This window comes from Sciurus vulgaris (genome assembly GCF_902686455.1).
Source record: "Sciurus vulgaris genome assembly, chromosome: 11".
Classification (NCBI taxonomy): Eukaryota; Metazoa; Chordata; class Mammalia; order Rodentia; family Sciuridae; genus Sciurus; species Sciurus vulgaris.
The window spans coordinates 91701060-91845238 of NC_136472.1; the positions used below are offsets into that span (position 1 = coordinate 91701060).

Consider the following 144179-nt stretch of genomic DNA (forward strand, 5'->3'; position numbering starts at 1 on the left):
ATGGGGATTTGCCTGTGGGGTATGAAATGGGTGGGGACACAGACGGACTCCTTGTAAGAAGCAAAAATGAAGCTCTGTCCTTCCACAGGCATTCTCATCAGGACTCTGTGGATCCCTTTCTCTCTAGGAAGGCTGTCATAGTTTCCCAGAAGTACTCAGCGAAACACTCAGAGCCATCTTTCCTGGGGAAGGTGAATCATGATCCTCTAGACTCATGTCAATCTCAATGGGCTCTTGACTTTTCAGAAGTAGTACATAGTGTGGGAGCAAACCAACTATTTACAGATGCATCTCTACCTCAGAAAGCTGATCATGACTTCCCAGGTCCTTTGCCCCGAGAAGGACCTTTGCTTACTTTCTAGACGTATCTCGAACCAGGAGGACTCCTTAGACACCTCCTTGTGACCCAGGAGGACCCTTTATGATTTCTCAGTTTAGCTTTCAACATCTATCATTTTTCTGGTGAGATACCAGAAAGAGCTTCCAGCAAGTCTTTAAAGCATTGGAAGAGCTCCCAATGGTCTCATCAGTCACTCCAAAGGAAAACAAAGATAATTCGGACTATCTCTGCCATGACAAAATAAGCAAGCAAAATTCCATTCTGGAGGTAGGACTACCTTCAGAATGATTTCAGAGTTTCTTTCCATAGCCTTAGGAAATCTCAGATAAGCTCTTCATTCAGGAATTATGCCTTAGACTCTACTTACCACCAGAGAGCAGATTTCTGACTCAGACCCATCTCTTCAAGGGGCTCTTGGTCATGGAGTTCTGATTCTGAAAACAGAGGACCAACTCTTTTGATTCCAATTCGATCCCTCTCTAAATGGGTCAAGTTCCTGGAAATAAGGCTGATCATATGCCTTCTGGGGCCCAAACTGGGTTGGTATTGACTTAACAGGTAGTGAGAACCTTGGAAACTTAAGTGAGACAAAAGAAAAAAATGTCAAAACCATATTTTTAAGATAAATCCAGTCAATTAAGGAACTTGGAACATGATTATTTGGAGCAAAAGAGAAAAGCAGAGAAGAAAAGTTTGCCCAGTGGGGAAAGGGGCTGGTTCAGAACCAGAACAACAGAGTGTAGAGATGCAGAAGCCACTGGGCTGCTATATGGTTGAACACCTGGATGGAATGCTTAGAAAACTAAAGAGAGAAAGGTAGATGTCATGGTTGAATTTGTTAAGAAGAATAAGCCTAAAGAGAACAGGAATATGAAGGAAAGGCCTCCCTGCAGTGACCTGGCACCTGCTTCCAACAGACTCAATATCTGGCTGGACTATCACCAGGATGGAGTGGAAGGATCCAGTATATTTAAACCAAAGCATTTTGCAGACTTGCAAGCAAGAATCAATGGAAGTGTTAAGGTTTGGATGTGAGGTGTCCCCCAGAAGCTCACATGGGAGACAATGCAAGAAGGTGTGGGTTGTGAGAGTCTTAACCCAATTAGTGAATTAATCCCCTGATAGGGATTAACTGAGTGGTAACTAAAGTGTAGAGTGTGGCTGGAGGAGGTGGGAATGAGGGGCATGGCTTTGTGGTATATATTTGTTTTTGGCAAATGGAGACCTCTCTGCTTTCTGATCATCATGTGAGCCACTTCCTTCTGCCTCACTCTTCCACCATGATGTTCTGCCTCACCTCAAGCCCGGAGGAATGGAGCTGGCCTTCTATGAACTGAGACATCTGAAACTGTGAGCCTTCAAATAAACTTTTCCTCCTCTATGGTTGTTCTGGTTGGGTTCTTTTAGTCACAGCAGTAAAAGAGGTGACTGAAACAGGAAGAAAGTGCTAGAGTATTGACTTTGGGTATGGTCATAGAAGATTAGACATTCAGCTGCCACATCTACCTTGGCTAAAAATTGGGGCTCACCCAGACCAGCAGCAACTTGTTGGCCTTTGATGCTAGAAGACTTTGGAGCTGGAATTTCACCTAGGAGTACGCTGAATTTCTCAGCTATTCTAATATAAGGAAAATCATTTTTTAGTAATCTTAGGACATCTAGAATTTGTTGTGTTTAAGGTTTTTCTTTTACATTTAAAAATAATCAAACATCCACATTTATCAGAAAAACAAAAAATCTCTGAACTTGTTCTTCCAGCATTAAAAAGTGGTTGATGTGAAACCACACTGGGGGAGGGAATTGTTCTCCTTCCTAGAGAGCAACCAGCAGCACAGAGTGCATTTTCTGGCAGTTGGCTGCAAAGATCATTGATATCAATAAGTTTTTATGTTTTATGAATAATAACTTGGGTTCATACAAATGCAAGTTCATAAAAACAATACCAGCCAGGTGTGGTGGTGCACACTTGTGATCCCAGCAGCTTGTGAAGCTGAGACAGGGAGGATCGCAAGTTCAAAGCCAGCATCAGCAACAGCGAGGCACTAAGCAACTCAGTGAGATCCTGTCTCTAAATGAAATACAAAATAGGACTGGGATGTGGATCAGTGTTTATGTGCCCCTGAGTTCAATCTCCAGCCCCCCAAAACAAAACAACAAAAACACAATACCAAATTGGCTCAGAAATAAGCCAAAAGGACCACAGCCCAGTCCGTACCAAACAAGGTCAAGGTAAAGATGGAGACCTGAAAGAAAATCAGCTCTTTTAGGCCATAAAATAATCAAGCAGAGGAATTTGGAGACAGACTGCAGAGCTTCTTCCTCTTCCAGATTGGTCATTTAGAGATTTCCAGGGGTACCATGCACTACCATTGTTTAAATATGCATAGGAAAAGAGAATTGAGCCCCTGAACAGGTGCTAAGGGTACCCACTAATGGCCACAGAGTCTCACAACACCAACACTTTCAAGGTGTGGAGCAGAGAGGCTGATGAAGTCCTTGGACATGCTGGAACAGTTTCCCTCCACTTCCACTTTAAGAGGGTGGAGCTACTGCCAGATTTCCTGGTGTGAAGGGACTCTACTCCTATTTATAAATAATTTACCCCCTTGGCCAGCACTGCCCTGAATTTTTACCTCCATCTTTCAGGTGGTCTTGTACTCTCAGGCCCTGGGCCAATTCTGTTGCTTCTGCAGTTCTCTGGGGCTATTCCTGGCACCAGGAACTTACCATCAACTTCTGAGGTCTACTCTTGGCTCCTGGGATTCACCCTCCATCTGCTGGTGTTCACATCCAGGCCCAGAAGTCCATCCACCAACCACTGCAGTTTGCCTTAGACCACACAGGTCCTTAGCTTCTGGAATTCACTGCGACCTCTTAGAGAGCATCCCACCTACCCAAGAGTGCATACCAATTCTCATCTCCCCAGTTGAGAGTTCCAGAACCTCAGAGGCCCCCACTTAATATCTACCGTTTCTGGAAACATTCCTCCCTCTTCCAAAAGAAAATCTCTGCCCTTTCCCCACCAAGTTTTTTTTTTTTTTTTTTTTTTTTTTTTTCTAATGTCCCATATTTTCTTCTGTAGAAAAACTTTGAATTTTCTATAGGGAACTGCTTTATCTCTAGAGGTGAACAAATAGTCTCTCTCCATCATGATATGAATATATGGTAACAAAGAAAATGATAACAAATTGCTTAATGAAAAAGTCCTGTACTGTTTCAACTATAAGTATAGCCACATGCAGAAACATTAACAGAAACAAGCAAGAGATAAAATTTTCAAATAAGAATATTAAGGAAGAAAAGAGATCTGACTTGTAAAGAAAAACTATAGAACAATGAAACAAACTTCTGTTTATTGGTGTGAATTGATTCTGTTCCAGCACCTTGTGAGTGATGGCTGAGCTCCTAAGTGGTCAGTTAGGCTGAGAATAAAGGGCCCATTCAGATGGCTCCTCCCTCTGCTCTGGGGAAACACCCTCTGTTTCTCAAAAGAAGAAAAGAAACTTTCTCAGATGTAACACAGAATTTAGGATTATCACTGAAAAATTCTAACCCCTATGTTTGTGTGAAACTCATGGTCTGTGAATCATTTTTAAAGATAATTTTAAGAAGCTATAAAACAAGACTCTGTGTAGGAAATGGTGATAGCCTATAAACTGTAGCAGCTGTTAACTCCTTGACTGTAATGAACTCGAAGTGAACTCTTCAGGGTTTTTTAAAAAGCTGGTTTCACCTGCCTTTTAAAACCCCAGCCTATTAAAAACGTAAGAGTCAGCTGGGAAACTTGAGACAGCAGCTTCTGGTATTAATTTTCCCTGATGTAGTTGTTTGAAATAAAGTTGAATTAAAGGAATCGCTGGCATTTTTCTGAACCCACATATAATGGAGTACATTTTTTTGGTTGTTGTTTTCTTTCTTTTTCTTCGTTTTTGGTTTTGTTTTGTTTGGGTTGCTCTAGGCAGTAGGGCCTCAATGATGAATTAACAAGACCTAGGCATGGCCCTGAGAATGTCATGGTTGGTGTTTCAGTGCCAGGCAAACCCCTTCCTTCCTTGATAAGGGTCAGTTGAACACAGATGGATAAAGTAGGTGACTTCAGGATATGGAGCAAGAAGCCCAAGAACTGCCACTCAAAATACAAGTTAACACACGGAAAATATATCAGCAGACTTCAGACCATAGGTAAGTTGAATAACCACAGCTAGCCCAAAGTGAAATGACTCACTCCATTCCATGCTAGGGAAGTGTCCTTCTTCTCTGCATTCCTCTCTTGCTGCACATATAAATTCATCCGTATGTTTGCCTTGGCACTGACCCGTGTCTTACTCATTTTTGTATCCCATTTCTCGGCATTGCCATCTATCTTACTTCCTGGCACAGAACTGATATTGGTAAATAACTGTTGAATTAAACAAATATTCAAGAAGGAATGTCATCACTGGGGGCAAGATTGAACTAGAAGAACTCCAAAATTCCTTCCTACTTGGAGATTATATAATTATATAGAGATTCAGCATGGGGCAGGTGCCCATTAAATATTGGTTTGATGGATTTTATACTTGTGTTTTATTTTCTCATAAAAAATAGTTTACTTTTTTCAACAAGGGTAGTAATCATTTACAGAGTACTTTATTAATCCATTTGCATGTATTATCTCATTTAATTTTCATAACAACTCGAGGAGATGACGTTTTGGTTTGCATAACAAACCACTCCATAACTTAATGGCTCAAAAACTATTTGTTACTGTCTATCTTGGTTTGAATCCATGGGCTTATCTGGATCATTCATTTGGGGTCTTGTGGTATTGCAGCCAGATGTTGGCTGGGTTATAGTCATCTGAAGGCCCTAAGAGGTTTGATGTTCAAGAGAACTCACTTGCTTGAGTGGCAATTGATGCTGGCTGTTGACCAGCACTGTTAGCCATAGCACTTACACATGGTGGCTGAATGCTTGGATTTCTCAGAGCATGGTAGCTAGGTTCCAAGAAGTAGTGTCCTAAAAGACCCAGACAAGATCACATACTTTGCTTTGGAAGTCCCAGAACATTACTTCTGCCACATACCAATGGTCAGAAAGTCACTGGTGCCAGCACACATGCAAGGGGGGAAGAATTGAACTCCATCTATTGGTGGAAAAATAGCAAGTTCATTTCTGAAGAGCAGCTGGGATGGGAAACATTCTAAAGGCATTTATGGGAAATGCCATCTGCCACAAGTAGTCACTATCAAGATCTCTACAGGTGGGAAAATTTCAAAATGACTTAGGTATGTTATATGGTTAATTTGCTTAATGTTAATGATTTTGTAACTATTATACTTCATGTAGGACAGTATTATAAAACTTTGATAGAAAAGGAGTCATCCTTTTCAAAGGTGTAGTATTTTCAAGAATGAAAAAGCCATAAATTACAGTAAAAATTGTGAAGTAGATAAATAAGTTCTAGTAGCACTACTCATGTTAAAGAAATATTATTAATGAAGGAACTGCTTCACTGGTTCAGGTACTTATATACTATGTGTAAACTTGTTTAATCCTCACAAAAATCTTTTACCCCCAGATGAAAGTTGGAATTTAGAGGAATTAACTAATTTGGACCAAATCACATAACCACTAAGCAATAGAGCTTGAAGGATTTAAACCAAGCATGTCTCAGTCCAGTCTGTGCACTTTACAACTAACTCCATGTTGCTGGTTGGGATTCCTAGTAATCTCTCTGAAATGAGATTAACATTAGTAGAAGTTAGTAGAAGTTTGCAGAGTGCTCAGGGGTAACTTCTGTGGGCAAGAGAAAGACACAGATGGGGCTGTGATGCAGTCATACAAAAACTCAGCAGATTTTTGGGAAGCTCTGAAGCTGGGGCAGCCCTTCAGAGTTGTCCCATAACAGGCACCACAGCAAATGCTTGCTAAACAAACAAGTGCATCAAGTGGTCACTGGAGATTGAGTATAAAAGGATACAGCATCACAGAAAGGAGGGACCGTGACATGAAAGGCGACCAATCATAGTCCTAGCCCAGGACAGTCTTTCCTGCTGGAGACTAAAATAGTCAGAGCCCTAATTCCCAGACAGTCCTCAGAAGGTGAAGTCAGGTCTCTTAGTCCTAATAAATAACTAAGATGAATGCTGCAACTGCCTCCATGAAACTGGCCCAAGGAGTCCTCAGCACAGGCTGGTACATTTTTAATGCGTTGAGTTCCGATAGGGGCACCAAATTGAATCAACTTACGGTATTGGATTTGTTTACTCTCTGATTCCAAATTGTGACCATGCACCCAATGAGGATCCAAAAAGTAAATAATTCAGGAGTTATTCACTCTTAGAAGCAAGTGGTGGGAGACTGCTAGTTACTAAGACAGTAACAGTCAATCGCTTAAGCTATCTTCAAATGGTTGAGTCCAAAGTGGGTGGAATAAAAGAAAAGAGACAGACCTTTTCTAGACGCCATTCTTTATGTCTGTGCCTGATCCACCTTACCTTCAACCTCCTAGAACAGGAGCAAGCACAGCAAAATTAGAAATCAACAGGGAAGAGGAAATGATGAGAAAGCGAAGGAAAATGGGACTAATTTTTTGAGTATGTATTGGCTCACTTAATCCTTATCACACCTTTATGAATTACTATGATGGCAAGTTTTTCAGATGAGGAAACTGAGATTCAAAAGAATTTATGGAGATCCCATGGGTATGGGAAGAAACAGAAAAGGGAAGAAAATGGGTTGAAAGGAGATGAGTCGGGGGCACATTGTTCAGAAAAGCAGACATTTTTAAAAAAATATTGCTATAACACCATGCCCCAGAATGTGGGAAACCCAGAGTGAAATGAGCCCCTGGACACTCAGTCCTCATTCCACCTTCCCATTCTCCTCTCTAAATATTTCCAGATCCTGCATGAGGTGCCCAAAGACTTTTGACAGGCAGTCTTTCCAAGGGTTTTTAGATAATATGATCACAGAAGTCATTCCTGCCTTCATTTCTAATAGAATTTCAGATGAACATTTACTGAGTATTTCCTGTACATCATGGACTTCCAGATATGGTATTTCACTTATTCTTGACAACAGCCCTGATGATGTAAAGAATTACTATTTCTGTTTTTGTGGAAGATGAATCTGAAGGTCAGAGAGGGAGAGGACCTGGTTCTAAATCACACAGTATCAGAACCAGTGATTTAAACCAGGTTGCAGCCTACACACTTCTCACTTGCTCCTCCTGCCTCAAGGCTACTGAGGTCTATGAGCCCCATAGACACTGCTCTAGCCTTGCTTTTGGTTGACCTGAACATTCAGAGCCCAAAAGGAATTGCAAATTTTGCCCAATTGCTGAGTTGCCCAGTACTTAGGATTTAAATTTTATTTATTTAATTGTGTCTGTATGTATTTTATATGTGATTGTTGGTATCCATATATCATGCAAGCCTCCTTCAAATTAGCTTCCCATTTGTGTTTAGCCATTTCACAAGCAGCAGTAGGCCACAGGCAGAGCAAATAGGAGCAGTGCAGGAAAAGGGAGGAGTAGGAGAAGAGTTTTGTAACATATGAAGCTGTGAGTCCAAGTACACTACTGATATTCCCTCAAGAAGTAATTTAGTCACACTGGTCTAACCTGAACACCTACCCAAGAGCCCTAGGCAGTCATCCTTGCACTGGGACCAGCTCTTACCTACGTGGTCCCTCAAAGTGGGTACCATTGTTCACAGCACCCCTAAGTTTCTGCAGGACAGATGTGAGGGTCCAGATCCTCTCAATTCCTAGCAGTAGGGCTGAGAGATTTGCCAGAGCATTGACAGAAGACAGGTGAGCCAGAGGCTGAAGGAAAGGGACCATTCTGTAAGCACATTCCTTCCAAACTGAGAGAGGAGGAAGAGGGTATATGGGATCTGGCCCCCAAAACACTCACACTGTGATCCTAAGTGCTACCAAGCAACCCCGTTGGTGGTTGACAGATTGGGAGGGAAGATGCTATTTACTGTGGCACATGGAAGAACTGGAGCCAAGAAATGCCAGCCACAACTTTTGGAGGGGTGGTGGTGGTGGGGAACAATATCTAAATGATGTCAACTGTGGGTGGTGGAAAATGTCTGTTTATCTATCTATCTGTGTATCGATCTACCATCTTCTCCAATTCAGGCAGTGGTGGGTTTATGATCTCCTCTGTCTATCACTGATTGCAGGACCTTGCACAATGTACATAATGTAACTGAGGGCCTGTCCCTCTGGACAGGGCTGCCAGGGAGGATTTGAGTGCTGGCACAAACTCAAAGTGCAGAAGTTCCTCCCTTCTCTTCCCCTCCCTCAGGGGGTCAGAAAGAGAGACCTCAAAGAAGAGTGAGGCTTGTGGCTATCTTTGGAATCCTCTAAGGGGAAGGAGTCCCAGCACTGAAGGGGCAGGACCAGCCACCGCAGAGCTGAGGACAAAGGAACATTGTTTCTGGGGGCTGGCCGGGCCAGGCCTGACTGGGCATGGGCGTTGGCCGCCTGAGAGAAGTCCTTCATCTTGGCCTGCAATGACAAATCCCAAACAATAGTTTTGTCAAAATTCAAGAATTCAGGAAAATGCAGCGACTGTTCCCCGACCTCCTGCCCGGGTTAGATGGGGAGAAAGCTGCTTTTTTTCCTGGTCTGAATGGAGTCAGCCCCACCTGTGGTGTGGTTGTACCGAGTTGGGAGGTCCTCAGGAATGCAGCCAGGTGGCAACACCACCCCTTCCTCTTCAGCTTTTGAGCCACAGAGCCTCCCTTAGTTTGTGTACTCTGCGTGGAAGGCAGATGCAGATACTTAGAACGCAGAGGTCAGAATTGAAAGGAGGATGAAAGAAATACTATAATAGGCCTGGCACAGAGCAGGCCTACCTCAAATGCAAGCTCTCTTCCTGTATCTCACTGAACCCCAAGCCCAGTATGGATGGATGCTCAGTTCCAAAAGCTAAGCTAGCAAACCTGTAATTGCAACAGGGTGGGGTGGGGATGAATATATATCATGTCCATCTACAAAGAAACCTGGTAACTCCTTTGACGAACAACTCTCCAGTCTGGGAGTGGGGTCAGGGGTATGGGGGGCTGTGCAAGAGAGAGCCTCAACTTGGATACAAGTGACTGGATTGACTGGATCGTTGATTTCTTTCTTTCTCGGGTTTGTCCACTGCCTCTTGGGTCCCCGGGGTTGTCTGGGCATCTCTTTCCAGGGCTCAGGCTCGAGGGTGCAGGGAGGAGGGTGATACCTATTTGGGAGAATCAAGGTTTTTCACTAGGATTTGCGGGGTTAGGCCTACCTTCCAGTGGCTGATCCAGGACTGGCTGGGGGTTGCTTGATAAATGGAAGTGGCTCTCACCTCTCTTCTGACACCTACCGGTGCCCCCACCACCACCCCACACCTCTGGTGACTTGCTGCAGTGGAGACTGTGAGATTAAAAAGTAGGCCCCGCAGGGGAGCCAAGGCTCTTTCCTGCTGGCCGGCTGTCCTTTCCCCGGATGGGAGTCTTTGAGAGTAGAGGAAAACCTTCAAATCCGTCCAGAAAAAGAGATCTTTATCTACCCAGTCTTGCATTATCCTGTGGGGCTCCCAGACCTGCTGAAGACTCCCACCCGGAGGGACGGTCGGTTCACCCTCTCCTGTACCTACTGAGGCCAGAGTGTAGGCGGGCACCAGCAGATCTTAGAGGCCTCACCCTGTGAATACACCTCTCTGGAAGCAAGCCCGGGGATGGGAGGTGAGGGGGGCCAGAGCAGAAGTTGCCCGAAGATGGCGCATTCAGAGCAGTGGAATCAGACGAATGGATGATGCTCCAACAGCCTCTTGTCTTATTTCAAGGTGATCAGATAACTTTCTGAGCTCCACAGGGCCCTCCTTATTTAGAGGCATGCTCTCTTTTTTTGTGATGCATTATAATCAATGTTATCAATTTATTTTTTTATGACAAATCATCATCTGTTAATAAATGCAGCTCTCCTTGGCACACAGATCTCTGTGTTCTTCCTCCATGAGCTCATTTCATAACTTTACCTGCAGAGGGCAACCTTATTCCAACTTCTTGAGCAGCCTCAGGCATCTCTCCTTCCTCCCTAACAGGTGCAGTGGGACTTCAGTATCTTCCAGATGACTGCCATTTTCTTTTCAGGGCTTCTCTCCCTACCGGGTCTCAGGCATTGGACATCCTCCAGTAAACTCAGTAGGTTGGGCTTCTCCTACATCTACAGGAAAGTTTAGGGAAGGAAGAACTTTACTTTCTGTGTCTAGCAGAGCAGTTGTGAACTGAACTGACTCTGTGGGGGTGATGGTCTTTCTTTTATCCCTCCTAAGAACTGTTAAATTTTAAGGAGTTGAAGAGTCTTCATCATAAAGAAAGTGGTCCAGGAAAAGACAGTGTGTGTGTGTGTGTGTCTGTGTTTACGTGTGTGTAGCAGTTGTCTTAGTGGAACAAGCTCTGGGTTTGCAGCTGTACGAACTAGTTGGAATTCTGGTTCCCTCCATATGATTTTCTCTGTAGCTTCCTCTTATGATAGTACATCCTTTTCATAGCAATTAAATGCTTGTAAAGTCATTTCATCTTTTAATCTATATCTATGGAGTACCTACTATGTGCCATTAAGTTAACCCTTAGCTGGCTAAGCAGACACATGTCTGGAGAGGGCTGGTGAGGAAAAGAGAAAAGCAGGATTTACAGGGTATAATCTTAGACTGAAAACTATAATCTTAGACTGAAAAATGGAGCAACCATTCAGAGAGTGAGCAGAGACAGTCTGGAGCCCTGGGCCTCTTCTGCTGGACCACAGTTCACATGATTTTCTCATTCACAGCTCCATCTCAATACCTGCTAAGAGAACATTAAATGAACAGACCCAACTGCTCTTTGTACCTTTGTCACACGAAAAATGAATATAAACATGATCCATTCCTTATGAGGTTGCTGTCAGGAGAAGTTAAATGAGGTAATGAAAATGAAAATGCCTTTTAAATAGTAGACAGTATATTTCTAAAACATTGCTTTTCTCTACTCCCTTTTTTATACCTCAAGTTTATATGAACTCTATGGTTTGTGTTACTTGAATATATGGTTTCTGATCCTTGTATGGAAAACACTGTTATTCTCATGTTATAGATGAGGACAGTAGACTCAGTGAGGTAAAATAACCTCCTGAATGTGCATATCTAATGTTATACCAGTGACTAGATTACTCGAGCATATCTGTTTCAGGCATCATGTTAACCATTTTGCTTGTCTTATCTTGTGACAACACTCCTTGGTGGTGGGCATTATTATCATCACTTGCAAATGAGGAAACCAAAGCATAGGTTGAGTTAGCTCAGCCAAGGCTTTATAATGAGTGGGTGGCAGAGCCTGGGTCACGAGGCATAGCTCCTCTTCCTGACTTGAATGTTCTCTTCTTAATCTCATAGCTTCTCTTCCTCATTCCTCTACTAGAATCCTGCCAGGACTGAACCTCATCATTCTTTGTCTTGAAGTTGGCAATTTTTTTCCCCTCACACTTCCTTCCTATTAAATCTACTGCAGGATCCAAAAGTTCAGTCACTCCTTGGGAAATTTCTGGAGCAAACTAGGTCAAAACAGTTGGCTTGTTGTTCCTTCTCTCTGGCATGTCCTTTCCTTTCTTCTATGCTCGGCCAACTCCTGTACATTTTCCCAAATCCTGGTGAACTCCTGTGTGCCTTTCCAAATCCAATTCATATTTCATGTCTGCTGTGAAGCCTCCCCTGATTGCACTAGACAATTTTAGTTTACAGCTTAGTTCACCTGACACTTCGTGCCTGTACCACAACAAAAGGGTCATTTTCTATAGGTTTGACAGATGCAAGATTGTGATATCCCCTAGGAAAGGTTCTTGCTTTTTTCATGTCTTTGTATCCACTATAGTATTAAGAGAAGTGACTTGCTCAGTCACTCAACTGATTAAATACTGGAGCCTGGGCTCCAGAGAGGTAAGGAGACTGTATCTCATGAAATTTCCTGATAACTGGTGAATCCCAGAGACTTCATGCTCTAGTTGCCTGCTTTTTCCTGTACCATCCAGGGTCCTGGGACCCTCCCTGAAATGATCCAGCAGGTGGCAATAGAGGCCAAGGAAGATGAAGCATCCTGTGGGGTCCTCCAGGATGAGAGGACAGAGCTCCCTAAGGGCAGGGTTTAGGTGACTTGAAAAAATTCAGGAAAGAGAGGAATATTTTATACATTTATCATTTGTAACTCTGAAAGAAACTGTTTAGATATTTTAGTGTGAGCACTGGTCATTAAGTCAACATGAAAGAAGAAAAAGGCATTCAACATAAAAAAAAAGAGTAAGTAGCTTAATGCCTCGTGTGCGGATAGAAAAGCTATGCAATGTCCCAAATCACTGACTTAGTAGCAGGGATCTCTTAGGGCTCAGTGTCTCTCTTGTCTGCAGAGCAATTTTCTGCTTAATGTTTAGAACAGAGGAAACAAAGTTAAGGTATTGGTGCATTAAGTTGAAACTTTAGGTTGTTTATTCTTGGACTGATGTCTACTTTGAAGGTCAAAACTTCTGGCTTACTGTAGGGATCTATCCCCAACTCTGTCCTAATAGATAGTTTTACAAAGAGGTTTACTAAAAAAGTCAGTGAAAAGGTCAATGTGATTGTCAAGGACAGGAAGCTTTGAGTACTTGCAATTGCCCATGGAATTGTACAAGGTCAAGCCCTGTGAGCCCATGGGGAAATGGAAAAAAGTAGCATATGTTCAAAATAATTGTCAAGGAGAGCAAGGAGGGCTGGAGTGGTAGCTCAGTAGTAGAGTGCTTGCCTAGCATGTGTGAGGAACTGGGTTCAAACCTCAGCACCACATAAAAATAAACAAATAAAATAAAAGTATGTGTCCATCTACATCTAAAAAAAAAAAAGGTAGCTAGAAAGAGGCGTGGCTTTACAGGGTGTGTGTGGAAAAAGATGGGGTTGGGAATTTATTATAACCATTAACCTTCATAAGGCATTCTTATCAACTCTTTATTCCTCACAAAACACCAATGGTGGTCATGGGGAAACTGTGGCCAGAAGTATCTTGCCTAATTTGTGAATTGTGCCTCTGTAATTCTGGAGTTAGTTTTCTGTTTTTGCCCCACATTCCTAATGAGTTGCAGGTACTGCCCATTCATTTCCTTTAGAATGTCTCTCCCATGCAACCTAGCCATCCCTACATTAGAGGAGCACACACCCCTTGTTCTGTAGCTACTGTACCTTCTCTTCATTTTATCTCATCCCACTGTCCTCCCATTCACTTGTCTTATGTCACATGAAGAGGGTCACCAGATTTAGCAGCAAACAAAAACAGGATGCTCAGTTAAATTCAATTTTAGGAAAAAAAAACAAGTTTTGTTGTATGAGATATATTTATGTTAAAAATTATTTGTTTTTTTTTTTTTAACAAAATTCAAATTTCACTAGGTATTCTATATTTTTTCTGGTAGCCCTGAATATCAGTGACTGTTTTTAAATACCATTTCCATCATCCTAAAAATATCCAGTAGTTTCCTGCCACCTGTCAGGTTAGGGCCACAGAGTAAAATTCCCACAGGTAGGTAACATAAATCTGTGAATTGGGTGACCAATAGGAGAAGTAGGCCTGAAGGTAAATTGAAAATTGAAGAGAAAATGTTTCCCCAGCCAGAAATCCAAATTTAGACTTCAAAAATGAATAATTAATGTAATGAAAGCAAACACACACGCTCATGCACACACACTCTGGCTTCTAGTCTAAAACCTGGGATAGGTCCAACAACTTGGAATTGGACATTGGGAATGAGAGCCCCAGGTTGGACTTTCTGCCCTTCACCCTTGCTGCTTTCCAGAATGTGTCCTCCCCTCCTCTCATCATTTCTCTACTGTCTAATCATGGCCCAGCTCACCGTGGCCATCTTCCCACCAGGCCAGTCTTATTGCTGCTCAGATCCACTGTAGAACTTCCCTTTCTGTAGTCTACCTCTAGTGGTCACATTATTTTTCTTTCCAATAGTCCTAAGGGAAGACAAGGAATGACATTGAGAGGCTCCTACCACGTGTTAAATGAAATTGCATATGAGTTATACTATATTGTGCCAAGTCCACTGTGCAGATCTTTGCTTATTTTTGTCCTTTCTCTTCTTAGTGATTTGGTGAATTACTCATACACCTTCAAATGCCACAGTGAGTGTTGCTATAAAACACATGCTCAGCGTGTACTTAACCAGCAGCAAGAGCATACAGACACATGAACTCAATAACCTGCAGACTGGAAGCAAAGTCATAGACCCATGCTTCCCCCACCCCCACACTTCCTTACCACACCTCTGTCACCTCCTAGATCTTCCTTTCAAGCATTTTTCAAGTCTGAGGCTTTAGCCCACTTAAAGCTTTGCCTTAAATAATCTATTTTTTATAGAGGTGATTGGAGCCTGAATTTGGAAGATGGTTTTTTTGTTGGCCTCTGTCTTGCTGGGTAAATTTGCTATATTAGAAAATTAGAAATAGCACCTTCAAAGACCTCCTCTTATGTATGTTGAACTAAGCCAGATGTAGAGTTTTGAAAAGAATGCCTTTTAAGCTTGGCAAAGTCCCACCTTTTATTTCTAATGAAGAAAAAAGTCCAAGGAACACAGGTGACTTGGAGATCATTTATACCTAGGCCTGATTCACTGTTGAGGGGAAAAAGTAGAATGCAGTAAATACAAAGATTACATACAGAATGGGGAGAAAGAGACAAGTACTGACCTGGCAACCTTCAGTTTTGCTAACTCCAACGATTTTTAAAATATCTACCCCTCTCCTGACTCCTTGGCCTGCTTAGCTATACTCTGGCTGAGACGTGCTGGGTGGGGCTGAGATGCTGGCTCTGGGTCTGGTTTGTAGCCAGTTGTGCCTTCAAAGAATCCTTCTTCAAGACTTCCTCCAGCTCCAGATTCCACAGCTGCTTCCATGAGTTGTGGGTCTAGGGAGGGACCTTCTGAAAGTCCCATTGTTTTCTGAACCCTGTTACTTCTATTCATAAAGTCTCTTCCTTTTAGTGGGAAAAGGTGTCATAACAAATGCATGTCTCTATTTTACCATTGAGTTCCAAACTTTTCAAGGGAAAAATGTGTTTGTGTATGTGTGTGTGTGTGTGTGTGTGTGTGTGTGTGTGTGAGAGAGAGAGAGAGAGAGAGAGAGAGAGAGAGAGAGAGAGAGAAGAGAACAAAAGAGAGAGTGTGTGTTTAATTGAATAAACTAGAAGAAGTTCTTTATTATTCCTTAACTTCAAAGACACTACACTAGGCCCCTTGGACAGTACTACGGAGCAATGTTTCCCAATTGGAAATTATGACAAGAAACATGCAGAGACAATTTGAGGGACTTTTACTGGATTAGTGGTTTTCCTTAATAATTTAGTTTTAGCGTTTGGGAGGAAAGGAGGTTGCATGTGCTTGTGTGCCAGGTGCTGGAAGTGCTGCAAGCTATAGATGCAGAAATGATTAAAATATAATCTCTGGCTCTCTCCACCTGCTGGGGGAGATAGACTTCAGCATCCTGTGCACAGAAGTAAGCAGTGTGGTGTAGTGGTTAGGAGCTCTCATCTGGAGTCAGAGGGCCTGCTTTGTGCACTGGCTCTGCCACTTCTGGGCTGCATGGACTTGAACAGGTTTTTCAACTTCTCTTTGCCTTCTGTTTTGCATCCTAATATGGGGTTAATTTTAAAACCTTTGTTACAAGGTTCTTGTGATGATTTAGTGAGTTAAAGTATTAAGCACAGAATTTGGCATTTGCAAGTGTTTATCACTATCATTAAGGAGGTGCAGAGGAAGTGTATGGGGGCACGGAGTAGGTGCAACTAGCTGCTTGGATGAGGCAAGGGAGGCTTCAAAGATGAGGTGACCTTTGATTTTTACCCTGAAAGATGAGTAGGAGTAGACAAGGGTGGTGTGAGGGAATCCAGGCACTGGTGTGTGTGTGTGTGTGTGTTCAGAGGCAGAGGGGAGGCAATGGCTATAAAGCGTGCATATGGCTGTAGCCAGCGACATGGACTGAACTTGGAGGAGGCAGGGAGGAGAGTGAAAGCTCAAACTTAGAATCTGGCAGGGCAATTTCAGCGTAGATTGGGAAAGATCTTGAATTCCATGGAATGGGTCATTGTCATTCACTAGGTTCCATTATTCCCATAAAGATGAAGAATGTAAGCAAAAAATTAATAGTTTGCTGAATTGTAGGGGGCAGAGCCAGTGGGTGGCAGAACTGAAATTTGAACCTGGGTCTGACTCCAGAGCCTGAGCCCTTCTTGACTTTATGCCTTCTCATAATACTTAAGGCTGCTGCCTTAAAACAGTGCTTCCCATTTGCATAGTTAAATGGGAGTGTATCTGAATTATACTTAACTGTTTACTCTTTAAGAAATAAAATAAAGGAACCAAATAGAGCAGTCTGACATGGACTAAGTACCATGGAATAAATACTAAACCTTAGGCTGAGGGGTGTTTCAGGAAATCAGGGTAGAAAATTCTCTGGCTGTATCCCCAAGGCTCAGGCCCTAGAAGTGTAGCCATCTGATAGGCTGGTGCCCCAGCATGAAAAATCACCATGGCAACCCCAGCTAGTATTTCTCTGGAGTCTACTTGGCTGGGCTGAGTGTTACCCAACACTTTCTAGGTCACTCTGCTTTAACTAAGGGCATCATTCCCTTAGGGACCAGTCACAGACCAAGTTCAGCAGCTCTTGGGGGCCTTGGAGAAGAGTCCAAATACCCTCCAGCTGGACCAGGGCCTGTGATACCTCCTCTCCAACCCACTCATGGGCTAAACTTTTTTTGCCTGAGTGGATTCTGCAGCACTCTCCCCCTGCTGTGGGAGCAAAGACATTAGTCAAAGACATTTAGTCAGTGTATCTCCAGCACCTCCTGGAAAGTAGTTAGGAAGGGAAGATCAGGGCCCCAGTAGGGAAGGGAACAACAGGCAATTCCCCGGGGGAATTCCCCTTTCACAAACACTTTCCTGTTTATTGTTCATTGAGGAGTTTAAGAAATCACCATGGGCCCCAAGACATGTACCCTGGGGCAACTGTCCCTCATTAGCAGCCCAGTGCAGATTGGCTGATCTGCAGAGAGCCCTTTCCTGCCTCACAATTTATTCTTTGCTCCAATGTATGGTTATAATTTTGTGATTTTCTTACCTACTGCCTATCCACTTCACACCTTTCATTGACTGGAAGCTCCATGCAGGCAGGGGCCACATGTATTTTATTTCCTGCTGTAGACAGTTCTGAAGGCAGGTGTGGCATGTGGTCTTTTTACTGCACCACTTGGCAATTTCTTTCTAGTCTTTTCACTGATCTGGGACATCCTCTTCTTCCCAACTTTTAAATAGAGACCCTCAAGTATGGCTCTTAGGTTACTTTCATCTCTCCCTGTTTTCCCTAAGCCATTTCACCCATGTATAGAGCTTCAATTAGTTTACTTGGCATATTTGTATTTCTTTAAGGCATCTCAAATTACCAGCTACTAAGGCAGCACTCATTATCTTCTCCCTAGAACTTGGAGTCTTTCCAGTGGGTTCTCTGAGTAAATTGTTTCACCAGACAGCAAAATGGGCAAGCCAAAAACCCAGGAGTCATCCTGATACCTCCACAGTGTTTATCCTCCCCCAAGCCAATTACTCAGACACAGATATTTTACCTCTTACTCATCTCTTAAATCCAACTACTTCTTCATATCTCTTTAGTCCCGGTCCTAAACTGCACTACCCACCCCATTCACCTGATTGGCTTACAACATAATGTCTTGCTTCCATTCTGATCTCCTCCTCTGTGGACACCCAGTGGGGTGTCCTTGAAATGCAAATCTGATCATGCCACTATGTTACAGGGCATCCCCTCACCCCATTCCTGGGCACATACACAATTTAAAACTGCCACAGCTTCCTTTGCTCTTACAATAAAATCCAACATTTTTGCACGGACATTACAGCCCTATATAGTCTAGACCATACTGAATTGGAAGACATACTCTGGTGAATTTCTTGTGATTCCTGCAACATCTGGTTTTTGTGCTTATGTGGTGTGTGTGTGTGTGTGGCAGGGGCATCTCTCACTAGTGCTCTCTTGGAAGGTAACCCTTCAAGATGACTCCAGCCTTGTTACCTTCCAGGCCCAGAGTTTCCTCTCCTGACTGATAGAGAGCTCAAACATCCTTGCTATGCCAAATGTTGAAGGGACGGTGGTTCTTGCTGCTGTGCTATTTTGAGCTAGGCTTGCCATTATGGGCAGCTGGAGCCACAGTTTGACCTGTGGGCTTTCTTTTAGATTGGAATCAATTATCAGTCAGTGATATTCTCCAAACTCCATAAGACTTGTATAAATTCTTCAGAATGATATCCTTGAAGGATCTGGGACTCAAAACACAGCTCTTCCTAAAGAACTCCTCTCTTCCTCCCTCTTTAGTCTTAACTTTATTGTGGCCAGGAGTGGGGTTGAGGTAAGGTTCATAAATCAGATTTGGGCTCACTGCTTGAGCCATCATTTCTCTTTAGACTATGGGAACACTTTATATCATCTTCTAATTCTTTGGGGGTTTCTTGTCAGCCATGAGCAGATAGAGTTCCATTTACAGAATCCTGTTTTCTATCATAGAATATACTCAATGGAAGGGATTGGTTAGAATCTATTATTTTCAGATGAGAAGGGGCATGTTCCTTTAGGAAAAGTTGGGTGGGCACAGCCCTGAGTTGCTAGAAATACCACAACACCCAGATGTTGAAAGAGAGGCCATAAGGGCTAACTTGGACCCTTTGCTGCTGTGCCTGATGCCTGATCAGAATGAGGGTTTCCCTAATCCCTTGATCTTGACCCACTCTTCTTGACCTCTTATCCTCCCAGTCATGCCCTGTACCCATCTGGGACATTAGCTCGGCTTCAGTCTACAGAGGGTTTTTCTGTAAGAGAAGTCTCTGAAAGGCACCCCCAATGCTGGATAGAAGCAGGGGAGACTTCAGCACTGCCTGGTCAGGTGGGGCAGCCACACTTCTCAATCCCCTTGCTTCTGTGAAGTAGTAAGAGTCCTTTCTTGCTCAGAAGTCCCTTAGCTACCTTGGCCCTGCCCTTTACCAAGTCTTGGTTTAGCAAAAGAGTATTCCTGCCTCATCTCATCAAGGCCAGCATTGAATGAATTCACGAAGACAATGCAGTTTATCACAAATGCTGTGACCACAGAGAGGGGCACCCTATGCAGCTGGGAAGGGGTACAAATTGGCACAATTTGTATCATGTATTAAGAGCATTAAGAGTGGTGTTGTCTTTTGGTTGAGAAATTCCATTTTAGGAATCTCTATTACAAAAGCAGTGTCTAACAGAGTCTTGTAATAGAGTTTATTTTCACCATGGGGAATGCATCTTTTATGTTGCTTCTTTTAGTTTCCATTTGATTTGCTGCTTTAATAACATTGTAAAACTTCTTCACCTTCAGAGTTTTATGTGAAACATAGAGAGGGGGTGCAGGAAGTGAAGGTGGATTTAAAGCCATGTAACTCTGGATAATTTTGTCTGAGAGGTAATTCCCAAAAGACACAGGGTTCCCAAAAGGTGGCTAGTGTGGTACTGAATGCATATTACTTGTGTGGGGAGCTAGTAGAAAGGAAACTGTATGAATCCTGAACCTTCCATTCTGATTCAGTGAGTCCCAGTGGTTTCTAGGAACTTCTGCTTTGAACACGCTTTCTTTCTTTCAATGCTCAGACAGAAGGTCTGATAATCACTGTTTAGATTGCAATCTTCCATAGTCCATTTAGTTTTTTTTTTTAGATTTTATTTATTTTTTATTTTTATAGACTGCATTTTGATTCATTGTACACAAATGGGATACATCTTTTCCCTAGATCCTACTTTTATTGAATATTGTATGTCACCTGGGACCCATGCATTCAAGAAATGTCTGAAATACCAGAGAAGGCATTCTAGCATTCTTACTGCAAAGTTAAGGGAGAAGTGTAATTACAAACAACAACAACAACAGCAAAAATGATATAACCCATATACCACACTTGTCAGTACACACAATGCATATAGATAATGAGAAATCTAGAATGACTTCAGTATGCACAAGCATTCTGCTCACTACAGAGTAGGGGAAATTGATTTTTTTCTTCTAAAGGGCAGGTGAAATGGGTACGTTTCTATTTCACTTTCCCAGCATTTCTGAGACTCTACCTTAAGGATATGGTCTTAGAAAGAGCTGAAAATATTTTTGTATCTGTCTAATCCAACTGTCCTCTCTCCATTCTGCCTGCAGGTTAGTTTGGTAAACTAGAGCTGCAATTCTTTCTACTGTTAGGAAAATGTTTATTTGGTGGGATTAATAGCATATTTTTTCCCAGTGGTTTTAAAAAATGTGCTGTATTATTAGAATCACCAGGAGAGCTTCTAAAAACCACACATTCTGGACACACCTCAGACTAAGTACAACAGAATCTCAAGGTGGGGGATAAGTTCTCAGTATCAGTATTTTTAAAGTCCTCAGGTAATCCTAGATGCAGCAAGGTTGAAAACTATTAATTTGGCCTGAAGTCCATTTGAGGTAGCAATAAAAGTATAGCAGGATCCTTTATTGAAAAGTCAGGATAAAAAGATCTCTTTTCTTTGTGTCCTACCACCATTCTTGATTGATGACTTGGGTGTCTTGATGGGTCTGCTTGTCTTCTGTGCTTTTTGCTGGTTTGCTTTTTTCCGTCTCCACAGCCTTCCATTATCACTCCATACTGTGTACCTGTATTAAAGTTTTGTTATATTTAGAACTGGAAAACTCTCTTATCTAACCATTTTCCTTCAAAGCCTGACCATGTGTCCCCCAGTTATCCAGGATGCTTTTTAAAAGTAGAGGATTTTATTCACCAAATCAGAATCTCTGCAGGTGGTTCTGTAAATCTGAATTTTCGAGAAGTTCCTCAGTGTTTTAGTGTTGTCCAGAGAGGAAGAAATAATAGTATATATATATATATATAGAGAGAGAGAGAGATGTGAAAGATCTGTTAGAAGAATTATCTCACTTGAATACAGAAGTTCAGAAGTTCTATGATTGGCCATCTGTGGAGGGGTCCACTGGTGGGAATCTCAGAGTCCAAGATCAGAGAACCTGGCGTTCTGATGCTCCAGGGTAGAAGAATAAGGGTAGTCTATCTCCAGAAGATAGAACAAGAATTCTTCTTTCTTCTACCTTTTTGTTTTATGAGAACTCTCAGCTGATGGGATGGAACCCACCCACACTGAGAGTGGATCTTCTTCATTCAGTCCACCAATTTAAATGCTAATCAATCTCAAGAAATACCCTCACGGACACACATGGGATAGTTCAATCATTCTAATCAAATAACAAACCACCTGGATTTACCTTTCAGCAGAACAAACTAGGGCTTAGTAGCCACTGAAGCATTGTAAAAAACTCATGTTTTACCAGCTGTCTGGTCAATACTAAATCCAATCAAGTTGATATCCCTAAACACCATCACACTTACTGATTCTTGTGTTCTAACATTTCAGTATTTATGCCCTAAACTCACTAATTATAGAAACAGTGATATTTAGGGACAAAAATATTGAGGATGAAGATCTAAGAAGAAGCTTAACAAGGCTGTGATGTATTTTAATCCCACAAAGATGAACATTCTTAGGACAAGGCAAAGCAAGGGCCTGATCATTAAGTTACTAACTATATTAACTCTGATTTAAGACTGTTCAAGATTACTCCTCTTAATAGGCTGCGATATAAGGAAAAAAATTTCTCAATCTAGATTCTTCAGATGAAGCGTTGGCCAGCATTTACATTATATCAGTTTTCTATTGCCACAATACTGTATGACCTGCAACTAGAAACCACAGCCCCCCCAGTAGTGCTTGGGTTTTGCTCCTGTCCTGAGCTGGTGGGTTGGCTGTGTGTTTCAGCTGATCTGTACAGGGCACCTTCATGTGTCTTGGATTAACCTAGGTATGGTAGAGTTGTGTGTGTGTGTGTGTGTATGTGTGTGTGTATGAGAGAGAGAGAGATCTTCATCATTGATGTAAACATGACAGATTTGTTTAATTTTATTTTAGGAGTAGACTAGTGGAAAAGGGAGCATTAGGAATTCTTGCCTCAAAAATTTAGAGTTTTATGGGATATTAAGACTCACCTGTGGATTTTTTTTTTGTTTTTTGGTATTAACTTTATTCTATTTTTTGTATAACTTTAAGTACATAAAGATTATTTCTACAGGCCTTAGGAAATGGGCAGAAGTCACAGGACAATCTCTCCTCCCACCAAAAAAAAAAAAAAGTTGCATATTTTGGTAAGTGTGTACTAGAGGGGAAAACTGAAATTTACGTTAGCAATGCTGTGCAAGATCCTTATGTAAATCAAGACCCCAAACCAGCCTGCAGGGGAGGTTTCAGTCCTCTGCTCAGGGATCTGGACAGGAGCCCTACATTGTTGAGCACAACAGGCAAAAAGAGGCAGCAAAGGTGGAAGACAGGCACCTAGCAGGGAGGAGGAGGAGTGCCTCATTCCTTGGATGGTGTGGTGTTTTTTCTTTTAAAGTTACCTCTGTAGGAATGTACTGAGCAGGAATCCCAGAGAAAGAAAGGATACAAGACCCGTAGCACTGCTACTGCAGCTGGGACCGTAGAACCTACCGTCTCATGATTGAGGCAGACCCAGGATGGAATGCAGAATAAAGGAATGCTTACAGGAAACAAAGTTTGCTTGCAATGCTAAATGGCCAGGCCTCAGCTGTTGGTCCAATGCAACCCTTGCCTCACTTGTTAACAGTGAAAAATTTGCCTGGTTAAAAGAACTATCAGGAATCACACCAGCTTCTGCTACCTCCATGCTCCTTGTTTGAAAAAAAAAAAAAAAATTAACTATTGTGCACATTCTAATCTGTTAATTCCTGGGACTGTTGTAGTCTTCCCAAAGGACTGTGTGTTGGAAGAATAACCTCCAAGAGTTGAAAGCTAAATTGCAGTAGTCCAGGTCTGCAGTTCCTTAAGGATGGACTGGCAGTGTGACTGTGCCAATATGGAGAAGCTGCACCTTCCTGCAGAAGATCAACTGACCTGCTATCCTACCCCAAATCTCAGCCTGAGGTATATTTCAGTGAAGGCAGGTAGCTGGGCTTCTCAGAGCAGAGAAGCAGTTTAAGGGCAGAAAGCTAGAGGAAATCTAGAGAAGAACTGTCTTGATAACAGATTTATCCCACGGTATGAAGGGAGAGGGCAAAGAACCCACTGGCACTTTGCTTATCCAGCAATTTCTGTCACTGTGGTGACCAACTTTTGCCTATTCCCTAGGGTCTTGAACTGCTCAGGGACTGGGAACTCATTAAAGTTACCGCCTTCTGTAGGAATGAGAATATTCATCTCAGAAGATTTAGCACTGACTATCTCACAATGCAAGGAATTCTTGCTCAGGTAAGCATGTCAGCCATCTGTTTTGTTAATGGAAATGGTTGGCACTTTACCCATTACTTTAACTTTGACATTCCTACTATTGATTATCTCCACAATGTCCACCATGTCATTGAATACCAGACCAAGTTTCTTACAGTTATCTACTGTGATAGAGTTAATTTTGCCCTTGATTTGCAATGTCATGTTGACACACTTGTATATGTGAGCCACCTGTTTCAGTTCTGTGTCGTCAATCACCAGGTTGGAACCATTCTCCTGATTTTCCACTCTCCACTTCTTGCCCTCCAGTTCAAGAAGAGGTGGCTCCTTTGTGGCTGGTTTGGGGATGGACTGGTCTGGGGTTTAGGTGCAGAAAATGGTTTGGGACTGCTTCATACTGGGCCACTCTGAGCCTTCAGGGCAGGGTTCTCGTGAGTCTTCATATCATCAGATATGTGTTTAAGGGCATGTGTGATGCTCTCCCCCTGATTAACCTGAGCAAACAGTGCTGAGTGTGAAGCAGTCATCAGAGCCTGAACTGGTGGGGATTGGGGATGGAGGTGGGACTGGTAGGGGAGGAGGAAGACCAGATTCAGCAAAGGGTCCAGATGGCAGTCCACTCAGTTCTTTTGCCATAGGCCCCATTTTGTTCCAGGCCAGTTCAGTGGTATGGGACTCCTTGATATAAGCCTGTAGCTCTGTCCATATACTCTGTATGCTCTGACCCAGTCCACATGTTTCTTATCCACCTCTTTATGCTCCTTGAGGACTCTGTTGGTATACAACATGGCAGCATCATTCATTTCTTTCACATAGGCACCAGGTTTGGGAGTCATAGACACCCAACCCAGGACTTGGATGATTTCACTGACAGCAGACAGGGGATTGAACAACTCGCTGCCTCTATTCTTCTCCTGAAAAGTTATCACTTCTTGAATCTGCTCTGAGATGGGTGCCAAAACATCAGAAAGCTTATTACCAGCTGGCTGCTGCCACTGAGAAGCTGTAACCAGGAGAGCTTGCTCCAACTTCAGACCAGGGTGGACCATCTCTGTGTGTTTCTGCACATCTCTTCCTATCTCTTTACTGATCTTCAAGCACTCTGCAACACGACTGGCAAGCAGTGAGTCAAATGCTTGCACATATGGAGCTGCTACTTTTGAAGGACTGTCTCCATACCCTAGGCGCATGTGGTATGGGATACTGCCTCCAGGCGGCCCGCTGCCCTCTCCAATCTTTCTACCAAATTTTGCATGTCAGCCATAATGTACCACCTTAAGAGTTCTGCCTCACCTCAGGACTGCACTCAGTCGCTCTCCTTACCTGTGTTTTAAAATACCTCAAATGTGTGAGATTATGGAAGATGAGACATTTTTGGAGATTGACTTTCTTCTCAACCCACAAAAAAGGGAAACACATGTTAGAAAGTTAATATATTAAAAACTGTAATTTGATCTTATAACTTTATCATACAGAAGGGTCCCTAAAAATAAAGAGGCAATAGTTTTAAGCTTTTCTGAGTCTTTAGAATCAGACTCACAGTATTATTTGGGGAAAATTTTTAGCCTTTAAATTCATAGGTACTGATTTTATGAACTGATTTCTGAACCTTCCCCTCAGGAACTATGTTTTAAGTCAAAGTGCCCATTTAGGACTGACAGGGGTGGGGGAATATACTTTTTTTAAAATTAAAAAAGTTGCAAGTTAGCCAGAAAGGAAAGTTATCTAACCTCTTGTTTGGAGCTTATTATTTTACTTTTTAGTAAAATGTCATGTAAATAGATAGTCATTTATACTACTAAGCAAGAAACTTGGGCTGAATTAAGGTAGTGAAGCTCAGTTAAAAAAAAAAAAAAAAGTCAGTAAACTCAGACTTCAAATTCCCACTGTGCCAATTATAAGTGCCAAATCTTAGGTTAGCAAAGTTCTCTAAGACTCAATTTACTCATCTATAAAATGAACATCATAATTTTTTATAAAGTTATTGTTAGGATTGAATGAGATCATACACATTAAAGGACACGACACATGCATGAACATGGAACTTTATTTTACTTTTAAAATTAGCTTAAAGTTATTCTTAAATTTGTGAAAACTGGTGTCAAAAGACTGGATTTCTAATAAGGAAAGAACTTGTGGAAGTGCTGGGCTGTTGGCTGAATGTGCTCACAAGTGCCCTGTCCTCTATTTCTCCAAAGGGGCATATTATTGAAAAAGACAGACTCTTTTCAATAATATGCAGCAGTAGTACTTCAACAATAAGCAGCAAGGAGCAGGTTTCTGCTGATCTCCTATTGAAGCTGGATGTTAGCATGAAGGAGGACCTCTTTCCTTTGGTGTGAATTTTAATGTGAATTAAGATAAAGTCAAGATTTTTCTCTGAAAACCTTGCACAAAAGGTATCTCACTGTCCTTATAGCTTTCCCAAAACCTATTTTCCATTTCTACGTGGAAATTTTACCATAACTCCATGCTGCATATATATAATCTTCCACTTCCCATCAATTCTTCTTCCCACTTTGTTTCAGTGAACATTGCTACTTACTGGGCTTTCGTGTTTATCCATTCAAATTAATTCCTGTATTACATATGTAAATACATCAGTACACTTCATCTAATTCTCAAACAACCATCTGAAGTAGGTACCGCTCCTCCAGACTATGGTGTGAAAAACAAGGTTCATAGGGATTAAATTACTTCCAAGGTCACAAAGCTAGTAGAACATGAAAGAAAAGGTGGTTTTGGGTACAAACTCTGACTCCATGTTCAGTGCCCCTCCCCTTCTAATTATTATTTTGATTAATGAGTGATAATAATAAAGTTAATTTGCCTGCTGCTGGGATCATATTCTTTTTAATTTTAGGAATATTTTTATTAAAACAATTATTGGTACAAGTTAATGGAATTCACTATGATATTCCTATATAAGTACACATTGTGCATCAATCACTTCCATACATAGTTCTTCTGCTCTTCCTATGCCCACCCTCTGGCACTCTTCCCTTTCCTTAATAGTAATCCCTCTTGTGAGGGGTTCTGCCACGTCCAGTGTGGGTGAGGAAAAGGGTTTCAGTGGAGGTCTGTGCCAGCTGTTGATTACTCACTAAGAAATTTATTTATTTATTTATTTATTTATTTATTTATAGTTTTTAAAAATTTTAATTGTAAACAAATGGGATACATGTTGTTTCTGTTTGTACATGGAGTAACAACATACCATTTGCGTAATCATACATTTACATAGGGTAATGATGTTTGATTCATTCTGTTATTTTTTCCTCCCCCCATCCCACCCCTCTTTTCCCTCTATATAGTCCCTCTTTCCTCCATTCTTGCTCCCCTCCCACCCCCCATTATGTGTCATTATCCGCTTATGAGAGAGATCATTCGTCCTTTGGTTTCTTGAGATTGGTTTATCTCACTTGGCATGATATTCTCCAATTTCATCCATTTGCCTGCAAATGCCATAATTCTATCATTCTTTATAGCTGAGTAATATTCCATTGTATATATATACCACAGTTTCTTTATCCATTCATCAATTGAAGGACATCTAGGTTGGTTCCACAGTCTGGCTATTGTGAATTGAGCAGCTATGAACATTGATGTGGCTGTATCTCTGTAGTATGCTGATTTTAAGTCCTTTGGGTATAGGCCGAGGAGTGGGATAGCTGGGTCAAATGGTGGGTCCATTCCAAGTTTTCTAAGGAATCTCCACACTGCTTTCCAGAGTGGCTGCACTAATTTGCAGCCCCACCAGCAATGTATGGGTGTACCTTCTTCCCCACATCCTCTCCAACACCTATTGTTGCTTGTATTCTTGATAATCACCATTCTAATTGGGACGAGATGGAATCTTTGTGTAGTTTTGATTTGCATTTCTCTTATTACTAAAGATGGTGAACATGTTTTCATATGTTTGTTGATTGCTTGTAGATCTTCTTCTGTGAAGCGTCTGTTCATATCCTTAGCCCATTTGTTGATTGGGTTATCTATATTCTTCCTATAGAGTTTTTTGAGTTCTTTATATATTCTGGAAATTAGTGCTCTATCTGAAGTATGAGAGGCAAAGATATTCTCCCACTCTGTAGGCTCTCTCTTTGCATTGCTGATAGTTTCCTTTGCTGAGAGAAAGCTTTTCAGTTTGAATCTATCCCAGTTATTGATTCTTGCTTTTATTTCTTGTGCTATGGGAGTCCTGTTAAGGAAGTCTGATCCTAAGCCAATGAGTTGAAGATTTGGACCTACTTTTTCTTCTATAAGATGCAGGGTCTCTGGTCTGATTTCAAGGTCCTTGATCCATTGTGAGTTGAGTTTTGTGCAGGGTGAGAGATAGGGGTTTAGTTTCATTCTGTTGCATATGGATTTCCAGTTTTCCCAGCACCATTTGTTGAAGAGGCTATCTTTTCTCCATTGCATATTTTTGGCACCTTTGTCTAGTATGAGAAAATTGTATTTATTTGGGTTTGTGTCCATGTCCTCTATTCCGTACCATTGATCTACCTGTCTATTTTGGTGCCAATACCATGCCGTTTTTGTTACTGTTGCTTTGTAGTATAGTTGAAGTTCTGGTATTGTGATACCCCCTGTTTCATTCTTCCTGCTAAGGATTGCTTTAGCTGTTCTGGGTTTCTTATTCTTCAAGATGAATTTCATGATTGCTTGCTCTATTTCTGTAAGGTACATCATTGGGATTAAGAAATTTATTTAGTAAAATAAACACAGGAGCTAATTATCCTTTTAAATGGAAGGGAGGTGTGACAGATTGAGTCATGCCAAGATCTGGCCTCTAACAAGATGGAGGAGCCCACCTTCCCTTTATTTATAGCCATACAAATAAAGGGGGACTGAGAGGAACTTCTTCTGTGAGGAACGGATGGGGTGGAGTTAGGGAAGCCACTTGCTTTAGCGGGTCATCTCAATAGAATTAGCATTTCCTCAGGTGGTGAGCCCCTTCTGCACAGTGTCCCCTACCCCAGGCTGTCTGAAACTGTCTCATGACTACTGTTCCTGGGTAGTCAGACTTCTGTGTCCCATGGCTCAGCCAAGCCTGATTCTGCTCGTCATGGATGGCTTCCCACACCCTCTTCTACTTCTAGGTCTACTCCCCTACCCCTTTTTTGTTAGTTTCTACAAGAAAAGAGAAAACATGTGATACTTGTCTTTTGTCTTTCTGTGTCTGGTTTATTTTGCTTAATATAATGTCCTACATTTCCATTAATTTTCCTATATATTATAGAATTTCATTCTTCTTTAGAGTCAAATAATTGTGTGTGCATGTGTGTGTGTGTGTGTGTGTGTGTGTGTGTGTGTGTTTGTGTGTTTATTCATTCACCTGTGGGTTTCTTATTTTATTTTTTATTTTTATTTTTTGGCACTAGGGATTGAAACCAGGCCCATTAACCACTGAACCACATTCCCAGCCATTTTTATATTTTATTTTGAGACACGGTTTCACTAAATTGCTTACAGCCTACATTAGTCTGTTGACAGGCATCTAGGTTTATTCCATATCTTAGCTGTTGCAACTAGTATCGAAATAAACATTGGTATGCAGTTATCTCTTTGGTGTTCTGATCTTATTTCCTTTGGACATATACCCAGGGGTGGAATAGCTGGATCATATATTATTTCTAGCTTTAGTTTTTTTAAGGAACCTCCATACTGTTTTCCATAGGGGCTATCCTAACTTATATTCCCACCAACAGTGTATAAGGGTTCATTTTTCTCCACATCTTCATTATTATTTGATTTTTTTAATAATAGTCATTCTAACTGGGCTGTGATGGTATCTCATTGTAGTTCTGATTTGTATTTCTCTGACTGCTAATGTTATAGAGCATTTTTCCATGTATTTACTGGCTATTTATATTTCTTCTTTTGAGAAGTGTTTATTTAGATCATTTACCCATATTTTAGTTGGATTAGTTTTTGTTAAGTTTTTGAGTTCTTAATATATTCTGGATATTAACTTGCTATCAGATGAATAGCTGGCAAATATTTTCTCCCATTCTGTAGGTTGTCTCTTCACTCTGCCAACTATCTCCTTTGCTATGAGAAAGCTTTTTAATTTGATGAAATCCCATTTCTCAACTTTTGTTTTTGTTTCCTTTTAGAATCCTTTCCAGAAACTCATGACCTATACCAATGTTGAGGAGTTTCAGGTCTTATATCAAGATCTGTGATTCATTCAAGTTGATTTTTGTTCAGGGTGAGAAATAGGGGTCTAGTTTCAATCTTTTGTACATGGATATCCAATTTTCCTAGCACAGTTTGTTAAAGAGGTTGTCTTTTCTCCCACATATGCTTTTTGGCAACTTTGTCAAGAATAGGTTGGTTGTAGATGAGAAGACTTGTTTCTGCATTCTTTAGTCTGTTCCAATGATTCATTTCTATTTTAATGCTCATGCTGTGCTAGGTTTTCTACTATGGCTCTGTGGCAATCTTGAAACAAGGTATTGTGATCCACTCAACTTTGCTTGTATTGCTCAAGATTACTTTGTTTCTTTAGGATCTTTTGTGCTTCCATGTGAATTTAAGAATTGTTTTTTTTTTTAATTTCTGTGAAGACTATAATTGATATTTTTATAAGAACTGCATTTGAATCAAACAACATTGCTCTATGTAAATTTATGATTACACAAATGGTATGCCTTTACGCCATGTACAAACAGAGAAACAACATGTATCCCATTTGTTTACAATAAAAAAAAAAAAAAAAAAGAACTGCATTAAATCTGTGGATCATTTTGGGAAGTATGGACATTTAAACAATACTAGTTCTTCCAATCCATGAACATGGAAGGTCTTTTCACTTTTTTAAATTCTTCAATGTTTTGTAATTTCCATTATAGTAGCTTTTTACTCCCTTAGTTTTTTTTCTAGGTATTTTATTTTCATGTGTGTGGCTAATATGAATGGGATTGCTTTCATGATTTCTTTCTTAGTAAATTTATTATTGGTGTATAAAAAAACCTATTGATTTTTGTATGTTAATTTTATATCTTGCCACTTCACTGAATTGTTTATCAGTTCTAAAGGTCTTTTGGTGGAGTATTTAGGTTTTTCTTTATATAGAATCATATCATCTGCAAACACATAAATTGACCTCCTCCTTTCCTGTTTGGATGCCATTTATTTCTTTCTCTTGTCTAATTGCTCTGGCTAAAACTTCTAATATTTATATTGAATAAGAGTGGTAAGATGGATACCATTGTCTTGTTCTTGCTTTTAGAGGAGATGCTTTGGATTTTTTCCATTCAATGTTATGTTGATTATGGGTTTAACATACATAGTCTTTATTGTGCTGAGGTATGATCCTTCTATACCTAATTTTTTCAGGGATTTTATCATGAAGGGATGAAATTTTATCAAATGTTTTTTCTGCATCTGCTTTTATCCTTAGTTATATTTACGTGGTGTATGATGTTTACCAATTTGCATATTTGAAACATCCATGCATCCCCAATGACACCAAATTGATCATGAGCTACATTATTTTTATAGGCTGTTGAATTTGACTTTCTAGTATTTTGTTGAGGATTTTTATACCTATGTTCATCATGGATATTGATCTATAGTTTTCATCATTTGTTGTGTTCTTGTCAGGTTTTGGTAACAGTAATTCTGGCTGCATTGAATGAGTTTGGAAGGGTACTGTTCCTTTCGATTCTATGAAATGAATCAAATTCTATGAAATTCATACCAAAGAAGCTTGGTAAAATTCAGCAGAGAAGCCATCTGACCTTGGACTTTCCTTTGTTGGGAGAATTTTTACTATTGATTCAATATCATTACTTGTTATTAGTCTACTCAGGTGTTTTGCATCCTCTTGGTTCAGTTTTGGTAGATCATATGTATTCAGAAACTTGTCCACTTCTTCTAGATTTTCCGACTTGATAGTATATAGTTTTTGAAGTTTTTCAAGATAATGCATGTGATCCCTTGAATTTCTTTGGTATCAGTAGAAATATCTCACTTATCACCTGTAATTTTATTTTATTTTATTTTTTTGTTTTTGGTTAATCTAGCTAAAGGTTTATCACTTTTTTAAAAAATTTTTTTCAAAGAACCAACTTTGATTCTTTTTTTTTAACCATTTTTTTTAGTTGTTCTAATTAGTTATACATGACAGTAGAATGCATTTTGACACATTGTACACAAATGGAGCATAACTTCTCATGGCTATACATGCTGCTGAGTCACACCAGTAGTGTAATCATACATATATATAGGTAATAATGTCTGTCTCATTCTACAGTCCTTCCCAGCCCCACTGTCCCACCCCTCCCCTCACTCCGCTCTGCACAATCCAAAGTTCCTCCATTCTTCACTATCCCCTGTGCCCCCCACAACACTATGGATCAGCATCCACTTATTAGAGGAAGCATTCACCCTTTGGTTTTTTGGGATTGGCTTATTTCACTTAGTATGATATATTCTAGTTCCATCCATTTACCTGTAAATGCCATAATTTTATTCTTCTTTAAGATTGAGTAATATTCCATTTTGTATAGCTACCACTTTTTCTTTATCCATTCATCTGTTGAAGGGCACCTAGGTTGGTTCTATAATTTGCTAATGTGAATTGAACTGCTATAAACAGTGATGTGACTGCATCACTGTAGTATGCTGATTTTAAGTCCTTTGGGTATAAACCAGGGAATGGGAGAGTTGGGTCAAATGGTGGTTCCATTCCAAGTTTTCTTAGGAATCTCCATACTGCTTTCCATAGTGATTGCACCTATCTGCAGTCCCATCAGCAATGTATGAGTGTACCTTTTCCCCACATCCTTGCCAAAACTTATTTTTGCTTGTATTCTTGATTATTGCCATTCTGACTGGAGCAAGATGAAATTTTAGAGTAGTTTTGATTTGCATTTCTCTGATTACTAGAGATGATGAACATTTTTTTCATATATTTGTTGACTGACTGTATTTCTTCTGTGAAGTGTCTGTTCAGTTCCTTAGTGCATTTATTGATTGGGTTGTTTTGTTGGTGTTGTTTTTTGAGTTCTTTATAAATTCTGGAGGTTAGTGCTCTGAGGTGCCTGTGGTAAAGATTTTTTCACAGTCTGTAGGCTCTCTCTTCACATTATTGTTTCCTTTGCTGAGAAGAAGCTTTTTAGTTTGAATCCATCCCATTTATTTATTCTTAATTTTACTTCTTGCGCTTTAGGGGTCTTGTTAAGGAAGTCCGGTCCTAAGCGGACATGATGCAGATTTGAGCCTACTTTTTTTTCTATTAGGCACAGGGTCTGTGTTCTAGTGCCTAATTCTTTGATTCAATTTGAGTTGAGTTTTGTGCAGGTTGAGAGATAGAGGTTTAATTTCATTTTGTTATATATGGATTTCTAGTTTTCTGAGCACCATTTTTTGAATGGGCTATCTTTTTCCAATGTATGTTTTTGGCACCTTTGTCTAGTATTAGATAACTAAATTTATGTGAGTTTGCCTCTGTGTCTTCTATTCTGTACCATTGGTCTACATGTCTATTTTGGTGCCAATACCATGCTGTTTTTGTTACTATTGCTCTGTAGTATAGTTTAAGGTCTGGTATTGTGATGCTTCCTGCTTCACTCTTCTTGCTAAGGATTGCTTTGGCTATTCTAGGGTCTCTTATTTTTCCAAATGAATTCCATGTTTCCTTTTTCTAGTTCTATGAAGATTGTCACTGGGATTTTAATAGGAATTGCATTAAATCTGTATAACATATCATATACTATGATATGTGAACTATATCATTCCACGCTGTCCTAGTGTGTAGGATTTCTTTTGAGAAATCTTCTATTAGTCTAATGGAGTTGCCCTTAGTGACTAGGCAATTTTGCAGATTTTAAAATTCTTTGTCCTGTACTTTAGGCAGCTTGACTATAAAACATCATAGGGAGAATCTCTTCTGAGCATGTCTATTTGGGGTTCTATAAGCCTTGTGAACCTGGCTGTCCATGTTTTTCCCAAGATTAGATAAGTTTTTTGGTATTATTTCATTGAATAGATTTTCTATACCCTTAATTGTCATTTCCTTTCCTTCAGGTATGCCAGTGATGCCAACATTTGATCTTTTAATGGTGTCCCAAAGATCTTGTATTTTCTCTTCTTTATTTATGTATTCTTTCTGTCTGAATGTGATATTTTGAAAGATCTTCTTTAAACTTCATTGTTCTTTCTTCTGTGTCATCTATTCTATTGTTGAGGCTTTTAATTGAATTTTTATCTGGCTTATGCGTTCCGTTCCCAAGATTTCTGAATTTTTCTTATAAAATCTCTTATCTTTTTGCTGATTTTCTCATTCATGTCTTATAGTGTCTTCTGAATTTCACTTAAGTGATCTGTATACACTTGGTTAGTTACGGGGCGCAACTTAAGAACAGACCAATTACCACTGAGGAGCCCAAATTTGAGAGTCTTTATTAGCTGGTCAGCTGTCTCACACAATGCCCAAAAAAATGGCTATTGAGAGAACAGCCCCAACCATAGAATTGCAGGGGTTTTTATACCATAAGTCAGTATATCAGTCATATGTGTCTGTTGCTATGATTCAAAACTATTAACTAACATGAGATCTAAAATCATAAGCAGAAGGGGAAATGGGTCAAAATGATCTTACCTAGGTACAAATTAAATAATGGTTACTAACATCTAGACAATCACTTGACATCACTGATGACATAGTACATTGTTTAGGAAAAAATAGAAATCAAAAAGAACAATTTTTCATTATACAAGAATTGCCATTTTGTGTTGCTAAACACATTATGATAAGAAACTGTTAATGTGTACAGAGGTGGGGTGTTCCCATGGGAGAAGTATTTCCTACATAACATGGCGTCTCAAGGTAAAATGGAGTCTGTTTAGTTATTGCACATATAGCCTTGCCTATAACATTTCCATGGAGTCAAATATATCAAACTGTTATAGGATGTCATTGAACTTTTTAAAAATCATTCTTTCGAATTCATTTTTTATTCACTTTGATATCTTTGGAATCTGTTACTACAGTTATGATCTTTAAAAGGTGTTAAATTGCCTTAGTTTTTCATATTTCTTGTGTTTCTATGTTGAGATTTGCACATCTGGTGGAATGGATGGTGTTATGATTTAGATGTGGTATCCCCCAAAAGCTGACTTGTAAGACAATGGAAGAAAGTTTGGAGGAGAAATGATGAGTGGATTGATCTCTGATGGGATTAACTGAGTGGGGTTAACTAGAGGCAGGCGGAGTATGGCTGGAGGAAGTGATTAATTGCGGGTGTGCCTATGGGGTATATATTTGTATCTGGAGAGTGGAATCTCTCTCTGTTTCTTGATCAACATGTGAGCTACTTTCCTCCACCAAACTCTTCTGCCATGATGCCCTCAGGAATGGAACCTACTGTCTATGGATCGAGACCTCTGAAACTGTGAGCCCCTAAATGAACTTTTCCTCTTCTACAATTGTTCTGGTTGGGTCTTTCAGTCACAGCACCAAAAAAGCCAAGTGAAACAGATGGCTCTATCACTTATGGGATGTCCTTTCTAGTGACTTTCTCATAAAGATGTGTCTTGGGTATCAGTTTGTTGTGAAATGTTGAGTTTATTTCCAGTTGTATTCCAGTAGCTTCTTTGGCTGTGATTAGTGAGTTTGTGATTAGTATGGTTTGCATACCATAGTGGAGTCAGAGAGATTCACTATCTCTATAACAGTTTGGATACTTTAGCTGTGAAGGCGAGTAGGCTGTAGACAACAGTGTGTGGAGTGCACAATGGGAGCTGTCTATTGGGTGATGTGGTTTTCCTTAAGCACTGCTGATACTGGCTCTGTTACTTGGGTAGATATCTGGTACTAGTTGAAGCACTTATCCTGATTAGACACTAGTGTGGATCCAGGTGCTTCCTAGGAAGCAGTGGCTGGTATCACATTGTGGTATCACAATGTTCCCTTTGTGGTACTCACACCCAGTCTTCTCAATAGTGCATGATTGGACAAGGGGCAATTGATGCAGGGGATCCATTATGCAAGTATAGTAGCAGCAACAGTGTGTTATTACTCTCTGCTGCTACTTTGGACTTGACTCCCTAGGATTAGGACCACAGGACTCCTCCTTCCATTATGTGCATAGTTGGGACTGGGGCTTTTCTTTCCCAGTTCTCCAAACCATAGTGTCACCAATGATCAAGTAGTGGTAATTCATGGCTAGAGCCCAGTGAAATTCTTCTCAGCTGAGGCACTTACAGGAATGAATGAGAGCAGAATACAGCTGGTGCCCCTCACGTTTTCTCTGAAACTTCTTAGGCTGCATGCCCCAGGTGCAGGGTAATGGCTTGTGGTTTTTCTCCCCATAATTTTTTTCAGTTGCAGTACCCACTAGGGATGGTGCAAGAGTGGGTCACATCTAGAGCTGAGAAAAATTCCCCTTGGCACAGGTACCTGTGGGAGTGAGTGAGAAAAGAAAATGGCCAACACCAGGCAAATTACTTCTGAATCCTCTCAGGCTTTGTGTCCTGGGGGTGGCCGATGGTTGAGACCCCCTTGATTTTCTTAGTAGTAGTGCCTGGCAGGGATCAAGTGGGAGTGGGTCATGTCTGGAGACAGACGAAATTTCTCTCAGTTGAGTGAGAGTAGAATGTGACCATACAGGGCTAGGTTTCTCTCCAGACCTTCCTAGACTGTGCCCTAGGGGCAGGACTATCCCTAGAGCTGCAGTGGTGTTGCTCCAGATGGCCCCATCACACCTCTCTGGGTGGGCAGAACAAACAGTGGAACCTCAGTTCTTTCTCTGAAACCACATGCAACTGGCCATACCTTGGTCTCAAAGGCAGATTCCCTGAACCCATAGTTCTTGAGGGCAGCATCTACTATTCCCCTCTGTGTCACACCACGCATCCCCCAGAGCAGCACTCCACTGAGCCATCAGTTGAGTCACTGCAGTGCTAGGTCTGAGGGATCCCAGAGGTGGGAATTCGCGGGGGTTTCTGATCACTGGAGCAGCCCAAATCCAGACAAGAGTTTCCTTCTTAAAATGGCTTCTGGTTATAGCCTTCTGGAAGTCCTCTGGGAGGTGGAAGTGAATTCCTTTTCCCAAGTCAGATGACTGCAGATTTCAGGCATTCTACGTATTAAGCCTGTGAGTCTATAAAGGCCATGAAACTTAGTAACTAGGATTGCCACTATCTGTGCTGTTAGAGGTTACTAGGACTCTTGTCTTTTATCTTTGCCCCTCCAGAAGGGAGACTTCCCCTCCCTCCAGCTGTAGAACCAGGTGGGAGGTGATAGGATATTTTTTTTTTTCTCTAAGTTTCTGTCCCAGGTCTCTGGGTTTTCCAAGGTTTCCATTCTTCTACTGTTGAATTCCAGTATTCTCTCAAGGTCACTCAGCTCAACAGACATACACCTGTTGCTCTGGTTTTCCTTTGTTAAGCAGCAGGGGTGCTGGGTGCATCTATTCAGCTACCTTCTGGCTCTACATAGTTAATATTTAAAGGGTAACAATAATTACAAAGTTGGAATTGCAATAGTCCACTAATGCAATATCTAGAGATTTTAAGAAATGTCATAGGCAAAGTATGGGTCAGGAAACCTTTACAATTCTGATGTCTTTCAGAAGGCATGTTTCAATGATCAAGCAGAAACAAGCCTAGGTGAAAATGCTACTTAAATAATATGAAGAAAAAAGAAACTTATTGGGTTCAGTTTTGCCAATTTTATTGAACCAATAAAATTCCTACTAATAACAATGAAATAAATTTCTGCAAGTATAAATGTGATACAGTTTAACAAAACCCATTGTTCTGTACCTATAAATAGATTTTCAAAATGTCATAAAAAGTGCAGTTATGAATTGTTAACATGTTAATACACAATTCCTTTATTTCAAATGTGTTTGCCTTGACTCACTAACAGTTCCTTCTGCATCTGTTCAAATAATATTACCCATCCCTCCAAAAAAAAAAAAAAAAAAAAAATTGGCATTAAAGCACTAGAATATTATAAACTGACCCATTCAGGTCAGCTTTAGTCAGAATTGTAAAATCAGCAACATAAGAAAAATAAAACCTAGTTATACATACAAAAAGCTTTCATGGGTTCTATAATCTCCTTAACTGCTGACTCATGTGGAGGGCATTAAGAGTTTAAAAGGCTTATATGGTTAACTACCTTAGACTATATCTACAGCAGGGTCTGGTTTGCCAGAACAAGTTTAAAGTGGCTGTTTTATTAAGGTTTCTATTTTCAGAATTGAAACTATAAATATAAGACTGCCATTTGACACCAAAACTTGCGTGAATCCTAAACTGCATCAATGATCTATTTGATAAAAGCTTATTCTAATTTAAAACCTTATAGAGTAAGAGACTGATATATATATATATATATGTGTGTGTATATATATATTAGCAGTCTTAAAGATCATGTCATCCGCCTTACATTAGTCCAAAGTCACGTGCTTCGTAAAAAAAAAAAAAAAATTACAGTAACAAAGCACAGGACTACAAAGGCAAAACATCACAGCTTCTGATTACACTGAATAAAAAGTACCAAGGAACACAAAGGATAATTCTGTATTAATACTGATGAATTAAAGAACTATAATAGACATTTCACAGCATGCTACATATATTGCTCACAACTTAAGGATAAAATGATGCCTATAATTGAAAAGTCAAGAAGTTGGCAATCTGATTTCATGTGCAATTCAGCTACAAAGTCTTAATATATACATTCATTATGTAGCTGCCTTGCAAAATCAGGATTAATAAAAAGAGTTTTCAAGTTCAAATCCTATTTCAAAGTTAAAGGATACATCCAGTTCTTCCATGACCAGGAAAGTTGTTTTCAGGTTTGAAGGAACTAAGCCAACGGGTAAGGCCACGTTCCAAGATGACCTGACAGGGTTCTTGTTTACCTTACTCAGACTGTGGTGTGGATGTCTATTCTATCAGCACTGAGAAGATGCCAAACTGGCTTGTGATTTACTTTCAATGTCTATCTTATTTTGCGTTAAAAAAGTTAATGTAAAGAGAAAGAGGAAGGAAAAAGTTGTACTTTCTCTCCAGAGAAGACATATGAATGCAAAGGAAATATTTGCACTAGAAATAGTTTGGATCACTTTCCTTGGTGAACAAGGGTACCGTTTAACTCAGTTTCTATTTTAGAGAACCAGCAAAATTCAGAAAAGAGAAAATAGTCTCTCAACTTTACAAAGGAAAAATCCTTGGCCACCTACCTGATACATTTCCTTTATCCTATCTTTTGATTCTTATCAGATTTGGGAGAGCCAGTTGAAAAATGGTAAAAACTGATAAATTTAAGAAAGAGATGTGTAATTAGTTTTATTCCATATCATAATGTATACACTTAACAATTTGGGATCTGTGAAAAATATTTGAACATTAAAGATTGGAGATCCTTTCTCCCTCTTCAATAGTCTTTCTGTAAAGATTATACATTCATTTTTTAAGAGGCTAACTTGAGGGGTGCAAGAAAATAGACTGTTTTAGCAAAATTTTACATACCAAAATTATATTTTATCATATTTAAGACTTACTAATGCTTGATGATGTCCTATGACTATAAAATGGAGTCTTTGTTCTAAAGGCTATTTTATGTTACACACTGCATTATTTCAAAGAGTTCCACAAGCATTCAAAAGAACCAGGTACTCAATTTTTCCCCCCTATATATTTTTTCTTTTTCAGTTCTGTACTTCATGGTGGTGCAGTCATAATTAGGTTAAAGCTAGAATGAACACTTTATGACACATGATTTAACAACTATTTCAGTTTCCAAGTCGTACTTTTTAACTAGGTCACCAGTTAACTCCTGGGTCCTTAGGGCATTTATTGGACACTGCTCCCAGGTTGGGCTCTTTATGCTTGAGATGGAAAACATCAAATACCACAAGAGATCATAATAATCTATACTTTCAAATAGGGTTCACCTTCAGGTGAGATAACCGTCTATAGATAAGCATGTCCCATGTTAGAAACCTGTTTCCTGTATGTTAGAAACACACATTTTACAGTGGTGAACCATACTAAGTGCACACTGACTGAAGGAGAATTTGCATTTTCCTTCTCTCTGCATTTTCTCTTAATGATATTATGAGAACAGGACAGGAATGGGGGTAGGATTAGTACAACCCAGCAAGGCCTGGTCAAATCCTCATGTGCCCAGTTTTGTGGTATTTTAGCTACATTATAAATCAAATGTTCTTCTGTGATCCAGTCAGACCATCTAAATACCCCTTTTCACATGTCCTTTTATGACCAATGTGTCAAGGCCCAAACACCACCAATAAAACAAATGTCTGAAACACCACCCCATTTGTATGCAATTTCCTGTTCCACTAAAGGGTTACAGATCAATCTGGATTGCTAGATAATTTTAACTTTACATTCAAATAACTTGGACTAACATCAGTATTCATTATTTAATATAGATCCAAGTTTAGGATGGCAATTCAATCACGTTAAAATCCTGCTAAATACTAAATTCTGCATGGTAGAAATAGTTCAATTTCTGTATCATGTATAAATATAAAGATTCCTACTTTGATAGAAGGCAAAAATCTTTTATGATTTATTTAAAATATGGAAGTAGTATTACTGAACAACGGAGAGTGAACCCATGAAAAGGTTGGATACTCTGAATTTACAGGCTCTTTGGGGATGAGGTAGAGGAGAGCAAGATATTTTGGCAGCTGGGAAAAGGGTAGAAACAGTATGGGGTGGACAAGATTACACTTGATGCTCATAACATCTGGTAGGGTGTCTAGGACAAAAGTTGGCCCAGGTGTGTATTGATGGATGGTTGAGGGATTGGGACACAGCCATATTCTTAATGAATGGAGAAAAGTAACTGAGAAAAGTAAATGCTGGTGACTATCAGCAGGTGGCTGGTGATGTTTGGTTTGGATTGTGAAAGGCATTCAGACCAAGATAGGCTGAGGAAAGGGGAGCAGAGTGTGTGCACAGAGGTTGAGGCACTTGGAGGATGAGAAAGCAGGCAGGAAAGGGTGGGCTGAATGCAGGTAGGAGCTCTCTGTGGGAAATGTTTCCTTTGTATTAGGTGCACTACGCTGAGGACAGCAACAGTGTCAGCTCTATGTTCCATGTGCTCTTTGAAAGCGATTCCTTCCTCACAGGGCTCTGCCTCCACATATACCTCTACCTTATAATCTACTTTACCCCAGCTATTTTTGTTCTAGGTCTCACCTGATCAGATACTGCTGACTATGCCAAATTAGCACTGAAGTTAGCTCTACATACAGTGGGCATTTAAGTTCTGTTGACTGAGATAAATACATTCATGTTACAGTACTGCATTGAGGAACGACTATTTAGTTTGATTCTCAGTCTCCACACAGATACATTAGGGAAACACAGTTTAGGATGATGGCCACCTAGAGTAGGTTCTGATTATACAAATTATGTAACTTAAAACTCAATCTGGGGATGTGGCTCAGAGGCAGAGTACTTGCCTAGCATATATGATGCCCTGGGTTCAATCCCCAGCACAAAAAAAAAAACAAAAAAAAAAAAAAAACAAAAAAAAACAAAACAAAAAAAAAATCAAAGATCAAAACCTTTAATCTAGGGCTAAGGATGTAGCTCAGTGGTAGGGCACTTGCCTAGCATGTGCAAGTCACTGGTTCAATCCTCAGTACTGGACAAAAAAGAAGAAAGAAAAAAAGAAAAAGAAAAGGAAGAAAAAACTTGAACAGGGAGCAGAGGAATCACATGTCTTTCAGTTTGGTGTTGAACTATGTTATTGTATAGCATTACTATTGTGTGCTTTTTACTCCATGCAAGACCATCTCTTTGCACGTAAGGTGAAAAAGAGCTATGAGATAAAAAGAAGAATGTAAAGTCTTGCTTTTCAGAAAAATTATATAGAATTGTTTTCAAAACAATATAGGCCAGTGCAGTGGTGCATGCCTGTAATCCCAGCAGCTCAGGGAGGCTGAGACAGGAGAATCTCAAGTTCAAAGCCAGCCTCAGTAAAAGTGAAGTGCTAAGCAACTCAGTGAGACCCTGTCTCTAAATAAAATACAAAATAGGGCTGGGATGTGGCTCAGTGGGAGTGCCCTGAGTTCCATCCCCAGTACACCCCCCTGCCAAAAAAATAATAAAACAAAACAAAAACTTTCATTTGATATCATAGTGTAGACTATTTTTTAAAACTTGCACTGAAATTTATGATTTTCTCTGATGAATTGTCTTTAGTGTTTAAAAAGAATCTTACCATATTTGCATGCACTCTCCACTAAAAGTGGTGAACTATTTTAAGTTCGGATCTTTGCTGATAAATTTACTTTGCTGCGGCACAGAAATCTAAGATTTTGGATTTTAAAAACTTAATAAGGTGGGAAAGGAAAAAGTTGCTTTAATAATATTAATTAGATTTTAGTAGTATTTAAAGTCTTTAAGAGACATTATAGCACAAATAAAATAGGGGCTGTGGTTCAAATTTTATGATATTTTAAATAAACATTGAGTTTTCTGTTCTAAAAATAGTTCTGTGTTGCTCTGTGCCATTATTTGGGCTTAAAACCATAATAAAAGCCAAGACAATGCCCCACATTCCATGTTCATCAACTTAGATTTAAAGAGTATCCCAAGTGGGACAAATTCTTCCTGAGATTGAGACAATGTTCAAAAAGGTGAAGTAGTCCCATCTCGAAAACCTAGTTCCGCCTATTGTCACAAGTTCACATGAGGAAACTAACCTGAAGGTTCCAATGAGGTACCTTCCCTTAGTCGAGGGGTTAAAGAACAGGTTTGATTTCACATGGGCGGAGGAGGGCATTTCATTATTTCTTAAGGTGATCTGAGAAATTAGGAGTTACCATCACAGCTGGAAAACTTGGAATTCCAAATCAGATATTATTCAAGCACACACGAGTGGGGTTATTAGACTAACTTTAACATAATAAGCAAGTACTTAAAGACTTCACATTCACATGTGCTTTTTTTTCACATATATTTGCACATTTAAGTTTGGCACAATGTGAGCCCAAGATGTAGATTAGCATATCAGATAATCACTTCGTTATACCAATTGAACCAGATATCTCTTTTTAAAAATATCACATTTTAATATAAAAGCTACACTATAAATTACTACATAGTAAATTCAATACTCTGAAAAAATACCACCCTGCAAAACCGCATCAGAATTTCAAGTTTGCACTGGATAAAGAGAGTGGACTGCAAACTCCTGGTAAAACGGGATCCAAGCCTGGAATGCTGTGCATGCTGCATCCTGACAGGTGCTTTGGCACCTTCACGAGTTAATTCCTCTAGGCTGGCTCATTGAGGTTTATTAATATATTATCTCATTTCTGTTTATAGTTCCAAGTCAACTTATTTTCCTGATTATTAACAAAACAGATCAATGTTGACTTAAAAAGAAGCTTTGCTAGGAAAAAGATCTATTAAAGGCACTAATATTTCTATAACCCAACCTCTAACTACTTATATTTCTGGGGAAAAAGGAAAAAGGAAGAATTATGTGGCCATTTCAGTTATTTAAACTTTGTTTCCCCTTTTGGTCTAAAGCTCATATGGTGTCCTGTGAGAATTTCTCTTCCTAGTCAATACATAAAAATCATTTTCATCCTGTAATACAATTCACCTGCACAAAAATATAGGGCTATTATTTGAAAAAATTCTAATAAGAAAACAAACACGAGAATAAAAGATATCCTCCACTTGAAAATCCTAAGGTGAGGGAAATCTAATGGACATTTATGCTGTCATCTGTGTTTTGCCATTCTTCTAAATACTTTCCTTGTAGCTAGTGCATATCTATATAACGCGATATTGAAGAAAATCAACATATGGTATATGCAATAAACAAAACACAAGAGATCTGGCATGAGTTCTTTGAATAGTCTCTTTAAATAAACCACCCTGTCTTCAAAAATATTAGTAACCCTTTTCCTCACATGGAAGATTTCAAACAAGATCCTGGAATCCAAAAATGCAAACTATCTTATATGTTAGTAGGTGTACAGTCATCTTTGTTTTCCTATCTGGAACAAAAGCTAAAGCAAAGCAACCAATGTACTGTACCAGAGAAGGATGGTAAATGGAAGGGAAAAGTAATTTAACAAGACACTAGCTCATGATCCTTTTATGAGAGAAAAAAGTAAGTCCTATGTAATAAGAAAGTATATCTAAACTGAAATCTCTGTGGGAAATATAACGGAAAATTTTAGCTATATTATTTACTATGAAAAAATGAATATGTTTTTTAAAAATTAGCATGTATGTGTAAAATTCAAGTCACCCTTAATTAACCAAAAAGTGTTTAAGCAGTGCAGTTGTGTCCTACTGGATAGTTGTAAGCATCTCTTTAGGCACTTCACTGGTTCATTAACATAATATAAATTAAAGCTATAAACACATAATGTTGTGCTCTCTGAAGATAGTCTAATCAAGCAACATAAACCAATGCAAAAATGTGACTTTTTGGCTGCTTATTCCTCCCCTATGACTTGACATCTTTTTTTAACCAGTTGTCCAAAGAGATTTTTCTGGGGAAGGGAAATGCTTTGGCATTATGAAAAGAACATTTTTCAACCCCAGTAAGGTAAAACTGAAAACAGCCTAGTTCAATAAAGAAATTTAAACAAAATTTCCTTATGGCTCTGTTTGAAAGGACACTTCTGCAGTGACATAATAGGGGGAAAGTTGAGTATTTTTTAGAACATATTGCACTCATTTTTTGTTGTTGTTCAATCACATTAATGCATAGAAACACATTTTAACCTTTGAATAATAATATGTTTAGTCTATTATAGGAAGAAAGTCATGGAAACAATTTCTAAAAGCCTAATTGGAAAAATGTAGGCATGTAACCTTCTTTTGTTTACTGCAATATAGAAAAAAACTACAAGAAAGGAAAAATGTGCAAAGAAAATTTTTGGTCAGTCTTGTGTGGGTGCAGGTTTATATGTGCCAACTGAAAGAACTGTGAGCAGCACTGTGAGCACTGATTATTTAAGGTGACTGAGAAGTACTGTCAGTGATAGGAAGGATTGTGCATAATTCTGCTTTTCATATATACATCTGATATGGAAAACTGAAACTTCCGTTTTAGAAGAGAAAGAAAATAGCTAAATTTGGCATTTCAGTAGCATGCTATAGAATTCATCATGATTAACTTCACATTAAGTTATGGACAATGGCTGTATCACATTTCACGTTATCGCCGATAGCAGTAAAAAAAACAAACAAATAAACAAAAAACACAGTGCCTGACAAATAATTTCCTGGGGACACAAATTTGTGTCCATTGAGCAGCTTGGTTCAACAGCGCATGCCTTTCCTCCACCAGACTTAGGACACAACATGAAGTTTTTAGAATGGCCAGAGGAGGTCATTCTTTGCTGAATTCCAAGATCTGAAAAATAATTGCTTGAGCAGATTGTAAGCGCTTTTCCTTATTAAAGGGGGGGGGGGGCAAAGAAAAAAGTATACATACACACGAACCCCAAAGCATTGAAGTTAAGCACTAACAAACCAGATTCATGATTTATGATCAGTATCCAAAAATCCAACTCTAAACAATGCAAAGTAGTGCTCCTCAGTATTATTTTTGCAATTGTTAGTAATGTTAAGCATCAAGAAAAATAAAACACATCATTGCACATTACAGCCGGAAAAGAAAAACAACAACAACAACAAAAAGAAAACAACAGCTAAACTTTGACACTAGAGAATTGGATAATTTTTGATGCTATATCACAAATAGTTTCTGATATAAATCATATGTGAAAAGGTCTTTACACACATGCCATTCTCCTCCATGGTCAATGCTTCAGGTCAAATGCCGAGTTATGGCCCGAAGGGCATAAAGCAGTTCAGCTTGCATCCGTGCTTCCATTAAAAGTAGATTTACATGAACCTAGAAAGGAAAATGTTATCAGGTTAGTAAACATTAAACAGAAAGGGAAAATCTTTAACATTTTTTTCCATATATTACATTTAAAAAGGTCTTTACGTGTATATAGATAACAAACACACATGCCTGGGTATATCTATGTATATGAATATGTAACATTCAAATGTGTATTTAAAAAGATAGCTCTGAAAGCAGTAAAAACAACCCATAATGCTTATAAAATTATATAAACTTGATAGACTATATGTTATATAAGTCAATCAACATTTTAGATTACAAAACTGATTTTATACATTACAATTTTCCTTCAAATTATACTTCCTTCTAAGTCATAAAATATAACATAGCTAAAAATTAACTCTAAATTTTTCATATCTTACATATATATATACCATGAAAAGCTCTTAAAATTTTACTAGTATTTACTTTGAAGATACTAAAGTGAAACTCTGATGCTTGATATCTTATCTACCTAGTGTCTGTTGTTCATTAGCGATGCATAATTTCCTTAGAGTCTTTCAGATAAAACTGTGAAAAGCACTTCTTTTAGAAATACATCTCAGCTGACAGGTTAAAATGAATACAAAATGTACTATAAAGAAATACAATATTATTTTGATATCTTTCTACCAGTTGAATATATTGTTGGTACAGTTCTCTGATGAGTAAAGAATTTCTATATGGAATCTAGAAAAACAGAAAAATCTATTGCAAACATGTAAACAGGACATGAAGATTCACCAAGAAGAGATGCTGAAGATAAAATGGGCAATTACCTGAGTGTGACTGGCTTTAAGACTTCAAAAAAGTATGTAAGATACTGAGGTTACAACATTTCTTTGCCAAGGTCATACAACTAATTAGTGACTGTAGCAACACTAGAAATATCTTCTTATCTCAAGAGTAGAACCTGGTATAAAGGAGACTCTTGGATTTAATAATTAAAAGGCCTAAGATTTAAAGCCAGTTTTTATACTTTAATGTTGGTAAAGATTCCTAACATTTATTAGGTTTTAACTTAAATATGATTCCATATATTTCTTGCAAAAAAAATTCTCATATGATAATGTATTTGTCTCAAAGGTTCTACATTACATTATAAAATACCAGATTATTAAATTAAGATGATAAACCATTTTTCTAATAATTGGCTAGTTAAGAGTTAAAGAATCTTTAGATTGATATGCTTCTGAGTCAAGATACAATTATACCTAATACAACTTATTAGTAGTTTTGGTTTTTATTAAAAGTTAAAACTGGTAGATAGTTTCTCATACATACTTTAAAGATCCTAAAGACACTATTGGAAAGATACACTCTTTCACAGACTGATGCCAAAATTTACTTTAGACACTATGATGGACAAAGCATATAACTAAAATTTAGTTAATAGTCAATAAATCTGAATTTAAAAACATAAAATGCTAGGTAATTCCACTTCAATTTCTTTCTTTTTTTTTTTTTGCTGGCAATATTTTAATTTGCTTTATATACTTGAAAGACAGTGATGATCAATAGTATCAATAGTATCGATAAGCAGCAATATAAGCAGACAGAAAAAACGTAAATATGCATTTTTTATCAGTTGATGTCTTTTTTAATTTTTAAATTTTTTTTAATTTTAAAAATTTTTACAGACTGCATTTTGATTCATTGTACATAAATGGTGTACATCTTTTTGTTTCTATGGTTGTGCATGATGTAGATTCATACCATTTGTGTAATCATACATGTACATAGGGTAATGATGTCTGTCTCATTCCACCATTTTTCATACCCCCCCATTTTCCTTATGTTATCTAAAGTTCCTCCATTCTTCTCTCACCCCCACCCCCATTATATACCATCATCCACTTATCAGGGAATACCTCACATGCAAAACAAAGAAAGAATTTTAAAGGCCACTTGAATTTCAATAGCACAAACTTATTAGTACTGTCTTGTACCATTTTTCATAACCATTACTTCTTATACGGAACATTTGTCTATAGTTTGTCATGAAACTTTACCTTTTCAGAGTGTTTGAACTGCCGCCAGTAACTATCATACATGCGCTTTGTAGTTCTCTCGGGATAGCAGGTCACTGTCTTAATGTAAACCTTCAGGCTTCGTTCAAGTAATTGGTTAACTTCCCCATAGTCATAATCATCATACCTATGAGCAACATGACAACAGCTTTATTATGATACAATCAGAATTTTTAATTTCTAATGTTGTAGCAAGAAAAATTTATTGTCTAGTAACTATAAACCACAAGCTAATTCATTTAACAAATATTTACTGAGTGCCTTCTATGTGCCCTGCACCTTTCTAGGTACTGGGGATTCACTGATGAACATAGAAAACAAAATCATTCCCTGGTCTCATTTAGTTTAAATTCTATTATATAGAAAAAAATTAAAACATAAAGCATATAGTATACAGATGGTAATAACTGCTATGCAGAGAAAAATGAATCTGTGGTCTGAGAGGAAAGAAGTTATGATTTTAAATAGGGTGGGTAGGAAGGCTTCTCTGAGAGATTGACGTTTAAGCAAATACCATCAGGTGGTGAAGGAACAAGTGTAAAGACCCTAAGACTGGAGTCAAGTGTTTCAGGGAAGACAGAGTCATCACGTATCTAATATGCTCTGAACAGTCAGATAAATGATAACTGCAGACTGACCACTGGAAGTAGCTAGTAGAGGTCACTGGTAACCTCAATAAGTATAGTTTATTGGCATGGTAAGAGTAAAAGCCTAATTGTGTGAGAATGGAATATGAGAAAATGGTGACAGTAAATATAATTTTTTTTTCAAAGAAATCTGTTATGCATAGGAGCAGAAAAATGAGGTAGCAGCCAGAGGGAATAGGAAGACGAAAGAGTTTTCTTTAGTAATGGGAAAATAATAGCATGTTCCATACTGATGGGAAAGATCCAGGGAAGTAAAGCTGATTATGTGGGAGAAAGGAGGGAGAACTGTTAGGATAGAGATCTTTAGAAGTGAGAGGATGTGGGAGTTTGTGTCTAAGTGTACAGCAGCATAGACAGTTCACCCATAGTAACACAAGAGAGAACAGGCACAGGCACAGAGAGGAGGGGGGTCTGTGGTTCTGGAAGCTTGTGCAATTTTTATCTTCTATATTTTTAAACCCAAAGTATTGCTTAGTTAAACAAATGATATCTTGATGATTTTATAAAAGCTTTATCTAGTAGCATCCATTGGATTAAACATGATCACAACATTTGTCACTTATTGCCTTTTATTTATTTGTTACTTATTGCCTTGTATACAATCAATATATATATATATATATATATATATATATATGAACATAAGATGATTCTTTGATAATTTACTTCCAAAATGGTCAATGGACAAATAGCAAAATTATCATATACTATCATAATGCAGGTTGAGAATCCTTGCTCCAGAATGACTGGGATCAGAAATGTTTCAGATTTCTAAGTTTTTTCAGATTTTGGAATACTTGCACAGACTTTACCAAACATTCCTAAACTGAAAATCTGAAATCCAAAATCCTCTAAAACCCCCAAGTTTTTGAATAAGATGAAAAGTTTAGGATTTTGAAGTATTTTAAATGTCAAATTCTCAGATGCTCAACCTGCAGTGTTTTTTTATTGTTTTTTGTTTGTTTGTTTACATAGAATGTTTCATTATTAGTTGATTAATCAATTAATCAGGAAATTCTGTAGTCCTTTAGTTAAAATTACAGAAAATACTCTGCTTAACAAATTGAATTCTAATTTTATTACATAAAGCCTTTCTGATAATATATAAGAAAAGGTACACTACACAGCCAAGTTAAATGTATTCATAACTGCAAATTTTTTTCTGCAAATCTACACCATAAAAAGCCTTCCAAACCCAGCCTCAAAAGGCACTTCTCCAAAAAGAGGTTTCTTGATTAGCCCATTCAATCTCCTTCCCTCATTTACTCACTATCTTCTCAATGCTAATTTCCTAAACTTAGAAGCCTTAATTTATGTTGACTGATAAGTTTCATTTCAATATTCTTATGTGAGCTTACATAAGCTTTATGAGGACACAATCTATTCTAGTTTTGCTTATGCCCCAATTACCATTCCTTAAAAAATAAATTAAAAAAACAAATAGAATTTATTACCATGATCTAAAAGAACACAATATACTTTTTTTTTTTTTTGTCCTAAACTGATCTATTTTTCCAGGAAGGATTCTCAAATTTAGTCTGATCGTATCCTAGCCCCAATGATTACAGATGCTGTTTCTCCTTTCCTCAGTAAATTCTTACTGCTGCCCTTACATGTAAATCATAAGATTTAGAACACTTAAATGAGGAAAAATGCTTCTCTATAAAATAGAATTTTTTTTTTTTAAATCAGAAGTTCATATGTATTATTCTTTCCCCAGAATCATATATTCCTACATGGGCTATAAATAAGACTCATGTCAGAATTTTCACTTACAAATGGTATAAAATTGTATGCAAATAGAACATACCTGATTCCAAACATACAGTGCACATAGTTAAATAAAGCTCTGCGCAGCGTGGTTGTGTCAACATCCTCATGGGTGGCCATAGTGTTGTAGGTGAGATTGTAGACCATTCGAAACTTCTCATCAAGAAGATGTCCAATGTCTGAATAAAGTCTGTTCACCAGGGAGAACCCATGATTTTCCCAGGTGTAGTCCTAAATGAACAAATGTATTCAAGATGTTTTTATTGAATTAAACTACTGAAGCTAATCAGTGAGGATACTTCTAATTCAGTTCTAGGTTTGCAGCTTTACTATGGCTTTACCAAGAACCCTTCACAACAGTTTGCAGATTGGAATGTCAGAATGTTTGTCCTGTTTGTCATGTTAGTGATGAACTCTGGCCACCTCCTATGATCAGCTACTATGCACACTATGCCTGTATGTGAAAGGACCCTAGATGATCTTGGAATATCCCTATATCACAAGATTGTGACAAGGACAGTTAGCAGATCATCTGAAATAGACATAAAGGAGTCTGTGTAATTCAAACCTACGCCCTCTTTAGGAGTCACTTAACTACTGTTGGCTACATTTCTATGACTGGGAGGGTGCCCTTAAGCCCATGCCTGCTGGTATATAATCTTATTACAAAAGTGCCTTTCTACACATAAACATGACCATACCATTTGATTTCCTTCCTGCTCCCTTCAGAAAAACACATGAACAATATACAACTACCATGGCATAATGAAGCAACTAAATAAAGCAGATGGTTTCCTTTTGCCTTCTTAGGGGGAAAATGCTTAAATAATCATCCACTTATTGGGACATCAAATTATATATTAGGCTGAAAAGAAGGCTAAATACTAAGATTTATAGATGCTATCAAAATGATCAATTTCTTTTGAAGTCAATTTATTTACATTTCAACAATTAATAGTTAAAATGACAGTATTCTGTGGTTTCTCTGAATTAAAGACATCTTATACCTGAGCTCGAAATGTTGGCAAATGCTCTTCTCCTCTTCTAGCAAAGTCTTCATACCCAAAACCAGGATCTTCAATGTATCGAGAGACATCAGATGTTACAATCATGTCATCTTCAAAATCTAAGGAAAATAATGAACAATCCAATGTTAAGGATATTGTACACGGTTAAGATAATAAAACTGAACTCCATTTTCCACCACTTTTAGCTTTATCATGGATTTATGATGTGACAATATTGAGTATGTGGCTTAAATTCATATAAAATATCTGCTGAATATAATTTCATTACTAAATAGTGGGAATTGAATTTAACTGTAGTTATCCAGGCAAAATATTGACTAGATTGAAAAATTTAAACAATAATAGCAAAGAACTAATACACTAATTTTATTAATTTAGGAAAACTAATTAGAAATTAAAAATTAATTAAAAAGAAATACTCAATGAAACATTTAAAATACAATTTAGTATTTTGTCCTAAAAAGAAAGAAAGAAAGAAAGAAAGAAAGAACGAAAGAAAGAAAGAAAGAAAGAAAGAAAGAAAGATGAAAGAAAGAAAGAAAGAAAGAAAGAAAGAAATGGAAGATAGGATAGGCCTGTGAATATGAAGTTTAAACATCCTTTTGTTCTCTCAAGGGGATAAAGTGGAAAGTGAGGAAGGAGAGGAGATGAAGGTACAAGCTTATTTCAGATTTATTTTAGGATAGACTGTGCTTAAATTACATGCTGTGCCATCTGGACCTATTCACAGTAGAAATCAGTTCAATGAAGTTTGTTTTTAGCTTGCAGTGTGGTATGTTATAAGGAAAAGGGTCAGGAAGGAAGCTCCATGGGGAAGAGAGTGGACTTTTGAATGACATTATAATTCTTTTTATTCAACTGGGTGCTAAACTGGGTTCAGTTTGTAAATATTTATTGAGTTTTACACTTAAGGTATGTTCACTTTTCTGTGCACATGAAAATAAAAACATACATGTGAAGTAAACACATATTTACTTGTCTTGCTAAAAGACTGTGAATAAAGTAGTACCAAACTGGCATGCAGGAAGACAGAGAGGCAATAATATTTTAAGACAGGTTACTTCTGCATACTTGATGATACTAAAGATTTGCCACAGGAAAAATTTAAATGTTCAATGCATATTAATTTAGGTTGAATATAATCGTCTTCTATTTCACTGTTTTTTTACTTTGGTATATTGTTTTAATTACTTTTTCCTAATTTCAGACATTAAAAGGGAATGCATGAGATTCATTTTGTTTTTGCTCTAGAAAATGAATATATATTTCTCAAAATGAAAGAAAAAAATAGCTCCTAAGCACACAATAGTATTTTCTTAACTAATATTTTAATTAATATTAAATATTTTTCATATTTAATAAATATAAATATTAAATAAAGTTAATAAGAGTATTATAGCATGATAAAAATATAATTCTTATCTAGGCAAAATTTTGGGAGTTTAAAAAAGTGCAATGATATTCTTCTGAAATATTTTTAGACTAATAGGATACTTCATTATGTTTAATATTTACTATTTCATGAAAATCCCAACAATAAGTATTCTTTCTTCCTAAGTTTTTACCTTTATTTAGGTTGCTGTCATGGAATAATTGGGGTTCCTTTTTTTTCACTAGAGAATGAACCCAGGAGCTCTTTACCTCCCTGAGCTATATTTCCCAGTCCTTTTGACTCTTTATTTTGAGACAAGTATTCACTAAGTGGCTGAGGCTGGCCTTGAACTTGCAATTGTCCCATCTCAGCCTCCCAAATTACAGGTATGCACCACCATGCCCAGCCAGGGTGCTTCATAATAATAGGAAAGGCTATCCAACTTTGGTATATCTTGTTAAAATTCTCATTAAATATATACTCAAAGTACTTAAAATCAGCATACCATAGTGACACGGCACCATCAATGTTTACAGCAGCTCAATTCACAATAGCTGAGTTATGGAACCAGCCTAGGTACCCTTCAACAGATGAATGGATAAAGAAAATGTGGTATATATATTCACAATGGAATATTACTCAACCCATAAATAAGAATGAAATTATGGCATTTGCTAGTGAATGAATGGAACTGGAGACTATCATGCCAATCCCCAAAAACCAAAGTCCCAATGTTCTCTCTGATAGGCAAATGTTAACACACAATGGGGTGGGGGAGAATAGAAGATCATTGGATTAGACAAAGGGGAATGAAGGAAGGGAGGGGGGATGGGAATAGGAAAGATAGTAGAATGAATTGGACATAACCTTCCTATGTTCATATGAATATACAACCAGTATAACTGCACATCATGTAAAACCACAAGAATCAGAAGTTAACTCCATGCATGTATAATGTGTCAAAATATACTCTACTGCCATGTATATCTAAAAAGGACAAATCTTTAAAAAACTTAATCTAAAAAAATTCTCCTTAAAATTCAAACTTGTTTATTACACATAAAGAGAATGAACTTTATTAATTATTATAATACCAGTTATTATGCTATACTCAATATCTATTTTTGTTTCATTAATACAAAAAGAAATATCTACTTAAGAAATGAATAAACTTACTATAAGTTATTAATACTCCTGTCAATACTAAATGTTAGTGAGAAAGTCAATGTGAATTAGTATAAGATGATGTGGAAAACTTCTAAACATTAAACTACTTAAATTGACCTGAAGTTTTTCAGTTCTTTAAAAAGAAATTTCAGACACTATCAGGCGTGTTCTGGGGTTGTAGCTCAGTGGCAGTGTGCTTGCCTAGTATGTGAGGCATTGGGTTCGATCCTTAGTACCACATTAAAAATAAACAAATAAAGGCATTCTGTCCATTTACAACTACAAATTTTTTTTTTTTTTTTTTTTTTTTAATTTCAGGCTTATCCCTAGCCCAATACCACAACCACTTTGTATTCTCCTTGTGCTTCAGTTCTCTATTAAGGTGAACAGAAACACTAATGATAGCATTTTCAGTACGTTATCTCTTAATGTAACTAGGTTATGCTTTCCTTAATTCAGTCTATTACACAATAATAGAAATGAAGCAAAAAATATAAAATGTGGAAGACATTACTGAGGCTGATATGAAAACTGAGCTCTGTGTTGCAAAGTAAAATCCAACCAATAAGAGTATGTGATAACTGTAAAACAGTGTCTCTCTAGATGTGAAATTTCCCCCAATACTGTACAACCAGGTAATTTCATTTGGGAAATACTGATAACGGAATTGACTATTCTGTATTTGGTTCCTTTGCCTTTGTTGCTAGTTTCTGTTGTACTCATATACCTTTAAAAGTTGACATGACCTTTAAACATTTAAAAATAAATAATAAAAAAGAGTCACTAACCAAATAAAAGAATTGATCTTAGAAAAAAATCTCTATCAATTTTAAAAGTAGGAGTAAATCAAGACCTGCATTCTAGACAATTTTTTCCACCAAAGAAAAGTATAAAGGTCACTTGATCCAGTTATATTTTACTATAGTTTGGATCTTAAGTGTCCCCACAGGTCCATGTGATAAAGGCTTGGACTCCAGAGCAGAACCATTGGGAGATAGTGGAACCTTTAAGCATTAGAGCCTACTGGGAGCTCTTTAGGTTACTTGGTATGTGCTGTTGGAGAGGACTGTGGGACCCTAGTACCTTCCCCCTCTTTTATACTTCTCAGACATGAGGTACATGTTTTACTTTGACATGGACTCCCAGCATTATGTGCCATTACAACCCCAAAACAATGGAGCCAACCAGTTATAGACTGAAACCTCTAAAACTGTGAGCCAAAATAAACCTTTTCTTTTTATAAGCTGATTATCTCAGTTATTTGTTAAAGCAAATCTCAAATATTCATAAATTTATCTTGAGAAGTTATAAAATTAGTACTCTGATCAAGACACCTAACTCTAGTTTTCGCTCTATCTAAAAAAATATTTCAAAGTTTGTACTCAAAAGAAATAGTATTTTGTACATTACTTGTACAATATTGCCCCAAAGAAGTAGCTACTAATGTAAAACACTGTAGCATTAATAGAATACCTAAAGAAATAAAAGATTTATATTCTTCAAGCTCTAGTTATCTTAAAGAAGTTCTTAAAAATTAATGTCTGAAAACAAACAGGTATTACTAATTTTAACAAGAATGTTTACATTTTAAAATACTGGCTTATAGGAAGGTTTGCCCCAAGTTCATTATTTTCCTTTGTTTCCACTTGTTCTCCCTATAGTAAACTTTTGATTTTACTTAAAAACAAGAAGCAATAAAAGTTAGGTAACACCCATTACCAAGCTAATACTACCCCTGTAGAATAATCACTTTTTTTCTTCAAAAGTCTTGAAAATTGGGTATGGTGGCACACAACTATAATCCCAGATACTTGGGAGGCTGAGGCAGGAGAATTCTGTTTGAGGCCAGCCTGAGCAAGTCAGTGAGAACCTGTTTCAAAGTAAAATTTTTTAAAAAGGCTGGGGATGTTGCTAAGTGTAAAATACTTACCTTGCATGTGGAAGACCCTGGGTTCAAACCCTAGTATCACATGTACACACACAGAAAGTCTTGAAAAATTACTTAGAATCCCACTATATAGATCTGGAATGCTTCATCACATTAATCAAACAAAGAAAGTCTTTTTTTAATAGGAGAAATTAATTTCTATTTCCATTTTAAAATAAGGTAAGTCTATAAAAATGACTCCATTAGCCACTGTAATTTTTTCTACTTTATTATGTAGCTAACAAATTTAGTATGGGGGATAGGCAGTATTAAAAACAAATATATAATGAAATGATTCATTTGCCAGAGTGATTCATATATGATATGACCTCTTTTATTAAAGTCAGAACATAATTTTGATTAGGGTCTAAGATTTGTTAGTCAAAATTCACTTTCAAAGGCAATAGGCCCTGTTCAAGGGTCTGAGAATGTAGAGCCTGGAATGCAAAATATTTTTTCAATATTTCAAAATGCCTAAAGAAATAAAAGATTTATATTCTTCAAGCTCTAGTTATCTTAAAGAAGTTCTTAAAAATTAATGTCTGAAAACAAACAGGTATTACTAATTTTAACAAGAATGTTTACATTTTAAAATACTGGCTTATAGGAAGGTTTGCCCCAAGTTCATTATTTTCCTTTGTTTCCACTTGTTCTCCCTATAGTAAACTTTTGATTTTAGCCCCAAGTTACATGCTGATAATTTCTAAAAATTTACATGAAGGTTGTAACCCTCCTCCTGGCCTCTTGTGCTACTTCAAGTGTGGTTCACAGAGTAGCAGCACTGGAGTCACTTGGAGGCTTCATGGAAATGTGGCCTCTTAGGCCATCCAGACTGACGGACATCTGCATCCCAATGATTCCCAGTGACTTGTGAGAACATTGCAGTTGAAGAAACATTGCTAGATGTCCTAGAATGGATGTTTTACAAATGTGTCAGGTCAAAATGTCCAAATATGACAGCTTACATGTTCAAGATTAGAAAGGTCATTAGGATAAGGCTGATACTACCTAACAACTTCCTTTTCATACTACCTACCTCATGATTTACAACCTAAAAACATGAAAGTACTGTTCCCATACACCACATCCTGTTTCCTTATAATTACGCCTTTCCTCAGATCTGGATGTTATCGACCGCATCCTCCTGTGCCCCTGCCACCCCCAGCCATTGCTTGGGTTTCTCACACTCAACTCCGGTAGACATCTTAGAGTCAAGAGAACTACTGCCCTTCTTCCTCTAGCTCCCATCGTCCAGGCCCTTTCCCCACCAAGGCTGGGTTCAGTGCTCTCTTCTACACTCGGATTTTTCACATTCTACCATATATTATAATCATTTCTTCCTTTCTCATTAGCATGAGATCCCTGAGGACAGGAATCACGTCTCATTTAGTCTTAAAACCTTAGTTCCTATCACAGCACTGAGAGTATCTATGCGGGTACTCAGTGAATGAATATTAAACCAAAACACTATATTTCTTTATTTGAGATTTCCTGCTGAGTAAAAGTCTGATTTACAGATATAGTAGCCCTCAATGATTAAACAGATTAAAATGGCTACCAAATTGGTAGAAAAAATTTTTCATAAAAAGATCATTAAGGGAAATGAATTTTTTTTCAGTACTGGGGAGGAAACCCAGGAGTATGCTACCACTGAGATGTATCCCTAGTCCTTTTATGTTTGTTTTTAGGGAAAATAATAAAAAGGGTTCTTGTTCTTCCTATAAAACTTTTCAGAGTTATTGATCAGTGCTATGTTTAACAGTAACATGTTACAGCCAAAACAATTCTCAGAATTTAAGACTGACTACCTAGCATTAAGACAGTAATTATATTTTAAAAAGAAAAGTTATGAAGATTGATGACTTATAAGAGTTTCAGCTTTGGATTTGAGTTTATGGTATTTTTATAAAATTAACTGTTCAATATCCATTGGAGTTATAATTGAAAAGTTTCCTTTCTATTCCAAAGTCTTATAGAGGATGAGAAAAAAGTGCATTTTAAAGACAGGAGCAAAGAATTCTAGTTTTCAATACAAAATGAATTCTTCCTAATTCAATCTAAGACAATGACCCAAATAATATTTTATAAAATTTCAAAGAATGCAACTGTGATGTAATTTTAGAACTAATCTGGAAAAGTAACTTGTGCAAGAATAATCCTCCCCCACATAGGCCACAAAAATGGCAAGGATTTTTTTAAAAAAACATTTATCTATTAAAACAGGATTTATCATTTAAAAAAAAAATCACAAAAGTACAATGAATTAAATATTTCTATCTAACTTTATAAATGATTGGTCTGCTTTAAATAACATTTTACTCAAGATTGAACATGAACAACAAACCTAGAAGTTTGTCCCAACTGAATCTGAAATATAGTCACAAAGCTGCATGGAAACATTTTTGTCAAGGATGGACCACATATATGAAGGTGACACCATTAGATTATAATGGAGCTGAAAATTCCCATTGGCTTGTGATGTAGTTATGCAATATCAGAGTGTACTTCTGACATTTGCAGTGATGCTAATGTAAACAAACCCACTGTATTGCCAATCATATGAAAGTACAGCAAATACAATTATGTATATACATAATACTTGACATGATAATAAATGGTTATATACTACACTGTATTTTTTGTTATTTTTGAGTATACACCTACTTGTAAAAATAGTTTACTGCAAAAAACTATGCCTTGTTATACTGGTAGTAACCTCAGACATCTCATGTTTACTGTGTCTCTTTTTTGCATCAAGAGGTCACATCAAGGGATAGATCTATACCATCTAGGTTTATGTAGGTATAATCTATGATGTTCCCACACCAATGCATTTATCAGAACATATTCCCATTGTTAAGTGATGCCTAACTATGCATTCAAAGATATACCAGCTTAAGAGGGGAAAGAATAGGCAAGGTAGAAGAGGAAAATTAAATGAAAGGAAGATGGTAACAGTTATTTTTACATACCCATATGAAAAATACTAAAGACTGTTCAGTTAGGGTTCTACAAACAACTAAAAATGAAAGACAGGGGTGGTGGGGAGAAGCACCTGAATGAGGAAATGAATGAAAAGTATCTCCAGAGACCACAAAAAGACTTTCTTTCTTCTCCTTCTCAAAACGCGTCGTCATTTCTTCCTGAGATGCCTCTTCATCTTCCCTTTCTTCTTGAAGCCTTTTCATCCTTTCCATTAAGGCTTCTAGCTCACTTAGAGAATCCACAATCTGGAACCACAAAAGATAATGTCAGATGCTATGAATATGAAAAATTGTACTGGTAAACATCTCCAGCTTCCAGTCTCTCTACTATATACAGTGGTTCAGGCACAGTTATTAAGATTGTGGGAGAGAAGTTAGTCAAATGATATGTAATTACAGTGAGATACATTTTTTAAAATGTGTCTAGAATTGGAAAATTCTAAGTGGTTGCCAGAGGCTTGGAGTTAGGGGGGAGAATGGAGCAGAGGAGAGAAACAGATATGACTACTAATGGTTATGAAATTTTTTATGTGATAATAATGTTCTAAAATTTATTATGGTTTTGGATGCACAACTCTGATCATACTAAGAATTACTGGATTACTTTAAATAGATGAAATGGATGATATATGAATCATTTTTTATTAAAATTATTTTTAAAAAGTCCTGAGTTTTTCACTAACTCCAAAGAGAATCATATGACAGATTCAAACATTTTCTTAAGTATGATGATTTTGCTTCAGTTACAGATATAAAAAGTTTACAAGTACATATATACATGTGCATATGTACATATATTTTCAAACGTAGAATTATAGCATTTGGTATATATGAAATTATATTATAATTTATTGAAAAATGAGGCAGCCTTAAATTTTCTTTCTGCTCTCATATATTTTCTATTATCTGTTCCAGCATCTTACAGAAACAGATACATTGTTTTGAGATTGGCTATGTAAAGGGTCTAACATTAAAAGCTTATGATCACTAGAATCTATCAATGTTTAGTTTTTATGATTTGTAATCTTGTCTTTGATGTAAAAAGGCCTCTTGAAGACAAATCAGAACTTCAGGTATTAAAGTTTTACGGTAATAAAAATTATGCAAAAAAGTCAAGTATATAACATCTCCCTATCTAATCAGAAAACATCTCCAGATAAACATTAAAAAAATGTAAAGCAAAAATAGTAAAGAAATATAGTTAAGAAAACTAACCCCAAAATTGCTGCCTGTAAGAGATGCATTTTCTATGTTGTTGTCATTAGCAAGATCACAAACACAGAAATTGTTGACTGATATTAGCCTGAATCCATTGGAGATTTCTGGATCTCTTTCTGGATTGATGCCACTACCAAAAACAAAACTTGCCAAAGCATGATAATGTGCCAATAGGACCACAGCATGTACCAGTTCAGGCAGAGACCAATTATTTTCTCCAGTTTTGACAAGTTTCTGAAATGAGAAAGCAAATCAGAGTAAATATGAAAATTATAGAATGCTATGAAGCAATTTTTAAAAGCCCAATCTAATAGATTTTGTAACCCATTTATAGTAATATACTTAAAACTCAGTTTAAAAGTGTTCACATGCTCAAGATATAGTTTTAGTCAAACAATGTTACATCATGACTATTAAACCTAATAATATAATTATGTTGTAGTTTCTTCTAAATGCCTTATTATACAATGCATCTACTATTTCCAAAGCACTCTTATACCTTATGTTATTTTAATGAGATACTTCAGGGAATCAAAGAACTTTACAGTTAGAAGGAAATTTAAAGATCTTCTAGCAAAACCATTCTTTTTTTAGGTTTTGGAAACTATCCCACAAAATCACCTGAAAATCCAACTTAGCAAGTCAGCTTTTAGATATCCTTTTGATATCTTCCAATAAAGATCCTGTAGCAAATGATAGAGACTATAGAATACTACCTTACATTTAAATAAGAACTTAAAAATTGCAAAGCATTTTTTATATGCTTTTTTACTCAATGCTCTAGCTCAATGATAAATTGAAGTCATTAAATATAGTAATTCCTTCTCCCTCATTTTCTCTAAGAGTGAATTCCATCAGTAAATTCACCAGGGATTCTTTCCCATCAGTTCACACATTCACTCAAATGTGTGCCCTCCACCCCCAACCTGCCTCTGTGTGTGTGTATGTGTGTGTGTGTGTGTGCGCGCGCTTCCTTTCCCTTTCTTTCATTTTCATTTGGCTCACTTCACTGCTAAATCAGAAAGAAAAAAAAAAAAAACTGCTTTCTTTTGCTTTGCTCTTTATTGTTCTACAAAATACATATACATGCACATAATTTGATATATTAATAAAAGCTCAGGGAAAAGAAATGGAAGAGGTCAGTTAAATTCTACCACACTAATAGAACTTTTAATTGTTTTATAGTCATGATTTACATAGTTAAAACCATAAACATCTACTTCTCTGCTTCTCAAATCTGCTATTTTGACATGTTAATTTTTCATGGAGCTACACTGTCATATGAATTTTTAAGTCTATGTTTACATACCATGCATGAATACATATACATGACTACTCCATTCTCATACTATTAGTCAAATTGCTTCAATGTTTTGTTTTGTTTTTTTTGCTACAATAGTTTCTTCATGCTATAGTTTTGTTCATGTTTTGGAAATATTTCCTAATAGAATTTTTAGGGTAAAGGATATTAATATTTTTGTAATATTTTTATAATACTGCCAACAAACTTTTGAAAATGACTGGTAAATTTATAGTGCATTGACCAATCTTTGTAGGGTTATCTTTAAACCTGAAAAAATAGCCAATATTCATCATATGTATTTTATCACTTCCTTACATTCATTTTCACTGTATAAATTCATTATAATCTGATTTTTTCCAACAAACTTCTGAAATTACATTTACTAAAGTTACACATGATACCCTTTCAAATGGTCAAATCTGACTATTTCATTTTACTCTATACCCTGTTTGACTTTGCAGAGCTTACTTTGTTTTCTTGCTCCCTTCCAAAAATTCACCTCCTCTGACTTCAATAATTCCACCTTTTCTACCCTGGGATGGATCTTTCTCTATTTCACTCACTGCCAGCCCTCATTGTTATTACTTGCCTTCAAAATGTTGGCTTGCCCTATTCTATCCACAATCTTCTTTCCTCGTACAGTATCTTAAGTCTCGAATGGACAGTTCATAACTATTGGATTCCACTTCGAATCCACCCTTTTGTCCTTCATTAACTGGCATGACATTGTGGATGTCATAATCTTCTCAGGCCTGTAAATGCTCATCTCAAGAACTTCAGAGTAATATTCTTCCCCTACCCTCTCTTTTTCCATTTTCACATTCAATCAGTCAACAGTTCTTGCTTATTTTCATGTAGAATAATTACTATAGTCTTTTTCCTTCTCTTTATCTCACCATGACTTTTTAAAAAAGTCATCTCTTAGGTGTAGTACTGAGTGACCAGTTTCTAGTCTGTTACCATCTGTAATTTATCTTCTACATCACTAAATAAGCTTATAGTACAACTTGGAACAAATACCTTTAATGACCTCATTGTCTAACATAGTGATCTCTTTTGAGCATATACATTTCTGACAGTAACAACTGAAGGGTCCAACCCCTAATTTATGTAGTTAATATATACTAATAAATTATTTTATTTAGAACAGTTAAATATATGCACTATAATAGTAATATAAAATACACAAACAGAAACCTTTTAAAGATAACAATATATGCATACACATATTTTCTAATATTTTTGAAGGACTGTGTCCCTACCCCATGAGGTACTGTAGTATAACTCTGAAGACCATAACTTTCTGAGGATAAAACACAAATTCTGTAATATAGAATTTACTGGGTCATACAATGTTATCCCATTTCCCATCCCTCACCTTATATAAATATCCCTACACTTCAATAACCTGAATGGTGTTAGCTATTCTTCTCCCAAATCATACATTGCATACTCTACTTGAAAACCCCCATTTTTTTCTTTGACTAGCTCAAATGTCACCTATTTTAAGATACCTTCTGAACCTATTCTCTTTATTCATATATTTGAACACTAAGATTATTGTCATTACCCCCGACTCTTCTCCCCTAGACTCCAAGCACATCCAGGGGCAAAGTCTTTATCTTCTTAGCCTACCAAAGTATTTCACACAAAGTAAAATATGACATAAAAATAACAGTTAATTTCCTAACATGCTATCAAATCAGAACATATACCTTAGAACAGCATTGTGTTCATAGATTCCCAGAAAGATCATCAGAATCTAAGAGTATACAGATTGACATAAGCTACATTTGGTTCAATAACTGGGCAAATAATAAACAAAAATATGGTTTAAGAGGATAACAAAAAAAGGACATTTTAATGCATTAGAAACAGGGATTTTAAATAACTAGTGCTTCTACTGATAATAATTTAGATAGCTCCTACTTATTGAATAATTATCATGTAGCAAGCACAGTTCTAAGGATATTGTATAATGACCTCACCCTGTTGGCCTTTGATGGAAGCTCCTCTTGAAATTCAAGTACTCTTATTCAATCACAACAACTCTATTTCTCCCCTAGGTCCCAGTTTGTGGAGGCATTTAAGTATTCACATACCAGCTGGCAAATCATTTTTTATTTGCAAAATTATTTTTTGTGAATCTTAAAATGATGAAATGTTACAACTAGAAAGTATTTAGAACTTATTTAATCTAGACCCCTCACTTTACAGAAGGGAGAATTGAGACCTACAAAATTGGTAAGGAGCACAAATTTGTGGGTAGCAAAGACTCCAGAATCCAGGCATCCTATCATGCTACAATAGTTTCTTTGTTCTACCTATTGCTTGAAAATACAGCTACTCACCAAAGTTCTAATATAAGCTAATCAGTGACTACTTAAGAAGGGTAAGTATTCATTTATATTTAAAGTAAACCCACTGACTTCCTAAATTTACCTCTTCTACATATGATAATACAGTACTTTTTTCAAGTTTCCAATATGCAAGTGTTAAAATTAAGTCTTAAGAAAAAAAACACAACAAAAAAATTAACTCAAAGTCATCAGTAAACTTTCTTTTTATTTCAAAGAAAGGCTCAATACCTGAATGTGCTCTTTTGTGATCAGCCAGGGTCGGTGTGCTAGCAGTTTATTTATTTCATTAAGATTTTTCAGTCTTTGTGGTACATATTCCAAACCATTCAACCATTCAGCAATACCTCCAGTCTTTAAAAATTCATCCACATGCATGTTTATTAAGTAAGAACACTGATGTCTAGCTGCAGCCTAAAGCACAAAAAAAGAATTCATTGTTAAAAAAAAAAGAAATCAAGATAGAGTCTTGTTCAACTATTTATGAACAACTCAGATGGAGTTAATAATTTTTATAGCCAATAACTTTTATTACAGAATCTTCCTTCAGAAATGTTTATCATACTGCTGCAATAGATTCTTGAATCAATACATAAAGCTGATATGTACTTGGAAAAGTAAATAATTGTCACATGAAGCCAATTACTTCTTTTTTAAAATATGTTTTAGTTATAGATGGACACAATACCTTTATTTTATTTATTTATTTTTATGTGGTGCTGAGGATCAAACCCAGTGCCTTACACACACCAGGCAAGCTACAGCCCCAGCCCCCAATTACTTCTTTATCCAGAAGTTTATACAGATTAACCCAGAGCCCAATTTCTAGCTATTTTAAGGAAATACATACCCATTTCTGTATAGTAAGCATATGCTGTATTCTATTTAAAACACCATAAATTTTATTAACTTGTATTCTAACAATTCAAAATTCATACTAATCGGGTACTTCTCTCATTCCCTTTATGATAACCATGAACTAAGTGCAGTGGTGCATGCCTATAGTCCCAGCTATCTGGCAGTCTGAGGCAGGAGAACTGGTTAAGCCAAGGAGTTTTCAGACTAGGCAATACAGTGAGACCTCAAGTCAGAAATGCACACACACACACACACACACACACACACACACACCTGTAATATCAGTCATATCTGTCCACACTGTACTATTCAGATGACACTGAACTCACTGACCCTTTCCTTCCTGTGCAGTAATGGTCAGTCTCAGTGGAGGACAACTTAGTAAATTCACATAAATCAGACTTGTGACTTCTCTTTGCCTTAGGGCTACTTCTCAGTAAAATAGAAGTGTTTTATTCTTTCCATTTTCTATATCTGGGTTCTCTCTTAGTTTGTGAGTATTCTAAGTCTGCTTTCAGCCTTACTGCCACCCAAACTGAAAAATTTATAATCTTAGTCAATTTCATTATAATCTTAGTCAAGTTCATTATTGAAAAAAACAGAATACTTTTTGTTGTTGTTCAAAACTTCAGTAAGAATATAAAAAAGATAATCATATCAAACTTGGTCAACACTAAATACTTAATCCTGGCTAGTTCTGCTATTTCTGTCAGTCCAGCAGTTCCCCTAACCTCTCCAAACACACAGAACTTGCATCATGTTCTCCTCATTCTCCAACTAGCAATCCAACTACATCACTGTTCTTCCTACCTCACCCATTCTTACTGCTTATCATCCCAATTTATAATTCTCCTTCATCACCCCTTCACCTGTCAATAACATTAGCTAGTTAACTAGTGTGTAACAAGAACCATATTTAGAAGTATCATCATTCATTTTAAAAAACAAAACTTGTGGGATATTATTTTAGACCCTATGAACATCTTGAATAATAAGGGATTAAATATGGAATAAGATTTTAGTGAAAATTAAATGAGAAACATTCAGTACACTAAGCGGTTTAAAGTACTCCAAATGTATCCAAAAGACTTGGTATTCAGAAAGCCACAGGTGTATTCAATTTTTATGTCCATAAAATCATACTTAGTTTTCTGCATACGTATGTAAGTGTATGCACACATGCACACACACGTAAACACAGATACGATTTTAGAAGGTACAAAGAATAAGGGGAGGATGTCACATGAAAAAAGGAAAAACCAGGAAAACAGGCACCTACCATTATGGCAATGTAGTGCCTGTATGGTAGAGGAAGGGGACCGTCCATGCGCAACATGTAAAACTGGCTCCGCAAGAAAGACTCCAGGTACTGAGTGTGTAAACTCATGACCTGCGTGATGTTGTCCAGACGACCAGATGTAGAGTATTCTTCCACAAGAAAGTTTGTTCGCTCATCCACTGTGTTTGCTTGGACAACCTTATAACAAAGAAAAACACAAAACAAAATAGCTAATGTGATGTAAACACATCCTTGGTTTACATAAATTTTGCCACTATTGAAGCAAATGAATATTCATTTGCTATTACCAGACAGTGAAATTATGCAGTTGCTCATCCTAGAAACAATTTTTTTTTAAAGTTCCATTCATTTTTGGCTCTGGTACCATAATTTATTAAACAACAAATGTTAAATCATCAAACATTAAATACACAGCTATAAAATTGAAGAAAAGAAGCTTCCATCTGCTTTGCCAGGCATATATTTAGCAGATTTTCAGAGCCCACTTGCCTGGCCATTGTCACACCAATTTGTGGTAAGGCATTTGACTACATAAATTTACAATTTAATCTCATCAGCTTGTGAGGACAATCACATTATTTTTAAACAAATAATTTCAATCTTATCCTTTGCTTGTTTTTGTTATTCAACATTAAAAAAGCTTTCTGAAGTCTTTTTAAGAGGGCCTAGGAACATGATAATTTCTATGGAAGTGTTAACTGAAAAATTAGTAAGGTCACAAGAATTCTCTTGTTGGTAGTTTGAACCTAAAAGATTAATTACTAAAACCAGGGTAAGTTAGTAGAGTGGACATCCTTTATCCTAGGAAATCAAAAGAGCTTTCTGAAAAATAGATTATTTATATAAAGCTTTGTACACAATGACAGTTTGGGCATCACATCAAGAACTGGTTCTGAAGCATGAAGAACTTATTAACACCTTGCAGAAAGATGACCCAGTTCTCAGAACTGATGAACACATAATGCATAATTCTAATATTGGTTCGTTGTTTATATGTATTTAAGAATTATAGTTCTAGACTTAAGATGAATGTGTTTCTTATTTTAGAAATAAGGAAACATTCTAGATTAAATTCAAGTTCATGCACCTAGTTAATAGCAAAGTCTGGTTTGGAATCTAGATCTCCTGAAGTTCAAAGAAATGGTCTTTTCAAAGATCCACACTGTTGTCAAGAAACTCTGCTTATGTTCAGAGCTAGCTTTATATTTTTTTTCTGAAAAATAAGTACACTAATTTGTACTTACACAATTTGTACTTGTACAGAGGTACTACTGAGGGAAATTTAAAATCAAAGAAGTATGTTTGAAAAGTATTAATTTACTATGTTTAAAAAAAGACAATTTCACTGAAGCTCAGTTAACCTTCAAATACCCACTTTCTCTTATTCTGTCAACTAAAGGAATCAAGATGATAGTTAAAAATATAAAACGATCCAGATGGACCAAATATAATTAGGGATAGAATATTTGTTGTTTTTTAATTTGCTTTTTCCAGCAGAAGTTTCTTACGTCTAACTGGATGCCTAAGATACATTGATAAATTGAGGTGATGCAATAGATTCTGAAAACCAGATTAGCTTTAAGTATATACTGTGAAAATGTGCTTTAGAAGCCTTTTATATGTATTAAGCAATCATGGACATGAGGGACAGTGATAAACATGGTAGCTTATCTACAACCTGGTCACCATCTAGATTGGCTGTTATCACCAAGCTCTGGAAACATTATTGTTACTTTATATTTTCATTCAATGAGAAGGTCGCTAAAAAAATGAGATGAAGATAAAGAACTGCTCACCCTGGCAATGATCTGGCTTTATTTTAATTTCTACTAGTCTCTTAAGACAATGCCTGGCATATAATAGGTACTCTGTCAACTAATTTCAGAATAAAGGCATAATCCTACTGCTTTAAGATAGGACATGTCTATGCATCTTTTATCTTAGTGAACCTGTATATATGACAACTATATTCAGTACGCATTAGTAACTTCTTGAAGAAGAGAAAAACTCCTTCTTCGGTGGTTCTTAAACTGTTCTTAGCACAAGTATATCTAAAAGTCATCTAGGAATCTAGAGGGTCCTGCACATCATTGTTATTTTTCAGAGATGAATACCAAAAAAGTAGCACCAACTTTGTACTAATTGTAATTTCCTTTATATCATTTATAACCCTCTTCCTCGCATTTACCATCCTGACTCCCCACCCTCACCAAAGGTGCACAATTGTATGGAGATCCTATGACATCCTATTCAATCAAAGGACAAAATGAAAACAGAATTACTAGTAATGTAATATATCTTATTTTAAAAGTTTAGTTGGGAAACTCATTTTTTATTTCAAAATATCTTTTCTCAACTTTGATGTAAAACCTTTATGCACTGTGAAACAAACAATGGCCTTTTTAAAACCAAAAACCTTAAAGTTAGTATTACAATTTATTATTCTTAGCTACTTTACTCAGAAAACATATATGAAATAAAACATTGCTAAAATCTTTTGCCTTTTTAACTTTTCAGTACTCCTTAACTTTAATAAGGCACAGATTTCTAAGTGAAGTTGAAAAGAACGTCTCTCTCTGGTTTTCTGATATATGAATAAAAAGTTCAGTAGTGAAATACATTTTTACTTCCATATTGAAAAGAGATATTTTTAGATAAAATTCAGTTATTTTAAACCACACTTCATGTAATTTAAGACAGATAAACTTACTTCTTTCTCTGGAATAAAGGCACTTGGTCCTCTTGTCAAGGGTTGAGATACTCTTATTCTTTTATCCTGTAAGAAAAGTATAATGTATCAATGTTGACTTTCTAAAAAAAGTTAAGTTGGTACATACTTATTCCTAAGGTACTAAAATAAATAAATAAACAAGTAAATAGAATTATGTGGAATCAGAATAAGTTTTTGGTCTAGATTAAGAAAACACCAGAGGGCCATTACATGAATAAGGTAATAGGACCGTTACCTACCACAGGGCTGGGTGCATGGTAAGGCTCAGCAAAACGTCATTTACCCCACTGATATTCCACATTCATATATTTGTAGCCCATGTTTTACACATCACTGAAAATTCATTAACCTGCATAATAAAGTGTATCTGATAGTACCCTCGTACAACATGTTAGACTTTAATTTGAAAGCTAAAGAACATGTTTAAACTCAGAGGATTACATGTAAATTTCCAGAGCAATTGCCTGACTTATGGGTTTTTTCCTGAATAGCAAGGAACATACCAATATAAATATATTGAACTTTAAGAAAAATATAAATCTTGGGTGAAACAGATTAATTGGATTTAATAAATGAAAAATATGGTAATTATTATTGTTCTACTTGATTGCCTATTAACTGGAAGATTGTCAAATTGTATGTCTAAGTGGTAGATTTTTATTTTAAGTTTGAAAATTTTGTGATAAATTTTTAAATTTGAAGATATTTTGATGTCCTCATTTAATTGTTATTATATACAAGCCGTGAAAATTCCAATCAAAGAATTGTTTCCTTTTCCATAGGCATGTATAGAAGCAGGGATAGTCTGAGGGAGTCTATGATGCTTTTAATTCCTTCTTAGCCAGGAAAAGAAACGGGGGATATGACCACTTAATTTTTTAATAATAAAATATTCTAAGGTTCTGAAAAAGAAGTCCTCCAAACCTAAGAACTATGCCACGGTTTATAGTTTTTTTTTTTTTTTTGTGTGGTGCAGGGGATTGAACCCAGGGCATGCTAACAAGTAAAGCACTCTACCAACTGAGCTATCTCCCTACCCTGCCATGGTTGGGGAAAATCTGAGGAACAAGGGAACACCTGTCTATTGAAGAATAATGTATAAAGCTTCAGATATCACCAAATTCTCCCGAGGAAACTTCTAAGCTGAAAATAACTCAGGTGCGCTTCTTTATCTGAAAATGGCAATATCTCTTTCACTTCAACTTGTCTCCCACCCACAGCTGACCAGAGCAAGATTCCAGTCAAAATAGAAGCTGATCTGCAGCCCATGGAACCTTGATGTAAAGTTCTGCCCAGAGTTGAGAGTAATTAGCTGAATAGTAAGAGTCTTTCAGGACTATGTACTAGAGTTATGTGAAAACAACATAATCTTCTTATGGAAGAAAAACAAAAATAGTACTCAGAGGCAGAGACAGACAGAATCAATGAAAAGCACCAAGCAGGTAGCAAGAGATTCTTGCTTCTAAGGGGGAAAAAGCACCAGTTTCTATGGATTCCTAGAAAAAGTAAAGCTTAATCACAGTCATTAATGTGCTTCTCTACCCATTCATTCATAGGTAAGTAACTTGAGTCTGTTTTGTTCCTTGCAAACCAAAGAGACTACCACAAAGTGGTTATTTAAATACTGTAAATCCCTTACTTCATTAGACAGCAAAACAAACTGCCAAAGTCAGGATATTCAATAACAATTTGTTGAGAGCCTATTCAGGTACTATGATAGACTTTAAGGCTGATGGGTGAGAAAGAAAGACATGATCCCAACCCTCATGAGCTTAGCACATATTATTCATCTATTTTCAGGGTTCTACTGAAATAAATAAATAAATATATTACATAATGATAACCTTCAATGCTATGTTTTAGAAAGAATATGGCATCTAGATTATAAAGTGATCCCAACCCTCATGAGCTCAGCACCTACTATTCAACTATTTTCAGGGTTCTACTGAAATAAATATATTACATAATGATAACCTTAAATGACTATGTTTTAAAAAGAATATGGCATCTAGATTATAAAGTGATGACAACAGGTCTCAATTTACTGATCAAGTATGCTAGAGGTCTGCATGTTAAATGGATTCAGAATTTCCAATATTGGCACTTCTTGTCATATCAGCTACAATCGAGATTGATATAGAAAAAGAACTTATAAGAGGATGATGGATTTCTCTTCTTTGCTTCCCTCTACAAGTTATAGAAAATAAAATTTCAGAATTCTCTACTAGTATGTGAAAAGCAACTTCCTGGGCATATTTTATGGTGTTTAAGATTATTTCTTTAGAAAGATTCTCAGAAGCAGATTGAACTATATAAGTATCCTTAACCTTATTGTTGTTTACTGCCAATGTACTAACACAAATGTTTTAGCAATTTTACTTTCATCAGTCTACTTCACCTACTAATTTCAAAAGTGTGATTGAAACCTTTTATTACATGCTGATTTGTAGTAAAAAATTCTTAAGCAGAGATGTGAATCAGGTTTGTTTTTAGTAATACAATTCTAGGGGTGAGGTAGTACATGGTCCACAGAGGGAAAAACCAACTAGGAAGCTATAGTAACAATCCAGGAGAAAGACCATGCAGGTTGACCTAAAAGAACTGTTTACTCAACAGAAAACTAATTTTAAAGTTTTCCATCATGTATGCTTCCTCAATTATATTTTTAAATGGCATCACTTTTTAAATGATCATCCTGGTTCCTATGTCTGTATAAGGAGCATTTCTTTAGCTGACAACTGGCTATTATGTATATTCATATAATGGTGAAAACCAATTTTTAAATGATCGAAGTAGTTCACAAATTCTACTCTAAACTTACTATACTTTGAAAATAAATTTTGCCAACCTCTTTCTATCTCTGTATGTTTTTAAAGCCCATTAGTTCAAACACAAAAGAAATACACCATCACAATAACCAAAAGATTCATTTTAAAACCATGAACTGGAGTTCCAGTCATACCCTTTTCTTAATTTTTCATTCGAATCACAATGCCAAGGACTGTATTCCCACTTCATTCACAGTGAACTTTCTTGAAGTCTCTAGACTTGTGTTGCCCAATATGAGCCATGAGCCACATATGACAAAATTTAAAATTAAATAAGATTTCTCAGCCACACTAGTCACACTTCAGGTTTTCAACAGCCACCTGTGACTCCCCATACAGGACAGTGCTGACGTTTCCATCCCGCTCTGCAGAGTACTGGACAGTGCTGCTCCAGGCTCTTCCTTTAGTTTTTCTTTTTTCTTAAATCACATGTTCAGGCATGTTTATGCTTTTGAAATGATAAATGATGGCTCTACAGAGTTATTAGCTTGAGGGTAACACCTACTTAATCCCAGGATCAAACATTTTAGCATAAATGCAGAAATGCTCTGGACCAAATCAAGAGTAAACCCAGATAGTGCCAAATTGGGAAAAGAAAAAGAAAAAAAAAAAAAAAAAATCCATCAGTTCTAAGGATCTTTGTTTCAATTCCTGTTTATATTATAGTCTCTAGGAAAGTATCAAGGACTCTTTCTTTCTCTTTCTATAAAAAAAGCACATAATATGAGATCTACCCTTTAAGAAGTAAGTGTTCAATACAGTGTTGTTAAAGTATAAGCGCTTTATTGTATAGCACTTCTTTAGAGCTTTTTAATCCTGCATAACTGAAACTTTACACCATTTAACAGCACTTCCCTATCTCTCCTTACCTCAGCCTGTGGGCACAGCCCTTCTACTTTCTGCTTTTTATATAAGCACATTCTTAAGATACAGCTGAGATTCTCCCAGGCTACTCTTCTCCTTGAAGAACTCAAATCACCATCTTCTGTGCAATGCTCCCTGTGTTCAGCTTCCACATGAACCATCCAACCAACTAACCTCTTTGAGAGCTTACCAATATACTTTTCCTATATGTTGCATTTCTTCCCCTTATGTTCATTCTCTCAAGTGAACATTCTCTTTCTCAGCTTTCATCATTATACAAATAAATTTCTACTGAAATTTGTTACAGTTGTGGTACTAGGAAGATGGTGGAGCAGATAAGGAGAAAAGAAAGGCTTGAAATATGAAAATGAACATGCCACATGACTCCTGAATCTCCTATAGTTAGTCAACAATTTAGCCCTTCTCTGCCTGTAATTCTGTCTTTGGGGCATTTTGTGATATCATCTGGATGCAATACTAGCACCTTAAGATCAGACTTAAACTAATCCTTTTCCCCAAACCAGCTGTTGTTCTTCACTTTCCTTTATAGGTTATAAAGTCACCACATACAGCAATAACCCTGGCTCAGACTCACAGGAGTATCTTTGATTCTTTATCCTAGAAGCTTGATTTAGCAGACAAACCTTATAATCACCTTTTTCCAACTGAATTCCCGCCCCCCCCGCCCCCCCCCCCCGCCCCCCAGTACTGGGCAGCTTTACCACTGGGCTGCATCCTCAGCCCTATTTTTTATTTTGAACAGGGTCTTGCTAAGTTGCCTAGGCTGACCTCAGACTTATAATCCTCCCACCTCAATGTCCCCAGTTGCTGGGATTTAGGTGCACACCACTGTACCCAGTTCCCAATGAAATCTTTTAAGTCATCCTTTTCCAGCCCTTCTCACTGTAAGAATTTCTCTCATGCTGAGAAGTATTTCCTCTCACAACTGAGAATAATGTCAATTTTGGACCATACCTTCCTGTAACCCTGTTTAGAAGATTTGAGAAGACATAAAAATGTAAAAAATGCAAAGCACGATACAAAGTAAGGTAGTTTTTATTTTCCCTCTGCTCATTTCCACAATTTAAAAAAAAAAAAAAAAAGAACAAAACAAAAACAACAAACACAAGAAAGTCAAATTAGAATAGCTATATTTCAATGGATGCCACATGAATACAAAAATTCAAGGGTTCTCCTGTAGCTCCTTTTCTTTAAGTATCTAAAATAAAGCTAATATTTTAATCCAAGGAATAAAAGACTTGGATCATACTAGTGAATTTTACACGATGGCCTTTAAATCTGTGAAAACGATAACCAACAAATATGCCCTTGAGTTTCTTGAGCTGTACTGTCCATTATAGTAGCTACTAGTCACATGTGACCACTATTTCAGTTGATTACCTTTAAATAAGAGGAATTCAGAGCCTCAATTGCACCAACCACATGTCCAGCATTAAAAGTCAATGCCAATTGTGGTACCATGCAAACAATGCGAATGTCATCTATTTTGATCATTGCCAAAGGTTCAGCCTGCTGCCTAGCAGTTTTCAGCTACCAAAACAGCTGCAAGTTCAGGAAGGAACATAAGCATAATACACATGTATTAAGGTACTTTGTAGAAAAGAAAAGTTGATTTGGATGTTAAAACTGTAAAAAAACCAATAAAACCAAAAAATAACCCACAACAATAGAAAAGTTGGAAGCTGCCATTCTTTGCTCTTAATTTGAACACAACCTTGATATCATGAACTAGAAATTATATAAAATATTAACTCCAGTGTTAAATAATTAAAAGGAGCATAAAAGTATTTGAGAAACTTTAAACAGTGATAACTTTGTAATTTGCTTTCAAATAAGTTAGACAGCTCATATTTTGCTTTTTCCCCCCATAGAATACCATCATTTCAATCAAGAAAAACTAGTCACAAAACAGGAACCCATACTTTTTATATGTCATTCTATGTGTTCTAAGAGATAATTTTACCAGGCTTGTGATTCAATAATGCTACAGGTAAGTTTCTTTTTTTTTCAGATACAGCTGAAATAATCAGTTGAGATTATGTGTATTAAGTAATTATCGCTGGGGGGGAAAAACACTGGAAAGGATAGAGTTGAATTATATTTAGAAAATTACTTATTTTGACACTTAACAGCTGAGCAGTTTACTAAATCACTTTATATAAATTAATCCCAATAGAAAATTAAGATACTTAGAAGTTAGGAACTCTTAAAATTATGAGTCTTTAGGAATAATCAGTGAATTACTTGCCCCTAAAAGGGAGACGGCCAATTAGAATTAGTTGCTGCATTTTTAAATGACATAATGCTTTAAAGCAGTTTATTCCATCAGAAAATGGAAAAGCAAAAAGTGTACATTTGTATTGTTTAAAATGTAAAAGCTGCTTATGTGTTTATTTCCATAGGAGAAAAGAATATTAATAGTAAAATGTGTAATTAATTTTCCAAAGAGACATTTAAAGAAGAGACTTATTTTAAAAAAAAAACCACCTGTTTAACATACAAAAAATTCTGGCAAAGTAGAATCTGACTACACTGAGCATATTAACTTCACAATTTTTAAAGATTTCCTTAAAGGATAGTTTATTTAATAACCTCAACATTTGAACATACTATGAAGACAAAATATCTTAAATATGAAACATATGACCCAAACAAAAAATGTGGTTGCAAATGTAAAGAAAGCCAATTGCAATTGTAAATATAAATAGCATATTTCAGTTGTTGACTTCACTTTTGTTGTTTGTAGATGTTCCATTTTGTCAGAAACATTACAGAAAAAACAGAGATGGTGGCTTAATGCTATGAAACAATGTGGATGCCATGTATTTGTTTCTTGGCAGATAATTCCAGGTAACAGAACTTTTTGTATAAATTAATAACATTGCATAGATCAAAGGGAAAGAGCAAATGGAAAGGAACACAGGAAATTGCTTTAGAAACTCTCTAACTAGAAAGGAGAAAAGAGCAGTTTTAAATGAGATTAATTATAATGGATTGTAATTTTATAAGAAACTCAACTTTAAATGTCAGTCATTATCTGGAACATACAATTGTTCCTGCCATCCCTAGATTATTTTTAAAAATTGTGACAGCCCATGTTTAATACATTAAAACATGTATTGTCATTTGCAGTATTATTAAAAACTAAGATCCAAGTCATTTGGCAAGAAAAGATCTGGAAACAAAACAGCAATGGCACAAAGACCGACAATCTTCCAAATCACACCAGTATCTTTCCTCTTACTTGGAGATAAAGTGGTTCAAGGGACCACTAAGCATCAGGAGCCCAGTCAGGCACTGAGTGTCTAAATCCACTGATACCTTAAAGAGCACTTGAAATTCCCATTCAAACTAGGAATTACATCTCATTCTTGGAGCTTGAGACTCAGTAATAGACTGCTTTTAATTGAGTTATTAAAACCAAGGCTATAGAGTCCTTCCTACAACAGCTTCTATTCTGGGTAGAGTCACTTAAGGAGCATCACAAAGATCCTGTTACTTACTGTGAAATTCAGCTTACTTAGTGTGAAATTTAGCCTTCTTTAACAATATATATGAATTATTGAAATCTCAAAACATTTCCACACAAAAACATTGTCTTTACTAAAACTGTAGCCAGCAATTTCTTTATCTTCTCTCTCCCCTACTAAGCCAATTCCTGACAAACTGAGACAGTACTTTGTTCATCTTTGTACTTCAACCTTAGTATGGCCAAGTAGAAATTAGCAGCAGTGTTTCTTGTAGAAGCAGTTAAGTATTCAAAGATGAATAGGACTCATCTCATCTCAGAACTAAACAGATTAAATTGTGTGAAGAATTAAAAATGTATATCTATACAGCAATGGGTAGCTAATGAATTAAATTTGCATCACAGTATAGCTAAATTTCTAAACAAGCTTTCCCTTGGCTAGTAACAAAATCCCTTAAATATTACTCATTAGAAAACAGTGAGTCTGCTCAAAGTGTAGTCAAGTTTTCATATTTATAGGATGGTCCCCATCTTACAATGCATTGCTCAACTTATAATTTTGTCTTACTTTATGATGGTGCAAAAGCAATATGCATTTTTTAATGTTACCCATACACTGGTGCCTAGCCATACAACTAATCTGGTTTTTGCTTTCAATACAATACTCAATAAATCACATGAAATTTTCAACATTTGACCTTAAACTATCAATTTCTAACACAATATCTGTAGCATCATAGCACAACAAAGTGAAAAGATAGATTCACACATATTTATTGAATTGGATTAATGAGACAGAAGTCTGGCTATAGTCCCTTGCATCCCTTATCTCTTCTTTCAACAGAATATTTTTTTAATAATTAGGAGCATCAATAAATTAAACTAGTAAGTTAAACATAGTACTGGACATCAATTTAATACCTTCCATGGATCTTATTTGTTTAGTTTCTTATATTGTTAAAACAAATAGTTCTGCAGTTTTCCATAATTTGTACAATTTTCTTAGATCAGTAATAAAATTGCATGCTGTGACACTAATCTGAGGCAACAAAGGCTCCTAAACAAGCTTTTAAGTATTTGGCACTTTCTTTAGAGATGTAGAGCTATAAAACATAATTGTTGAATATGCTATTAAAATTTTGAACTAAAGCTCAAGAAAATGAGAACTATAAGTCTTACACCTGAGATAATGTAAGCTCATAATAACCACCTACCTCAATGCTTCCCTATTAACATATAAATAATATACTTTTCTACCACTACTTATAATATCCAATCCCATAGAAATATTAAAAAGAGTTTACTTCTAGACAATGTCTTAGTTTCTGTATTGTGTAATAAAACTTCACCTTGTGTTTTAGAAATCATTACCTATTAAAATTGTGTGTCTCAGTTAGATTAAGAATTTACAGAAATTAAAATAGAGAGTTTCAGAAAGTGAAATTTCTATTAGAGGCAATTCCAGGTACATAACATTCTAATATTGCTCCATAGATGCTTGATAGCTACTAGTCTTTTTTGAGAAACAAACAAAAATATGCTGGAATCCTAGGAATGGGATTAGTGCCCTTACAAAAGCAACCATAGGAACTCCCAGGCCCCTTCTTGTCATGTTGAGGACACAAGAGACAGCTCTTCATAATCGATCAAAAAGTGCACCCTCATCAGACACCAAACCTGCTGGCATCAGGACTTCTTAGCCTCCAGAACTATGAGAAATTAATGTTTGTTGTTTCAGCTACCCAATCTTTGATTTTTGTCATAGCATCCTTAATGGACTAGGCTTATTACCTGTAAGATCCTGAGCTAAGTATTAGAAGTTCAAAGATAAATAAAGCATACATGCTAACTTCAAGGAAATACCAAGTAAAAAAATATGAATACACAGTTATAATACATATTAGGATCTATAACAGTTGTGGCCAAAATAGGAATGCCTAACTTTGCCTGAAGGACTTTGGATCAAAAAAACCTTCCAGGTAAGATAGAATTTTAGAAAGAAGGAATTTATCAGACTACTTAGAAAAATACAGATAGGTCTAAGTGTGCCCAACATGTCAGGCAAAAGGCACAGAAAAAAAAAAAAGGCATGACACACTTAGGGAACTATATGTTATATATGAAAACATATCGAAAATTTGTCATAAAATAAGACTGGAGACATAGGAGAGAGTTATATAATAAATGCCATACTAAAGAGGCTTCATGTCTTAAAAACAATAGATAATAGTAAAATGATATCTTTTAGGAAAATATTTCTGACATCTGTTAAAAAATGGGCTGTGGGATGCAAAAAGAAATATCTATTTGTAGGTCACTACAGTTATCTAGGAAAGAGAAGATTTGGGTTCCTAAGCAGTGTGGATTTAAGAAAGGAGCTATGTTGAAAACTACTTAAGAAACAAGAAACACAATTGAGTGGCTGACTGGACATGAAGGTACTAAAGCAGTGACAGAAGTTTAGAGTGCCTTATAGAAGCGTGTATTTGATGACTGTATGGGTGAATAATGGAGACATCAACTAAAAAACAAGTCATCACAATGAGGTAGTATCGAAGCTGATTCTAATAATCCTGGGATATGTGTTTATAAGCAGGTGTGTTGGTAGATATGAGTTTCAAGGAGATGGAAGTCTGGTAAAAGTCAAAATATTTAATTAATTTGTATTTAAAGACCTAAACATATAGCACTCTGTAATGGCAACTTCACATTTAGGTTATCTTGCTACTTGCTCATAAGATTTTTTTCAATGACTCAGTATGCTTTCCATTTCTACCACCTATACCCCATGTTAGTCTACCATTTTATCACTAAATGGGGGTTAGGGTTGGAAAGAACAGTGTATACAAAAAGGTAAGACTTCCACATTTTGGCACCTAAGCTAGCTTTCTAACTTTTGTTTCTCAAGTGTTCCTCAGGTGAGAACTTTACTTCATCTACTAAGACCTGTCGATTCCCTAATATTCCTTTACATTCCTGTGCCTTAGTTCCTTTTTTATTGGGTTCCTCCGTGGAATGGCACATCTCTCCATATTTATTACAATGTTACTAACTCATCACATGAGGTTCAATTCAGCTTCTACATTCTGTATACTGAGTCATTCAAATCAACAGTGAGTTCTCCCCTCCCGTAGTTTCTCATTTATATGACACCTAGTATCATTTTATAATCAAATTAGTGTTTTATCTTAATGAGTATTATCAGGTCTGGTGCTCAATAAATGTTGATTGATAACATGCTATTTCTGTATAATAATTATTCTTGGACAAAAACCACCTTAAAATTATTTTCGCATACAGGACTCATGCCAGTCCTAACAGCGCGCGTGCGCGCGCACACACACACACACACACACACACACACACACACACACACACACACAAATTAAATAGAATTATTTTACATCTAAAGATACTGAATTCCTGTTTTGACAACAAAATTTTCAGAATATAGGTTTTTTTCAGAATATAGGTTTTGATTAAGTGAGCTGTTATGCTACAATTAAGATCTGTGAAAGTAAATATCTTTTAATAATTTAAAAACTTTCTCAAATTTGTCATTTTCCTTAAGCCTTCTCCCATTTTCCAGATTGGGTTGCATATAGATGTGATTTAGATACTTCATTCTTTTTAACTAACTTATTTTAATTAAGGATAATAGGCTTTGCTCTACTTAGCCTATACTTATATATAATATATATATACTATATTAGCATATTAAATCCTTAATTGTTTAGTTAACTTACAACAAATAAGATCATTGATATGCTCTAAGCATTACTAACTTTTAAGCAATAAAAGGACATATAATGGAGACCAGAGCCTTGCACTAGGCATTCTAATTTAAAAATACACTTTTATATCAAAGAATGCAACTAACCAGTATGTACAAACTGAATTTTCCATTGTTAAGTGGCTTATATAGAGACTCTTATTAAGAAAGACCATGCAAAGTTTAAAAGCTGCCTAACGGGGCATACAAACTAGGTGGTAAAATTAGACATAGACACCCAAACAATAATAAACAAAATGCCACATGACTGCACACTAAGTGATATAATGAAAAGGTACTAACAACCAGAATTCTTTGCCATTCTTGACCATTGAAAGACCTTGATTAGTTTCCAGGACATCAATTTTTCTCATTTGAAAAGTGAAAAAGAGACAATCCCTGAGGGCCTTTTTGCATTAACATTATACAGGTATAGAGAATGCTATGAGAGATTCTAAATGCTATATGAAGTTTTTAGAAACAAAATAATATTTTAAAATTACTTCCCCAATATTTTTACTAGTTTAAAATAAATATTTTATTATTTTCAAGATAAGCATTTTACTTAATCAATTAATAAACTGATAAGCCTTAAATTCTGGGATTTTGATAAAATGTGATAAAATGAAGATTAGGAAAAAAATCCTACATTACAGATATGTTATATAAAGCAATTTTCAAAATTATATAATTTACCTGTTTTTATAAAAGATTAATTTTAATTTTAAATATATCTGAGATTCTTTTCAATGTTCTACACTCTTTGTTTTCTATAAAGGATCCAGTCAAGAAAATATACCACACTAAAAAAATTCAAAATAAAAATCTACTTATTGTCAGGGTTTATGATACTTAGTGATTTTCTTCTTTAGTTTTTTTCCAAATAAATCCAATAATTACAATAAGAAATTTTATATTTGATGAAGGTTGTCTTTTAAATACTCTTTATAAGATGAATAATCTTTGTTACCTTAAATCTTTATAATATATGATATACACTTACATTACAAATAATTTTTGAAAGTCCTCACAAAATAACATATGGATCTGTCATCCTCCTATATTTCCATTAAAAATGAATCACAGAATTTTAACTTCAGCATTTAAGATCAAGATGGCCTGTATAAATTGAGTTTTAACTTTTCAAGCTTTTGTTAGGGAGTTCATATAATGCTACCAGCCCTTCAAATACAGCTGCTTCTTCCCTAGAATAAAATCTCCAAAAATACATTTTTCTCTTCTAAAAGAAGAACTAGATGATCACCAGTGTGCCAAGCATATTCACAGCTATTGAAGCATATGGGTTGGCCGGTAGGTTGAAATGCCTCACTCAAATGGCTGGCAGCGGGTGCTGGCTGTTGGTGGGAGTGCCTTGGTTCTCCTTCACATGGACTGCTACTGCTTTCTCAGAGCCTGGGAGCTTGGGTCCAAATAGAAGCACCCAAAAGGGCAAAGACTGAAGCTGCAAATCTTCCTTCTGAGTTTCCACCATTAGCCCCTCAAAAGCTGTTTCTACTTGGTAATGCAAATAATTTTAATTTCCCTGGTTGTACCCCAAATTATCAATTCTCTTAAGATGAGTGTAACACACTGAGAACAACTGTGAGGTTTTTCAGCACAATTACATGAGTGGTGACAAGACCCAGAAATTAAGTTCCATTGACAAAGTTCATTTCCAAGTCAATAAAACTAGTCGAATTACAGTTTCTAGAGGCCTCAAACTAATCAAATGGTGACTTTATCTTATGATCTATAGAAGTGAATTTACTAACCCAGTCACTCTTATCTTTAATGTGAGTAAATTTATTTTAATAATAGTTTGCATAGGCATATACAATGATTTAATCTTCCAAATTTAGTTGGCATGTTTTTAAATACTTTTAACACACCGAGATGTCTGTATTTCATATAGCACATATAAATACAAGATACTTTGGTGTTTTGTTAATGTTATTTGATTCCTTGGAGAAATGCACGAAATTATCATATAAGAATGCTAAATGGAACACAGGCACCAGCTTGATTCATTAATAAGTTGAAGTAATATTTATTTCTGCATTGGCAAAACATGAAATATAGATATGTAAGACTTGAGTGGCAATATTCCACAAAGTTAAAAAGCAATGAAATCCTTTGCCACAAAAGGTGACAACCTTTTTTCCCTAGAAAATATGTGCTTCTTCCAATTTAGAGAAAAAGCTGGCTGTTTTTTCCTTATTACAAATAAAAACCAAATGAATATGTTCCTAAAATACATATTTTCCCCGAGAAAAAGAAAAGTATTAGGGTATAATTGTATTAGTGCAACATCCAACCAGCAGGTAAATATTTAATCTCTTTAAATGTTGATGTATTCTTTCACTCAGTGGGGATGATATCTCAACTTCATAAGATTGTTATGTGGATTAAATGAAATATGATTTAAAGAAAAATGTAGCTACCAGGAATGTAGTAAGCACAAAATGAAATTCAAATTTTAGATAGAACCATTTATGGCAAGATCTATTAATTTCCCTTCAATTCAGATTGTATTTTCCTAATAGCTTCATTAAGAAATAAATTGTTACTACTATATCCCCCAACACCCACTTGCATGCACTATCCCTCTTTCTGTAGGTTTTTTTTTTTTTTTTTTTCCCTGACTGTAAAACTTCTTCCAGGTGAAAAATAAGGTCCAAATAAACAAAGAAAAATCCTTTATAATCTCAACATACAAAATAATGACTATTAGCATGGTGAATTTTATCTTTCCAAGTTGTTTTTCTAAGCATATGTATGTGTGTGTGTACATATATGCACATACACATATATATGTACTTAAATAAAAATGAGAGATCATAATGTGATTATGCTTTTTCTCCATTAAATCTCTCAAAAGAAAAATTTTAATAATTTCACAATAATCAACAGTGCTTTTTATTATACAGCTAGGTAAAGTTCCATATGGAACACAGGTGACAAAGGTTGAAGACATCTGTGTCCTAAAATGATCCAAAAAAAAAAAAAAACCACTGAATTCCTACAACTAAGTTTTACATTTATAATTAAGTACACTTAAATTAATCACACTATTACAATAAAATTAACTAAAGTCCAAGGATAAATTTTAAAATGAAGATAACTTTGTTAATTATAATTCTGCTGTAACACAACATGTGGGGCCTAAAAACAAACAAAAAAGAATTCCCGCACTACACAAAATAACGCAATAAAAACTGCAGTACTTACAGGGAAAGTCAAGTTAAGGACATAATACTAAACAAATTTTTTGTTTAAATCACTTATACATTTTTTAAAGGAACCTAAAAAATGGTACCAGGGTTTTATGTAGGTTAAGTGGGTTAAAAAAAAAAAAAAAAAAACTTACAGAAATATACGTCACTTTATTTTGAAAAAGGCCTGGAGGTTACTTATAAAAGTGTGTGTTGGAAGGGCTACAGCTTGTGAGTTATTAAGCTTAGAAGGGAGGATATCTGAAATTGCATGGAATATTGTAGTAGCAGATGTAGATGGACAGAGCTAATAATATACTTGTGAAGTAAGAAAAAAATTCACTGTTTTGCTAAAACTATTCCCTAATTTATACAATGAAACAAACTGCATAAATGTTAAAGCCGAACTGACATGTTGCTTTCTACCACTACATCACCTAAGCATAGCTCTTACTAAAACAAAAAGGAAGGCTAAAGAAACTTACTATCCCAATACACTAGATTCATGAAACTTTAAGAAATAAGGTCTAAATTGTTCTTACTTTCAAAACAGTTAATTTGATGAAGTTCACAGGCAAGGTGAAAGAAATGATGAAAATCCAAATATATAAAATCTGCTTTATGACATATAGTTAATTATAAATAATGCTTTATAAATAAATACTTGTCTTCCTTGTATAAAGACTTTGGCCATACTTTAAAAAAAAGTAAAATCAAAAGTGGAATTAGTTGGGGCTTCTTATAATTACATTTTCACTATTTGAAAACCAAATTCGTACACACAAAATATCTAATTTTATCAAGAGAAGGATGAGCGACTATGTCATAATTAGAGTGAAAGGACGCCCATTCCAGATAATCATTAATTACTTCCTGTTGCATAGAAAAATATATTTTTAAAACAATAGTAAGAAATCAACTTTGCCAACTATAAAGTTGCAATCAAGTAAGCCAGCAAAATTTTTATCAATCAAAAGGTATTTTGTGTATTTACAAGAAACAACCAAGTTACTCATGGCAACACTGGCCTTTAGAAAGATTGAAAGACCATTGCCTCCACAGTAGTACAAAATCCAAATTATCTTATTATTTATTTTTCTTTTAAGGGATCTGAAAAGGAAAACTGAGTCTCTCAGCTCTCTTGATAAAAACTATGTCTAGCAGCTCACAATCAAGAAATGCAAATGTGTTTACCTATATCAGTTTGTAGAACTGTAAATGGAAAGGAAATAGAATCATCAGGGCACTTGCATGAAAACTCCTTGGCAATTAATAATAAATAGTAAGATAATTCACTTTTATTTATGAGAAAGAAATGGAGGTAAAACTTTGAATTTTCTTTTATTTCTGGATATTGAGAATTTCCATGTGAGTTGAAGGAAAGCAAACAGAAAATAGTTGAGGGGAATGGATACCATAGTTTTAAGCAAGTTACCCTGTGTACCTGATATCTTATCTATGAAATGGGGGACAATAATAATACATACCTTATAAGGTAGTATGGTATAAAACCTAAAATTAAGGCTCAGTGCTGCTTTGATATCTGGTAAAATCAGGAGGACCTGAAGTCACCTAACGGTAAGCTCTCTTCCTCACTCTACTCATGTAGATAAGGTCCCCTGGTCAAACAATTCTCCTAGTCAAGAGAACTAGGTACAATCCCTACTTATTCCTTAGTAACAGGTTTCAGTTCACTGCCAGCCCATGGAATTATTCAAACAAGCCAGCCGATCGCAGCTTCCTGCAGAAACCAGGGCGAATCTTATCCTTGATTCTACAAAGCTTGCTTCCCACTGCTCCTGGCTGCTCACTGTTTCTTTATTATTTTTTTTATTCATTTTTATTGTAAACAAATGGGATACATCTTGTTTCTCTGTTTGTACATGAAGTAGAGGCATAAAAAAGAAAAGAATAAGAAAAAGAAAAAAAAAAAGTAACAGAATGAATCAAAAACTATTACCCTAGGTAAATGTATGATGACTCTGTTTCTGAGTGCAGTTTTCATGTGGCCTTGCATGGCAGGGGATGTCCTCCTCCTCTGGACTGTGAGTATATATGACTAATAAATTGCTGTTGATCTCATCTGTCCAGTGATGGGTGTTACATGTACAGTCACCCTCATGATTCAAAGTTGGGAATCCGTCCCTCACTAGTGGAGTGAATAGGAGGCTATCAAAACAGACAGTGGAAATATTATGTAAATAAATACCTATAAATCTCTTAAAATAGTATCATTTTATCTACTTTATAAGCATTTGCTATTAGAAATATGCCATATTGAGTTCATAAACTATAAATCAAAATTTTTAAACATTATCTAACTAATCAAAAGTTTATAAAATAGACTTGGTTTAGAAAAAATATTTGGCTCACACGAGTCCCTTGATTCACTATCTGGCTCAACAAATGATCCAAAGTGTTAAAAATGGAAAACAAAACTGGAAAAGAAAGCCACTTAAGAAACACTCATTTATAAAATAACCAGTTACAGATAATCTGTAATATTACCTATAGCATTACATTTTTCAAGAATTAAAATAGATTTTAAAAAATTATTAAGAATAAAGGAAGTCATCAAAACCACATCTTTCTCCCTTGAAAATAAGAATGACTTATTAGTATTTAAATACCCTTCTTTACCACATTGTAACATACTTGGATGATTGAACTTTTCCCATGCCTTCACAATTGTTGATGACAAATAATAATCTATGAATATGTATGAAAAGTCAAAAGTATGTATGTTTTCCATTTTTACCTCTCTTTATAGTTACTGAGAGAAACATCTTTCTCTCCAACCACACAATAAGTTCTCTAAAATCAAGGTCAGAATCTGGACACCATCTTATTCTTTTAAAAACCCCTATTATATACATAATCATTGATTAGTTTTTTATAAAATAACCATATTTTTCTATCTTCAGGTCTTAATAGATAATATCTCTAGGTTAACAACCAATGTTCCAATTACATATTTGATGTTTCTGAAATTTGTGCAATATCTTGTTACCTACCACATGCTATAAAAGTAGAACAATACAATTACAGCTATCTTTTAAATTGGGAATTAAAGAGAAATACTAATTTTCTGATGAAATATTAGTAAGTACTTTAGGTTCCTAAAGAAAAATCCTAGCACAATTGCTATGACAACATAAAGGAATATGCTATATGGACAGCCACAATAACTTCATTCATTTTCAGGTTATATATATAAAAGTGCACATATGAGTTCTTATTAGTCACATACACATACATTATTATTCCCTTGGTGATTTACTCAAGCTACTATGAACTTTTGTTCCAATCTCAATATCAAAGCATCTTAAATTTATCATCTTATTTGAATTTCCTCTCTTCACTATTCTTCACTTAACATGACTTGTTCTTCTCTATTTAAAAACAATAATAGTCTTTTAAATTTTTTAAAATCATGTTTAATGTTAAAAAAAAATGAAGAGAAGCCAATGGTAAAAATAATCTCCTGTAATCCTTTCCACTCAGAAATCAATAGTGTTAATTTTTTACTCTATCCTTCTGTACTATTTATCTTTTAAAAAATGAGAATGAAAAACTTCATATACTTTGAAAAACCAGACTTTTCCACTTAATAACCTACTAGACATTCATCTACTTCTACACATAGATCTACATTCTGAGAATTGCCCAGTATTGCACTGTATTTATAATACATAATTTGTTCAACCAATTCCCTCATTAACAGTAACCTCAGAGTATTAAGCATTTAATGATGATACTTTAAAGATGAAAACTGATCCAACTAGAAACTACCCTATATTAAGATAAGGTTTAATCAAAGAGGAATCAACTATAAAATTGAAGAAGAAAAAGAAAGATTATAAATGATAATGTGGTCTTACTTTCTAGCCTCTAGTGTAGAGCACCCTTGCAGACCTTTACTGAAGGGAAGATGACCCAGCCACTAGAATCAAAGAGCTCTACCTCGTCAGTGGGTGTGGATACAAGAGGAAACAAGGGAGGCAGATTGCCAGTGGAATAGGATAAGTGATCTGTATACACCAAACTGTAAGAATTGGAAAAAAAAGACATAATTTTTAAGCTCTTGTCATTGCATCCAGTGTTCCAGAGATAATTCTGTTTAAATATAATCTAGAATGACCCATAATTTAGTCAGTATTTTACTCTTTAGAAGAATAAAAATTCTTTAGAAGAATAAAATTACAAGCAGAGCAATGCAACCTTTTTTTTCCTCTGGCATGGGCCCCAATTCTAAGCTTATATCTAAGCTTTTTTAGTTTCCTATCAGTCTCAAGACAACAATTATCATTCATTAAGAGAAGGAGTTGTATAGCATTTCAAAATGCTCAGATGAAGTGCTATGTGAAAGAAAATGATGTGCTGCTAGCTTAATCAGTCATGCAATAACTGACAGGAAATATTCTCATACCTTACTTTTTACCACACTGCTATTTTAGACCATGAAAATGCTTTTTTAAATTTCCTTTTTTATGAGACTCAAAGTCAAAAGCTGACTGCCCATTGCCATGGAGACAGTGCTATTTAAGGTACTGTATTAGTCCTTTCCTCACAGAAGATAGAAAAATGGTCAATAGAAAAGCATCACTCTTCACAGTTTAGAATTAAGTAATTGCATATGCTTCTGGTGCAGCTAGCACACAAGAGAATTGGAAGTATGGTGGGGGCAATTTAATAGAACCCGTTATTTTTCATAAAAATAAGATCAATATAGGCTAAATTTTGCTGCTAAATTTTAGTACTAAATTAGAGGCAATATAAGGAAAATAGCCATTACTTCAAAATTAGATGCAAGTAAACAACAAAATACACTTACTTTCTTAGAATTGCAAATAACTGAGACAATCTTCTCTTTTCAAAGAGCAACCTTCTATTTGTCTAGGGTCCATGTATGATATACATATGTACCTTAGATTTGTTGTGTTTTAATTTGTAGACTTCCTGATATGACTTTGATACACTATTTGTAACTGAAAAGTAAGCAACCATAGTTGAAAAGTAACCATAATACATATAAATAACCATAATATATGTGTGTGTGTGTGTTGTGTATGTATGTATGTGTGTGTGTGTGTGTGTATGCTCTTGTCTAAGGATTCAAAACAATTTAAAAATGCATGAATCCTAAATCTGTCTTTAGGACAAATGTTATAATTTCTTCTTTGATTTACACAAAAGAGTCCTTTTCTCCACAAAAGCTTAGATTGATAAATCTTCCTTGAAATAAAAATAATCTAAGAGAAAGATCTGCCAGAATCTACCAATGTTAGTAGTGAAACATTAATTTTTATGTAAGCAAGCAATCTCAAGAGATATTTTCACTTGATTTCAGTCATAAGCAAGTTTTTAAACCCAATTCTTCTTTTTCTTTTCCTTAAGCTAAAGTTCAGAATCTAGTAACAGTAAAGCATTTTTCATAAGGTAAAAGCAGATTGTAACTGAAAGTCTTAAACCTGTGACTATTTTTTTAAAATAAGCAAAACAACTGTTGATACATGTTAAAAATGAAATGAATGTAAACAATTTTCATTTGTAGAAGCATTTGGCTTAGTAATCCTAGACCAGAGTTCTGAATTCTCAGAGTGCATCAGAATCATTAATAGAATTATTAAATACCGATGGTTGGGTCTCATCCCCAACATTTCTGATTGAGCAGATTCTGGGGTGGGGTCCCAAGAATCTAACAAATTCCCAAGTGACACTGATGTTGCTGGTTCCAGAAACACACTTCAGAACCAATGTCCTAGAAAAGCTTATTTGCCTATGGAATTGCTAATAAATACTGTTAAAAGTATCTGTTAACAAATACTTTAATCACTCCAATTACCCACCGAATGGAAGTTTTAGTTGGGGTGGGAAAGCATAAGGACAATCATAGCAACTTAGAAAGGATGTTCAGTCAAGAGGATGGGACTATAGCTCAGTGAAGAGCATATGCTTAGCATACATGAGGCCCAGGGTTCAACGCCTAGCACCAAAAAGGTAAAAAGGAAAAAAAAACTAAAGTCAAGATCTAGTTAATTCCTACAAATTGCTGTTTGATGTTTTGCTAACTGCTGTGAGTTATAATGACATTGAGAAATAAAACCCTGATGAGTGTAAATATCTGTATCACCAATGAATTCAACTGACCTTGAAAAACAAATATCAACTGTAAAATGATGAAGAGGAACTTAGTGTTTGTATGTAAATTTTTCTTAGAAATAATTGTAAACCAGCTATGTTTTGCATATGTTCCAGAAAAGGTATACATCAAGTTTCTATGAGTCCAATCTAGCTTTTCCAATTATCTTAATTTTCACTTTAGTAAACCTTTATTTTGGATTGATCTATAATAAACAGCACCTTACATTTTAGTTTTCAAGTGCTCTGCAGTTTTTGCCAAATAGTTTACTGTTTGTGAACATTAAAATGATGAAGATAAAGGTATTATAAAAGGAAATGGGCTTTATGTAACAATATATTCCTCTCCTTTTAAAAAATATTTTTATTAGTGCACTATAGTTATATATAATAGTGGGGTTCATTTTGACATTTGCATACAGTCATGGAATATAATTTGCTCTTTCAACTTTACCTCCCCTCTTCCCTCCACCTGTTCCCCTTCCTCTACTCATCTTCCTTCTATTTATTGTTTTGTTAAATTGGTGCTTTATAAAGTTGGAATTCATTGTGACATATTTACATAGCATAATTTGGTCAATTTCATTCCAGAGTTCCTCCCTTTTCCCATCCCTCCTCCTTCCCTCTCAATCTCCTTCTATTCAACCGATTTTCCCTGTTATTTTCTTGGGATCCCCCTTTTCTATATTTCCTTATTTCTCTCTACCTTCTGCATATGAGAGAAAACATTTGAACTTTGACTTTCTGAGTCTGGCTTATTTCATATATATATATAGACACACACACACACAAGCACGCACACATATACACACATCACATTTTCTTTTTCTTTATCCATTCTTCTTTTGATGGGCACCTGGGCTGGTTCCATAACTTGGTTGTGAATTGTGCTGTTATCAACATTGGTATGCCTATATCACTACAGTGTACTGATTTTAGTTCTTTTGGATAAATACCAAGGAGTAGGACAGCTGAAACCTATGGTGGTTCCATTCCTAGTCTTTTGTTTTGAACCAGGAATGAAACCAAGGGGCACTTACTGAGTCACATCCCCAGGATTTCTTATTTTTTATTTTGAGACAAGGTCTCAGTATGTTGCTCAGAGCCTCACTAAGTCTCTGAAGCTGGCTTAACTTGCCATCCTCTTGCCTCAGCCTCCCAAGTCTATTTCCTAGTCTTTTGAGGAACGGAGAAATCTCTATGTTTTAATCAGGCTTTTTTTTTTTGGTTGCTGTGACCAAAAGACCTGATAAGAACAATGTAGAGGAGAAAAGGTTTGCCATTGTAACTGAAGTGAGATGAAATGTCAAAGTAGTTTTGATGCGCATTCCCTGATTGCTAAGGATGTTGAACATTTTTCATATTTTTTTTGGCCATTTGTATTTATTCTTTTGAGAAATATTTAGGTTTTTTGCCCATTTACTGAGTTATTTGAGGTTGTACTCTTTGTTTTTGGTGGTGGTGTTTTGAATTCTTTATATATTCTGGATATTAATCACCTGTTGGAAGAGTAGCTGGTAAAGATTTCCTCTCATTCTGTAGGCTCTCTATTCATTTTTTGTTTCTTTTGCTGGGCAGACGCTTTTTAATTTAAAACCATCCCACTTATTGATTCTTGTTTTTACTTCTTGAGCTTTAGAGGTCTTGTTAAGGAAGTTGGTGTCTGTGTAAGTACACTGGAGAATCAATTTTCTATGAAACCAATCTAACTAGCTTTTCCACTGCCTTCCATCTTCATTTTAGAAATCCTTTTATCTTGAATTGATTGACCAATAATAAACAGTATTTTACATTTTAGTTTTCAAGTGGTCCACAGCTTCTGCCAAACAGTGCATCATCCATGAATATTAAAATGCTTCAAAATGATGAAGATGATAAAGGTAGAATAAAAGGAAATGGGCTTTATATAATAATACATTCCTCTCCTATTAATTTTTTTTCTAGTATTGGGGATTGAACCTAGGAGTTCACACATCCTAGGTAAGTGTTCCACCACTGAGCAACATCCCCAATTCTTTCTTATTTCAAGACATGATCTTGCTAAGTTATACATGCTGGCCTCAACTTTCAATCCTCCTGCCTCAGCCTCCCAAGAAGCTGGGAATACTAGTGTGTGCCACCATGCCTGGCTCCTCTCCCTCTTTATTCATTATGTAATGAATACCTGCCACTGAAAAAGGGATGGACAAATTAGAAGGCAAGTCATTTCATTTTTATGACAGTATTTTTTATGAACAGCACAGTAGTTTTTTAAATGCAAAAACAACGAAATGCACGCTGCTATAGTTCATTCAAATTTTAGTAGCAATCTAAAGTGAAAGTTGAAATATCCTATAGCATATTCACAGCAACATGCTAGTTAGTTCCTTGGTATTTCAAAAATCCAGTTATTGGATTTGTACCCCACTACTGGTACCAAAATAAATCTAATGGTATCTATAAGTATCTGAAGTTAAATGAAGTTATCATTAAGGTACATATTAATTATTAATTTTTTCCATCTTCCACTGTGACAAATATGTTCTCTGCAATACCTCTAATATTTAATCATCAAAGAAAATGAAACCACACAGATGTTAGTAAAATAAAACAAAACCATGCAGACGTTAGTAAATTAGTAACGGAAACAAGAATAAAAACACATCATGTGCTTACCCTTAAAATGAACCCATCAAAGTACAATATTTTTTCATGCTCAAATATCATGGTTTTTTTTTTAACCTGATGTATTAGGTTACTGATTATTTCATAAGATAGAAGAGAATAAGAAAGGTAACCCACAACATATGGTCTCCCATAGGTAATCATAACAAGAACTGGTCAAAGGACTTCTCACTAAATTTAATTGGAAATCAAACCCAGAATGCTCTACTGGAGCTACATCCTCCATCCTTTGAGATAGTTTTCCATTGAGTTGCCCAGGCTGCCCTCAAACTTACAATCCTCCTGCCTCAGCCTCCCAAGTAGCTGGGATTATAGGTGTGTGCCACTGTGCCTAGCTATTTTCCATCATTTCTAAGAGCACCAAATATTAAGTAGCCTCCGATAAAATAAAAATACCTACTATTTCATTCTAATTTCTATGTGTTCACTATACAATTTGCCTAAGGTATGTTTGAACCTACAACTTACTATGTTAAACAGCTACACAATATATTTATGAGATTATTAATATTATATTATTAATATTTAAAAATATATTAAAACAGTAAAACTATATTGCAAATAGGTATTCCATATCCCAACTCAGAATTTAATTAATATCCAAAAATTTATTAAAAGAGATTTGGAATATTTTTTTTACCAAAATCATTACCTATGTTGAATGAACTGCTTCCAGTGAAGCAGTTATTTAGATTCTGGGATGTATTTTCCTTTGAAAACAATGTTACAGCAGCTAGGTTACTAGGCTAATAAGTACATGTTAGATATTATAATCAGTAAATGTTGAATATACCTATACTATTACTCTGGAACTTAACTACGTATCTTACTGTGCTTCTACAACTCAAGAGTTGTAATCCATAAATAACAACTGCACATCTGCCATAAATTTCTCTCTCCAAAACAAATCTTTTGTAAGACTGAAAACTTCTGTAGCTGTACTATTTATTATAGGGAATGTGAGTAGGAAAAACAGAGGAGGAAAAAGACGCCTGTTATAGGGTTGTTTTCTGGTTTTTTTTTTTTTTTTTTTGCTTTCTTTAATCAACATTTTTGCCTTCACACAGAAAGCCAAAGTCAATGGTGGAAATAAGCACTAATGTCATTTTTTATTTTCATAAAGTTGTGAAAATTTACCATAAAAATTAACAAAAAGAGAATATCTCTTAGAAGTACTATTCAAGGAACACAATACTCCAATTCAAAATGTTTCTAGGGGCTGGGGTTATAGCTCAGTGGTAGAGCGCTTGCCTAGCACACATGAGGCACTGGGTTTTATCATCAGCGCCACATAAAAAATAAACAGAATAAAGGTATTGTGTCCATCTACAACTAAGAATATTTTTAAAAAAATGTTTCTAGACATTGTTGTCAAAAATACTATAGCAGTACTGAATGATTCAATGTCCCTAAAATAATAACTAGTTGGTAGGAAGAGATGTGCAAAATATGCTGGGAAGTTAGGAAAAGAATACCCTGAAATTAGGAAAGAATGCTCACATAATAGGGGATTAGATTAAAACTCTTCAATAAGATTGTTTCATTTTTAATGAGAAAATAAAATAGAATACATCTCAATCAGTAATTTTAGTACTATTTAATCAATTTTATACTTGATAAATCATTTGCATAAAGAAAAACACAAGACAATACAGTGCTTATACCTGAATAATGTGCCAATCTTTGTAGTTCAAACTGGTTTCAATTCTATCATTAATTGGTCCTCTGACCTTCAGCAAGTTACTAAAACCCTTGTGCCCCAGGTTCTTCATCCATAAAGTCTGAGTAATACCTCATAGTTTATTGTGATGTTTAAATATGGTAGAATATATAGAGCTTAAATAGCATAGACTATGGCACTTAGGCAGTATTCAATAGAAGCCACTGTTATTGATATTACAAAATATATCCTGAAATTAAGAGTCAGTCTCAGATAATTATAATGATCTCCCACAAAATCCACCTTTAGTTACTCATGAGGTAAATTTGATCTTTCTGAATATTTAGCATGCATCTATAATTTGAAAGATAAATTTCATTTCTTCAACTGACCATCTTTACAGTACAATAAGATGTAAAAATAGATATCTAGAAATAAGATGGTATTCCTCATTACAAGTAGTATTAATTAGCAGAGAAAAAAGTGAAAATATGTTTTACTAGCCATATTTTATATTTGATCATTCTTATTTATGGTATTTTCAATATTTTCTTTAAGACACATAAGGTAAAAATCCTAGTCATACCTTATAAGTTTTGAGAAGGAAAATGCAAGGTTTTTGAACCCAACGTAAGGGTAAAATATGTCATAATATTTATATCCATAATATTCATAATATCCCCTTAGGGGCAGCCAATATCCTGGCCCACAGACCAATAAATGACTCACTTCTGGGTGGATCTAAAAAATAAAGGCTAGTTATATGGTAGTCTAAGCCTAAGAACAATTCTGTTTCATAGTTACCAAGGGAGTGCCTGCTGGCCAAGGGGATTGCAGCTGGCTTGGGAGATTTCCAAAGTAAAGGGTTAGGGGTAGATGGGGGAGGGAAAAGTTTAACCAGAATTCTATAGTCAAAATGGAACCTTAGGAGGTGGTAAACAGAGAATCTTGGAAGTTTGAAGATATGCCCTTAACCATTCTAAATCAGCCCATCCCCAACAGAACTCAAGCACATTGCAAGAGGTAGAGCATGTGTCCATATCAAAACAATGGTCCCTTTACCTTTCTGAGAAGGACCAGCCAGTAATGGCCAGTGTCCTGATTGGCTCTCTTGGTGGGCAAATATTCTTACTCCCTGTTAAAACTCCCTTCCAAAAGTAGTATGACAGTTAACTTTCAGTTATTCTTATAACCACAAAGACAATGAAACAAAAACAAAAAATCCAGGCACCAGTGCACTTTATTGTCTCAAATAATTTTTGCTCTTGCACTTCTGAAAAGTATTCCTTAAAATAACAAAATAGGACTGTAAAGAACTCACATATCTAACTTATTGTGGAAAATGAGAAGTTTTCATTGTGTTAGCTCTACTATATTGTATCTAATATAAAAATACCACCAATATTTATGTCTTTAAAGTCCTATTTTACTAAAAAATACTCTCCATTAACCAGATCTCAAATAAGACAACATCCGATATGAAAAGAAAATGCTAACTTGTTAGTTATAATTCAATACGACAATTCAATAATTAGTGTTAGTTACAACTCTATTATATACCAATAAATGCAGTATAATTGGATGGCATGGCAGTCTAGAGGATAAGCAGAAGGAGGAAGAAAGTTGGAAGACTAGGAAAGGTTTTTGGAAGATGTCACCAGAGTTTTGAAAAAGATTACTGAAGAACAAGTAGAAATTCCATAAACTGTGGATATATTTTTTAAAATAGTTTATAGTAAACCTACTTATGGGTTTAAGGTAACTGTCATAGGACACATAACTCTTTGGCAATGTATATAGAAAATTTCACTTCCTACCAATCCCCACTTCCACTGCAGTGATGTCTAAGGACAGGTTAGATACTGGCAGTCATAACATCTCACCAAACCTAATCGAATATAATAAACAGACCTTATCCTGTACCTTGAAGACCATACTGCTGGTAGTTGTTGGGCTGCCATAGCTTTTGTGTACTGTGTACCATTATCCCTAAACCTGACATACATATCTCACATTGGAAAGTCCTCTACAGCTTTGAAGATGATTATTATTTGGACTATCATATTCAGAGACATCCTATCCTTTGTCTACAGTGATGATTTTGCTTTTGTGATAACGATGCTTATTATCAGTACTGTATATTGACATTTCTCTTTTGTCTGATTCTTTCTTGTCTCTTCTGCTGTTTCTCAGCTTTTAGCTGTGCTACTCAGGGTCTTTCTTTTGCAGCCAAGCATCAATCAATAGAGTATAATGGGCATAATCTTTGAATCTGACCTTTCTTCAGTTATTGCACAATATTAGGAAGAACATTCCTTCAGATCCAAAAGCTCTGCATCTTCCCCACCACCCCTGTTTCTTCCAGGTAAAGAGATGTTCATAAAAATCAGAGAAAGATTGTCTCTAGTTAGCCAAAGTATTACTGTGGTAACAGAGAAGCTTCTAGGATGTTACTAAAAAGGTGCTAGGCAATTTCTACAAGTGACTCCCACACAGCACAGAAGTGAATTGATCTTATCCACATTTTCTATCAGTGATATAGCTTTTTCTTTCTATTTTCTCCATAGAATTACATTTATATTTACCATTCTCTACTGTCAGTAACTGTGGCTTACCAGTTCTCAAATGTTTTAGTCTCAGATTCCTTTGCACACTCAAAAATTTGAGGACAACAAAGAGGTTTTATTTATGTGTGGGTTATAACTGTCACTATTTACTATATTAGAAGTTAAAGTTGAGAAGAGTTTAAATGTTTAGTTCACTTAGAATAATAAAATCCATTACATGCTAACACAAGTCACATATTTTTATGGAAATAACTTTATTTCCCAAAACAGTGAGACTGACATTTACATTTTTACAAATCTCTTTAATGTGTGTTTATTACAAGACAACTCGATTTTCTGCATTCATCTGTTGATATGTTCTGATTGAAGTATGTGAGGAAAATCTAGCCTGACATAGATATGTAGTTGAAAAAAATAGATAATGATGATTACCTTTTGATACAACAAAATTTGATAAATATACCTTCTGCAAGGCTAATTGCAATATGGAATCCAAAATTATATCTGTGAACTTAACATTCTACATTACGTTAATATCATTTTGTTTATCTTGCATTTTGAATGTCTCTTTTACTCATGTATGATTTTGGTAAACATCTCAAAAATGAGTAATGTGATCCTGAAAATTCAAAGAAAACTCACAATATGCATTGCCAGTGATAAAAAGAACAGACAGATCTAAGATTGTGTCCATTATGCTTTAACTGGTTAGTTGTTGAAAATTTTTCACCCTCAATGTTGAGTATGTAGTGAAGAAAACAGTGATCACTATTTTGTGTCACTATCCTGATTTACATTAAGGGACCAGCAGAGTTATACCTTACTAATTTGTACATAGAAGAAAGGAAAATAAAGTAAAATTATGAAAATAATTTTGATCTCCTAGGATCTCTGAAAGAGTCTTGGACACTCACAGGGGTCCAAGGACCATACTTTGAGAACGGCTACACTAAAAAATTAACCAAACAACTGCTACATAGACAATAAAAATAGCCAGCTTACTCTACTCTCCTACTTCTTCAGCTGATCTGCAATAATGTTAAAGAGTGACTAACTTTAATATTCCCAATTATTATTATCTGGAGAATTTTAGATACCTATGGGTACTCCACAGATGCTGAGATATTCCATGGAAGCCCTAATACTGCAGGGAACAATTCAAATAGTTTATTATAGAGGCAGTATTAGATTTAAGTGGACTTTTTGGTTCTCTGACAGATATAATGTGAAAGCACTCTTAAAGTTGTGAAGGTCATTACAAACCAAAGTTGTTAGAACCCAATTCTTTCCAAAGGAGAAAATGAAAAGGATGGAGATGGGAAGAAAAGATTAAGACTTTTTGTTTTATAACTCTTCTCCTGAATTAATTAAAACATCTGAACTTTATGCTAGGTTTACCCTCACCTTTATTAAGCATAAACATCTTTAACTCTTAATCTTTTCAAACTAAAAACCAACTTCCCTTATCTGCTGTAGTATCAGAGGTAATTTAATTTTTTGAAAATCCAAAAGCAATGTACTGCATTACCATTTATGTGAGGGGTGTGGAGAGTGAGAGAATTGAAATATGGAAATTAAAATATGCAGAAAGATCATGCTAACTAAAAGCATAATCTTTACCTCTCATGCAGGCAACATACTGAAGAGAAAAGTGAATATTAGCCAAATTACTCAGTGTGCACTGAACTACACAAAAAGAATTTAGGTGTTCTGGAAAAAGTGTAAATATATAGCCTTTTCCTTTTCTTTTTGTATTTATAGTTGTACTTCGTGTTTTACAAAGTACTTCATATACATTATCTCCCTTGAGCTATGAAGCAACCTGTGAGCGCAGGTAGATATTATCCACATTTTCCAGAGAAAACCAGGCTTTAAGGATGTTAACTATTTTGCTCAAAATTAAAAGATCTGAAAGACTTAATTGTAAGCACATCTTATGGCTTCTAGTAGCACTACATTAGCAGGTATGCCTTTTTAAATTTTGGTGGTAGAGAGCTGGGGGAAACAGCAGAATTGCTTTTACAAATTAAGTCGTATATTGAACTTGAACTATGACGCATATAAATATACAAAGCATCAATATTAATATGTATTTTCATTATAAAGTAACAAATATTGACAACAGTGTTTGTGTTCTCACAAAAATTTAACATGAGCCAATACGTACAGGAATTTTTTTTAAAGGCCTGTGCCTTCATAATCAATGACAATCTTTCCTTAGATGACATAGCAACAAAAAAGTTCAAATATATATACAAAGATAACAGAACAAGTTTAATTTAAGGGCCTGCATAAGAATAATCTTGTAACAAAAAATAATTGTGGTAGGTTCCAATGTGGTAAGTTATGTATATGTTATTGGGTAGCTGTATTTTTAAATTAAATTTTAAAAATAATTCAAAACATACTTAAAAATTTAATCCCATTAAAGAATTCAAAACCCTAAAGCATCTTAGAAAGTAGGATGAAAAACCACTGCATAAAATTTTGCTGTCATAAATTCACTGCTTGACTTCCTCTTAGGTCATTTAAGATAAAAATCAAGTAAAAAACTGCTTTTGACAATCAAGACTGTATAACACAAGAAACCTGATTAACCAAAGCAGAATATATTACTAGTCCATAACATAAATAAACCCATTCTATTGGTTGAAATATATATAATTCCTAATACTTGATAAACTTTCTAATATTTTCCATTTTAATTTGACAGTATCTTTGCTTATAAAACATTAAAGTTGTCAAATTTATGATTTTATAAAGAAAGTTAAAAAGCACAATAACCACACAAAGATATGTCACTAGAACTCCTACACATACCAACAAATTTTAAATGTTAGATCCTTTGACAGTGTAATATTCTATTCACTTAAATAGTAACAAGAGTTCAGTACTCAAAATACACTGTAATATGCCAATTTTTCTTTACTGGAAGATGATTGGCTTGACAATTACCTACCTTCCTTAGTTTCACATTCCACTTTTGAAATTAAAGGATCAGATTCATCTGGTTGTCACTGGAATTTCTTCAAGTAAAATATGTTACATTTCAAAATCTGTTAACTTTACAAAGTAAATAGAAGCATTTCCTCTTTCATTAAAAACTTTATTACACTATCTGACAATGGAGCAAGTTAGACTGAATAGGAATTATAGATTTGATGATAGTTTTATTTATTTGTTTCTAGAGATAAGTCAGTACTAAGTTATAAATTAGATACACTTAATATTTAAGATACTGAACCAAGTTTGTAAGGGCATTCTATGAATAAATGTGATTCTCATCCAATATACAATTGAATATTCAAGTACTGGATTAAACCAAATTGGTTCAATTCTTTTTAAAGTTTCTCCCAAATTCAACACATTGTCACAATTTTTTGCCATATATAAAGATAACCCTTCCCTCATCATTAATGAGGGTGTAACAGCAAAGTATAATTTACACTGGATGCACATGATTTTCATTCTTCCATTGTAAGCTACACTGAACTAAAATTCAAAGTACTATGATCCATTTGGTTATTACTGTACATTTTATTAGTGGAAAACACAAGATAAATTCACAGAATCACATTTTGAAAGTGATGGATGAATTTTACTTACATTCTATCAAAAAGAAAAATACCTTCTTATTAGAAATAAACCCTTACATGCTATTTTTAGAATGCTGAAGAACTTAAATTGCTAGACACTGATTTAAGAGCACTTAAGAAGGGCAATCTTAAAAAGCTACAAATGTGGCCAAGTCATGTCATAACTGGCACAAACATCTATTTCCATCTAAATTAATTTCATGCTACTACATGAATCAACATTAAATACCTTGTAGTTACTAAAAACTGGAATATTGGCAGAGATGTGCATAGCAATTATAAAATATAAGAATATTAACATCCATTTTCCACATCTTTTAATAATGTCTAAAAATGAAGATGTTTTTTCTAGATAAACAAATATTAGTTTTTAACAAACTAAGGGAAATATATAAATATGTTTTAAATACTAGTAAAGTGCCATGGATTCATAGCCACAGTTTTCTATTTTTTTAAATTTATTTTTATTGTAAACAAATGGGCCAGTTTTCTCAAAAGAAAAATAAAATAGTTTGAAGCTCAATATCACCCCCAAACCTTCTGTTAGCCTAACAAATTGCCATAGGCAATAAAAAAATCTTTTTATTTGATTTTAAAAAAACTTGCTGTCATTTTAACTAAGCTTAAGTTTAATCAAAATATGTCTTAAAGACGTTTTTCATGTCAAAGACAACTTTTCACTTTTTTAAATAAGGGGATTTTTTTTTCTTAGAGTAAATTCAGATGACAATTGACCCTGCAGTGAAAGAGTTAACATTCAACTAACCTGATCTGCACTTCTGATCCATTACATTTCTCACAAGCTGCCCTACAATGAGCTGAGCAAGTATCAACTGTAATTTGATCCCGGAGTTTATGGGAAAAAATAACTGCACATACTCAACATGCACATTTAATAAAAATCTGTTTCAGGAGAAACCTCCAATAAACAATTTAAGGCATATTTAATTATTTGATTAACTTAAAATCTGCAATCCCTTTGCTTTCCTCACGCTCTCAAATAGGAGGAAAAAAAAAAAAAAAAAAAGCAGCAGCCCTACTGCAGGGAAAAGAGGCTTGAAAAACAACTTTGATTGGCACTTGGCCTGACCCACAGAGGAAGAAAAACAGTTTTTGGACAAAGAGCGCAAATATTTGAGCTTGCTTACTTATGTGCTTTCTTTCTTTCTTTCTTTCATATATAAAGAACAATCCCAAAGTGACTGTATATAGAGAAATTGTGTGTGTGTGTGTGGTGGGGGGAAGGGTACCATATTCATTTTAGCTCTCAGACTCGGTGCATTTGCACAGCTCAGCAATTTTAATTCATTTGTACTGGACAAACAGAAACACCTCATCTAAGGTTTCCATTTAATGCAATGCAAAAATAAGAATTTGGAGAAGAATAAACTGATTATAATATTACTCGGGGAGGCAGTTAAAATCTAATTTTAAAACTCTTCTCGGTCTAAAGAGGCAGTTTTTCATCTCCTTCCTCCCTCCTCCCCATCCCCCACGAAGTGATTAAGCCAAGTAAGCTAAACAATACTGGAGTAAACTTTCTATCAGTCCCTATGGGAAGCAATAAGCTGATGGTGCGTCTGATTTTTTCTGGATCAACACGGGGTGTGGGTGCTAAGGAGGGATAACCCACGTCCAACTCAGACTTCTTTCCCAACCCCACCAAAGGAACTGTAAGGTCGAACAGCACTTCCCATGGGCACAAAGTTCAAGATGCCTTAATAATTCCTTCGTGACTGAACTGTAGACACAGGACGACCATCAAAAGAATGTGAAAAGGGGGAGTTGGGCACGACGCGCAAGGCAGAGGCAACAGAATAAACAAAAACAGCACCCACAAGAGTTAGCCACAGCAGAGGGAGCCAGGTTTCTCAAGACCAGACCAGGCTGCTGATTTCATCCCAACCTCCATCTACAGCTAAACTGCACAGGGAGGAGGATCCAACCGGTCCCTCCCTCCGTCTGACCGAGGAGCAGACCCGGGATAGCCAGGTACAGAGGCGATCTGAAAAACAGACCACAGGCATTCCCCCACCCCTAAATCCCAACCCCCCAGGACCAGCTTCTATCCCAGCTGAGATAAAAAGCAGCAGATGCCCGAACCCTCCACCCTCAACTCACGCCCCCTGTTTCTGTCTCCGCGCAGGGACGATGCCAGGGATCCTTTTGAGCCTCGCAGGGACTATGCCAGGGATCCCTTCGAACCTCGCCCCAAGTAGCCCGACCCCGGCCGGCAGGCGCCCATCTCCGGCCGGACCTCAGGCTGAGCCCGTACCTTCCGCAGCACTTTCCGGCAGTTGGTACAGAGCAGGTAGTTGGCTGCGGCCGACGGACTGCTGCCACCCCGGTTCATGGTGGCTGCGGGCGCCGAGGGTGAAGACTAGGGCTGGCGAAGTGTCGGGCCGGGCTGTCACTGCGGCGGGTCGCGCAGATGCTGGGCCGGACAGTACCGGGGCCGTGCTTCAGCCTCAGCCTCCTCCGGGCAGGATGTCGGATGGAAGGCGGCGGCCGGAGAGCAAGCCCGGATGCGCTAGGCGACCACCGCGGCGGCTGCCGGAGCGGCGGCTGCCGGAGCGACGGCGGAGACGGCGGCGGCTGCTCCTCACCGGCCCGTTGTTCCTCCCGCCCCCATCCTCCAGACCCCCGCCCCCGCCAGGCTAGGACGAGCAGCCGCCACCACTGCCGCCGCCGCCGCCGCAGCAGCAGCGCCTCAGTGCGGCCCCGCCCCCGCCGTCCCACCGCCTTCACCACCTCCACGCTCCAGTACCGCCCCCTCCCGCCAATCGGACAGCTCCGGCCACGCCCCCGGAGCGCTTGCCCGCAGCCAATGAGCTTCTAGGGCTCGGCTGGGAGCCGCGCCGGCCAATCGCAGGGGCCGAGAATGCCTTGAATCTCCGGGCAAGTTAAGTTTGTCTCCGAGGCTCGGAACTGAAGGGAGATGGCGGGTTAGGTAGTGATGTGGGAGGGAATACAGTGTGCTCTGCTCCGCCAATAAGAAAAAGAGGGTGTGTTATATGCAAATAGCCCTGGCAGACCAGTTCCACCCCCAAGTCGAACCACGCCCCTCTCCTAGGTCCCTGCAGAAATGGTGAGGAAAGTGAGATAAATAGCTGGAAGCTAGAGCTCGCTAGAGGGTCTACGACTGAGCTAAACATTTCCTGATTTCTGGAGAAAGGGGTGGGGGAAAGAGAAGGGTGGAGATGTAAACGTTCCTTCCTTCGGGGCAGTGGTTCAGCTTTCCCTCAGCCAAAATCTAAGCTTAGTTGTAAAGAAGACTGCAGTCTTGATGCACTTTGCATTTAGAGATCTCAAAGAACTTTATGCGTCATTTATTGTGAGCCTTGTGTAAAAGACTAGTTCGTTACCTGAGGCTTGAGATTGGGATGGGGGTAATGTTTGAGGCATATTTATACGATAATCCAGTTGGTGGGGGAGGAGGGAAGACATCTCTGGTTTAGCAGTTTCCTCTTCTTATCTGAAGCACCTTCTCACGGTACTCTTAGCAGTGAAAGTTCATTTATTTGTTTAACACGAAAGGGCCAAAGAGAGGTTTATCTTCTTACCCCAAAGTCCATTCTTAAGCAGCTGGTCAGATACTGCAGAGCATAGAGCCCTGCTTGGGAAGGTAGCTTCGGATAACAAATTACCATCTAAAAAAGATTGGGCTGGACCTGCCTCTCCCAAAGCTAAAAATGGTGAGTCAGGGGTTTATCGTCCACTCTGAGGCAAGAAGGCAGATGTAACAGCCGAAAGCTCTGTCTGACAGGGTGCGGAGGTACAAGCAAATGTGGGAGCCAGGTATCCCAAGGGGGCCAGCGATGAGCGTGCGGGTAGAATGCGGATTGCAGATGATAGACGCCAGAAACCTGCTCCCCAGTGAGAACAAAGGCAGGCGCAGAGCGAGAACCTGATTGGTGCCGGATGCTCACCGGTGACTGCCTGGCCCCGGAGATAACTTGCATGGCCCGCTGGCGCACAGCGCGGTGCTCTTTGGAGTCGCAGCTCCCCACGCGGCCTTGGCGGTGATCACACAGGAGTGTGCGTTATGACATCACCTGTTTTCGCTTTTTAGAACCTGATCAGTATTCTCTGCTTCTCCTCTTTTAAAGGTCTCTAGTGTACCAGGATTTGTGAAGGCCTGCAGTTCGTAGAATAAATCTGTGGAGATGATTTAAAAGAACCCTTCAACTGGTTTGCATTTTTCTTTTTAATTAAAAAAAAAAAAAAACTGTCGTGGTTTCCTTTGGGATTCGGTGTGTTGTGATGCAAAATCAAAAAGGTACACTTGGAGGAGCTAGCAAGTTTAGCATATCAAAGCTATTAGACCAAATTGCGTGGTTAAAACTGCCAATCTCCTCATTTCTCAACAGCTGTCTCCACTCTCCCTTTTAGAGACTAACATGTTAAACCAAGTCTACACTAGGAACAAAGGAAATGGAAATCTGCTGGTGTCAGGTTTATATAGATTAAATTAGACTGGAAAATCCCCAAACGGCTTAAGTTTTGTGGTTGGTAAATGTCTCGATCCATTTAGTTAGTGATAACTTGATGATTGTGTAGACCTACATAACTTAGAATAGCAATGGTGTGGGAACGATGCTTAACATTCATTTAGGAGAAACTGTAAAAGCAAGAAAATTTATCGGAGGGAAAAATTACCACATGCCCTTCGATGCAGAGAACCAAGAAATCTAGGCAAAAAGTCAGCAAGGCAGTTTTTCCAAGAACTAAAACACATATGTGTCCCCATTTAGGGGTAAATTTCTTGGGCTGTATTCCTGGCTTGTTCTGTGTTTTAAAGCAGATTTTATGTGAGTACATCTTAAAGGGAAGGAGAAGTTGAAGGATGAAGTGAGTTTTTGTGCACAGTTTGAATTTTCTCAAATAGTAGTTTAACTTCAGATTGTTTTCTAATATGTTCTTTTTATAACCTTTTCTTTTTTTCACTTAACAACTAGAATCCTTTTGCAAAGAGGTCTTAAAGTCCTTTAATAACTAAATTCCCAACATACAATAGGTAAGAGGGCCAGTCCTGCACATTTATGCCCTCTAACAAAGATGACCATAGGCAATGTTTTTATGACCTGGATATCTTCAATGCTACCTGGTCAGAGACCTGAGGGGCTCTGCCCACTATAACACTCCTCCAAACTTTAATAGCATTGTTATAGTGCTATTCATTGACTGTTAATCAGAGATTGCATTGGGACAGTTCTTATATTCCACCCTTCCCTCCTCAATGCCGCTAACATTCTCAGTACATAGCAACTACCCTTTCTTGTCCTCACACCCTCAATTCTTACTCCCATCATATTTGTTCTCTCTCCTAGGAGAATTCAGCTTCTGGAAACTTCCTTTTTCTTCCATTCCTCACCTGGTCTTCTTTCATTTCCTGACCAGCCTGGATACAATCATAAGAATGTGACTTAGTAAATGATTTGCCAAGTCAGGATCACACTATTAAGAGGAAGAGAATTAAGTCAATTCCTTTGAGTTCACACAGAACAAGGAGAAACTCCTCCCCTTTCAGTGTCTGGTATGTCTAAAATAAGGAAGAACTTTAGAAAAACAGGATATGGGTGAAAATTATAACCAAGGTTGAGAGGGATTTTCTAATTTTTCATTACAAAATTAGGATATTTCATGAAACATTTTACATCATTTTGAAGTTTATTTCATAATCATTTTTGTTTTGAAATACTTTCAAACTGATTTTTTTTTTTTTAATGAGTACATAAAATCACAGGGCTTGGACGTACCATAACTTTGTTTAACCATTATTCCTATGATGAACATGGGGCCTGTTTCTGACTGTAATAATGCTATGATACATGTCCTCATATATAAGTTTTTGGCAGCATCTCTGATTCCTAGATGTGGAATTTCTGAGTAAAAAGGTATGAATATATTTTAAGGCTCTTGGGCAACTTGCTAAAAATATTTTGTGAAAAGGTTTGAAAAAGAACACAGTAGAAAGCAATCATTTGAAAGCACAAATCTTATCTGTCATTCTCCTGCATAAGGTCTTTAATATTCCACCTACCTCTGCCTCAAATGCCTTTCCCCTCCCTGTGTTTGGTAATTGATTTTCTTTTTCTGTTCAATGATTTCCTGATAGAGTCAAGCACCAATCCAAGTATCCATGGAGGGCCATGTCTCTTCATTACCATCAAACTCACTACTGAAATGATTGGTTTAGACTGTTTTCTCATTAGACTTTGAACACTGGAGGGCAGGTAAGGAATTAGTTTGTATCCTTGGCTCTAGCTCAGCCTACATCTAAAAAAATGCTTAAAAAGTGGATAAAATCATGAGTTTGTGCTCTTACTTTTCTAGGTAAACCATACATTCTTATAGGATCTCTCTAATAACCAATACTGGATCTTATTAAAGGGTTCCAACAAATATTTATGAAGAGAATTGTTTATAAAATCTGCTGTGGAGCAGAAAGATTGAGTTAATGTCTTTGTCACCAATGCCTACTCTGACATGAAACATATTGATGATTATGGTTTGGGGCTTATTATCTCTTTCATAAAATGAAGTTCTTGGCACAAATCAGAGATATAGTGAGGGTTGAGGGAAAATTTTTATGTTCAGCTCTTTTGAAAGACATATACAGTCAATAATATACCATGATTAAGGTTTCAATTGTTTACTTCTCTAGAAACTTTCGTTCTATTGACCTAAAAACTGGGAAACCCCCGTATTTCCTCAGTAAGAAGTCAATAGAGAAAATCAATTACTAAAGATACCTTTAAAATTTCGCTTCTTGGGACAATAGGCTATTTTCCTAACATTTTGCTGTTTCAAATTTGTTTTTCTGGAGAAACCCAATGTAGTCAGGAAAAGTGCTATATTATTTACAAATTTGCTAATACTGTAATTTATTTCTTTCACAAAGAATTTTCCCTTCACACAGATGTAAATTGATTGCTACCTTAGAGCTGTTGAGTAGGTTCTTGCTATTTTTTCCTTATGGCCCAAGACCAATACTATTCCAAAGGGGGAAAGAAGATCAGCACCAAAAAGGCCACTGCTTTATTTAGTTCCCATTCCCATTTCACCCCCTCAATTATTCACCTACACCACATAAATTACTCTTGCCAAAGCACATTTTTCAAAAAACAAATATTCCACTAAGATCCAAATTCTTATCAGACTTTTAAACTGCCATCTCAGATTTTTCTGACTTCACCCATTATAAGACAGGCTACAAATGAAAGTCCTACAGATGTGGGTTGGTTTGTTTGGTTTGCATAGTGTTAGCTGACATAGTACCTTTTAAAAAAAAATGAAATGCTTTAAAATATTTATAATTTAGGAGATATTTTTATACCAAAAAAGTCTAGATTTTTTTGAACAATTGTCAGATCTGGTCACCCTGGGTTCATATTCCTACCTGGCAACCCTTTGTTGCTCTCAGTGTCTGTTATTCTGTTTGGATATGCACTTTCTACTTCACTATTAAACTTGACACATCCTGGCATTACATTCTTGCTATTTTATTTGTATTATTTTCCCTAACCTTCGTGGGGATTTGAGTTTGCTACCTCTATAAACTTTCCCCAGTATCTAATTTACTGATCTGTTCATATTCATTCTTAATTTTATCATGGAACATGAATTAAAAATGAATTTGTCACCTCTTGATTATTGCAAAAGTTGAGGAAAGGGGTCGAATGCAAGGAACATCATGGTGTATGATGATGGCAGGTACCCTGATTTTATGTACATGCTGTATGTGTATCAGAATTGGCAGGACATTTGTCGGACCAGGGCCTGCTGTTCTTTATGTTGCTATCCCCGTTCCTAATCCTAACCTTGATCACATACCCATTCCAATTGTTGCTTTAGAAGAAAGGAACCACAGGGAATGGATGTGTCAGTAGTGGAAGGTCTGGGAAGCCACAGCAGGTGCATTGAGGATATTTTCTTTGATGGGCAGTATCACATAGAAGCTAAGACCCTGGACTTTGGAGTCAGATATGAATTGAATACTTACTTTGCCCCTTCCTAGAAATTAAAGTGACTAAATATCTCTATACTTCAATTTCTTCAACTGCAAGATAGCGTCATGCTACATCTCAAAGGGTGATTATAAAGACGGAATGACACAATGAATTTTAATGCTCAGCAAAGTGACTGTAACACTTCAAGCACTCAATAAATGTTTGCTGCAAGCCGCCACAAAACAAAAGATGTCATGCTTTCTCCATACTATGTGAACTCAGTCTGACTGCTTAACCTTTTAGTTTCAATTTTTGTTATCTGAAAATGAGAATATTAAGATTAGCTTAGTCGTGGAGTTGTTTTGAAGATTGAGTTCTAGGTAAGCACTTTAAAACAATCAGTAGCATTATAAACTGTCATCAGGAGATTTTTTTACTTGCCTCTTTTTTTTTTTTTTTATTAAAGGTCTTTGACTTTCATGATACTTGTTCTCAAAAGTAAAACAATATAGGGTAGGAGAGGAAGTCAGAAGCCCTGGAGTTTGTACAGTGCTGCTGTGAACTACATGATTTTGGTCCTCAGTTTTCTTGAAATGTGAAAAGAAATCTACAAAAGAGGAAGGATAATTAAGCTGGATGGGGGACAAATCCAGGTTCTGTGGGGACTTGAAACTTGCACAATATGGGGACCTTCTCTGAGAAAAGAATTTAATATTATAGATGAAAAATTGGTTATAAAAGTGAATATTTATTTAAAATCAGTAACAAAATCACAAAATTTTAAAAAGTAAAAAAAAAAAAAACCATACAAATCACAAAATTGGATAAATAAGAAATGTTATTAACTGCCTGACAGAACCCTATATTGCTTACTTCACTACATCTTTGGGGCTAAATATTCTGATTTCCTTTTCATATGACAATATTTTTTGCAACATTATCTTCTTCAGAGAGAATGGGATGATATCCAGTCTTTCTATTAGCAAATACTCTCAGAGTTGAGTGTCCTGGGACATATATTTATCTTGAAATGTAATAATCCTGTACTTTGTGACATGATGCTTGACCTGGTACGCAGTGGGAATATTACTTGAACCCATTCTTCCAGAGGGACTAATTAGAAATAACAATTATACAATGAAATGCCACATAAATATAGCTCATTATAACAAGGTAAAGTTATGCCCATCTCAACCTCCCCTTTACCAGATCAACAAAGATAACCACAGCTTCTCTAGTGCCTCCAACGTGAGGAAAAAGAGGAAAGTCAGAATACAAAGAGGCTGTAGTCTTTACCAACAATGGTAAAAGAGTTTACTTTTTAAAATTTGGCCTTGTGACTACGTTACTTGAACCTCTTCCAGGGCCATGGAAGGAGCCAATGGTAGTGATGGACCCTAAAGTTTAAACTTCATTGAATTCATGATTAATCCAGGTCTGAGTTAAGATTTTTAAAGAGCTCCTTCGGCTCTTCAAAATATAATAAGTTTGAAGTAGAATTCTGTGAATTTGTTTTATCTTAGTATTGCCATAAGAAGCTAGTATAAACAGAGAATTTCTTCAAGTAGGCCAGGAGAAAGGGAAAGTAGTCTATTCTCAAAACTCCCTGCAGTGTTTTGGTTTTCCTTTGTTTGCTGGGGGATTTTTCCTATTAGCCTCTTCATCTCCTTGAAGCTCTACATTTACTGTCCCATGTTCTCAATGTCTTTTTGAGACAAATATTTCATATGTCTTATAGAAAGATCACCAGGAATACACTGACTGTCTAGGTGTTAGAAAAGGAGAATGGTTGAATAAAACAGAAAAATCCACATGAGAATAAGTCAGCGTGGAGTAAGGCTAATTGATGGGAGTCTGGAGGGGTTATAATTTGGTGACTTGGAAGTCTTACTTTGTTGTGAGAGATTTGCAGAGAATCAACACATAGGAATGAAGAGGGATTGGAGGGAACCCCTAGAAGGAATAGTCTGCATTTCAACTTTCAGATCCTTTGAATGTAGCTATGGCACATCCAGATTTCAAGTATCTTCAGCAAGTCTTATTCATCTGAGTATTTCTACTACTTGGAATCTGAGAGGTGCTCAAAAAGTTCATTGGATGAAATGATTGAATGTATAAAAGTTTGTTAACTAGAAATCAGTTAAACACATTGTTTTTACCAATGAAAGTTCTCAAATTGTCTTTAAATTGTAAACATATTTTCATGCAAAGGTAAAATTGAACTTGTTAGCAAGAAGAGAATCTCTGTAACAACAAATGATAACAACAAAGATAGCACTTCAACGATAGAATTTTGGCTTCAATTGATGCATTCCTATATCACCTGAAAGTTGGAATCACAACAGCAACTATGAGATTCCTGAAGGTTGCAAGTTTGGAAGAGTGCATGTTGAAATATATGCTGTCCAGATATTCCTTAATTCACTAATATTTTGAGCCCTTACCAAATAGAAGTCCTGGTGATAAAAGTAACAAAAGACAGACTTCTAATCTCATAGTGAGTCTCTACATTAGTATAGAAGAGAAAAAGAAGATGGAAAATAGAGAAAAAAGAGATTATAAGCAAAGAACTCAGATCTTTTGAACATTTATGTCTGTAACTGGATGCCTTCCAGTGGTAGTGTTGGAAATATGAGGCAGAACCCTTGCTGTGTTTCAGTACAATTTACAGTGTCAACAGGAAGATAGGATTAGCCCCTATAAACATTGGAGAACAATACAGAACAGCATATGATGCAATCACCTCCTAATTCCATGTTAATTACTCAACTCATTCTTGCATTAATGCATTCATTCACTCAGCATATATTTATGTAGTTCTTACCATGTGCCAGTCACTGGGTTAATCAGAGATAGAGTGGTAAGCATGAGAATCAGAATCTAAAACTTCCCAGAAAATGGACTCTTAACCAAGTAATGCCCCTATGTAATGAATGTTATAGTAGAGAAAACACAGGCAGGCAATACCCAACAAGGAACTCTAATCTGGTTTAGGTTTCCCAGATAAAGTGTACACCCAACTAGTGGGCTTCCCCTCCCTAGTTTCCAACAGTAACTCTCAGGTATTGCATCCAGGAGGTCCTCTCCACTTGCAACTCTCATCTTAATGCTTCAATTTCCCCTTTTATTATAGTTCGTGTTCCATTTACACAACTCCTGTGAATCCTGGCTACAGTGCAAAATCCCTCATTGTTTTTCCCTAAGAGTACTACCCCTATTAAAACTTCACCAGAATTTTAACTTCCTTTTCCTGATTAAAGAATATTACTTTATTATCTCACATTTAGTGTTTTACACTTAGACTACCACCTTGTTGAGTTCTTTTTGTGTTTTGCAAGTTATATGTATGCACCACTTCTAATATGTACATTTATATTATCTTGAGACTGTAAAGTTCTTGAAAATAGAACCCTTGTACCTCTAATCTGTGTTCTCTAATCCCCATAATACCCATGATAGTGATAATCATCATAGATAGAGTAATAGAAGCAGGCACTTCCATTTACTGAGTATTTACTATGTGTCAATCATGCAGTAGCCTACATACATTATCTTGCCTACTATTTATAAAACTTCTCTCAAGTGGTTATATGATCTGCATTTTACATATGATTGATAAGGATGAAAATTTGATCCAAGTCACACTGTTATTCAAAGCAGAGATGTGATTTGAACCCAGATTTTCTTCATGTAACCTGCATTTGCAGTGTTATATGATTCCACCTTGGCTTTTTTCAGTCATTATTGTAAATATTCTTTGAATGAATTCTCTGTGTTAGGTTGCCAAATTCAGGTTAATTGACTTAGAGCTCCCATACATTCACCCAATATAGTTTGGACACCCCTGTGAATTAGATTCCTATTGAAATAAATGCTATCGGACCCAGCAAAGAAGTATTCATTATCCCTATTTTATACATTATTTCCCACTAATGTGTTACATAAAGCAAACAGGTGTTCTTTACATAAGGAAAATACGTTTATTGGCACTCTAAGTTAAAATTCCAAATGTTTGAAACTGTAGACTTTTAGGCACTTGACTAGTCATGGAGATAAAGTTGATAAAGTTGAGGGAAAGTTGCTTTTGCTATTTTCTCATGCTATATCAAGGTAAGTCCAGGTCTATTGCAACTAACTCAATTTCGTTAATAATCTTGTTTCCACATAATCTGTCAGCACACTTAAGATGTTTACATCAATTTCATGCCATCTCTATCCTTCTCTAAGGAAATCTTTGAGTTGATGGCCTCATTCTGCACAGTCATACTCAATATTATCCTCTATAAAATGTGTGGTTTGCCCCTTGTCTCAGATGAGTGGACCAAGGGATAGACGTTTGACTTGAACAGTCATTCTTTGGCCTGACCATCCTTTGTATGGAATAGTTTAAATGATAGTCTGGGCCAATCAGATCCCTTTCTTGGAAAATCAACACTTGTAAACTAAATACTAAGCCAGTTGGCAGCAAAGTCAGATTGTGAGAGGATGTCATAACCATATGTGAACTAAAATGATGCAGGAACAGAACAGATAGAGAATAAAGGGTGAGGAAGCTGGTTGGGGAAGAAGGGGGAGACAAAGCAAAGAAGGTAAAGACATGAAGACTCTGGCACTTAAAATTGCCTTACATTTTGATGTGTTTCCACTTCTCGTTCCTGTGTATCCTTGTAATAATTCCCTTCGCCCAGTCTAATCTTCTCCCACTGCTAATTTATTATAGTAACTAAATGTACCCATGTTCCTTTCAACCAAAAGAGACCGACCAAAACAGTCTTCCTTCTTTTTCATTGTTGAGCACTTATAAATATGAAATATTACTCTTAGTTCTCATTAGTAAATGGATGTGAAAGTAAGACATTCTGAAAGAAAGAACTAGAACTCACTGGGCTCTCAGAAAGCCCCATGTCAGTTTTTTGCACATAAAATATTCTTACAGCTTACATTCCATGAAGAAAATCTGCTCTACTGAAACCTCAAATTTTAGAAACTCTTTTTGTTCCTCATTAGAGAAGAGTGATCTGTAGTCGATTATTTATATTGCTTCTCCTCTTCAGAGTTAATGTGAAAGTGATTCTAATACGTCTATGCTCTCAATTGTCTGAAAAGAAAACGTGGAGAAGTAAAGGTGTTCTCCCTTTCCACTCATTATCCTTCATTCAGACTTAAGACCTGCAGGCCCAGTTTAATGATTTTCTAGAGTTTATGAACCAAAAAGATTTTTTTTAAAAAGTGAAAACAAAATTTTCCAAAAATTAAGTAGTGAAGAGAAAAGATAAAGTGAATGAGTATAGCTTTCTGTCAGGAGATAGGTTAAAGATCACTGTGATATCTCCATGGGGTACAAAGGGGATCAGGTATAAACAAGGAGGTTATTTTGTTTTGGAAATATAAACATGTGTAAATGTTTTCATTTGACTCAATTTTCCAGATGTTGAATGTGCCTTAACAGCTAACTGATGTGTTTTGTAGAACTAATCGCTAGCTTTTAGAGGAGTTAGTCTCAGTTGATCTCAGTAGATCTGGAATTTTCTTTGTTTCCATTCCTATGCATCATATTCCTGGTCTCTGCTGGAGCCACTTTCTCAATCTCTCTCTCCTCTCGCTCTTGTTTATACTGGGCTCACTCTTATAGTAACTCTTGTGACCCTTGAACCCATTTACTATCTCCTAGGTGAAATTGTTCTTAGGATTTGCTAAACTCGTGGAAGATAAAGGAGGCACTTCTCCTGCCCCATGAGTTCATCTTTGCAGGTATGGAGAAGAAAAACAAATGGCCTCCCTGGGCAATACTAGAAGGGTTGTGATTGTACTGGCCTTGCTGTTGATGAGATGGGCTGCTCTTCTTTCTGTATATATTAGACCTGTCACTTTGCAACTTATTTCTCTGTGAAAACATGAACATCTAGAGATTCACATGTCTATGGGAAACTAGAATGTCCAGGAATGGAAGCAGATGGAAATATTTTCATATCGTACACATATCTTTAGCTGTGACCTGAAATGTATTGTGCAGGACTTCTATAAAGGCAAAATTGATTTTGTGTGTGTGTGTGTGTGTGTGTTGCTGTTTTCCTACCTCCATATTGTATAATCTAGTCACCATTCAAAAACTTACTTCATAGAATTTTGTGAGGATTAAATGAAAAGAAAATGTAAAGGGCTTAGAACTGTGTCTCTCTAATTATGAGTGTTAGCTACTTTTATTATTTAAAAATTCATAAAACAATGTATCTTCTTCAATAGCAATTGAAACTTACTTAAATTTTAATGTCTTAGGTTCACTGATACTTTTACCAAGATAGGTTACTTTGATTTAAAAGTCCTCAAGTACTTGATAACATGCAGGGTTTATCATTAAAGATCTTTATTGTACTTGTGTTTGCAAAGTACATTTTTGTCTTCTGTGAGTCTACCCAATCACATTCTAAGAGAAAATTTAGTGTCAGAATACTGTTGAATAATGAAGAAGCTAAGGGCATGGAAAATTAAATGACAAGAATGTATCTCTCATTCAAACTTCTCTCTCGATGAAGAAAGATGTCTAGAGTTTAGGTTTGCATGTGTCTACAGGTAAGTGTATGTGTGCATCCAGTATGTATATGTAACCTTTATGGGTCCTATTCCCAACAATTTTTATAAGTTAAAATAGGAATCATCCTTTAAACTTTTGGATAAAGAATTTCAGTCTACCAGGTAATGAAAAGGAAATGTTATTCCCACTTAAGGGATGTAACTCTGAGGTAGAGTGCTTTGGAGTAATTCAAGAGATTTGCTTACTAGTCACAGCTAATGATTGCCTCTGCAGGAGGCAACTAACTTTTGCAACATGAACAACATCAAAAAGGTAGTATGCCCAATGTATCCCTTATTACTCTGGAAAGAACCTAACCATATTATAATTAGGGCTGGCTTTTTAAAATATAGGGCTGGCTGAGAGGGTCCTCAGGGTGGTATAAGCGGTAGATATGGAAAGTCTACACCATCTGTCACAGGTTCCGCCTTTGTTTTTATGATTGCCTTCTGTTTATAGAAGTTTATTTGTGAGTCTCTATTGGTCATCAGGCAAATGCCTTTTTTTGTTTCCTGATTGTTTACAAAACCAAGAAGCCAGGCTACAGGATATTTATACTGTTGTTTATCAAAGCATTCACTGTGAGAAGAGACAAGCAATTCATTTGCCAAAGATATTGTGATCTTTGAATTAGGAGTGCACATGAGCAGGGTCACCGCATTACTAGGTCATAAGTAAATGATTTGCTCTCTCAAGTTAACGATGCAACTTATTTCGGTTGACTTCTCTGTCCTCAGACTTATAAGAGTAATTTCTGTCTTTCACTTACAGTTTTTTTGCCCATCAGCAGTTGCTTTTCCACATCATTATTCAGGGCTTCAACATCATTTACCCCCATTCTGGAATGAGATCAGATGAATCCCTCAGAGCTCATGGATCCCGGTGACATGTTAGCTAATTGAACTGTGTCATCCCTGCTTCTGGGTTTCCATGAGCAGTTTCAACAATGTTACATGATTACAAGACCTTTTAATGTCTCTTCCCTTTCACCCTGTCACTTATCTGATCTGCTTCTAATTTTTCATATTCCAAGCTTACATTTCTTTTATTAATCTGCTTTTTTCTACATCAGCTGCCCTACTTCTGCTACCTTGTAACTATAGCAAACTACTAAACTCCAGAACCTATGTTCTGTTGTTCAAATTCTTCTCAAAAGTCATACAAATTATCCTGGTAGCAAAGTAGAAAAGCTTAACAATATATTTAAGCTTAGAGTGACTCACCTGAACATGGCCTGCTTGCTACCTGTAGTCACACTACTGTCTGGGGGCAAGTTATATGTGGGATTTTGCCTGGACATTCTTTGGTCATTCTGTTTAGTGCTACACATACTAAATCAGCTAGTTTTAAAGCAAGTGTCCTTGAGGGGTAATAATGGAAATTCTTGGAATTTACCTCTGGCCCTGTCTCAACCCCAGCCATATTCTTCAGAAATAAAAGACCATTTTCATTGTTAGTCTATAAGCTGCATGGGGGGACATATCTCTGGGATCTGGTCATTCATGTATACCAGATGCCACAGAATGAGCCTTTTCCATTGTAGGCATTCAATAACTCTTTGTTCATTTGAATTTCTATAATTTCTATCTGATGAAGTTGTTAGTCTAGTATTGCATTGCAAGAAGGTTATTTTGCATTAAGTTTAGAACTTTATTCTCTCTTTTTCCCAGTGCCAAATAGGTATGACTGAGTAAACTTTAATATAGTAATTAAAATACACAGGAAAAAGATCATTATATCCATCATGGGGCTTTGCATGTACATAGATTTCTGAGGATTCTAAATATATGTTAGAGAACAGGACTAGGGGCAAAGTAGAAATATGTTAAAATAAGGACTATCTCAAACTTGAAAGATAGTGGATAAAGAGAAAATTTATGTTTTTAAAAAATTGTAGAAATAAAAAATTGATGAGTTCTCTGTCTACCTGCACACCAAGTATTTTCTGAGGATCTTAGTTATGTTACTCCTAAACTATTTTTAAATAAAATAAAGGATTTAGATTAGTATCTTACTAGATCCTTCACAAGTTTAAATATTATGGCATTACGATTTTAGATGATCAAAAATTATAGAACACAAAACTGAAGACTTTGTACTCTTTTTGGAATGGGATTACTATGGAACAAAGTAACTTAATCTAAAGTTCATGGTTGTACTGTCTTGTATTTTTGAGTTTCCTAAATCTGTGTGCAAACATTTTATATATGTGCATTTTTTTCCATGGAGGAACAAGGATCCGTAGTTTTCATCAAATTCCTAAGGTAGTTTAAAACCCCAAAACTTTATAAAACCATGGGATCATAATATTTTGTTTGTCTACAAGATGTAGCAGGACTGTGTGTGTCAGGTTTTATGCTAAATGTTTATGTGCATTAACTCATTTAACCCTAACTTCATAATACTATAAGTAAGGTAGATTTCCAAAGTTGTACAATTTTTAAGAGGTAGAGCTGGTCTAAGATTTCATCTTACTCCAATTAGAATGGCTTTTATCAAGAATACAAACAATAATAGATGTTGGTGTGGATGTGGGGGAAAAGACACACTTTTACTTTGCTGGTGGAGTTGCAAATTGGTGCAGCCACTCTGGAAAGTAGTATGGATAATCCTAAGAAAACTTGGAATGGACCCACCTTTTGACCCCATTATCCCACTCCTCAGTTTATACCAAAAGGACCTAAAATCAGCAAACTACAGTAACACAGCCATATCAATGTTTATAGCAGCTCAGTTCACAATAGCTAGATTGTGGAACCAACCTAGATGCCCTTCGACAGATGAATAGATAAGCATCCACAATGGAATACTATTCAGCCATAAAGAAGAATAATATTATGGCATTTGCAATAAATGGATGGAATTGGAGAATATCATGCTAAGTGAAATAAGCCAAGCCCAAAAAACCAAAGGCTGAATGTTTTCCCTGATAAGTGGAGGAAGATATATCATGGGGGAGGGGGTAGGGAATGAGAGAATAATGGGAGAATTTTAGAATATGTAGAAGAAAATGAGAGGAAGGGGGTATGGAAAAGGTGGAATGAGACACACATCATTGCCCTATGTACATGTATGATTACATGAATGTATGAATCTGCATTGTGTACAAACATAGAAATGAAATTATGTACCCCATTTGTGTACAATGAATCAAAATGCAGTCTGTAAAAAAATTAAAAGCTAAATAAAAATAATAAAAAAAAGAGGTAGAGCTGGCATACTAGCCTAGGCAGAACCAAAGGGCCATGCTTTTATTTATTACATTATTACAAAAGGTAATATTCATTACCTTTTGAGTAGAGAGAACATTTGTCAAGAACTAGAGCCTTCTCAGTCTTAGCCATCATTTTCCCTTAAATCATCCTTTATATTGTAACCTCTTCCTAAGCATCCTAAAGCCTCACCACACTCAAACAGCCCTCCTCAATGGAACTAGCCTTCTAAGGCACAGAAGCAGCTCTCTTCAGACTGCTCACCTCAGTTTTTTTCCATTGTACAGCTAGGCTGCAGCAAGCAACATTTTATCTTAACTGTCTATTCTAGATTCAAGTCTGGCTACATGGCACAAATGAACAACCCATACATTTGGAGAGTCTCCAAGAAATCCATCCCAAGTACTGAATGGTCCTGGCTCAGTTCCAAACTTTTACTAACCTTCCACAAATTGTGATTCCAGACACGTTTATACCTTGGCCCCCAGAATAATGGAAGCCACAAAAGAGGCAGAAATTAAAATGTCAGTTCAACTGGGCCCACAATGTGGGCCAGCAATTACAATGGAACCCATTGCCTCTTAGGTCACCTGAGGGTAGCACATCTGTGCTTTCTGAAAAAGGAGTAACGAAGTTATCCACAGCAGTTTCCTAGACTTTTTTAAAAACTCACTATAAATATAGTGTGTTACTTATCAATAACAACCAAGAGTTTAATAAGCAATGGGATTATTTTTTTTTTAAATCAGGTGAAAAGCAGAAATCAGAATTCTGGTAAGCCAGGTTTTCACCATAATTTAGGAGCAAAATAACCTGAATATATGACCAAGTCTGAAGAGGGAAGTAAGACAGAAGCATTTCTGTTTTCTGCTAAGAAAAGAAGGATAATCACACAGGCTTTCTCATTTACTCCAGATTCTGGGAGAAGGAATAGCATGTCCTGTCACTGCAGGTTAAAAAAAAAAAAAAAAAAGAAAAAAAAAGTTTATATACATATACAGCTAAGATAACACTGGAGAGACCATAGCGTTGTGGGAGTGCGAAAAAAGTTTGAAGCATCAGTCCAAGAAAAATAAGTGAAACCGAGGACTCCAGTGAGAACCACGAGTGACAAGAAAGGATGGAATAGCATGGGAATCAAGTCACTGCCCTTTTCCTTACTTTCTCCTTTTTTTATTCCTTACAGCCCCAGCCATTGACGAGCTCATTGACTCATTTGACCTGAAGTCATTGGTTGTGTTTTCTGTGCCTCTAACGGTGCTGATTTCAGTGTGTTGTTATGTCACATTTGTATCTTTTTGCTAAGTTTAAAACTGAGCACTCCAAGCAAGTAGATTCTTTTCTTCTGGTATGCCAGGGGAAAACAGACAGTACTCCAGCAAAAATAACCTTCCTGCCAATCTGCGTTATAACTTGAAGAGGCACCTAGTCAAGTAAATGAAGAAAATGGATATTTAATCATGGAGGAGCTTAATTAACCTGTTTCACTTTGTTTTTTTTTTTTTTTTTTTATATCTCCGTGCAACAATATGGATAGAGTTTACTGCATTACACTACTTGTCACCTGCTTTATGATTGTTTTTTTACTTGGATTCCTTCTCCATGAGATTATATGCTTTGCGAGGAGAGTTTTCTTCATCATTCTGTCATTAATTCAGTAATTTTTAAAGAAGAAATGAATAAATAAAGTCAACATAAAAAAGTCTTCTAGTCTATGTGATAGGAACAGTGAATTCTTATCAGGTTAGCAAAATGTGGGTTGCATTATTCTGGAGTATTTAATAACCAGTGATGGTAAGTGGAATTTACATTATATGTAAATGCAGTGTGGAACATAGTTGTAAGTTTTGGAATAGGAACAATTGTTTAGGTCTGTGGTGAATAATTATTGTTTTTGTCATCTAGCTATCGTTCTTCCTTTGGGTAACTTGTGGCAGTCTGGGTCTGGGAAACTGCACCCTCTCAGACAGGTCCTTGTCCTTTTGTAGTCAGAGACTCCTTCCCCAGGTATGGTGGATCCAACATGGTGTGTGATACTCTGTTCCTTGAAGGAACTGCCTTCCCCAGGGCCACAAAGCTTTGTTTAGCCACAGTCCCAGCTGGTCTTATCAGAGAACTGCTGGAGCAGGAGGCTGTCTTGTCTTTGCTTTGGGAAGAAATGAACTACTAGATCTGTGAGATTTCTTCTCTGAAGCCACACAGATGGGATTTGGGAGGAGAAAGGGAAAGGGGAGGGTTCTTTTGATACCTTTTAGAACTTCTAAGTCATGGTCATCTTTATTTTTTTCTGCCATTTGGCCACAAAAATTTTACTAATTCAGAGATGGCATTCTGTTACATGGTTTTTATATTTTTAAAAGAGAAGGATCATTTTTGAAGGCTCTTGAAGTAAAATTTGGTAAGTCTTGGTCTTGTTCATTATTTTATTGGACTGAAATATTCTGCCTTAGATATAATGTTCTAGTTTCTGGAGCTACAGAAAACTCACATGCATGTAATCTCTCTTCAATCTGACAGCTCCATATGGAGAGCAATTATGACTCATTTGTTCATTCTTTTATTCAATAAATATTTATTGAGTACTTACTATGTGCAGGCACATCTTTCGCTCAGGTTATATATTTAGACTGTCTTTGAACTGTTTCTCATATCACAGGAATTCTAGGCCAATACTGCTGTTTGTTCCTTAGAATTTTCCTGTGTGAAGTCATCTAATACTGCTATTCCTTCTTTAGATTCCACAGTGTCAAATCATCCCCTTTAAAATATGGCATCTGGAGCTTGATGGCCTTGCCTCATTTGTGTTGGATGTATTTTAAGTGCCAACCATGTGTCAGTCCCAAAGGTAACAACCGTGAATAAGACACAATGTTGTGCTCAAAGGACTCCCTGACCAGAGGGAGGCTGCTGTGTGAATAAACTAAGACAGCTTAGGGAGGTATAACAGAGCCTACAGGAGGGAGCTGACAGTTCTCTCTGCAAAGCAGAATTCCTAAAGTGCTTTTGATGCAGAGGAGTTGAGCTAGGAGATGAGAGTAGACCTTTGACAGGTGGTTGGGGTTGGGAGAGGCTATTCTTGGGAGAGATGGAGCAAAGCAAAATGGATTGAAGATGGACTAGAACAGCCTAGTGAACACAAGGACCTGCAAAGGCTTTGACAGGTCAGGAGTGGAGGATGTGAGGGAGATTTAAAAGAGGCGAGACCAGAAAAGTCATCAAGGATATAAGTTCACAATAGAGCCTTGAATGCCTTACTAAGGAGATGGGTTTTTTTTTTTTTTTTTTTTTTTTTTTCACAAGGTGACATGAAGTCTCTGAAGGTTTTGAAGAAGGGAGATGACATGATTACATTTTCATTATAGAAAGACATTTTGAAGTGTATGACTTGGGGGATGGACCTCTAGGAAACCAAGTCAGGAAAACTATCTGGGGGACTAGACTGGGTGGAAGGTGAGGAAGAGGATGGGCTAAAGGCAGTGAGGACATGCAGGCAGGCTGTGCTGTAGACCTTTGCTGTTCAGAGTGGGTCAGAGGACAAGGGGCATCAGCAGTCCCTGTAAGCTTGTAAGAAAATGCAGGATGTAAAGCTCCCCCCTAGTCCTACTGAATCAGAATCTGCAGGTTACCAAGATCCCCAGGTCTTTTATAAGCAAATTAAAGTTGGACACTGACTTAGCTCCTCAGCATACAGTGGTGAAGACACAAGACAGCCGAGGTCCCTGCCCTCGTAGGGGTCACACTCCAGCAGGGAGGTAGATTTAAAACAATAATTCAACAGCTGACATTGAATGATGGCTGTGATTAGTGCCAGAAAGGTGAAACACAGGGAACTGGGCAAGCATCCAATGGAGGGACCCACCTCAGGCTGTGGGTTCAGGGAACGTTTCCCCAAGTAAGTTTAAAAAGACAAGCAGCAGTGAACCAGAGAAAGCAAGGAGAAGTGGGGGTGGGGGGGGTGGGGGGGGAATAATGTTCCAAGCAAATCACCCAGCATTTGTTGAGAGTGGAAGAAATATCAGGGTTTTAGAATAATGGAAAGAGCCAGAAGAAGCAGTGTGTGAGCTGGGAGGAGTATATGGAGTGGGGCTCGAGGTCAGGAAGAGGACCAGGTCCAGCCTTCCCATCATGCAAGAAGGTTTTGATTTTATCTTCAGAAGGAAATGGGAGGAGAGAACCCAGAGCAGTATCAGGAAGACCACACAGAAGAGAACTGGCGCAGTCTTCTCTGACAGTTCTGAGCACAGCCCCTACCTTAGTGAAGACTACTGCTTTAGGTGTATTTTAGTTTTGACTTTTAGTTTTCATGCAGTTTAAGAATGATTTCTTGAGCATGGTCTCTATAGTAGGCCTTCTGTGGTACAAGAAGAGAGATTAAAATAAGCGAGATGTGATTCCTGCCCTTAAGGATATTCCAGTTTAGTAAAGACATTCTGTTCCATTAAAGAAGCTCATACATAATCAATTCAGGAAGAACTTCAATTAGTTACTCATCGACTAGGTCTACTCACACAGACTGCTTCAGAGACCGTTTTCTCACCTTCTGTTCTAATATACGGTGTTTGATTTTTTTTAATACAAATTTTACATTTTTCTTGGTTTCAGGCCATCTTTCCAACCTGCTCTATCTTTTAAAATCTTGCTTCAGTCATCAGTTTATTAGCTCTCTCTTTCAACTTTTTTATATGTGTAGGTCTGATGAACAGACCTTTTTGTTAGTTTAGGACCCTACTTAAAAAAAAAAAAAATGTTGACATATCTCAGGGGCATGGCAGTAGTAGAAATTACCTTCCAGATATTGATTAGTCAATATCGGTTAGTGCCATATGGCATTTTTTTCCTGAAACACAGTTCCCTACTTTGTTGATAGAGATAAATGCCCTATTTTGGGGCACCCACAATACCTGTGAATACCTACTTTGAAGTACTTGTGACATTACATTTTAATTTTGCTATGGCTATTTGTAAGGGTCTGCTCTTATCCATGTCTTGCCAACACTGAGCACAGTACATTGAGTATGATGGGTATTCAATAAACATTTGTTCAGTAACTTAACCTGAATATCTTTTATAGACTTGAAGAAATTGTGCAAAACATACAATCTGATATATTTGGGGGGCTGAAATATAAAATTTATCCCTGCAGATAGTTCCCAGGTCGTGGGCAGTTTAGCTCTATGTAAGTGAGTTACTGGGGCTCAAGTTGATTCCTCAGATTGGCTCCACAGAATCATATACTTTGCTTTCTGGAGCATCTCCTGATATTTCATAGAAATTTTAGCCTCTTCAGTCTATCCCAGAGGTTCTACAAGCAATGCAGTGAAATCAAGAGTAAAGAGATGTGTAGCCCCTCACGTACATGACTGATTCCGAATTTCATGGACAGGATGTGTCAAAAGGGCCTGGATTTTGCCAATAGAACTCTTGTTAACAGGCATATAGACTATAATCATGTCTGAAAACTAACTGTTAAAATAACAAATCCTACTTTTTGATGTTAATCATCCTAAGATTTTGGTAGATTTTCATTCTGTCCTGGCAAGTCTCACTTTTTTCTTCATTAATTAAACTATGGGTATCACAGATACTTATTTTTAAAGTTTACTATCATTAATTCCTCACTGCCTTGATTTTTTTCCCTTTTACTGTATCTGAAGTTTTGGTTTGGCAAAAAATACTTGACAACATCTGTTGGGACTGTTCTATATCCCACATTCCATTCCTGTGTTATGGATTTCATAGGTATGGGCCAATTCAATCCTCATCAATGAGAGACAAGGATACTATCCTTAGTTTATAAAATAATGAAATGGACAGGGGGAGGTTTAATCAGTCATATATTTGATTCCATCCTTCCTGCCAGTATGCTGGCTTGTGCAGAGCAGAGGTTTGAATGACACCTGATTCTACAACCTGAACTCTTAACCCAGCACACACAAATTCACAAAGGACCAAAGACTAGAAAACCACAGAAAGTACCCTTAGAGATTATCTAGCTCAGAACATGAGGCATGCTTGTGGATTTGATCAACTCTGTCACTTTCTGGGCTAAATGAAACCCCCTTTGGAGACCAAAAGGCATGCAGAGGAGAGGAGTAGAAGAGGGATGTGGGTTAACTCTAATCCCAGACTCTCAGGAGAGGGTTTGCATTTCTGGAGCTTTGGAATTATGTGGATATTCTGCAAACTTTCTTTTCTTTTTCTTTTTTGCCTTTTAAAGATAAAGTTTTATTCTGAAAACTTTTTAAACCTATACTGATATGTTTCCTCATCAATAAAATACTGAATAAGTGAGATTGGCATCTAATTTTAGCTTTAACTGCTACCAGTTAGCTATGTGACCATAATGTTTTTTGTTTTGTTTAACATTTACTGAGTGCTCTGTGCCCTTTTAAGAGAAATACATTTCAGGCAAGAAAGGCAACAAGAGCACACATGTGCTGTGTCCACTGAGCAGAGGGGACAGTGGGATCTGGAGACTGTAAGGAAAAATGCAGCTCAGCTCGGGCCTGTGGTGGCTCCAGCCCTTCCAATGGAACTGGCACTCCATACACCCGGTCTCAGCTGCAGCTCAACGATAGCTCCCAGAAATCCACGAGGGACACCAAGAGACTTTATTATGCGGACAACTAGCGCTTCCACTCCGGGGTTGGAAAAGAAGGGAAAGAGAAAGACGGCGTGGACACTTCTCCCAGATATTGGAATCTCCCGGGCTAGAAGGAACCAATAGTAGAGGAGAATACTTGCAAGCTGACTGATGAACCAACAGCTAGCTAGCATGTTCAGACTGACAAGCTAGGATGTAACATGGGAAGCAGGAAATGGCTGTAGCCTAGGCCGGAAATTCCTGCAACCTAAGGGGGCGGGCAGAGCAACTTTTCAGACTGGCAAGTTAGGTTGTGGTGCAATGGAAGGGGCGGGAGATCAGCTTTGTATTACAGAGACTACTGTCCAGGTTCATTCTAGAGAGTCAATCAGACAAAGGTTCTATGTTTTAGTATGAAAAACTGCTTGTTACATTAAAGTAACACAGAAGGACAAAAACCTGTAAGTTTCTATTTTTATAGGCAGTGAAAATGTGAAGATTTGAGCCATATGAAATGAAACCAGTTTTCAGTGAGTGCATTTTGAAAGTAAAAGTGACTGGTGTGTGCCCAATTCACACAGAGGAAGCAGGAGACCTGAGGATCAGGGGGCACATGACCCTACAACACCCTCCAAGGGAAAAAGGATAGGTATTGGGAAAATGGGAGAAGCATGTGAGATATATGAATCAGCTATGCATATTGTGAAGCTCAAGCCACATAACTATGAATTAAGGCCACAGCCACAAAGGTCAAGGTAGAAATAAAACCTCCACCTCCATTTCTAAGTAAAGTGTGCCCCTCACTCTCTCATTCCTTTAGCTTCCTAAGCCTTTGTTGAAGGATTCTCTGTCTCATTTAAAAATAAAGGTGGGTGAGAAAGTGTTGTTTTCATATGAGCAGACCAGATGCGGCAGCCTCTATGGAGTAAATCCATATTCTGATTTTTTGTTTGTTTGTTTGTTTGTTCTGCTTATATAAAAAGAACTTAAGGAAGCTGAAATATTTCAAGTGTGTATTAAAAGCTGAAGAGACAAGGGTTTGGAGCAATGAAAGAGATGAAAGAGAAAGCTGCTTCAGGCAAGATGAAAGCCAAGCAAAGGGCGGTTAATCATCCCAGCTGGAGATAAACAAGAGAAATCCAGTGTCTCCTCAGAGACGAGGAGGAGCCCCACTATCCACCGTGGAAATGTCTCTGACATCGAAGTTACTGAGCTGGTTACTAAGCCTTCTATTTCTGCTCTGTCAAAGTCATCCCATTAAAACTTAAAATAAGCCTGCAACTGGATAATCTTACCCTTATAGAAGCCTTATGTAATATATGCAAATGTGCATTTGAATTATTAGGCTTTTATTTTTTTCCCTCAAAGCTGCACTTAAGTAAAAGCATGTGAAAGCCTAGAGATTTCTAAAATAAATGTGTATTTAGGTGCATCTCTAAAGAAAACCTAAAGAACAAGGTTGCCTTGAGAAAAACCAAGAGGTTCCTGTACAGAGGACTAGAATTGCTGGGGCCTGGTGCTGGTTTGTCCACTTTCTTTGTACTGACCCTTGCAAGTCAGCTAGTTCCCAGGGCTGAAAGATGCTCTTCAAGTGGAAATAGTTCAGAAACTAGGGTCAAAAAGCCTGAGTTTGAGCCCCATTTATGACCTGTGTAGCTAGCAAAGATTTTAATATTTGGGGTCTTGTTTTCTTATCATAAAATGAGAGATGTAATCGTACCTAATAGTACCTAATTGTTAGGACTGTTTTGGGGGTGGGGAGAGTACATATGAGACAACATATGTATGGAGTGCTTTGCAAACTGTAAATAGACAACTTGACAGTAGATAAGTTGGCCTTTGCCATCATTTCCCTAGTTGATCTATACCTCACAGAATGGTGGGAGAATAAATGAGAGCTAAAATGCCATTTATTACAGAAGAGTCATGAATACTACTCTACAATTCTTTGTAACAAGTGAGGACATACTTTAATTTGACTGGTAAAGGCAGACATAACCTAATCAGAAAGCCAGCCCCTTCTGGGTGATGTGTAAAACACCTTCCATTTACAGTTAAAGAAAAACCTTAAAGTTCTTTCCTTAGTCTCTTGTATTCTAGAAGGCATTGGGGGTTGGGTGGTTTAGAGGAGACAGTGCCACACAAAAGCATTTGCTAGGTTATGGAGAGGCGGGTGGGGGGACACTATGCTTTAAGAGCCATAAGATGACTGGAGTGATCACACAAAAAAGAGATTTTCTGATTCCATTCGAGCTATAATCTGATTTCGCTATTGAGTACAATGTCCCTTTCACAAGAATCTGAAGTCAGTATCAAGGGCTGTGCTGCAGAAGTTTTCCACCCAGCAACAGGATGATGTCAGCGGCCAGGAAGAACAACCAATCAGCAAGCAGAATGAATCAGAGCGTACTGGGATTTTGCTCAACTGTCTCCTAGCAAAGCTAGCTCAGCTCTAAAGTGCAGGGGCTATTTGCACTTCCTCTGCACTTGAAGCTGAAACTGAATGGCTTCTTAGCTGAAGGGGTACCTATGGGAGTGCAAACAGTTAAGATTATTTTTGTCCAAACAGTCCTATGGGTAATAAGAGTCAAGCTGATGCTTTCCTGCAAGTATTTTTTGGGAGGGAGCAATGAAACATCAACATTAATACCAACATTAATATTTTAAAGTTTGATTTATAGATTGTGCTTTATAATTGTTTGGAACTTGTTTCATGCACATTATGTACTTCTGGGCAGCTAATGAGCTAATCATACATGAGCCATATGTAAAGTTCAGTATATACTCCATAAACCTTATAGTGTTTGAACTTGCCTGTGATGTTTCAAGTCCTCCCTTTAATGACAAACACTCTGGAAATCAACAGCTGTTTCATTTCTGGATCAAAACCCTTACTTCTTCCATTCCAGTAAAATGTGCTTGTGTATGCCTTAAAGATAAGTCTAAATGAAAAGGTTACATGGGACTTATAGGCATTGCCTCATAGGTGAGAGAAGACTTCGTAGTGTTTTTGAAAACATGAAGTTATCTCAAATATTTTGTCAGTCACACAGTGACAGCAGTACTAGGAAAGGGTGTAATTGAAGAATTAAACCTACCCAACCAGCATCACCATGTATCACACCTCCCAGATACCCACCTTTTCTGTGCCAGCTAAGGCTGGAAGTCAGCTCCCCCTTGAGTAGTGAAAAAACATCTTTCCAAAGGAAAGACTAAATAACAGAGATTTTCCATGTTGTCTTCTTTCAGAGTAGGTCTCAGGAAACATCAGACTATGATTTATAAGCCCAGACCTGCCCCAACCCCTTCTCTTTCTATAGTTTGCCTCTTGGCTGAATGCCTCCTTTTCCTCATTACTGAAATGAAAACAGGATTTATAAAAATGAGCTAATTTGAGCTAATTAGGGACATGCCAACCTGAAATATTGAGAAGACTGGATTTGAAGATATACTTTGGAGAGATACAGACTTTAAAAGGTCAGCGTCTAAACCAGTCTGGAGGAGAGCACACAGGTGGGTTCTCCTGGGTTTGCATTTCAGCTCCATCACTTACTAGCTTTGCAACTCAGTCCAAATCCCCATTCCACAGGTGCAAATTAGGGCAGGAGTGGGGATTGCAAGGATGTTGTAAAGGTAAACAATCTCTCACAGAGCAGGGGCAGAACGCATAGTAGCTACTCAATAATTCATAGACCCTCCACCCACTTTAAACTGGAAATAAACAACTTGTTGGCAAATAGAAATCCCAGAGAGATCCACTTTCACAAATACTGTGGGACTTATAATTAGCATCTAAAAGGGTTGCTTCCAAGCCCTGAAAGCAGGCTGTCCTTTAAAGACTCTTAGGCAGGCTCCAGAAGCCTTGTTTACATTTTAGCATTAATTTGCTTAGCAAATCTACACTGGAAGGGCAAAATTAAATTTCAGTTTAGACTCTGTTTGATTGACCCCAAACTCCAAATGAAGGTGACCTTACTGTGATCTCAGTTTCACTTTTCTGGGAGCCTTCAGATTAATTGCAAAGGACCTTCTAATGATTTTATAACATCAGTAGTCTTTATAAGAAAAGATACAAAACATGAAGTATCTGAACCAATGTTGTCATGACCATTTCCCCTTCTCCATCTGAATCCCTCAAAGGGACATAACTTCCAGTGCTCAGGGGAGTTTAGAAAAGTTGTCTGCAGAACAGGATAGACCAGGAGCCTGGTGCTAGACAAAAGCCCCAGGGCAGGTTAGAGGTCATAGCAGCTGTGGTGCCCAGAGAAAAAGGCAGAAGGAAGTCGGGTGGGGGAGGCACTTCCTGGGTGAGGCTGAATCAGCTATTTTGGATGCTGGTTCCTCCTTAGTCAATAGCCAAGAAGACCAGAAATTGTCCACTGGGCCCTTCTCCTGAACAATGCGTTTGCTGACTAAGATGAAATGTTATAGATTTGTCGTTCATTTAAGGCTCCACTCTGTACCATGGAGAAGCCCCCTTCTTCCCACTATACAGAACCATAGACTAGACTGATAGATCACTTGGGGATTTCTGAAGGTTCATATTAGGACAGCAGGGTAGAGTAGTTGAGTGGGAAAACCATCAAACAGGAAGTTGGGACCTCCTAATAGCACCTCACCGTTCCAATCACTTAAAGTCCAACTGGAGGAGTTAGAAAAGGTAGGCTGCCACTGCAGCTGAAACCCAGAGTCAAAACCTATTTCTTCATGAGTGGGTCACTGTGTACAGGCCCTACCACATCTTTACCTGTATTTAGGCAAGGGGAATTTATTCCAAGAGTGTCATTTTCTCTCAGAACAATTGGATATGGTGTCATGATCTGTACTATGTGGATTAAATAAATTCCTCATATGGAAAGGTTACATTATTTGAAATAGGTTCACTGGAGATATAATTAGTTAAGGTGAAGGTAGAGTACGGTGGGTTCCTCATCCAACATGATTGGTGAAGGCAGGTACATGCAGAGAGAACCCCTATGTGAACAAAGATTGGACTGATGCACCAACCAGCCAAAGAACTCTAGAGATTGTTGGCAAACCACCAGAAGCCAGAAAGAGGCAAAGAAGTGTTCTCCTACAGACTACAGAGGGAGCCTGGCCATACTGATACCTTGATTTTGGACTTCTTCAGAAGTGTGACAATAAATTCGTGTTGTTTAAAGTCACCTCGTTTTTGGTGCTTTGCTACAGCAGCCTAGATAAACAAAAAATATAGCAATATCTAGTTAACGATGTCACCCCAGACTGGGTAAAGCTGCTAGCTTTGTGATCTTGGGCAAGTTACTTGACCTCTACGGAAGTAAGTTTTCTTACTTGTGCAAAAGGGATGGAGTAGGTGACTCAAAAGGACTCTAAAATCCTGTGGGGAATATGCAGTTACTTTCCTATATTTCATAGGTTTTCTTCCTCTAATCTAGCTCATGAATCCTTCTCTGTCTCTCCACATCTTAGTTCAGGACCCAGTTACTTCTTGCTTGGAGAACAGCAGAACTGTTCTACACTCAAACCTGTAAATAACAAGCTCTGAGGAATCTTTGTAGACACAAATCTGAAGTAGTATCCTTTACACACACCTCTACAGCCTGGTTTTGCCTACAGAACCCTGTCAGAACTCTAGTTTGTCATCTGCCTCTTCACATCTGGACCAAACATCCCCCTTTAGCCTTGTCTCCTATAACCCCCTCCCAGTTCCACTCCTCTCCACATTTCATTTATCTGAACCACACTAAGGTATTATTTCACAAACAAGCCACGATCGTCCCTTTTCTAAAATCCTGTACCTACCTCTTCCCTGGAGGCTTCCCACTTCCCCTTCCCCACAAGACAATGAGCAGTTTGAGGACAGAATCTCTCTCATTCACTGCTTCTTCTCTACCACTCAGTACTTCCCTTGGCATATCGAAGCTTGACAACTATGAATTGAGTTGAAGAAAGGAGACTTCAAGACCCATTCCAAAGGCGTTACCCCCATTTGAATACCTGAATTAGGAGTTCCTTTCCAGCTGCCATTGCACTCCTTCATGCTTTTCTTACATCAATTCTCTCCCCTCTGTGAATCTCACCAGATCCATGCATGGTGCTTTCCAAATAAGTGCAGACCGTCTCTGACTCACGGTGGTTCAACATAATGACTTTTTGGCTTTGTGATGGTACAAAAGCAATACACATTTAGAAGAAAATAAACTTGGAATTTTGAATTTTGATCTTTCCCTGGTGGTATGATACTCTTTTGTAATGCTGGGCCATGACAGCAAACCACAGCTCCCAGCCAGCTGCTCAATCATACCGTCACCACATATAAAACAGTCTTCGTGTTAGATGATTTTGCCCAACTCCGAACTCATATCAGTGTTCTTCTTAGCTTATTGAAGATAAAGTAGGCTAAGCTCTGATGTTTCAAATTCAATGCATTTTTAACTTAGGATGTGTTCAATATATGATGGGCATGTTGGGATGTGACTATCATAAATGGAGGAACATCTGAACTAAATAAATGTTTGTGGAGTAGATGGACAAATAAATAATAAATCATGACTATTGTGTTTATGTGTAGTGTTTGTTTAGTGTGAAAATCTTTAACTCATCTGAAGTTAGTGGAAAAATTTAACTTCGACTCCATCAACTTGCTTAATCAGACTGTGGCAGTAGATGGTTAGTTCAAAGGACTGGTTTCCTGTAGAGACCTATCCTTCTTTGGGGTCAGCTGCAGCTGGCTCCCTAAACCCAAGTGATACTGGGAAAATGTAGGGCACAGTGATAGTGTACAGAGGGGTCAGCACATACTATGATGGTTAGCAGCTCAGCCTAAGTGCAGTGGCTAATGAGCTTCTCTCAATAAGAGTGTCTTCTCTGGTGTGCCCTCATTTTCTCTTTCTGTATGGCTCCGTTTGTCCAAACAAGGTGGGAGAACGTGAAGCATCCTAGAAAGTGACAATCTTCTTAGTAAAAGATCCCAGTTCGGGGCATCAGCTGCTGGGTCTAGTCTTACACATAGGTGATCAGGAGAATTGCCTACCAAATTATAACCATAATGACTGTGTAATGGACATGTACTGTATGCCAATTTTTCTCTGTCTCACTTTCTCTGACTTAAATAAATTCAACTAAAGTTTTCATTATGGGAATTGAGACTGAAAATTGTCAACTGATGTGTCCAAGGTCATACAGCTAGTGAGGTGCAAACCTAGGAACTGAAATTTGTTTTATTCAAGCAAAATTGCTCCTCACCACTGAACATATGCTTTCCAGGCCATGCATTTATCCAATTAATCAATTAAGCACACATTATTTATTTAATACCTACTATCCGGTTATAGTTGAGGTTCTATAGATAAAGTGGTAAACATGACAGATAAAGTCCTTGCTCTCATGGGGCTTATGTTCTAGAGAAGGGAGATAGACAATAAAAATATAACCATGAAATTTTAGGTAATGATAAAAATCTATGAAGAAAATAAAATATGACAGAAAGCCTAATTGGCAGCCTCTGCAATGGTCACAAACAATCTCTGCCTATAGAGTTGAGGTTTTTTTATAGTCACTTGAACATCAACTGAACCTTGTGGTTCAACTCTGATGAACAGAATAAGGCAAAGATGCAGAGATGGTATTTCTGAAAAATTAGTTACAAAGAGACTTTGTACTTTGAAAAACTTTAGGCATGTAGGATTCAGTGAGATGCACATGTTGCAATAAGTAACATTGATATTAATTTATATTGTTATATTAAATAGCAATTTCCCTTTGAGACAAAGGCAAAGATAGAGCTTTCAACTATTTTGTAGAAAGAACTCCTCCAACTGATGATACATGTATTTAACTTCTTAAACCAGAAGACCAACAGATTTTGATACCTTCTGCTCAACTTTCTTTCATGTCTCTTGCCAGGTCATTCCAGCTCTCAAGGCAGACAGGGAGCCCATTATAATTTTCTACAATTACCCAGGTTTCTGAGAGCTGGAAATATTAAAGTCTGACCTTGACTTTATGGGTACTAAAAGGCAACATTAAGGCTTCCAGGGAATATTTTTGATATTCATTTTCTCAAGCTATAAAGAAATATGAAATGAGAAATTTCTTCAATTAGACAAAGTCTTGAACAAGAGTTTAAAAATTAAACATTTATGAATAATAAATATATGAGAAAGGTATAACCTCACCAGAAATCAAAGAAATATAAAGGCAATGATGAGATGTGATTTTTCACCTTTCAAATCAGGAAATATAATTCTTCATGCATATAGGATTCAGTGAGATGCAAAGTCTTAGATAGCTCCTAAGGGATGAATTACTGGACCAGCCTTTCAAGTGCAGCAGATGGTCATGTGTTGAGATCTTTAACCATATTCATCTCTTTTGACCCAGTGAAACCAATGGTATCCTGAACCCCTCAACTGCATCTGGCACCTGCTAGATTTTTGTATTTATGGAATTAACTAGTTAATTAAATCTAATGTCAACCTAACAAAGTTTAAAAAATATATCTGTTATAAAAATGTACAAAGATGATAATTGAAACATTTATTTTAATAAAGGAAGTAAAAATGATATGAATGCTTAAAGTAGTGGCTTGTTTAAATAAATGATAGAATGTCCATTTGGTGGAATATTTTTCTGCTCTTAAAATGAGGTTTTAGAAAGATTTTTAATAAAATGAGACTTGGGCAAATGCCAAGATATTAACTGGATATCATGATCTCCAAAATGCATATAGAAAAGGAAAATGCAAAATTATATAGAGCAAAAAGTAATTTACAAGAAAATACTCTAAAATACAAATAATGATTACTTCATAAATGATTTTTCCTGTCTTTTTTTTTTTTTTTTGTAGTACTGGGGTTTCAACCAGGGCCTCATATATGCTAGGTAAGTGCTCTAACACTGAGCTATACCCCCAACCTTTTTCCAATTATATGTTGAGACAGTGTCTTGCTAAGTTGCTCATACTGGGCTTGAACTTGTGATCTTCTTGCCTCAGCTTCCTGAGTAGCTTGGTTTACAGGCATGCACCACTCATCCAGCTCCTGTCTTCTTTATACTAAATGCATTTAAAATTTTTTTCTATAATGATCTTGATTTACATTTATGGCTAGGAAAACAGCAGTGTATGCACTTTCACAGTAATTTTTCAAAGCTAATCCTACAGAATTTAAGCCACTAAACCTATGAATATATATTGAACCAAAAATTTACAGTTTAAAAAAAAAAGTTCATTTTTTTCCCTAATTGTTGGAATCATGCTAGTTTTTCTTCTTTTATTGCTTTTAAACCAGCCAAATCAATGTAGGTAAGCACAGAAGACCATATGGAAAAGAGGTTAAGAACATATTCCCTGGATCTATGCTTTCTTCATTTAACCTGGGCTCTGATACTTACCAGCTGGGTGACCTCTGGCAAATTATTTAACCTCTTGGAGTCTCAGCTTTTCTGTAAAATGATAATATTAATAATATCTATCTCATAGGATAATTGCAGATATTACATGAGAATGATGTATGTGAAGCACTTAGAAACATACCTGGCACCTAGTGAATGCTACCTGTGTTTGCTCTTGCCAGTGATGATTTCTAACCAAATAAAGCTCTGTTTATTGTTAAGGTTTGAAACCCAAATCTTCTACCTGCTCTCTTTTAACCAAAAGAAGCTAAGTAAGCCTTCTCAATTATTTTGATATCCACATGTGCATGATTTATAGAAGAAATGACAAAGATGATAAATTGAAAGGATGTAGATGAACTGAACCTTAAATGTCATAGCTTTTTAAAGCAAGCACTTTGGAATGTACTTTTATGGGCACTTGGAGTTCTTTTGCCATTAAAATGTCCAAAATAATACCAAGCTCTAAATCCACAGAGGGCTCTCTCAAACTAAATGGACAAACAGAAAAAGCACAGGCATTTTGTTGCCTGTGAAATTAAAGTGTCTTTGAACCCTGAGTGGACATCTGAGGTCTATCACATTTTTCCTTCTCCAGGAAGTTTCCCTTGGCTGGCTCAGCAAGACCAAATTCCTCTCTCTTCTGAAGTCCCTAAGCCCCTTTTTCTGGAGCCCTTTGATGGTTGTTCCTATTCCTCTCTCATATTATTTTATTTTGAATGTGTCAATATAGACCTTAAATTTCATAATTTATTCTTGCAGATAATGCCCAACTATCCCTAGTATAATTGAACCTGAATAATTCAATTAAAAGAACTAATTATTAGAACTCATCATAGAACTCCAAATTTTTAATGAAATAAATAAATAGTGTAGACATTTAGAGCTGGGAGAGGATCTTAAAGATGGCATTTTAGAGCTGAAGTGTGGTGAAAACTAATTTGCAAGGAGATTCAGGGGCTTAATCACACACAGGCTATGTGATCTTGGAAAACTTTCTAACCTTTCGGATAATCACTGTCCTTATCTATAACAGCAGAGAACAGCAATACCTATCTCACAGATAAGAAAATGAAAGGATAATTAACTCACAAGTGGTTGTCCCCTCAGAAACACAAGTTAAAAACTATGCTCATGACCACATAGCTTGGTAGCTATTTAAGCTGCCGTCACTCTTTCTTCTTTCTCTTTCTTTGGTCAACTTTGAAGTTTTGCCTAAATACCATAACTGTGTTTTGAGAATCTAAGAGCAGAGGAAGTGACATTTATTGACATTCTGCTGTGTGTTGGGTAACTGTGCAGAAGATTTGCCTATAACTTTTGAAACTATCTTTGGGGGCAGAATCTATGGAAATGGGTGAAAAATCAAATGAACAGACCTCATCTTCTCATGAATCAAGTATTCTTCCTTGTCATCTTGGGAACTTGTTCACTCAACTCCTTTCCTGTTATAGTTTGGAGGTGAGGTGTCTCCCAAAAGCTCACATGTGAGACAACACAGGAAGGTGCAGAGAAGAAATGATTGGGTTGTAGGAGCATTAACCTAATCAGTGAATTAGCCCCTGATGTGATTAATTAAGTGGTAACTGAAGGCAGGTGGGGTGTGGCTGGAGAAGATGGGGCATTAGGGGCTTAGCTTTGGGGTAGATATTTTGTATCTGGCAAGAGAAGTCTCTTGTCCTGCTTCTGATCATCATGTGAGCTGCTTCCCTCTGCCATACTCTTCCACCATGATGGAGCTGGCTGTATATAAACTGAGACCTCTGAAACCAGGAGTCCTTAAATAAACTTTTCCTTCTTGTTCTGGTCAGGTCTTTAAGTCACAGTAGTGGAAAAGCTGACTAAAACACTTCCTTCAGAACTCAACAACTAAGGTTCTTAGAGATAGCAGATTGGATCATGGGACTGAAAACTTCTGGGAAACTAGAGCAACATTTACCTGTTTGGGATAACTGGGATTTCTGGTCCCTGAAACTCCCTCCATTATAAATGTCTCAGAGCTAAGGGGGCTAAATGGATTTACAGCCTTTTCCTAGGTCCTGCAGGGAATATTTCAGGCAGTGTGATACGGAGTGCAGTAGCCAAAGTCCAAGACGAGTAGCATTGATTGTTTTGAATTATTTTTTAAAATAACACATTTGTTCATCCATTTTACTTAACAAACATTAAATGAGTATGTCTCAGACATAAAATAGGGAACATATAGAGTTCAAAAGTATATTTCCCCTCAGGAAGCTCCCTCTGCAGTACCCTTATTTTAAGGCCCTTGGGATCCTGCCACTAAGGTCAACTGATTCTGTTTGTATCTAGTTGCCCCAGGGATGAAAGCACATCAAATCCTAGGGGAGCCACCGTTGTTGAAATTGCGAGTTTTTAGAAGGTAATTTACAAGCTAATCATTTACTCAGTGTGTGGAATATGGGAACATTGTGAGCAGCTGGTCCAATTAGGTGTGTGGGGCATGGCCATCCTGCCAAGAGGTTAGGCTGTGAGTGCATGTAACCCAGTTGACCCCAAATTAGTGGTAGCTGTTCTCCTAACATGTACTCTGAATAAGGGAACTGTTGGTAACACATTTTTCTGAATGTAGAAATTGAAATTGTTGAACTTTATGGAATAAATATTTCCAGTTGATAATGTATGTCAAAAGGAGTGTGGAAAGTTTTAGCAAAGAATGCTGGTTTCAGGGAACCTGATGAATGAAAAAAAAAAAAAATGCATACTGTGGATAGCATGGCTTGCTCTGTTGATATCAAGAATCTTGTCCCAGAGAATATGGTGGTAATAATATGGTGGTTGATAGATATCTTTGAAGTTAAGAAGAACTGGGTTCAAATCTCAGTTTTCTCATTCACTTATCCTCTTGTACTTGGATTCACTAATTCCTCCTATATTTAGCTTTCTTGAGGCATCATTTCCTCAAATGTAATACTCATTCCTACTTCTTAGTTTTGTTGCAAGGATCAAATGAAATGATTTGTTAAGATATATATGGAGCACAATTCCCAGTAAATAGTAAACACTAAATGGTAATAATTTTAATTAAATATTAGTTAATGAGAAAATTGGTGTAGGAATAACAGAAACTATGTAATTTGCAATACTGTCCTGTGATAATATATATATATATATTTAAAAACATGTTGCTTCTCTGCTTTTTAAACAACTTTGGAATTTATTCACACAAAATATGAGCTCCTCAGTAGGGCACTGTGGCAGACACCTGTAATCCCAGGAACTGGGGAGGCTGAGGCAGGAAGATCCCAAGTTCTAGCCTCAGCAAATTTAGCAACACTGTCGGCAACTTAGCTCTGTCTCAAAATAAAAGGACTGGGGATCTAGCTCAGTAGTAAAACACCCCTGGGTTCAATTCCCAGCACCACTAAACAACAACAAAATGAGCTCCTGAAGAATAAGGATTTTGTCTGTTTAATCTCCTGTGTATCTCTCACACCTGGAACAATACCTGGCCTGCACTGGGAAGTTGGTAAATATTTACTGAATAAATGAATTCACTAGATAAGTCATTCAACCTTTAGTATCTATTGTGAAGTTCTGTAAATGTTAAGGAAAGCACAAAAATGAATAACATGGGTTTCTTTTCCTAGAATTAGAAGAGTGAAATGTCTAAATGGAAAATGACATTCCAAAGTGATACTGTGAATAAGATAAGAACTTTAAACTGGGACTTAGAGGAGAAGGAAGAGGGATATGGAAAAGCAAGCAAAAACTTCAAGTTGAAATGGGAAGCTTAGGTAGCTAAAATAATATTGACAAATATAAATAATGGGGGAGGGTCGTAGGAGAGAAGGCAGGGAATGAAGATGGCATTCTTAGAAGTAAGCATCATGAACAAAGGTCTAAAAGCTGGAAAGAACCAGGTATGTTTGGAAATAAGGAGAAAGCCAATTTTGCTAACAAATAGAAGACTTGAAGAGAACTTAAGGACAGTGACTGTTTCTGGAACACTTTGTACAGAGCTCAGAATCTCATCTAATGTTCAGTGAATGAGCTATGAGTCATTACAATGGAGGGCTGTTGAAATGAACATCCGGAAGGTCCTGTGAGAAGATTGCTTAGCCACAAGAAAGGAGAGGACTTGGGCACAGGGATGGCTATAGACAAATTATGAAGCATGGGATTGATTATTGTGTTGTTTCCAAATCCACCCAACAGCAGTGTCTGGGAGGATTTCACCAAATTCTAGGAAATTAGAACTTTGAAAACCTGGGTTGATTGCTTTAGGAATAGCCTGTCTTGCATTTTCACTCTAAATAAAAAAAATTAGTATTTTTACCACATGCACTCATTCATTTGGAAGGGGACACAGTTCTGAAGAACAACTGTGTAACACAGCTGTGTCTAGCAGGTGGCATTGAGCCCCATCCATACTTCCTCATCTTGGTGGTTAGAGCTAGTGGAGCAAAATACTATCAAAATTCAGCACCACCAAAGAGTACACACAACTGAGGGCAATGGACAAACTCTGGATCTTCTTCAAGGGTCTAAGATTGTTATGTGGTAAGATCACCTCATCACCCCCCTAATGCAAGATTCCCTCTGCCCAGATTAGTGGAAGACAGTAACAGCTAACCTTCCTAAGTGTAGTTCTATGTACCATTGTGCATTATCCCATTTCATTTAGTCTTCACATCTACTCGATGAAGTGGCTTTTACTAATCCCACTATTACATAATTGAGAAAATAAGGTTTTGTGAGGTTGAATTGCTTAAGCAGTAAAACACAGAGCTTGGACTCAAAGCCAGGTTTATTTGATGAGTTAATTGCATTTCATTGCAATCATAGAAAAACATTTAAAAACAAGTTAAAAGATTTTATCTTATAGGTACAAAGAACTACAAAACTTCCTGGAATCGGGGCTGATTAAATGGGGTGGGAACGGGAGTCTCAGAATGCACAAGAGGCAGAAGTCAAAGGTCAGCAAATGGAGTGGAGATAATTATGAATCTAACAACTCCTGCTTTTTCTCCTAAGGTGTCAATAATTTCCATCCCTAATAGTGAGGTGTAGGTGGCTGCTCCAGGCTAGTTTCATGGTTTCCCTGGCAAGGGGCAGATTTTTTTTTTTTTTTTTTTTAATAAAATTCACATTGTGTATCAGATCTATGTCCAGGGTCACAAGGGTAAGGCTACCAGGCCTCCCTGAGACACAGTCATCCTTGAGTCCTGGGCACCTACCTCACAGAGGCCTCTAGGGTCATTCTAATTAATTATTAATCCTGCAGATTGTTCTCAGGAGACACAAGCCAAGTTCCAGACCCATGACATTGGAGCTTACATTTCTCATGCCACACCCAGCCTTGTGTACTTCCTGGATTCAGCTCCACCTACCATCCCAGATCTGCAGCCACTTCTGGAGCCCAGGGAAGAGGAAGGAGGTGAACATGTGGATTCGGAGGCTCCTAAGCAACAGGAAATGGAATAGGAAACTGAGAAGGCAAGCTGCAGTTGGCTGTTCCAACATTTCCAGTTTGGAATTAAGTCAGCAGAGTGAAGGCAAAACCCACCACTCTTAACAAAGGGAAATATCTCCAAACTGTTTTGTGTTTTGAATTGAAATTTAAGATTTTATTCAAAATTGAGTGCTCATTCACATCTGTTCTGTAAACCCCAGGATCTTAGTTTAAATTTCTCCCAAAGATTCCTGTTACCATTCAGCGTGAAAGCTGAGTGGATAAAAGGGCCCCAGATAATTAAACTGAATTGTGGGGTGGAAGGGAAGTGCCTCAAAATGCAGACCCTGCTCAGTAATACTTGCATCTGGGGCAAGAGAAAACAAAGCAAAATGGAAACCAGATCTTTGACTAATCTGCCAGCTCAGAGATGCCTCTGCAGGATAAACAATTGGCTAAGTATTCAGACTCCGGGTATATCCAGGAATGGCAATCTGTTCATCACTCCCCTATCTAAAATGGCTTTCCTTTGCTCTTAGAAGAGGGATGAATATCTTTAATGCATTTATGAGGTCCTTCACAATCTGGGTTCTGTCCTTTCCATTGCAGGACTGTGTAGCCACATTGACCTTCTCTGGACCATGCCTTACATCATACCCAGACTTAAGCTTGCAAATGCTTTACTTTCTTCTGGTGTGCTTCTTTCCTCCCTCTCTCCCCACCCCACCAAAAAACAAAACAAAGCAAAATCATCTCTTTTCCTCCTTGAAAGAGAGCATTAACAACTTAGGTACAAAGACCATATTGTTCTTGTTTCCATTCTATTCCCACACCTAGAATAATTCCTGGCATGTAATCAGTACTCAATAAATATTTATTAAATAAATGAATGAAACCAGATTGTTTCCAACAGTCACAGTTTCATGGCATAGTATTGATCTGTTGGAAAAACAGTATGAATATAAAGGCTGGTTGCATTTCATTCTTCTGCAGTATATCAAAAACTAGATGCCAATCAATGAGCAACTTGCACCTATAGGGCACCAAGTGGCATGCTTAGAGCTGTCAACCTGACAATTGAACAATTTTATGGGCTCCAAGGCTCCAGAGGAAAACCTTAAGGAAGTGGTGGTGGAGAGGAGAGTCTAGGGAGAGTGCTTGTATCTTCCCTGCCCCAAAAAGAAATTTAAATAATCAGTGTGATGTTTTTAGTACAGAGAACTAACTTATAAGGATAGAGTACAGTTCATTCAGCATTAATTCAGTAATTGTTTATTGAGAATTTACTTGATTTTCTGGTGAAGGAATACCAAACAAAACTGGTATTCCAAGCCTGGTAGAACTGAAGTTCTTATCTACAGGAACTTACAGGCTAGTGTTATAATATATGTGTGATTTCTGGCTTAAATAGGTGCCTGATACAGCCTGGTGGCCTTTTCCTTGTCACTGCTTAGCATCCTCTTTCATTCTCTTCAGTGAAACCATCCTCATTATACCCTCTACCCTGACTCTATTCTACCCATAGTTAATACCTGACCTCAGTTGCTTCTTCTAGAAATGTGAGTCCTGAGACTTGAACTTCCTTGACCTCCTCCCTCTAACTGAATATTTATCTTCATCTCTACCCAACTTTTTTTTCTTCCATTCAGTTTTAGGGGATCAAGAGTCTTTTACCCATTCCACTGTTCCAATAAGTGGGACATGAATCCACCTAGTGGGTTGTGGCTAGCATTTTTTTGAAAAAGAACAGACAAAATGTTAGGGTATAAAATAAGTAGTGAGGGCAAAAATTATCTCACAAACTTATTTTACACATATGATCATGTATACATCTTTGTGTATATACTGAGTCTTGAGTCACATATTTCTTACAATGGAATATGGTTGGAAATTATCATCTTCAAGGATATTCTCCCCACCTCTTCACACTTCCAAAGAATTTTCACTCCTGTGACTACCTTCTCTACTTATTTGATCCTTTACTTTCTAGTGATTCTTCCATTCAGTCTATAATGCTATCTCATTTCTTTCAGCTCAAAATTGTCCTCCTCTGACCTAGGTTTCCTTCAACTCATTGCTTTTCTTAGTCAAGAAGCACAATTTAAGCTCCAACTAGTCTTCCTTCTATCCCTGGCCCCCACTCTGTTGAGATTGCCTTTTTAAAGTGTGCAAGGTCTCATCATCATGCTCAATGGAGTGCACATTACTTTAGGCCTCTATTAGTTGCACTTCCATGTTTATTTGTTGTTGTGGGCCACCTGGTTAACTTTCAACATTCTGGATTTCTTTCCTGGTTCTTCTTCTATACTCATCAGGTCTCTGCTGCCCCTTCATGAATTCTTCATCTTTTCCCTGCCCCTGAAGCCTGGGCATTCCACCTTGATATGTTTCCGTGGTTTTCTCTTTTCTGCATCAGTTGATGATTGCCAAATCGGTATCCCCAGTCCTAACTCTTTCCTGGGCTTGTGTTTGTTATATCAAAATTCCTGCTAGGTTTATTTCTTTGTTCCACAACATGTTTCAAGCTGTTCTTTGCCCTTGAATATGCAGCCCTCTATTTCTGTGATCAGGCTGGTCCTTGTGTCTGCAGTACCCTTGCCTGCTTGATTCACCTGGCTGATTCTCATATGTCTTTAAAACTCAGTTTAAGTTTCATCTCTTCAAAGAAGCCAAGGTGTGCTGGAAATTGCACATCACCTACCATATTGCATCAGTGTGGTTTGTGTGCCTGTCTTTCTCACTAGACTCCAAGTACCTAGTACTCCAAGTATCTCCAAGGGCAGAGGATTTTGAGCAACTTTTGTCTCCTAGTGCATAACATAAGTGCCTGGCATATCGTAAGTGTTAATAAATATTTCTGTGAGCTGTTGTCTTAGTAAAGAACCAGAAACTCTCATATGAATTCATAATCTACAAATAGATCCTCAGATCATTTTAAATTAAATGGTCTGCCCTGGGCAGATCTAGAGGCTGATGTGACCTATTGGTTAGCTTTCCCAGATTTACTGTTTAATTGTCCTGCTTTTTAATTGTTTTGTGCTGTGTAGACCTGGATATAAATGTAAAGAGGAAATATGATGTAAAAAATAGAACTCAATTATCTGTTAACTAAAACTAATGACTTTGAGAATAGACATTACACATCTTATCTAAGTTATTGAATATCCCAAAGGAAAAAAATGAAGATATGGTTGAATTTGTTCAGAGCCTAATTAGAGAGACTCTTTAAAATTGCATCACACCCATTAGGAATTTAATCATGCTCCCCAATTGTTGCCAAGACTAGTTTATTCTATTTTTCATGGCAGGCCTGTGATAGGGTTACAGCATGTCTGTCTAGCTTATGACTGAAACGCTGTTGTGTGCTTGCTGTGCCATGCCACTGAAAGATCACTCAGAGACTTTGGTCTCTCCCACTTCCTTCAGTACTCTGTATCTTTGTGCTCAGTTGTAATGTTAAAATCTAGGGAATTGAGAAATTGGTGTTGGAGAGTTTAGTTTTTTTTTTTTTTTTTTATCAGTTTCTTAGAGGTAGGGTTTGTTCAGGGTGGGGACAATGGCATTACACTTAGTTTATGTGATTATTACCATAAACTACTTAACGAATACTTGAATTAATAAGAGCATGCTCTGCTGATTTCATTAGTTCTAATGATGCTTGCAGTGAATAGTGATTTAATTTTCTCCCACGAGTTGATATGTAGGATTGGAGGGTTAGTGATATATTGGAAATGGCATTATGTCATGATTTGAATTTATACCGATTTAGATTTTTCATATTCTCTCCATTGCCTCATCAGATTATAAAAAGTGGTCTCAAAAAAATAAGGAGACCCCTGTAGTTCTATGGAAAACATGAATAACTGCATATTAGACTACCCCTGTGCGGATTGCCCAGAGTTTTATATATATGACTTCACTCAATTCTCAAAGCAACTCTCATAAATATTTCTGATTTAAAATAACTCAGTTACAGTTTTTAGGGGGGTTAGAATGACTTATCCAAAGTCCTCATTAGTGCCAGAGCCACAATACTATTCAAAAGCAATAATTTTCAATTTTTATTTATATTTTTGGTACTGAGAATTGAACCCAGGGGTGTGTTACCATTGAGTTACATCCCAACAACTCCCTTTTTGGGGGGAGGGTCTTGTGAAGTAGCTGAGAGTCTCACTAAGTTGTTGAGCCTGGCATTGAACTTTCCATCCTCCTGCCTCATTCTCCCAAGTTGCTGGAATTATAGGCCTGCCCCAGTGCATCTGGCTCTGACTTTTGAAATCTAGTTCAATTCAGTACTAGACTTAGGATAAAGTATTTTAAACTCCTGAATCTACCAATAACTCTTATCCAAGAATTGTATGTTCTTTCTGATTTCTGGTTATCATAAAATATTTGTTGAGGTAGATTCCTTATACTGCTTCCCTTATTTCCTGACTTCTTCTGTAGTTAGTATCAACATAGAAATGTCTTCAGTTTTACCTTCTGGAGAAGTTAAAATGAGTGTGATTTATGTCCACCTCATCAGATCCATTATTTTAATGATAAAACCCCTAACCATTTGTTGTCTCTAATCCCCTCTCAGATTGTCAAAAGACCATTAGAGCTAAAAGATTCAAGAGATCATACAGTTCCAGCTCTGGCACATCATTTCATTCATTTTTCCTTCTCATTCCAGTACATTTTTACAGCATTATGTTAAAAAAGATCATGAGACAATTGAGCTCAGTGGGAGCAAGAGCCATAATTGATCAGCTATGCCAGCCACTTCTAAACTCTGGGCTCATTTTAATTCTTCTTTCTTTTGCCATTTATCTTCAGCCTGTCAAGAAATACTATCAGTTAAACTGAACTATGTCTCTGATTGCTTTTCACCATTTCTATAATTAGTACCTACATCTGTTAGGATACGTTAGATTATTCTTTGGCTTCATGACCATTGTGTATCAGCAAGGAGATCTGCTCCACTTCTTCTCTCTCCAGGTCCCTCACTCCAAAGGCTCCATAATTTGGAATGTCAGCAGTCACAGCTGATGTAGTAAGGGAACACAGGTCTCACCCAGCATCAGTGTTCCAATATGGTGTAATATACATCATCTCTTCTCCAATGCACTGACCAGAACTAGTCACGTGGCACCCCTAAACTGCAAAAAACAAAGAAGTAAAATTCGTTGATGTCCCTGAAAAGTGAGTAAAACAGACATAGGACTGAAGTTCTAAGCAACTAGCATTTCTCACATGAATCCTAACTCGTTTCTTTGCTTTTGTTCTTGTACCACTGAAGTACATGCTTCATAGGGCAACTAGAAAATTTATTGAATATATAAATTATAATATCCATCTCCAGTGAGCCAGTCAATTGACACAGAGGAAGAACTTTTCTTTGGGAAAGGAACTTCTAATTTGTCTGTAGCATCTTCTATGTTGCCATGTATTTCTATAATACCTGCTCTCTTAAATCTTCTCTTTTGAACAAGAAATGGGTCAGAATATCTTCTCACCAAATCACATGGAGACATATAATATACATAAAACACCTTATACAGAGTGTCCTTTTATGTTATCTTCTTGTGGAAACCCAAGAGAAGTTGCTGTAGGAAGGTGAAGGCTGTGCCCACTGTTATGTGGGGTGCTCTAAGGTGAGGCTAGTGGCCCTAATTCATCACCCACATCCTGCTCCCTAATGCCAGCTATCCTGATTCAATTTGGTGTGAGAGTTTGGAGGAATTAAGCAGTGACATGTTTTCCCTTTAAACACAAGCATGACAAAATGGTGTCTGAAATACAAAGACCTAGTCCTTTCTCCATTCATAGCTTGTCTCCTGCTTGTAATATCTCTAAACCATCTGAATCTTCCAATTGCTCTTTGATGAAAAGCAATCCCCAAAATTTTTGCCAGTCTCACTTGAGGCAGTATCTTATTTTGCCAGTATTATTTTTCACCTTATTTTGACTATAATAAGCACAGATACCTATAGACACAG

The 144179-nt window shown here is 36.8% G+C and overlaps 1 protein-coding gene, 1 long non-coding RNA gene and 1 pseudogene across 3 annotated transcripts; 1 reads left to right on the top strand and 2 right to left on the bottom strand.

The window, feature by feature from the left end:
* Positions 1–22817: 22817 nt before the first annotated feature.
* LOC306640241 (adenylyl cyclase-associated protein 1-like) lies at positions 22818–25055 on the bottom strand (annotated as a pseudogene). Its single transcript has one exon. The product of its transcript is annotated as an adenylyl cyclase-associated protein 1-like (transcript).
* A 12329-nt stretch (positions 25056–37384) lies between these two features.
* Positions 37385–101713, bottom strand: SESN3 (sestrin 3). Its single transcript, XM_079101988.1, has 10 exons — positions 101368–101713; positions 68278–68343; positions 65547–65744; positions 63641–63823; positions 59747–59983; positions 58603–58777; positions 51061–51179; positions 50094–50284; positions 47619–47763; positions 37385–45612 (listed from the first exon to the last, which is right to left on the bottom strand). The coding sequence occupies exons 1-10, from the start codon at positions 101443–101445 to the stop codon at positions 45526–45528; spliced, it is 1479 nt and encodes a 492-aa protein (XP_078958114.1). The 5' UTR covers positions 101446–101713; the 3' UTR covers positions 37385–45525.
* A 490-nt stretch (positions 101714–102203) lies between these two features.
* LOC306639959 lies at positions 102204–104907 on the top strand. Its single transcript, XR_013757706.1, has 3 exons — positions 102204–102787; positions 103202–103283; positions 104423–104907. It is a non-coding gene; the product is annotated as an uncharacterized lncRNA (long non-coding RNA).
* The last annotated feature ends 39272 nt before the right edge of the window (positions 104908–144179 follow it).

Coding starts and splice junctions, on each gene's coding strand:
- SESN3 (XM_079101988.1), bottom strand. CDS start 101,445: ATGAACCGGGGTGGCAGCAGTCCGTCGGCCGCAGCCAACTACCTGCTC. Junction 68,344..101,367: donor GCCGGAAAGTGCTGCGGAAG/GTACGGGCTCAG, acceptor CTTTTCTTACAG/GATAAAAGAATAAGAGTATC. Junction 50,285..51,060: donor TGCCAACATTTCGAGCTCAG/GTATAAGATGTC, acceptor TTGTTCATTTAG/GACTACACCTGGGAAAATCA.